The following is a 116,389-nucleotide window of genomic DNA, read 5'->3' on the forward strand; positions in this document are numbered from 1 at the left end:
AAGTTTAATATTTGTGTGTACAAAAATAAGACTGAGAAAAGTGGATCCAACTAAGACAAATTTATTTTTGTTTTCGCATTCATTCATATCAGCTGTCCTTCTGTTCAGAGAACACTGCAGCACCATCTCTCAGATTAAGCAGGGCAATCATATATCTGCTCTTACAATTCACTAAAAAACGATTATTGTATATTTATTTCCTTCAATATTAATTGAATACCATTAATACAATATGTGCTTACTCTAAACAGGGTTCGCATTTCAGCACTTTGTTTTATCTGCTGAACTGCTAAATGTTTAAGAAAAAGGTGGGTGCTATTACCAGAAAATACATACAGAAAATCTAAATACATTTACTCTGAGTGCTCTTTTGGCAAAATTGAAAACAAAACCTGTGATACCGTTTGCATAACTAACTGAGAAAGACAAGTATAAAGGTCAGTATAGTTACAGGGAATTAGCTCAAATGTTTCCCGGAGGTGTTCTGAACTCCAGGATTAAAGAATTCTTTGCTGTCTTTCTTTAAAAATGCATGTCAAATGAAACAAATAGAAGGCAAGTTTGCAAACTATTCTGTTGTGTTTAGAATAATAATAAAATAATTACCTTCTGATAAGAAAAATATGTGTGGTAAGGGTTTCTCGGAAATCCACTACTAATCTAAAGTGAAACACCAAAATGATTCCTTGCCTGCGATCTTGATTTCCTGAGCTTTTATAAAGCTGCCAGGGCACTTGCTTGGAGATGCTGGCAGCTGTAAGTCTGTCTATACTTTGGCCAAAACAAACTATTTTTTTCCTCTTAAAAGGCAGACAATGGCCTGTCATGAAGATCTGACCTTTCTGTGTCTGTGTGTTTGAGGTTGTTTGTAAGAGAGGTACTCTGAATAGGTGGCAGGCCATTCAAAAGTGAATGTAGTTACATGCTTTTAAAATGATAAAAATAACAGGCAATGCATTATAAACTCTTGTCTTTTATTAACCTTTCTGGGAAAAAAACCCTAATTAGAGAAAAGCATATATATTAAGAACTTAAATCAGATTCAGTAGAATATAAAACGATGTGTTTAGTTTTTCTTTGTCAAATGAGCCTGACTTTAAAGCACTTTTAAACTTTTAAAAAGTTAAAACTTTTAATACAGTGTATGTAGGAGCCAAAAAGAGTCTGAAGAATTTGAATGAGTAGAGTGCTCTGACTCCAGGTTTATCAGCTGCCCTTTTACTTAGATAGGGACAACAGAGCTGCCCATTTTTGTTTTTGGTAATGTTGCTATTGACACAGGCTCCTGTTCTCCATGTTCTATCTAGAGCGCAGGTCTTGATGTGAGCTCATCACTCCAGAGGGCTTGACTCAGTCAAGATCAAAAGAGGCCGCACACTACTTTTTTTTTTTCCAGAGATAGCGTCAGTAGAGAAGTATACTCCATTCTGAGCCCTCTTTTTAGAAAGCAGATGGATGGAATACTGGGAATACATTTTATTTCTTGATGTAGCCAATGAGAATGACTTTTTGAGAGAATTCACTACTACTTCTAATAGAATAAATGTCCTTTTTTGACTTCAAAAGTTTCAGCATACATTACATTGCAATGCTCCTTTACTCATTTATTTAACTCATTAATTTAATTCAGCTAAGTGTTAGATATGATGATGATGAATCAATACTTAATATTTTGTTATTTAGCAATATTAAGTGTTAGTGGTATTTTTTTTCAGTATTACTGCAGGATTACGTAGGTAGGTAAGTAAGTAGGTATGACACAGTTGAGCAGTATGAAAAGGGTCTCCTACGGGCAGGAGAAGTATTGTGCTACTTGATTTTTTCTTTAAATTGTACAAAATTCCTAGGCCATCTAAAATTTGTTAAGGCTGTTTCCAGGGCAGTAAGTATTTGTTTGCTGAGGTGTAGATCTCAATTATGTTTTAGTGTGTTTGAACTTATCATGCTGAAAGATGTTTTTGGGAGTTACAATGGAGGACAGCTTTGGGAATCAAGTCTGTTTTTCTAAACACCGCAGGAACCTTTTGGTCAACCACAATTGTTTTTTTTTTGTTACTTTCTTTTATATTAATGTTTTTGCATGATTTTTAAAATAGTCTAGGTTTGTGATTTCTCACTACCATGAGTTATGTTTCTGAACAGTACTTTACAACATGGTATAAAAATATATATTAAAAAACCCCAAACAACCAAACTAAATCTTCTGCTCTGTGGTCAGTTTTGAAACTTTTAACAGCATGTTATAAAAATGTTCTTGACATATGAATTGAAAGGCTGATCTGTAAGATAAGATATTTTTGTTGTACAAAAATTGTGTTTTGGGTTTGGTTTCCACTTTTGCTCTAAAATATCAGTGTGCATCCAGCACTGTGCTGATGCCCATATCTCTGCTTAATTATATTAACTATGATGGAAATAAAGTAGAGTCCTTCATTACTATGTTTCAATGGAAAATAGTCCATGTCTACACTACTGTCGCCTTCTAAGGATAATCACCAGCTGTCTGCTGCTCTGTGTATCTATCCACCCTCACCAGAACCAAGTCTTTATATCTGACCTGAACTAACCTCAGTCAAAATAGAGGCCAGCAAAGTCAGTTTAAATGGCTGTCCTGCACAATGACTGGGGAAGTGTTTACTTGGTGTTGTCACAGTCCCTTGACTCAAGATGCTGCTGGTCTAGTGTCATTTTAATGACTTCAGTCAGGGTGGTCATAAAACGAGGAAGCCTTCGTCTTGTCTGCTGTTTGCTCTTTTCCTTCAGCACTCTCTCTCCCCTGCTCCCTTCTCCCAGGGTCTCTGATCACAGCTGATCAAACAAGAGCATTATGGATGGTGTTATTTCTCACCCCCCCACCCCATAAAAGGAACTGGATATTTTAGCATGGCTTTGCAACGTCTATTCCCTTCTTGCCATCTCTCATCTAGATTTGTGAGATTTAAAGTTAAGGGCACATGGAAGAGGTATCAGTTCAATTTTCTTAGTAGTATTTTTAATAGTATAAAGATTTGTTCAAACAGAAAAATGTAGAGCCCTTTAGAAATTTACATATACACTAAAGGGGGAAATGCTATTTAAAAACATTTAAATCTTGCTACAGTGGAATTATTGTTTGTAAGTTTGGAGAAAGCTTTTTGGTGCCCATTGCATTGAGGTCATAGTTCAATTTTTAACACTACTAGTTAGAGCTGGCAGGAGATCTGATTTTTAATGTCAAACATCATAAACAACCTCCTGGATGGTTTCTGCTATGCCAATTGTGTGTGCAAATATGCAAAATCAATCATTTATATGGCAGAAGCCTACACATCCAAATTTTGCTGGCAGAAAGATAGAGGACGGGACATACCGAAATGGTCAGAACAATTTGATCATGGCACCAGCTTTAGAGGCAAAAATAAACAGTGCTGTAATAAACATAATCAGAAATTACTGAGAAAAGCAATGCAGGACGGATACCATTTAAAAATAATGCAAATATGCAACTTCTTTTTCTACCATGCTCTGTGAAGTGACCCAAAAATAATAGAACAGAACAAAGGGTAGAGGCATGAATTAACATAGACCTGCTAATGATAGATAGGATAAATGGAGACTAATTGATCTCAAGTGAATCTGTCATAATGTCATTATGTCAGTGTTTTTATTTGGTTATGCATGTGCTGAGACTGCTCATTGTAATTGCACTGGTTATTTAGTTTAATGGTCATTGTTTAATTGTATTGGTTTGTATTTTCAGTTTAGAATCATTGTATTTTTAGGAGAGCCTTACTTTAATAAGTGCTAAAAAAATAAAAATATGAAATATGGCAAACAAAAAGACAATGTATATTGAAAGACAGTCTAGATGGTACTAGATGAGCTGATTTTCTGATTCCTTTGTGAAAATCTGGCAAGGAATGACTTGGCCTGGGAACTAAAGTATATACTGTTATCTTACTTTCTTTGATTATCACTTTATTACAACTTCTAACATGTTCCTTAGAACATGTCCAAAGCGATTAATGTTCAACACAGAGGCTGCAATGACATTCTCAGCCAACCACAATATTCCCGCAGATGCAAGCCCCAAGATCTGTAAATTAGAGTGAGATCCCCCCATGCTTCCATGTGATGAATAACCCATGCTGAATGATAGTGTTTTCTAACCGGGCATGCATCTGCACACGCATCAGCACAGCCAAGCCTGTCTTGCTGCACTTCCCTCCATAAATTCAGCCCCTCTTTTAGTGTAATGGAGGTCATTCAGCCTTGCTCTGTTCAAGCACTTTCACTGCAAAACCCCTAACACATCTATGTCTCAGCAAAAGAAGTATACTAAAAGCCTTAAAAGAGAGTAGCATTGCAGAGTTACCTTTTTGCTTTGAGGACCTTATGATTTTTTAAAAATTAAAATATATATAAATCTTTTAGCATCTTTGGTCACATAGATTTTTCCATGCCTTGACTTAGATGTTTAACAGTTCATGTTCCTGTGTGTGCTTTAGAGAACATGGGTCTCATCTCATACAGCAGCCTCAGAAAACCTCTTGGAGCAGAGAACATTCTAACTCTGGTATGCATTTGGCTTGTCTAAAACTCACCACATCTAGTCTTGATATGGAACATTTGTTCAACTAGAAATTGCTCCAATGTTTGTAGTTAAAAAAACCCTTTCCCCCCCCCTGATTTTTATGCTTTCAGTTTATCTACCAATCATGTCAAATTACAAGAGAGCACTCTGACACCAACAATATAATTGATCCACAATTAAAGAACACATCAATTACACTGTGAAAAACTGGCCATAAACCAGCATTGAAAACCAATCAAGCCCCCCAAAAGGCTTTACACAATAACTATTAACAGGGATGTCCAACTATGGTACTGGAATAACACCCTTCTTTACTTTGATCAAATTAGCCATACATGGCTCTGTAAGACAGGAGTTGCAAATCGTTGCTTTAGGTGCCCTTGGTGACTGTCCTTCAGACTGTTATCTAGGGTTCTTCAATGCCACAGCACTGCGTATATTAGCATTATCCCTGTAAGCAATTCAATATATCATCAAGCTGGTTAAGTATTTCATTGGCTATATACATTTTATTATTCAAAGAAAACAATAAACTGTTCAGTTCACTGACTCTTCTGGAGAGACTTGTTTGCCAAATCAACACTACTTGATGAAAAAATGAATACACACATCTGACACAGCAAAAATTACAAAATTGTTTAAGAGCAGAATTAACTGAGAATATCGATAGGGTATAAATACAACCTTTTACTCTAAGGCTTAAAACAAGAGTATGGATTCAGTACTGTTCAGGTGACCAGTGACAATCACATCTGGGGAAATCTGTTTTTAACTGTGTTAACTGATGTCCTAGGGTTGGTATTAATAATATTGCTTGTGTTTTATTCTTTCTAACTACCTATCTTAAGGTAATTAGAAATTCCAGGTTTTGCTCTGTAGCAATGTATGTTTTGCTAGATTAAATATCTGCTAAAATCTGTGTAGATAAGAGCATGGCTTCAGTTCAAACTCACTCAGTCCCACGAGGCACTTGTTTACACTAGATGATATGCTATTGCATAAAGTGCTGCCATCAGAAAATTGTGTGCTGACTTTGTTGAAAAATGAATCATACAAAATCCATGTGTTGAGTGTTGATATACCCTATAGTCTGAGAATGATAAAACCCATATCTACCTCATCTGTCTGGGCCACATGTACTATGTTCTGCATTACTTTGTGTACCCTGAGTGGTAAATGATGTCTCTGAGTGTAATAGACTGCAGTAAAAGAGTCTGTATGCCCCATTTAGCCTCAGTACCAGCTGTTTTTTTGAGCTTGAATCTTACTAAACATGAGCCAAGTATGGACTTTTTAAAGGAACAACACTGACCTATGTATTTTGATGTGCACTTAAGGCATATCACAACTATATAGATTCTTCTAAAATCTTTAGCACTATACTTAAATACTACAGTTTAATAGGAAAGAAACACTTACCGATTTGTGTAATAAAGATTTTTTGGCCATGTTGTTTGGCTGGTACCATTGCCATTCACTTTAGCTACAAATTCAGACTTAACAAATCTTATTGTATTAATGGCTTACTCAGAGTGTCAATTATTAATGGTGATTTTTTTTGGGGGGGGGGGGGGGGGCGGGGTTAGGTCTCAGTGTGGCTCACTACCAAGTCACACTTCAAAACAATGTTCTGGTACAGCAAAGTTCATCCTGGGACATCAGATAAAGGGTTAAGGGAGCCCTTATGGCTTGTTTTGGACTAAAGTAAGTTACATGAGGGTTATTTTCTAATAAAAGGAAGTATGATTAAGCCTACCTATGAAATGTGATCTGTTTAATGAATACATAAAGGATAATGGGGTATTTCTTTATCAGGTTGCCATATTATTGTGATTTCTTCATTTTCCTATAATTACCTATATTAAATACATTAGAAATCTGAACCGTCCAGTTTAAAACCATCACAAATGAGATACTACTGTTTTTGGTCTAATCTTCCAGACCAAGGACATCATTACCATGTTTGGATACTTTTTTGGCCAAGTAATAAAATATTTAGTGCTAGCAGAGTCCTTCTGGAACAATTGTGGATGAACTCAGTGTTTGGTCTGGGAGCTACTTGCCAAATGATGAACTCACACTTAAACTCCCATTGGTAACTGAGGTTCTTCTAGGTGTGTGTGTTTGAATCTCATAGGTTTAGAATACCTGATTGTTAATTTGCTTACCCTTTTTCTTTTACAATGTAAGAGTGTTCAAGTAACAACTGAAGTCGAAATTGGCAAAATTCAAACTTCTTAGTCCATTTATGGAGTGATCAGACCTGGTCTAGTATTATGCTGATGAAAACATCAGACAGAAAGTAACAGATATAGAAAGATTTTCAGAAAACATCGATATGAGGGACATGTCTAGTTCATCTTCAGCATATTCAGAGAACTGTTCCTTCTACTGCTTCTAGTTCTACTCCTTCTGTCAGGAGATGTGACAGCAGTGAAATGTATGGAACTGTAAAGTTGACATGAGAAAATAAAGGCCAGAAGTTTGATGGAGTAAATTGGGTTCTTATGAAGTCTAAATTTTCCAATAGATCACATTTATTTCATTTTCTGAATACATTGATAGAAAATTTAATAAAATCTAGAATTTTATCTTTTTTTTTTTTTTGCTGCTTTTCATAGCCCAACACACACTTACTGTGCTGAAAGGTATATTTTTTGGAGCAAGACAGAGAGTTGCTTCACATGGTTTCAATTCATTAGCCAGATTTTGCATCTCTTCTTGGTTCAGACAGATCAGAAAGATTATTCCACAAAAAATGTTTATTATGTATTACCATTTTGACAGTGTCTGCAATCCTAATAGGTTAGAATATGTGTTCATTAATTAGGCATTGTACTGTCTGTAACATACCATTGCATTTTATGTAGTGTAACACTAAGTCTAGGTTACCCATCTTACTCTGAATTCACAAAGATACAAAATAAGATCAGCATTCAGAATAAGCTTTGTCTTTTTTAACAGTAGTGATATTTTTATTTTACTACTATACAGTGCAGAAGCCACAGTCTCCCAGGCACATAGTGTGTCCTGACCCACATAACACTGTGAAATGAGAAAACAAGGGTCACACTCATCTGGCTCTGGCTATGTTACAGTACAAAATATGCAGCGAAAAATAGGTATTTTATTTATTTTTCTATCTCTGTAGGGTTAAAACTGTCAGTACTCTCAGTTTCTTGTTTTCCAAGAAAACTGCAGTGCTGGCTTCTAGCCATAGTAATTGTATCATGCCTTTTTAAATTAGGCATGGCTCCATTCTTTCCTCACCCTATAAGTACAAACTGAAAGTATTTTTTCAAGTTCCAGTTTGACACCAGTGACAATCTTACCTAAATATCCCATTTTCTTAAAGGGCCCCTGTCATGGAAAACTGAATTTACCTTTCTTTATTGAAATAAAGCATTTTGAAGTAATATGTAAACACTGTTAAAGTTTCAAAACAGACCATTACTCCTTCAGTCCATACAGTCCATATATGGAATCTAAGGCTACATTCAAATTACAAGACAGATTATTCAATTCAGATTTGTTTGCTCAGACCGGATTTGCCTATGCATGCACATATTGATGTTTTTACTTAGTCACCTGCATCAACACAACAGAAAATGTTTATTTTTCATATTTGTGAGAGGACCCAAGGTATTAAAACTGACAAAATGGATGCACTAGTACTTCATGTATGCATCACATTTTGCTCTGGAGGATGGCAAACACTTTACTGTTTCCACTGTTGTTGATTTAGGACCACATATGAAAGTAACTCAAATCTGATTTAGAAAGATTGGATTTGTATGTCCATACAGCCTTGAAAAAAAATTAGATGTGTCACCAGTCAAAATGTTCTTATATCCATCTTATAGATGCAGTAAAAGAAACAGCCTGTTCAATTCTAAGGGATAAAGAGACTAACTTTGTAAGTAAGCATCAAGGGAAGTTTAAAATAAAAGAAAATTGTTGTATATGAACTTTATTAACTGATGATCTTTTGATGGTATTAATAACCTTGCTTGTTCTTTATTCCTCCTAGCTTCCTATTTTTTCCTGTGCCCATACTAGGCTTTGCAACGTAATGATGTTTTTCATTTGCCAGATTAAGCTAACATGTCAAAATCTATGTGAGGATAATCAGTGATTATCCTTGTGGTTTAAGATGATCTTTTCATCTTTCAGAGGTTCAAAAAACTTATATTTCTGCAAATGGTCTTGTTGCTGAAATGACTTTGTCAGCCTCTTCTTGTCAAAGTAGCATCTGGACGCAGTACAAAAAAAGATACACACAGTAAAAAAAGATACACAGTTCATGAATCATCAGAAACATGCGGAGCACTGACAATCCCAATACATTTTAGGAATCCCAGCTGACTGAAAATGCCATGATTGTTCAGCCTCCTCTGCTGGTGCTGGTAAATGAATACACATGGACACAATATGCCTAAAGTATCTAAAGCCTGCTGAAAAAAATCACTAAACATTGCTAGATAACAGAATATGCTATTTAGCATATTTCTAATATCACATCATATTTGCATGCTGACTAGTTTCAGATGGTGTCAGGCCTTTACATTTGGTTGCTTCTCTCCGACTCTCTGTGTTCATATATACTGCATTTTAATACTGCCAAATTCCCAATAAATTTGTTCTCATTTACATATATTTCTGTTTCTGTTGTCAGACAACAAGACAAGTATTAAGTAGTAACTAAAACATGTTACATTAACATGTTAACAAGCAGTCATTTTCAAGCCATTTTCAAACTGCTGCTCTGAACTACTAAAATTCAGACTTTATAACTGTGATGCCACAGACGTAAAGATGACTGGTGTGATTTCGGCTATATTTACATGTAAAATGGCCACTCAGAGAGAAAGTTTGACACGACAGAATATCTTTCTTGTGTTTTCTCTCAGAATGCACAGTCATAACAGTCAAAATGATCACATTAGCATTATATAGTAGAAATTAACAAACAATACATAAATACAGATGAGTACAAATACAAACAATACAGATTAGTGATTGGGAACAGTTTGCACATGTGTAGATCATTCACGTAGATCATTTCAACTTGGGGTGGGAGTGAGGGACACTGCACACCCAATCTAATGTATATGAGCCTGAATTATTGGGGGGCACACGCTCCCCCCCCCACCAAAAAACCCCCCCAAAAAACACAAACACAAACAAAAAGAAATATACGCCTATGCCTGTTTTACAACAAATAAGCATAATGTTAGTAGTAATTTCATAAGTACACAAATATATGTAGAAGCTTTGATAAATGGTTAACCAAATATGCTATTGATAAGTCTGCTAGACCTACATAACTAGCAAGTTAGCTAGCTATCGCTAACAAACTAAACTATAGAACGTGTCTTTTTTAAACTACAGATTGGCTATATACTTGCCTTAGCTAACAAACCACCATTGTTTCACATTATTACAGAAAACACGAACAGTTTACCTCGTTTTAAATGTTAAAAAATGGAGCTATTATATTAAAGGAACGTGGACTGCACTCTCCATGAGTCAGACACGTGTGAGGACAGGGACACACATTAGTGCTAGTTAACTGTTTATTTTTTGTGTGTTTGTTTACACAGAGTACTAATCCCATCTACATGCTATCTTTTTTATAGGTAAGCTCTTTAACTGTCTCCCAGATTTGTTTCAACAAATACATACTTATTTCTTTAAGAAACTGTACGCAGCAAAGTCCAGCTGGTCACAAATTAAAACTGTTAATTCAACATTCTAGGTGTTAATTCACTGGAGATTTTGATGTGTATGTTGTAAAACATTGGCCTCATTCATTTGCTAAGTTATAACAATAATAATCATCATTGTGTAGAAATATTATGAGTTATTGGACTATTTTGGGCTGTTTCTAGATGAAACTTTATTTCCACTACACTCTGTTTTACACAATCAAGACTGATGATGATGATGATGTTCCTTTTGGACATGTTTTCTCTCTCCTGAAAAAAACATTCAGAGGCCTTCAGGCAGAAAACAGGCAAAAATTAAATACTCACATGGTTACCCTCCCTAAGACCATAGTAGAAATGCTGTCTTCTTCATGCTTTAATATGGTAAAGACTGTGGCTGGTACACAAATTGCTTCCATTATTATATGGGTAACTTGCTTTGATAGAAAAGTTTATTGTAGAGCCTGATTGCACTAGGCAGAAAAGATTCCCAATAGGGATTTCTAGAACACGCTGGTAGAATAAGTTGCTAAATGTGCTCCAGGAGAATTCATCATGGAGAGGATGGGCAGATTTGTTCAAAATATTCTGCTGTTATGAACTTCTTTTCTAGTGTCCTAGGTCAGTCCTCTGATGGAGCTGGCTTTCCTATTCAGCTTATTCAGTTATCTGACCTCGCCATCCCTTATTGGTGTCGCTCCCCTAGCACAAAAGAACAACGGCCACCATAGTGTGATAAACAACAACAGCAGCCTGCTGCACACACTGATGAACCTAAGTGTCTGAGTGACTATTTACTCCAGTTCTGCAGTTCAGATAAAACCCTGCATAGTGTCTCAAAGGCTTCCTAACATGCTGCAAGTTTACTACCCATTCCTTCATTTTTTTCTTAATGCAGATGTTTCCTGTACAATATTCTTACACAATCTTCAAAAGCATAAATTTGCCTTGAAAGTAAGGAAAAAAGTAAGTAAGCTTTTAATTTCCTATAAAGTAGCAAGCCATGCCAAATACATAAAGTACCCTATGGATATTTCCTTCTTTACATAACAGTGTTCTAAGCAACAGCCATGTTATATGATGTGCTCAGCAGCTGTATCCTGGGTTTGATAAAATCACTAATATCATGTAAAGGTATTTTTGTAGAAACCAATCACTCAGATGTGCATATTTGCATGTTTTATGAGTAAGGAATTGGGAATCATTTGCTTCTAAATATTTGCTTTTTTGGCACAAATTTGACTCTTTCTTCAGCAGAGATATTGACATGTAATGACTGGGTGGACATATCAAGCCATATGCATCTGAAAGGGCTGCTGAAGTGAAATTGATTGTCTAGGTCTTTTTATTAGTTTGCTGATAGGTGGATATGTGCATGGCATGTACCCCATCCGACTTAAAAGATTCACCAAATTCATCCCAGGGTACTTTCAGAAATGTTTATAATTGTGAAATCACAATGAAATATCTGAGCACATTCATGACTTCCAAATTAAACAATTCAAAGCCAAGACATGTGTGATTTCAATTAGTAAACATCTGGGAGATGCCTGCTATCACTCAAAAGACTGGGAGTTTTGTTTAAAAATAGTTCAATGCAAAGCCAAGTTTAGCCAAGTCAAACATCATGTACTTATAGCCAACAAGCAAGATACAAATATTTCACTGATTTTGCAGGTGTCAAATGTTCCACATGTAACATCCCAAGTATAATTGAACAAATTATCAACAGCATAGAACAGTCTTTGTTCTATGATCATTTAAGAAACATAAACAATTGCTCATCATTGTCATCATTTAATGCTCACAATGTTGAAGGTCACTTTAAGGTATTACACATGAGCAACCAAGAATGGTGTATTCAGGATTGTTTACTTAGATGTTCTGAGAATATTGATCCCTAAATTTCTAAAGACCATTCAAATCACAGATCTCAGAATGAGCTTTGTAAAAATTTATAAAAGTTAGGCAAAAGAAGCAAGATGTAATTATGTGTTCTTCCAATATTATCAGCTTAAAGATATATATGAAACAATATATAGGCGCTACAATATATAGAATGTACATACAGGTGTTGTTGAATGAAATCTGTTATTTCTTACAACAATATGCTGATCCGATACCTGTGATCCACTCAGTCCATTATTAGTCCAACACAAAAAGTCCAGGTCTTTCTGGGATCTCTTTCAGGGTCAGAAAAGTCAGATTTGGTATTTAAAGGGTGTTTGAAATTTTCATTTTATTTACTTTTGTTCAAGGTTATTGTTTAAGGCTACTGTAGTTGGGGATTGTCACGGACCAGTCCCACTGGTCACATGGTACGGCTGTCATTGCTGTTAAATGTGTTAGTGTCTGGTTTTTTTTTTCACATTGTCAATGCCCGTGTTTGTGTTTATCTTTATCATTGCATGTGAGTGCCAATGTTGTATGTGTTCTATAATAAATGTTTGTCTATGTTGATGGAGTCTGTTCATCCTGCAGCACTTGGGATGTCACAGTACGATCAACCACTACAGAACACCAGCTCCCTCGGCTAAGAACGGACTTCCTAGTGGGAGGTGCATTGGCATCTTCTGCACAGCCACCTGGATCCCAGGAGATTGGGGAGGGGACTGTGACCACTGTCTGCGTCCACTCCTGAGGTGGAGAGGAACACCTCCAGGAATCTCTTGGGGGGGTGGCTGAGGCTATTGAGCCTGGGCCAGGGAGCACCGACGTGCCCCACAATGGCCATAAAGAGGGCGGTTGGATGGAGCCGTCGGGATCTCCGGAGGGTAGGGCTAAAGCCCTTCCCTTCAGTGGGCTCGCCAGTGAGATTGGAGGGGTCCGCCCAAAGCCTCGGAGGTAAACAACCTCCGGGATGCTCCGAGAACAGCTGGTGAAAGGAGGACTGCTGGGGGGAGGTAGCATGTCTGGAACCGGGGCAAACGTGCACCCCCACGTGTCCAGTAGGGCCAAGGACACGTGGCTAGCTCCCACCCTTTTGGTGGACGCTGTGTGTCAGCGCCTTTTTGGTTTTTGTTCAGACGCATCTGTTTGTTGTGATATGTTGTGTTTAGGCTGGGTGTCTATGAAAGGATGGTCACTGCTGGAGGTCATAGCTATGCCTTCAGAGCCACTGGACCCGCCAAGGAGCGTTTTCCGGACTTCCCTGGGAGAGGCACGGACTCTGCCTTTCTTTTTTGAATGGTGAGATCTCCCTGGGTGAAGGCTACCAGGTCGTTTGTTTGTGTTTGTGTACATGTATTCACGGCAGCCTGGGGTTTTCAGTCCCAAGAAGGACGTGTCCCCTGAAGGGGAGTTCTGTCACGGACTGCTCCCAGTCCCACTGGTCACGTGGAACGGCCCGCCTGATCTGACTCTCTCAAATTGTAGAGAGATACCAGGATAACCCGAGACCTTTGAATGAAGATCTTTCTGAAGCTTATCTTTGATTCAGTCTCTGTGAATGGGGACTAAAGCTAGCTACTAACTAGCTAAAACTAGCATTTATAACATTTGTTTTTAATTACGCTATCCTGTGACCATAATCAAATCTGTGTATTAAGAAGTGTAATCTCAACACACTAAAATTTCAGGAATATTTGTGCAAAGCCCACTATACGGGGAAAGGACAATTGGAGTTTATTGTTGAAGCTGATGGTGTAGTTCACTGGATTACCAGTTTGACTGGACAAACTGACAGTTCCTCCACCTGGAATGACCTAATGCCCAGAATTCCCTGCTAAGAAATCTGTCAAAATGTTGTTTCATTGGATTATTAGGGATGTCTTTAATAAAGAAAATGTAAGGTAAAGAAGCAAGTTATTAATTCTAAAAATGAATCTTGATAAACAACATACAGTAGCTGTAATACCTGCATGAAAGAAATAATAACTCCCATGAGTCTACTTTGGATATGGTGAACAAAATATTTATCTTAATACATTCAGTAAAGACATGTTCACCCTTAAACCAAAAATAAAATATGGCTGGTGCACTATATAAACATACATTTTCAGAATTGACATTCATATTATCTCTCTTGCTAACCAAAAGAAAAATAAACTACTTAGTCTAAGTAAATTAAATTAAGGAGCTCTGCTGTAAACACTGGCCAGCTGACAACACGATGGCACACTTGCTGATTTGTTGGAGCAACCCGCCAAAACATTGTCCTCAAATTTAAAAAAGGGCCATGTGCAAAATTGACAAGGAAAGTGAGTGTGAAATAGCAGCAAATTCTGTCCTTGCTGCACAGAATATATAACTATTACAGAGAAGTAGCTTAGCTCATTTTCTTATTGTTTGGTACTATTATAGTGTATCTATTGTTCCTCGTTTCATAATTTAAACCATTTTTCACCAGTAGAAATGGTTTTCATACTACACCTCATGTGACCCAAATTTGAAATACACCAAGCTCAGACAAATGTAATCTGTTCAAAGTCTTTCAAAGTTCCAATTTTATATATATATATATATATATATATATATATATATATATATATATAAAATTTTATTTATTTATTTATTTTTTTGAGGGCTGGAGAAGGGAGAATTTATTGTTTTAAAAATGCACTTTAATGTATTTGGAAGCAAGTGTAATTGAAAGATTGTAGAACAAACCATTCCAAACAAAACACACTAAGGAAATTTTGCTCTAAACTTGCTTTCTTTGGTTTCTTAAGTCTCAAGCATTGAAAAATTAAGTAGAATATTATGGAAGTACAAATAATAGCAGAGAATAAGTACTCTCTTAAATAACATAACATAAAATGTAAACAATATCAGCAGATAAGCAAATATTCAAAATAAAATTTGTAATGTCAAGTAAAATAAACAGTTTCTGAGTATTGAAAAGGTATTAATTCTAGCACTGCCTTTAGACATGTATACAGTACATGGAATGAAGATGCCATGTGCATCTGTAGTCTGAGGACAGCATTCACCTGCACTGAGCCACTTTCACCTAGTATGGAATTTTTTAACTAATGATATATAATAGGTAAGTCATTGGAAATCTAATGGGAATTATCATTTCATGAGAGAAGGCCAAGTACACAAAAATATGATCATAGATTACTTTAACACTCCTTTTAGTATTTTCTTACCATATGGTTGTTGTTGTTTTTTTGTCTGTGAGTAATTTTATCCTCATCATTCCCAAAAATGGGTAATTAGTTTTTATTACCCCAGTGTATTATTCATTATTTACAGCCATGTTATGCATGGGATCATTGCTTGAACAAAAGGGGAAAATGTTAGATAGATTTTGAAGTGTGCATGCAAACTGTCATCCCCTCTTTCTCTGTTTTCTGCTTTCAGATTTTCATGGCACGTTAGCTTTGCTCTATAAATATTTATCAGACCAGGGCTGTATTCCGAAACACCTGACAAGTGTTAAGATTCTCTGGCTGATTCCCTAAAAAGAAGCTCTCAGACATCTCTAGTGTGGTGAGGATTTCATATGGGTCCATGCATGATTGGAAGTCCAACTAGCCTGGATCTCTTCTGATATTGCCCTGAAAAGCAATAACACCCAATTTCTCCCATTTCTGGATAAGTTTAAACTCCGTGTGCTTAACCCATTTCTGCAGTACATCTAAGAATGTGCTAAAGTACTATTTTGTGTGTCTTTATGATAATAGATGCTTTTTTACAGTTATATACTCTGCAGCAATTTTTTTATTAGTAGGTTATACCAGCTATAATTAGGGCAGTGATAGCTCAGTGGTAAAGGTGCTTCACTATTAATCAGAAGCTTGGCAGTTCAAGCCCCTCCACAACCAGGTTGTCAATGCTGGGCTCCTATGCAAGACCCTTAATTGCTTAAGTTGTGTTCAGTCTGAACTATAAGTTGCTTTGGATAAAAGCATCAGCTAAATGCTGTAAGTGTGGTAGTAGTGGGCAAAGGTTAACAGACAGAGGAATACATCAAGCATTACTTTGGACAACTGCCTTTTGCTTCTTTATAGATAAAAAGAAATGGAATCTGGATTAATACTGCAGCTGCTGAAAGAACTTAGAAACAATTTCTCTTGTGTCCAACTTACTAGCTCATCACTCCTTTGTGTGTCTCTGTTTATGATCAGTGGAATCTTGCTGATACATGATTGTTGTGTAGGTGTTCATCAAGTTGGCACACCCCTCCCAGAGCTGTTGTTTGTAACATATGAAGGATTCAACCCTTTTTCTCGCAGGAAGCTACCCAGGTGCTTGTGCAATCTCTTGTGATCAAAGCTACACTACTGCAACTCACTACTTGCTGGTCTTCCTCTAAGAGCCATCACACCTTTACAACTTGTCCAGAATCCAGCAGCATGACTTGTCTTCAATCTTCCGAAGTTCACACATGTTACTCCACTGCTGTGCTCCCTTCATTGGCTCCCTGTAGCTGCACAGATCAGATTTAAAACCTTGATGCTTGCCTACAAAGCCAAAAATGGACCAGCCCCTTCATACATGACATCAATGGTCAAAACCCGATCCATACCTCGAGTACTTCGAACCTCAAGTACGGCTCGGCTTGAAATGCCTTACTTCAGGTCTCATGAACAACAAGCATCGAGACTATTTTCTGTCCTGGCTCCAAGATGGTGGAATGAACTCCCACTTGCTGTCCGGACAGCAGAGTACCTTGCAGTCTTCAAACGTGGACTGAAGACCCATCTATTTGCAGAATGTGTAAAGGACAACTGACACTGTTCCCTAATTGACTGACTACATTAGTACTTATTGTAGGATATTCTTTATTATGTTGTTTAACAAACTCTAGCACTTATTTTTTATAGCACTCATCATTGTTTAAGATATACCTTATGTATTTTGTACTTCTAGGTATCAGCATTCAACCCTGTATTCTACAGTATTCTAGTTCATTGGTATGTTTGATTCTAACCTACTGTACTGTACTAGGATATATTCTAGGAGTAAACGACAAAGCACTTTTGTGAGTTGCTCTGGAAAAGAGTGTCTGCTAAATGCCGTAAATGTAAATGTAAATGATTATGTCTCTTGTGATACAATGCTTTAAAATTAAGAAATAAAAAAAATAAATCTATTATACTAAGCTGAAAAATAGGTCATGTTGTATTACTAACAAACCGTTCCATAAGATATTCACACTCCATGTTTGAAACTATATCACTGACTTATTACATTTGAATTTTTTAATGATTCATACCAAATTAAAATATATCTCCACACAAGCCTGTAGATCTGCTCATATTAAAACAATTAGAATTGTGCTCCATAAAGGGTTTTACACTGTGTTTAAAAAAAGGAATAGCAGGTTACTCTGAAATAATATTTAATGGCCAAAAAAGGGATAACATGATGAGTATATATGGAAGAATCTGAGTGTATAAGGAGTATATATGAGTGTATAAGTATATATGAGTGTATAAGGAGTATATATGGAAGGGCAGTGGTAGCTCAGTGTTTAAGGCACTTGACAAGTAGTCAGAAGGTTGCCAGTTCATACCATGCTGTTGCCACTGTTGGGCTCCCGAGCCAGGCCCTTAATCCTCAATTGCTGAAATTGTCTTCAATCATAATTGTAGTCGTAATCACTTTGGATATAAATGTAAAAATCTTTTTTGGTTTTGCAAAATACGTAGCTCCATGTATGTCAGGCTGCATAGACAGAGGCAAAGTCAAAAGCAGGTTTGGTAAAACCAGGGTTTTAGTCAGAATAAAAAGCAAACTAAACAAGCAAGGGCTAGGCAAAAAGTGCAAATAATAAACTTGGTGAATAATGTCAAACCCAATGCAAACAAACACAGGGAAACAACAATAGCTTTGTACATGCTAACAGACACTGAACAAGACTTCACAAAGAAACAACTTACACAAACAGGTATAAATACACAGACAATCAAATAGGGGACTTAACAACACTCAGAAATAAATAAACAAACCGAGGAAGTCCATGGGTCCATGGGAGTGACGACAGTGGAACTGCGAGGGAAACCTTGGAATTGTAATTATTCCTTTACATGAATTTTCACTTTTTAAGAAATCACTTTGTACCTGCCTAATGTGGACATGGGCTTTTATTGGCTACATTTTGAAAGATTGCCTGACCAAAGAATTGATAAAAAGTGAGTTCTTTAGACTTTAAGTCATTATGCAATGTTGCACACAACTGTTCACCACTTGAAATTATGACAATAAATCTAGGGAAACCATATCTGGATCTGTTTGGTGAAACAATATAAATTGAGATGAGAATTAAAAAGCTAGTAATTAAGTACAATTGTATAAATTATCTACCTAACCTATAATAACCATGGAATTAAAATGTGTCTAGACAGATTCATCCCAATAATCCTACTGCACAAGTTTTGAAACAATTTGATTGTATGGGGGTTACTGATTTTAATCTTTCTCATATACCCTATAAAGAGTAAAGATGAACAAATGAAATACATAAAATTCTTCTTTGACTGGGTAAGAGTTGTAAGACACCTTGAAGCCGGTGCATGAACCTGCGGCTAACATTCTTGTCTGGTCATATGAGTAACAATGTGGCAAGCATATGTTGGTAGTTGCAAATATTCTGGGCACAACATTTCTAGCCCAATCAATCCTTAGCTTGAAGCAGTGGGAAGAGTTTCAAAGGAAATAATTCCCAAAGCATTCCTGTGTCCCTCATACATCTATTCATATGGCAGATTAAAGGGTTTTATTGGGGTGTTCTCAATAGACTTTGCTGTTTATTTATTAACTTTTTATTTCTAAATGACAAAACACACACTTAAATAAACTTCAGTGTGAACTGTTTGCCAGGTAGGGGAAGGCTGTCTAAAAGTTATCTATTTGGAGGAAGTCTAAGCCTACATTTTACTACAAAAAATCACTAGCAATTGCAAAAAAAAAAGATTCTAAAACTTATGTTGCATGTTAGATTCTTTCAAAATATCATAAACATGTTTAAAACCAATGCAAAAATGTAATATTTTTTGTATAACTTGGATGCCACCTATTTCAATTTGGAAATATAACAACTGTGGAAATCTGTCTGCATCTAAATTCCACCAAGGTTTCATGGCAAAACATTTTGTCCATCTTTGCTAGCTTATATACGTTTCAGTTTAGGCTAGTTTTGTATGGAATCATATGGTGTACATACTGTTTTAATATTAATGAGGGGTTTGTCTTTCTTCCATACTTCTTTTGCATAACATTGTGAAGTTCTATCTAAAAACAGATGTTTCATGATTTGTTACTTAATGCACAGCAAAATCCCCAGTGTTTTCAATACTTTACTGTCACAAAGGACCAAGCTGTGAGAAGTCCAAGTCTAAGAGGCTATAGGCCTGGTCTTTTGACTACTGGGAAGGAAGGAACGCAAGTGGTAACACATTTGCAAATGGAAAAGAAAATGATGTCCAGAGGCATGCCTGGAAGTGTAGTTTTGTATGACGCAAAACTAAGTGCATAAACACTGGAGTTCAATTTGACTGCAGGCTTTTATTAGCATTCCAGCTGATTCTTACCATTTAAGAATGGTTAAAACAGTAATAGCAGTTACTAGTCATGTGATGTGGAACACCTGCATCATGCTAACTTTCCACAGCACTACATACAGGATAAAATCATGGTCATGACCCCGAATTTCAGTGCATTTTCAGAAAATTTTTTTTCTCTCAAAGCAGTGAAAAAGAATAAGAATTAAAGAACAGTACAAAATGAATAAAGCAATGCTTATACTCCTATTTTATCAATAACAGCAAGAACCATGCCAAAACCAGCATAAAGCTTTTGAAGTTCTCATGAAATCTCCCAAACAAACTTGTAAAAGAGAATGCCCTGCCTGAGTCACATGTATTTTTTTCCTTTCTGTTTCTCTTCAGCAGCAGTGGAGCTGCAAGCCAATCTGAATTTAGGCTGATGGCTTGCAGCAAGATATCAAAGATTATATATTTAAACATCTTGACACTGACCTTATAAATAAATAGGGATAACTCTAAAATTGTACACTGTTGTATGCTTTATGGTTGCATACATAGTTTTTATGCTGAAGAAAGGACAACAGGCCCTTTGTTATAAGTTTTAAGACTGGTTTAAATATTTTAGTAGTTCTGAATTATAGATTCATGGAATACCTTTATATTAAGTGTGGCTCTTCCAATATAAAAATACAAAGCAACACTCCATTACTAGTGAATTCCAAATATATTGTAGGCTGGGATACTTCCTTTAACTTCCTTTAATGTTTGCCCAAAAGATGACTTGTGAGTGAGTGGGCAAAGTGAATGTTTTTGTTAAATATTACATGAAATCATGCTTAACTGTTATCTTTAACCCAAAATTACAGCCATTTCAGTAAGAGAGATAGAGCGAGTGCAAGAGAGAGCGAGAGAGAGCGAGCGACTAACCCACACTGGTAGGCACAATATTTGCCAAAATATGTCAGTTTTTTTTTTTTTTAGATTTGACCCAGTTGTTTTTTAAATATTTGACCAAAGAAACAAGATAAGATATCCTGTGTTCAAATTTAATTTAATAATAGTAATATAATAAAAATAGTATAATAACAGTAATTTTATTAATTCATTTACAACAGTAAATTATATTGATTACCTGAATACCAAAGAAGCCACAAGGGACTACCAAAGAGTGGTTTCAGAGCTTTAGATAAAACTCTCTTCCTCACATTTTGCTTCTCACTCAACATGTCACATTATATATTATATAGGTATAAGATATATAGGTATATTATATAGGTATAATAGATATAGGTATAGTATATAGGTATAATAGATATAGGTATATTATTTAGGTATAATAGATATAGGTATAGTATATAGGTATGATAGATATAGGTATATTATATAGGTATAATAGATATAGGTATATTATTTAGGTATAATAGATATAGGTATAGTATATAGGTATGATAGGTATAGGTATAGTATATAGGTATAATAGATATAGGTATAGTATATAGGTATAATAGATATAGGTATAGTATATAGGTATAATAGATATAGGTATATTATTTAGGTATAATAGATATAGGTATATTATATAGGTATAATAGATATAGGTATAGTATATAGGTATAATAGATAATAGTATAGAGGTAGATCTAATTACCTATAGATCTTGAAATCATACATATTACAAAGTAAGGACTAAAATGGCATGGAGGTAGTCAAAAAGTGAAGTAGGAAAATGAGCTCTAGTCAGAAATAATTTTTTTTCCCTCAGTAGTGGTAAATTCAGGCTTCCTTGAAACAAATACTAAAAATCAGGAAAACAGGAGTTTATAAAAAAATAAACAGAATGGCATCGCTATAGAGATATTAGCATGAAACATTAAAATGTAAATACTTTTATGATTGACATACTGAAATAATCTTCCTAATTATTTGAGAATTATTAATTTTTAGATGTTTGTTATGAAATACAAAAAAGAAGGCACATAACAAAATAAAAATGATCTCCCAGTAACATCCAATCCAAGTAATGTTTGCCTGTTGAAGAAGTGATTTTGACAGAGCCCTCTAGGGGATGAAAATAAATGATGCTGCATAGACAGCCTACGCACATGGGTCTCAGGCCCAGGCCTGCGAACTCACTACTTTGGAGAAATTTATAATTTTCTCTGTTCTGTCACACCTTTTAGCTCATGGAAAAACTTGAGAATTTACCGATGATGAATCAGGTCAGAGAGAAAAGAAACACTAGATGACTGGGTCTACATTGTTGAGAATCAATGACGCAGATGTCCATTTAAAACCTTCATCATTGTTAATACAGGCAAGAGGGCAGTGAGTGTAAATCAAAATGTATTTACATTAATTCACTGTTACTTATTCACATATTATAATGTTAAGACTAAATTTTCAATTTACTACCATTCATGTTTTATTTAGAATTTTGCCTTAAAAAGAAAAAAAAAACCTCTTAAATGCTGAATGTAAACAAATTTCTTGAATAACAAAGTGCTTTGATAACAAGGTAACTTTTGAAAACAAAAGTCACTTTTGGAAACATTTATTAACATATCTTACTGAACCTCCAAACAAACAAATGATACAAAAAACAAACATCTTTCAGTGTAGAAGTGATAGCTTGTACCTGCTGGGCTGGCACTCTACTGCTCTTGTCACATTACTACACAGACACTGTCCCTAGATTTACACTTTGTGAAGGGTTGGGAGTGGGCGTGGAGGGAATTAAGATTGACATTACTGCAAGTATTGCAGACCTCTGTTTGGCTAACTTAATGTCCAACTATATGCCTTCTCCCAGGAGACGACGGTGTCTGAATCACACATGACTGTGCTGTTCTGCCTGACAGGCCAAGAGTACAGGGATGCACAAAAAGTCATAGACTCCTGTCAACTAACCATGAGGTAGCTGGAGCACCAGATCAACTTACTGTGGACTTTTTGGAGCCCTGGGTTTTAATTTTAATGTCATGGGCTAAACTAAATTACAGACATAATGTCTTTGTTCCTGATTTATTTTTGATATTATTGGCATCTTTGCATTTGCTAGGGATTCTTAATTATAGCTGAAGCTGTGTACTTGAGTCATGGGGGTCAGTCATTTCTTGGACATATTTCAATCATAAGTAATGTTATTGTAATCTGGTAAAACAGTTAAAATATTCCAGGGCCTTAAGATTTCTCAAATCTCAGTGCTTTTGCAGCAGTCATAAATGCTAAGATTCACAGACTCACACAAAACAACAGACTGAAAAATATTGTCATACACTTTCAGTGTTCACAGTAAATATACCAAAAACATTATTTTAATTGAGGCTTATCATATCATATATAAATACAAAATATCATATAAAAAAATAGATCAGATGCTATTCATAATGAACTGTGAAGTGATTTGAGGTCAGATTTGAGGTCAGAAAATGATTCACCAAATGTATGAAACTCTGGATGACTTTATTTGGGTCTTTAGTAAAGCACTGTACTAAATGCATGGTATTGATCTTCAGGCCACTGAATGAGCAGACTGTGATAATCATGAGGTACATTTACTCTATTGGGTAAAGTTGATTTAAACTTGAGGTACACTGAGGGAAGACAAAAATTAGGATAATATAATAATATTACTAAGAAAAGAACAGTAAAACAGTTTAAAAAGAAAAAAGCCAAGCAAATAAAGCAAACAAACAGATATGTCTGATAGGTTCTTTTGTGAAAAAATAAAAAAAGAAAACAAAAACAAAAACAGACTCTAGCGAATTGTGACACACAGAAGAGAGAGCCAGCCAGCTTTTAGGACATGGAATGGTGTCTTGAAACTAGTCGCCAGTAATAAAACTGAGAGTAGAATATAAATTTAATGAATTGTCTTGAGGATGGTAACTGACACTTGCCTAAATTATATGACAGGATAGGCCAAATATGGAAGGAAAGTTGCTGCAGTATTATTGTGGTCAGTATGACTAACTATGGAAGACAGCAGGAATTTAGTTAAATACAGAAAAAGTTCATTTGTGGTTGTGGGGTTGTAATATAGGGATCAGACTACACGAGAGTTTGTCTTTCATGATGGTCACTATATATCAGATTAGGCAATCATAATGTTATTAATTTTTGCTGAGTCTTGGTTGGGAAACTGGCAACACTACACGCTTGACGCTGACCGATCATCATTCACAGTTTGCATGAGATTATAGGTTGCCAGGAAGGAATGTCAAAAATTGTCAAAGACTATCAAATAACATGTCATAGGAGTTGTCAAACTTTTTGTTGGGGTGTAGTAGGATGTCCCAGATGCAACATCACGGTTCTTCCATTCAGTGACACTACAAGGCCTATTCCATATTCCCATGTTCATATTTGGGCCCCATGCAACAAAATTGTGTCAAAATCAGACTGAATTTGTGTAGTCTGATCTCACCATAAGGTATTAAAATGCTCCAGGTTTGCCACAGCAGAAACTTCAGAGTCTGCCTTACAGTGTAGAATAGTATCTTATCATCATCAAAAAGATGCACATTAAAATCTCTTTTAGAGGAAACATCATCTTTATGTAAACAGAACCCAACCTGGAATTAACACTTGGGCTACCTGCAGGATTAATTTTAAGGCTGATCTCAATACAGCCACTCAGACATGTTTATTTTGGTAGGACCTGTTGAACAATGTGTCTGATCTCTTGAAAAACATGTGTGGTAATCACATCATTTCCCTGATGGTCCACATTACCAGATAAATAAAATGTTTTTAATAAAGTGCACTGTAGTGTAGTTTTCTTTGTAAGAAATGTACTAGGTAAAACAAAGGTGAGCCTATATGCACCAATAATGAGGATGTCATTATTCATACCCATTCTTTCTTCATTTCTTATTGTCATACCCTGGACTGCATTCAGCCAAGAGCACATACACCACAGCATCAATCGTGCTTCCCAATCAATTCCCAGCTTCCAATCACCCATTTAGTGAAGCTTTGCCTACACCTGTTCCCCATCAGCTCTCCCCTATTTAACCCCTTGCCCAAGACTAATGCTTGACTCTCTTCTTCATTTTCCAGAAGGACAGCTTTGCATTTCTTTTCATGTTTGCATTGCTTTTGCTCCTTTTTACTTTGCCTCTTCATAAACTTGTGTGGTTCCTGAAATTGTGCCTTGCTTTTGTTTTGTCAACATGTCATAGTTATTTCCAAACCACAAAGGTATACATTTGCTTTTCAGAAGCAACTCATATTTGCATATTATTATTATTTAGTTTTTTTTTTTAAATGGTTCTTAAAATTTACCCAGCCTAAATAGTTCCCTTGTAGTTCTGACATGTTGAAGAATTTATGCACACTGATATGTGCTATTCTAAGAGAAGGATGGTATATTTGGATTTATATAGCAAGACCTTCCTAATGTAGATAGGATCATAGGGACTTTTGCACACTGATTGCTCCTAGTGGAAGTTTTGGAAATGTTTAAACCATTAACTGAGTAAAAGGGGCTGTGGTCCATTTCATTACTTATTCAGACCTTTTAATTTTCCCCCATTGTTGGCCCAACTCATAAAATTATGCTGTTCTCTGTTTGATGGATTTGAAGAACATCTATATATATTATTCTGACATTCATATCCCACTACTCTGAGAACTCTAAAGTTGGAGTCATACAGCTATCATTAAATATCAATAATCCCCTGTTCTCTCGTTATATTGCCCATGCAGATGTCTGCTTTGGAGGCATTGCGACAACCTTTACTACCATTGGCTGATAGACACTGATAAAAATTATGACCATAATAAAGTCTTTTTTTATATATATATATATATTTGCATGCATAAGCATCTTGTATCTGACACTGAAAACAGGGTCTGGCTCAGTTTTAGGGTCCTCTTGCGGAGGTCTCTTGGCAGGAGGAGAGACAAAGCTGGGTGTCACTTACATCTGCAGAAGGACTATAGTGCCTGCTTCTAAGTAAATCAGAGTATATAGCTTTATTTACCAACAACTCTGATAATCCTTTTGGTTTTATTTCATATCACAGCTCTCTTTTCTTTCCACATTTTAACAGCTTGCTTCAGCAGGATGCCAGCAGAACTGAGACCTGTGCAATCATCATATTTGGGGTTTGCCATTTAAGTAACAATCACTGTGTGGATAGTAAACACAGTGTCCATGAACTCAGTATGTACCTAGTTACAATTCAATCACATTATGTAAAGCAGTGACAGGAATCACAGAATTAGGTACAAGTGGAATTTATGGAGTCACTTGTAAAAATGTAGTGACAAGCAAAACAATGCAGGCAAAATGGTGAACAATGGACCCCAAAGACACAAAGACACTACTGAAAATGAAGGTATAAAAACTGAGGCAATGCTACACAGGATCAACTAGAACACTTAACTAGTACAACAGGGTAACAACAAGTAAGCAGAGGAAAGCAGCTATACTAAACAACAAACCAACAATACCCAACAAGGAATACAACAAAGTCTAGGGATATATAAATATAAACAGGGCACAAACAAGGGACAGATGGGCCAAGTACTGGGAGATGCTATAGGAAAGACAGGTGAGGTGTATGACAGGGGGGAGGAAACAGGGTGGGGAGCAGTGAAGCAAAACAGAACAAAAAGCACATCACACAAGTAGCACAATGAGCCAAAAACAGACACAGGTGAAGGGAGAGCAGCGTGACAGTGCCGTCCCTCTAACATGCAGCTACTGAGGCATAAAACCCAAAAGGTCATCCACAGCAGCCACGAGAACTGGATAAAATAATGGAACTGGAGAAACTTAGAGGTCACAAAAACTAGGACTGGTGACTGAACTGGGGAGTGGGCTGGGGACTTGACACCACGCCGAATCAGAGACTGGAAACAACATTGAGCCAGGGAGTGGTCATGGGACTGGACCAGAAATGCATGTGAAACAGGGACTGAAACAAAAACAGAGACTGGTACAGACATAGGTATGTAGACACAGGGGTGGCTGGGCATGGACCTGGATCAGGAACCAGGGCAGGGGCTGGGTCATAATCAAGAGAGGGAAGTGGCAGTAGTCATCTAGGGCACCCCTGCTGCATCCAGTAAAGATGCCTCTATGCTGGACTTGGGTGAGTAGTTCTCCTTGAAGCAAATCCTGGTGATAGCACCATTGATGATGAAGGATGTGGATATGATACCTTCCATGGTGGGAGCCATGGTGATGGTAACCTACATGACACAGGCTTTGGTGACAGTGGCCCCCACGGCATCTGGTGGACACCCACCACATATGCAGGACATGAGGTTGGCATCCTTCATGGTCCAGGATGCAAGGTGGTCCTCTTGGGTGCAGGGCATAGGTGCATTGGTGCCCTCATGGGAGCAGAGCATAATGGAAATGGTGCCCTCTTGGGAACGGGGTATAGCTGTGGTGGCATCTTCCATGCAAGGGACAGGAGACAGGGTGGTGTCTTTCATGCCAGGAAAAGGAGGCACTGGAAGCAGGTAGAGTGATCTCTGGGTGCCCTCTGAAGCTGGCAGTTTTCCTTATGCTGAGAGCAGAGAACTGCCTAACCAGGAGAAGATGACCTAGAGGTATACAATGTGGCCCCTCCAGGAATCCACGGTGGTCCTCTTCTCCTGAGGAGGTGGTAGGCAGTAGGCTGGGCTAGGGCAGTTGTAAGGGGGAGAGGCAGCTGGTAGAGTGGCAGGAGGCCCAGAAAGTGAGCTTGCATTAGCATGAAACCCTTCCAGTATTGTTGCTTCCTTGCTCTCATGTTCTAGGATGAAATCTGCCCACTGCAAAGCCTTGGAACATCTTTACAAACAAACCTTCAGGAGACGTGGGACAGGTTAGAAACTGATGATATAGCTTTTAGAATCTGAATACAATCTGAATACATCTGGTGTCCATCCTAGATAGTAAAACAAAGTGACTGGACGGTAGAGATTATGTCCTTAAAAGAAAAACCCACTCACTGTAGGGTCACTTGTTAGGTTGGGTATTATGTAACGGAGTGGCAGGAAGCACAGAGGCTGGATGCCAGAATGAGTGGTATCTGTTGGAGTCAATGTTGCAAATGGAGCAAAAACAAGACAAGGGGTGAACAATGGGAGAATAAAGACACAAAGACACTATTAAAAACAAAAGAATTTCTACATACACTCAACTAGAACACTATCTAGGAGAACAGGATAATAAGAAGAAGTAAACACAGGAAAACCAACATGCATACCAACAAACTAACAATACCAAGGAATAAGAGTACACACAAACACACACACACACACACACACACACACACACACACACACACACACACACACACACACACACACACACACACACACACAGGGCACATACAAGGGACAACCGAGGTGCTATAGACATGAGGCAGGGGTGGAGACAGGGAGGAGCACAGAAAAAAACAATAAGAAAACAAAAGCACATGGCACAAGTAACACTAGCAAAAACAGAGGTGAACCAAAAACTGCTATAAATAAATTCATTTTGACAAGAAATCTCTAATTTTGATAATAAAATAAAATGCTGATTTAGTATTTATTTTTGCATTACTGCTAAAACTGAGATCAGGAGTCCATTAGAATATTTAGGCTATGAAGCATTCATTCAATTTGAACTCAATTCGAACATAGTTGACCTCACCAGTTAATTTTCCTCTTACTTTGTAGGTACTGCTTGTAGGTGTCTATAGCTTGTAGAGTCTATAATCTATTTGTTACCATAAACAATTTGCATTAGCCAGGCCCCAGTCCTATATCAACAATCAGATTCAGCAGTAAACTTGTTATAGCTCTACACTCATAACCATGGACCTAAACAGTGCTTTGAAAATTTTAAATTTCACTTCACTGTCCCAGTGCTTATAAGTAAATCAGTAATTAGTAAATTATTTAGGGTCCAGATGGCATATATTATTTCCATTTTAGACCTATAAATAAAAATATTGGTTATGTGGGCTGCATGCACAAACATTTTGGGGTGAGTGTAGAAACAATTAATTCTCAATTTTTAAATTTTACAATTCAAGTCTTGCTTGGAATAATGGTATAAATCTCTACTCCAGAATACCTCCAGGGACACAACATTTGTTTACACATAATTTGAATGAAATAACAAGCATCATCCCAGTAAAAGGAACATTTTCTCCAGGATGACTTGGCCTACACTGTGATTTAAAATGATCTCTTTTTGTATGGAAGAACTCAGATAAAAAGTCTAGCAAATGCCAAGCTGCTCTTGGGTTCTCATTCAGAATATAAGACTTTGAGAAACCATTCTCCCTGGGAAGCAGTTCCCCCTGAGAAACCCCCTGGCTAACATCAGAAGTAATCCTCTGATCAGTTGCTTGCATCCACTGTGAGTTTCATCAACGTAATAAGACATGCTGTAAAGCAGTTATTACACTCCTTTGTATGAGAGAAACTACTGCTGTTTCCCCCCTCCCCAAAATATATAAATAAAATAATGGGAATCCCTATCTTCAAACAGTACTTGACTTAAAACCTAGTGTGTGTGTGTGTGGGGGGGGGGGGGGGGGGGGGGGTGGATTATTGCAATAAAGGTTTATTAATTTCCTTTAAAGCTGAAAAGACAGAAAAGAACTCAAAAGAAGTAATTTCTGCATGTTCTAGCATAAAAAAAGGATTAGTCTACCAAAGATTATTCCAAGCAAGTTAACTAAAGTTTAAAGTAAGTTTTAAAGTAAGTTAAATCTACAATACCTTTAATGTACTCTAGCATTTTCAGCTTCACTGCAGTTTAGCCTTCAGAAATACTTTGCTTGCACAGCAATACATATATGCCTGTTCTACAGCATTTATGGCCAAAGTGAATGTGAGCAAAGAACTTAATAAAGTACATGTGGAGCTGAAGCATGATGGAACTCTTTCAGTGGACACTGGGAATATGTAACAGCTTCTAAAATGTGTCTGAGAACCACAGGACTCTTGTCTGAGAAATACCAAGGACAACTCTTCATGACAGGCATATGACCATATCTGAACTGCTTCTTCCTGCACGCCACAATTGTCCAGGAATGCTTCTATAAAAATATCAGCAGTGGCTTCCATAGTCACTGGACCTTAATCCTGTCCCCTGAGTAGCCCCTTTATTAGATGCAATTAAGTGCAAGCTGGGGGTTTCCAGATTCCCCCTTCATGACATGGTAAACTTGTTAGAGTTGGGGCCTCACTAAAGCTCTGAAATCTTACCACAGGGTGCTAGTCCTTGTGGCTGATCTTTTGAGCTGTTCCCTGGATTAAACTGAGACGTAGTGATTAGAGAGGCCAGTGTCATGAGATTCTTTTACTTCATACCGCTACCGTCATTCAGATGAAGATCTAATTAAACTATTGCTTTGTGGAAACACACACCATGGTATCATGTCACTGAGTCTACAATTCACTTTACCCTAGAAATATACAATAATATAAATACCATAGGTTACTTAACAAGTGCTAATTACCTATGGCATTATAATATTACTGTTACCCATATAAATTATAACATAATGCAAAATCAGAATTATTTGACAAGAGCAGTGCAGACAAATGTTTGTTTAATTTATGCTGTCATTAAATAATTTGTCTAAGAGACACCAATTCAGATTGTGAATTGTTATCTTCATCCCAGCATTTCAGTTGTCACATGCAAATCTATGTGAATTGTGCTGCATACTTAATTTAATGTTAATGTTGCATCCTTCAGTCTGGCTTTTGGGATTTTAGGAATTTTAGTCTAAAAACAGTCATTACATCAGGCTGAGCATGTGGCCCTGGCACAGTGGGTTTTGATAGCGACTGTAGGCTCTGCCACCTGGGGTGCTGCTGGCCTTAAGATGAGAAGTAGTGGTCACATTGTATTGGTCCTGCATAATGATAAATAAGAGCACAAATATGGCTTGTTTTTCACATGTAATTGTATGTAATTGTGAATGTGCACAGGAGGGCATTAATGTATTTAAGTGCTCCTTTACATGGTAAATTCATTCATTCGATCCATATCAGTATTTATATTATTTACTAACATTATTTTTACCATTCAGCTGAACTCTTTAAAATCAACTTTTCAAAATAGTTATGATACACATTGAGCCTCCCCAGTAATTCATAAATCTCCATCAACCATAAAGTTGTTTTACACCTACTTTCCTGTTGTTCTATAACCTTTCAGCCCAAGAGGGGTAGTTATTTCCTGTGTAATTTGACACTGTATCTTTTGCCCAGCGTAACCTGTCTCTGTTAGATTACCGTCAAATGCACTGAAGCTGAAACAAAGACAAAAACAGTAAAATGTAATGAGTGTGGATAAATCAGAAACACAAAGCGAATCAAATGCAATAATCACAAGATTGGTGCTACATTGCCCCATTGGTATATTAACACAGCAGGAAAATGCAGTAAGCAATTTGCAAATATTTGCAACTGCATCATAGTTATTGGGATATATGGACAAAATTATTATGATAATTAGGAATGGCAGACATTGAAAGTATTAGTTGTTGAAATCTTTCATAAACTATCAATATTTAAGAGGCAGGATCTGTTATTTAAGAGGCAGAAAGGTTTATTTATTTGTTTACGTACTGAACTATAATAACCCCCTCACCTTTACATTTTGATTTGACCATATTCACAAACAGCAGCAGCAGCAGCAGCAACAACAATAACAAACTCAGTACAGTGAAGAATTCCCAAATGCAGGACACAAACAAACACTGCAAAAATTAAATCTGCACTGGAAATTGTGCTGTGTGTAAACCCAGAAAAGCCCAAGGGGCCGAGAGATACGTCCTCCCCTCCTACACGCAACAAAGGTGTCTATAGTATAATAATAATAATCACAACAACAACAATAATAGTAATAACATATTATGAAACACCATACGACTCCTTGCCATGCGAAAGTAACTGATTTGAGTTCCCTGGAGTTGGAAACAGTGCTGTATATTTAATGCTGAGCCAGACCTAGTTAGAACACTTTCTTGTTCTTTATTAGTCAACGGCACGCATCTTCGACGTTGTCCATGAACACGTTGATATTATGGGAGGATTTTCGCAACAGCTTGCTTTTATTATTTGTTATAGACTATTTATTTAATTACGGTCAGATTACCATATCAGGTAACACTTTCGAGCCTCCCACTGATTCCATCATTTTCCGAAAGTTATTTCAGCCTATTTTTGCTGTAGGCTCTTGACGGTTGTCCACTTCGATAATTTAACGCTATAGCTCTATAAGTGTACTTAACTGTACTTAACCTTACATTTCTAAGTGATATATTAAATACGGAACCTGGCCATCCAATATTCTGACTAGTTCGATGATGACGACGAAAGATAACCAGGGAAACAAAACATATTGTGTTTTCCTGGTTGTCGATATTTTACAGTCCGAAGCAAGTGAAGTTTTACGTTCTTACTCTAGCATCACCTAAGCGGTCAATTCTGAGCGTTACTCTTTCACATGCATCGGCGGTATATATAACGGCGTATGTCGGCTATTTAATGCTACATGTAAAGGGGATTTTATATACCTTCCACTGTGTTAACTCTGTTTATATGCTTTCGAGTCCTAAATAATTACAGAAACGTGACCACAAAATGAAAATGATCTGGAAACATGATTAGAGACTAGATGTTCTCAATCTCAGTCGCTTAAAGACTCCAGGAACAGCTGCATATGTTACTTATATGTTTATTTGTTTTTTGGCATGGAAAGTTTAAGTATTTGGAGAGATTGTTGTATTTTGTAGAACAAGTTTAACAGCAAAAGAAACATTTTTAATTATTTTATTTTATTTTATTTACTATTTTCTTATTTTTCGCTTAGAAAGACTACTCCAACGATGACTCCATCACAGGTTTTTCGTCTCTCACCAGTATGTGGTGATGTAGGGGTGGGGCCAGCTCAATAGTTTGCACGCTGAAATTGCACTGGATGGAGTTGGATGCAAACTTCCTGAGACAGAGGCTCGCCGCGCGGAATTGGATGCTGTCCGGGCTTTAAAATTGGATTTATGTGGAACTTACTTGAGCATGAAAGAGAACAGTAAGGAAACCAAGGCCTTTGAGGGTTTGTTGCAGTTGAATGGATCTAACAGTTTATCAAAAATATTTATTTTTAAAGGTTATAATTTTTCACATTTTGCTTTTAATTTTTTGCAAGCCTTCCATAATTGGTTACGGGAATTATATAGGTTAAATGATACCACATTTTGGTGACATAACTCAGAGACCTTGCTGCAAAACGTTTGTCCCATTGTAGCCTAAAGAGACAAGCTGTTGATCCCTGAAGGTGTTTAGTAACACACATTATTTACAAGCCAGCAAGGATACCCACATAAGCTCTACTGAGGTCCTCCACAACACTGAGATAAAATTGGGAGAACTGGGAGAACTGGGAGTCCTAACGGCACATAGTAGGTAGGTTGAATTATTATTATCATTCAGAATGAATTGTTAGTTATTCACATATGTATTTGTATTTGAAGTGAAGTAATATCAGCTTGTTGACGCATAGGACATGTTTTCTTAAACTATTATGCATATTTACTTATTTTTAAACTCAGGGTTTACTAATAGTTTATCTTCTATTGGGTTAATGTAGGCTAACAAATATTTAGCTGTTTATTGGTTTGCGACTCTTTGAATTTCGTGGTGTAATATATCTTTAGATGTCAGATTTAGAATTTAGGCTATTATTATTATTATTATTATTATTATTATTATTATTATTATTATCATTGCACATGCTACTCACATTTTCCCCTTGTTATGAAATCTGCATGCAAACAAAGAAATATGTTCTCACTAATGTTATTAGATATAATGGTATCTATATTTTTACTGCCTAAGTTGGGCTGAAATATAAACGCCTTAAATTCCTCCATCTGAGTCTAAGTAACATCGCATTTGTTTTAGGGCACACTTTTTAATATCTTTGACTAGTTATGGTCTTTCAAAGCCAATGCACATTTAAGGAACAGGCTACTGGGGAGCTTTATTCTGGCACTGTGCACTTGACATTGCTGATCTGTCTGTGGATAAAACAAGCTTTAGGGTAGAGGGCATGCTTATAGCATTCAGCCTGTTGCCTCTCCCTTCCCTGACCTTTGTGAGTGGTGCTTTATACACTGTGGGAGGGACAGTGATGGAGGTTTTCTTTATTTATTACTTTATCAAATGCCTATTTTATGACAGTTTTCTCAGGGACAATTTCTATGACATCTTTTAACTTTTTTAAAAGCAGTATGTTTGTTCAGTATGATCAAAAATATTCTTGTTATTCACAAAATCCAGTCTTTGCAGTTCTCTCAGGAAAGATTGCCATAGGCTATGTAATGGATGTGAGCTGTGAAAAACTGGGATATACTCAGTGAAACAGTGATACAAACAGCTTGGTTCTTTTTGGATGTCTGGCCCTGGAACCCCAGGTTCCAATCCAGATTCCAGCTGCACAGTTCAGCTTTTACGAGAACCAGTTGGTGGTTTTAGGCAAAGAAATTTGAGTGAACGAGCATGAGTGACATGCAATATGTTTAATGAGAGTACTTTCTCATGGCTGTTTATACGTGTTAAGTGAAAGTGTAGAAGTGGAACATGCTCCTGTTCTGACACAAAAGCTGGAAAGGTGGGTGTGACATGAACAGAGCAGTGCCTTTTTAGTTCCTTGGCTGATAAAGGCATGTGAGCTAAAAGCAACAGAAGAAGAACTTCAGGATAGACTCACATTTGTTCCACATTCTGGGCACTTTTAGTATACCGCAGGAGCTGAGCCGAACGTCTGTGGGTCCTGTTCAGGGTGTGTGATGGTGCCAGGTGTTTGAGTGTGCAGATGTTACATTTAGAATTTTGTATGGCTTTATGCCCCGATAATATTAGTGGTGTAAGAAATTAAATGGTACTTTATTGTCTGCATCTTACTCTCACAGAACATTAATCAGCAGACCGAGTTTAAACTTATTTATGTACCATGTCTGTAAAACTGCTCTGTTAAATTTATATATCAATTTTCAGTACGTTACATACACCTGCAATGGACTCTTAAACTGTTAAAACAAGGGTCAGCTCTTTTTCACGAGCTGCCCGGAAGAGACAGCAAAGCTTATCAATTGTCTATGTTTTGCTCTGCTTGCTATAGTGTATAGCTTTTAAGTTAGCTTACTCTTGAACATAGAGCAGACCAGACATCCACTTTGCTTTGTTTGGGGCTTTACCGCTGAGTGTGTTTATGGCCTGTTTATTGCTCTACTCTTTTCAATGTTCCGGTTCAACTTGCAGCTGAAATCTTATGGATTACGCAGGGCTATAGGGCTTTTTGATCTATACCATCATATCTGGGTCTCCTGGATAAGTGGGGTGTGCTATATGTCCTCTGGCTTTTTAGGGCTCATTTTATTGCACCTATACAGGGAATGGGGCATTTGTGTTCCCTCTTTGAATAGTGGCAGCTCCCTTTCAGCACTGTTTAAATAATTAATAAATCTAAAGAATTTACAAAGCGGGCAATTCAATCTACCGAGTGTTAGGCGAGGGGTTTCAGTTGCTAGTTTTAGTTTGAGGTCAGGCTAAAAGGAGGATGCATGGAACAGAGAGACGCCTTGGTAATAGATGGAGAAGCAGAGGCACAGGAGAGGTACCTAAGTGCCCCTCAATAAGACGATCACTCATGCACAGACGATGCCTCCTATTGCGCTGTTAGGGCTGCGTTATTAGATCAGCAAAAGGGCTAGACAGCATAACAATTTTAAGTAGATTAGATTAAAGAGATTACAGAAATATCTTTCTATCAGAACAGTACTCATAATCCCACTGTTTAGCTACAACTAACCTCCCTTTTTAAAATTGTCCTGAAAAAGCTTATTCTGAGACTGGAAACTGGGTCAGCTCTGGCATATCCCTGAGTCAGACGTGATACATCTCGCCCAATTAATATTATTTGACTGGGTCAGGCACTGGGACATTTTTGGCTTGTGCTAATAAATATGAGGAAGGTGTTGAAGACATTTGTCTATTATTCATCGTCATAGACCAATAAACTTTACACGGAGAGGCTACATCCTTTGAGGTGGAGCAGAATGAAAGCTAAGCTGTGGAGATAATGTGAGGGTTATAGCCTACTCAAGAGAGCTCATGCTCATTTAAATTGTGGCTGAAGTGAAAGATGGAAACAATCAAGTTACTTTTGTACATCTGTATTGTGTGTCTCTACTGATGTCTGCACATGTGTGAGTGTGTATGTTAACAATCCTTGGCCACACTATCTGTTGTTGGTAATGGGGTGGGGGTTCTAGATTTTCTTAAACATGACTGAATCTAGTGTACTGCTGATTTTTTTTCCCTATTATCAGCTGCATATCTCACATTTTACAGTGTGGCTCTAGGGCTCAGCCTGGTCACCCTGTTGTGTACACTGTGGTAAATCAGTAGACAGTACAACATGTTGCCTATGGCTCTAGTCAGAGCAGGGGTGGGACTCCCCTCTGAGATGTGTTCCTTTTGCAGATGATATATCACACACTGCAATTAAGCACTGTACTGTTTCACATTAATAATGTTTCACAATGACTTGACTTATTTGCACCGGGGTGGGGGTGGGGGTGGGAGTGAAGGGGGTCCCAAATAAACTTTGACGTGTATTTTCATCTGTTGCTTGAAGAAGGCTGTCTGGTCGATCTCAAGATCAATTCAGATTACTTTTCTGTTGGTCTGTAAACTATGCAGATGGAAAGTTATATTTATCTGCTATGTCTGGCCTTTCTCTGTATACTTCAACTTACTTTTCTTCATTACTGAACAATCAGTTAAATAACAGTTTGCTTACTGAAACTTTCTTTACTCAAAGGATAAAAAACATTTAGAAAAATGTGATCTTATCGATGTGACAGCTGGTGATGTGTAGGGAAACAACAGGATTATCTTGAATGAAATTTAATTGTTTGTAAAGCTGTCAGTATTTAGTATATTTTGGTATGCTAGGAATCAGTGCAAGTCTTCTTCACTTTTAAAATGACGCAATAGCCAAAGGGACTGTAGCCTAATATGGCTCTGCTCTTCGAGATGTTTCCAGGCATGAGGTCTCTTTTGCGTAGATTCAGACTAGGCATCAATTTCCATTCAGACTAGGCATAGCAGTTTCTAGAGTCCATTTCTCTTCTTTAAACAAGTGACAATTTGGATGATTTAATGTCTGAACCTTGTGCTGTGATTTTCTTTTCTGACTTCAGAAAAATTTGTCTGTTTTTTCCATTCATCATCTTTCTCAAAAAGGCAGCATGAAGTGCATTAACAAAAAAATATTTGTGGTATTGGGTTATACTTTGGCTGGTAATGACTGGGGAGGATTTAACCTTGGCTGTGATTATCTTGTTCCACTGAAACATGGGTAACAATCAGTACTATCCTAACTACTGAACTGTTCTTAGAGATTATAAGGATGAAGAAAAGCCTACACTGTTATAATATTAATTCATAAGTTGTATTAAAATATATTGCAATGTACTTTACAGTGTGGTCATGGTTTACATTTACCTCATTCTGTTAAAGAATTTTAGTTCATGCAACATGATTTAGTGAAAAGCTAAAAAATGTCTATCTCCCATTGATTAAGCTATTTGGATTTTCTTTTGTTGTACTGACATAACAGTAATTTGAAAGCTCATCTCATTGTGTTTTTCTCTCTCTCCACCCACCCCACCCACCTTCAACTGTCTCCATTTCCCTCTCTCCCCAGCAGGTGTAGAAGTCCAGAACCTCTCCCCATTATTTTTGTACTCCACCTCTTCCTCCTCCCAGCATCCCTAATAAGATACATGCTCCTGGGCAGGGGCTCTCACTCACACCAGGCTCTCCTGGCTGCTGCTGCTGCTGCTATGGGCTACGAGCTCCGTCCAGCTGTGGTCGGCTTTGTGGGTTGAAGGGCTGCTTGCTCTCTGGTGACAGGATCCTCTCACTATGTCTATTCATGCCTGAGCACCACACCACACCACACCACCTTTTCCACATCCTCCTCAGCCTCATTCAGTCATGGCTTGTGTCCTGGACATGTTTGCACTTGTGACTGCTGTAGCCTGTACTCAAGGGAGTGACAGCCACAGCTGGCAGTAGACTGCCCCAGCATCGCAGCAGCTGCAGTGCTCCACCTGCCCCAGCGCGGAAGTAGGGGGCACCCGCCAGATCCGACTGCCTGCGGGGAGACCCAGCGTGGCTGAGCAGCAGGGACTATGCAGCTGGGACTGGTGGCGCTGGCGGCGATCTTCCTCAGCTCCATGGGTCACGGCGACAACCTCAAGGTCTCCAGAGGAAGGAGGCAGAGACAGAGTGAGTCAGGACATCTGTAATGCTAGCACTCATGATCTCTCTCTCATCCTCTTTGTGTTTCTCTTGCTCTCTCTTGCAGTCCATATCTGTCTCTCTCGCTCACTCTTGTCACAAAGTAATTGCATCCACTGGCACGTTTGTTATAAACGTTTCACCGCAGCAGTAAAGATTACACTTATTTTTAACCGTATTGTTTACTCTGAAGTTTCCTTCAAATAATCTTTTTTTTTTCATTTTAATCATTTTCTTTCTTTACCTTTATATTAAGCTTGTATTTATGTGCAATGTGTATTGTTTTAATGCCTTCTCTCTTAAAGATTGAATATCATGTATAGTATTATAACTCAGACAGACATGCTTTTCAGAACATTGTAGCATTGTAAGCTAAAGTATTTGCAAACATACATAAATAGATGTTTATTTCCTGCAAATAAATGATATAAATACCTTTATGGGTACTGTTCTGTTTGAGGAGTAAAGTGATATTAGATGTTTAACAAATGTCAGATTCAAGATACAATAGCTTTTTGTAAGACAGCGTTAATATATACTAATTGCAATTTCTGCTGAGCACTGATTAATGAAAGAATTGGATTTGAAACTATAGCGCACAGCTAAACTGGCATTAACTAGGAATACTAATTGTCCAATTTTAGTTTGTTTGAAAATATTCAGATACTGTTTGCTGGTATTCTGTCAGAAGCCTTTGTTTCAAATAAAACCAAATTCTTTGGAAGTTATAATATGAAATATTTCCAAAATCATCTCCCACACTTCCAGTTTATAATATTATGGTTAGTGTGTGTTGTTCATTTGCATCCATGTCACATAGTAGTTCTTTCTATAAGGAGCAATCTGGAATTTGTATTGTATAAAAGAGCTCCCTCTAGAGAGTACTGTAGCTAACTAAACACTGGAGGCTTCGCTGAGCAGATTTTTACAATTCAGTAACAGTACATACGTATGTATTTGTGACTAGTTTATGACCTGACATGCTTTTTACCATTGTAATCAAAATCAGTGTGATCAATATGCTCATATGACGATGATATTGTTTCTCTGAATCACAGGGTCTTATAATAAGAAATAAATCATAAGGCATAATTAGTAAAAAGTCATCGTTGCTGATCAAAGTCTGCCTAAATTCTTTGAAGACATTACTTTGATATTCTTTCATGAATGTTATGGGCAAAATTTATTCAGATATCTGCTATTTCAGAACATGCTACTGTCAAATTCTTGTACTTGCGGGTAGTTTATAAATGCAATTTAAACAAAAATGTCTAATTTCATTTTGACCAAGCGTATAATTGTGTTTGGATTTCAGATTGCTTTAGAAAGGATAGATTTCCCTGCATCCCAGTATGATGGCACATTGCTTAATGCATTTTGTTACACAGGAATCAAGTAATCAAGTGATCTACCTGACTCATGGTAGCAATGGAAGAGATGAGATGAGATATGTTTTTGTACATTTTATTAGCTTTTAATAGCTAATCTCACAATCGTTTTTCTAACTGAAATTCAAACATGCAAAATTTAAATGTAATATAGACCTAAGGTTAAATAAATATTTTCCCATGTCACCATTTACCATGTTTTCTTAATATATTAGAATTTTTGGGACTAAATGTCCAGTCTTCTTTTTTTTCTTGGGTTTTGTCACTATTATCTAAATGCCATCCAATTTCCACTAATTCATACAGCTATCTTCACTAACACTGTTCCTAGAAAATGTTTTTGTGTGCTTTCTTGGCCAGAACTGACTTTGAGGCCAAAAATGTCTTGGTTGTGATGTTCAGCTAAGCTGAGCTCAATTCCTGTTTTCAGTTTAGGAAAACAGACTGCAGTTCATTTAGCCTATCCTTGTTCATTCCCTCCAGGATGCTTGAGCAACAGCAGAGAGTTGGGGGCAGATTTGTGCCCTAATGTTGCTTTACTCCAATCCTGATCCTTTCACTGTGAGTTGTTCATGAAGGGTACCCGGTCTATGTTCCTATTACTTCCTATTAGGCTCTATGTGAGCTCTTATTCCAACTAGCTTTTCTGTGTGTAGTGTTGGGTTTCCCACTGTTGCATAACGGCCAATGCAAGAGTATTTAGGCCTGTCCATATATCATGCTAGCTTCATATTTGTTGTTTCTGTAGAGAGGATTTTTTCATTTCTCATAACCCCCAGGAATGGGAAGGAATGCAGTGATCAGATGGAGAATGCCTGGGTGCTTGATGACTTCTGCCCCAGAAGTGTAAATGGTTTGGAAGATGTTTATGTTTAGAGTCACTGGTCAAACTCATTTTGATTCACTTTGAGGTAGGGTTCTGTACTAGGTTACATTGGAGGAACAATATGGATCTCCTCTTGTATGTTTTGTTGATAACTGGGCACTTTCTTGTCTGGCCACATGGTTTAATTGATGTCTGTGATTTATGTAATGAACCTGCATAATGAAAAGAGGAAAAATGGCAATGTTTTGTGCAGATGTTCTCCTCTAGCCTGAGGGTCTCTCATGTCAGCTCCATTTCTTCATGTGCACATGACTTTCTTGCCATATGCTGAGAACGAATCTACTATACTCCCCCTGCCTCTACCTCATATACTGCTGTAGAAGAAGGATAAGAATCAGCATAGCATCAAAAGAGTGTTCCAATGGGCTATTAGAATTGAATTACCAGTATGCTTAAAAATGATGTTGTGTTCCACTTGAGCACCCCTGGCACATCTTTGCCTTCAGTTAAATATTACAAGATATAAGATAATGATTTAAGTATATTACAGGATAATGATTTCCTTAGTGTTATTAGTGGTGGTAAGAGGATTGCTGCATTCTCAGCTGCATGCACACATCCCCATGGAATGATACCATGATGCACTGATGGTACAGCATATTTTCAGCAGGACATTTTTAATGCTCTTACCAACTGCTTTATCTCTGTGAGACAGGCTTCACAGATGAATTGCCTTGAGAGTGTGTATGTGTGTATATTTAGAGCTGATACCACATAGGCCCGTAAATCATCATAGATGACCGTGGCTCTGGCAGAGACTAGCCCCAGAAACAGGATATGCACTTTGTACAGAGATGAGCATTTTTCTGCCATAAAACAGAGTGACACTGCAAATGCACATATGTAAGAGGAACAAAGTGGAGAATTTGTGAGTTTCTTTAGCTATAAGTTATATGTGAGTTTATAAATAGAAGTCCCTCTGTATCTCTTATCTCCATGAGCAGGCTAATTGTATTACTGATGGTGCTGTGATGCCCAAATCATCCCACATCCCTCTATAACGGAAATGCCTTCTAGTAAAAATCTGTTGAGGATCTCATACAGTGAGATTAAACATTGTGAGAACATTAGAACAATATTGCTCAGCATGCTTTTAGTTGAACTAGAAGCAAATATTAAACTCATTTTGTTTAATAGCTTTGTAGCCTAAAGCATCTTTAAGATAAAAGTCTTTCAGGGAGTGTTAAGTAAGTCTTATTTTTTGAATGAGTCATACTGATGCCATTGGAGCATCATTTCCACATATTCTTTTATTGATGCTTATAATATTTGGTCTTCTGCTTCTTTCTTGTGTCCCTTACTGTGTCCCAACAGCAAGCACGGATGGACCGGCATCTTGCTCCAGTGGCTGTGAAAGCTGCTCAGAATACAATGGATGCACAAAATGCCGTCCACGCCTTTTTATCCTTTTGGAGAGGAATGACATTCGTCAGACAGGGGTGTGCCTCGCCACCTGTCCTGTAGGATATTATGGCATTCGAAATCGTGATGTGAACAGGTGCACACGTGAGTATTGGTGGATGGGAAACGGCATTGTAACATGCTTAAAAAAAATTAGTAATCAAAGCAGGTTTTAAACTTGACGGCTCCACCTGGAACTGAATTCTTGGTTCCCCCTATTTTCCTACAAATGAGCAAATGGAACTACTAATGTTAGTGGACCTGATAGATTTTGTTTCTGAACAACTGTTCAGTTGGCCCTTTCTTTAGCATGTGCTCTATAGGTTTCTTTGATGATGTGAAAATAGGGAAACATTCACTGCATGTATTTATTGTTTATTTTAAGAACTCCATCAGTACTAGTAAACCAATGCAGCTTGTCCAGCCAAGCCAATGATCTGTTTTCTTTTACTTTGTGTGTAAAAAACAGGATCCCGGGGGGGGGGGGGGTAAAGGAAAACATTGGTCCTACACTGTTTGTTTCTTTAAAGAGGGCTACATTATAGCTTTGGTCAGTAAATGCAGTGTTTATGATAATCATAACTCATAAGTTGCTTATATACTAAATTATTATCTACATTTTAAAGGGATTTCCATTTCATCTCATGTATGTGTACTGAATATGAATGCACTGAGGTCTATGATACCAACAGGTGTGAACATTTTAGTGTAATTAAAAGAATGATCTGGGAAAATCCTGAATAAACAGTTGCACAGTGTCTATTATGAGCTGGTTGAGGGTATCTTGTTATGGAAAAGAATTATTTATCTTTAGCATTTTCCTACTTTGATCCAAGGGAGCTTTTCCAGTTGTAAATTGAATGGGCCTTTCCTTTTTGATGTAGGAGCACTTTTTGATAGCCAATTACTGTGAACTGCACCTTGGACTCATTATATATTGTTACAGGAAGAAAATGACTTTTGTTTTGCGGGATACACTCTTGCATCACATCACTTAATACCTCTCAGATGTTGAGGTGATTCAGATCTTTTCTAAATGATCATTAAAGGTAATCTTAATACAGACATAACAGGGAAGCTATTTCCCTGTGGTGTTTATTTTTCACAAGCAAAGCCAGTCTTTTTGAAGTTTAACATTGTTGATAGCCTGTCTCCTTAGTAGTGCTATGTACTGACAGGGACCCATTTGACAGAACAATTGCCCTTGTTATCAGCAGTAAGAGTTGGTGTTTCCACAGATGTGGACCTGTCCAGGCTATTGTAGCTTTACTATACATAATATTTAATATTCATAATAACATTTGTGCTGCCTTAAACTGATGTAAGAGGACAAAGGAAGGGAAACGTGAGCTAATGAATGGGAAATGAGTATTCAATATTCACTATTGTGTGTTGTTGTGTGTTGTCTCTGCTCCAGTGGCTCACTCACTGCAGTCATTCAATTGGTCTCTTGCATTTGATTCATCTCCGTATTTCCAACATGTCTAGTTAACAACATTTATCTTAGATTAAAGGTACATTTGCAGATGCTTGAGTTCAAATATATTCTCTCCAAACATTAGAAATGTCAAATTTACTTGTTAAGTATTTTAATATAGTAATTGAGAGCAGAGGTTATAATAAAAACCATGAACCAAGAATTCTCCAAATCCCTCTCGTGTCTTTGGCTCAGGCCCAGCTGGAGTAGATAAGAATGTGTAACTGCCTCAAAGGTGTCTACTCAAAATGGGTTTTTTTGACAGGTTCCCATGCTGCAAACTAGATTTTCTTCCCCGTATCCCCCTTTATCATGACCTTCTCAATGGAAACATGTTTAAATCTTGCCTGAAACAGATACTGTCGAGACCCCATCTATAAATTCAGGCATTTAGATTAATGTATGAAACATTATGTGACATGATCCAAAATGCAAAGAAATGAATTGGCTCTGTTTTAAGTGCAGAATTAATGATGTTGGGGTTTAGGGTGGGGAAGCATATTCCAGTAGTCTTGTTGGTAGGTGTTTGTTATTCATTCTGTCAACATGTAGAGCTGTCTCTAATTTAAAGTAGTTTGATTGGGGTTTTTTTTTGAAAGAAGATGCTAAACTTGTAATGAGCTAGAGGTGTGTGAAAACGCATACAGCTCTGACGTGCAGGTCTCTTGGACTGGGCCTGCTGCTTTTAAAGGGTGACTGGATAGGAAGCTGCAGGTAGAGGTCAACACATGGTTTTAAAAGGTTTTGGATGTTATTTATGGTATACTTTAATGCCTGTATATGTGGTCTCCCTTGATGATTGTAGTTTCCTCCTCTACCAATAAATCTCCAAAGAGCGTTTACTCAGCTTGCAAAGTTCACTTAAAAATGTTCATGACTCACCTTCCCTAACTTCTTCTAAGTAAGGTCAGCCATATACATTTTGAATCTGTTTTACTCTAATCATAGAAAATGGATAGTGTTGAATAGTGTAAATTCACTGACAGCATTAAGTTCAGCAAATGATGAAAGGCACTACCACAACCATCTTTTTTTTCTTTCTTCCAGAATGCAAGATCGAAAACTGTGTAGACTGCTTTAGTCGAACATTTTGTGCAAAATGTAAGGAAGGTTTATATTCACACAGTGGCCGGTGTTACCACAGCTGCCCAGAAGGCTTAAGTACCATCAACAGCACAATGGAATGTGCAGGTGAGCGACCTTATATTTCCCAAACTTGTGCATGATGACAATAAGGAAACGCTACATGTGGAACACTGTGTTACTAGTGATACTCTTGACATATTTTATGTTATATATTACATTGACTTGTATTATATTACATTGACTTGCATTATGTTATAGTATAAATATATCAGCTGCTGCCAACAGATACCTTGCAATATTTGTATACTATAAGAGTTGCTACTACTTGGTAAACATTTTCATTTACTCTCTATATTACTGTTTTATCATGTATTTTATCTGAATCTTAAAACACTACTGTTAACTTCATGCTGTTTCATATAAAAGGACAATCTACACCATTGGTTATCTAGAAAAGGAAGACTCATTTTATATTGGTATTATATAATATATTAAAAAAAACAAAAAACAGGCTAGGTCCAATGCCAGTAAAGACAAATGGCTAGGCAGACCAAACTGACAAGGGATAGGCAAAAAGTAAAAAAAAAAAATACAACAAGAAGAGATAAGTACAAACAACACCATCTTGGAAATGCTAGAAAAATGCTGAGCAAGACTTTGTGAAACAAAAGTAAAACAGGCAGGTATAAATACTGTACACAGAGATATTAGGGACATTAGACACAGACAAACTTAATAAAGAGGGCATTGGGAATGAACAGGAGGATTATGAGAATGTAGTCCACTGGAGGTAGGCTGGAGGCTACATGTGGATGCAGCCTTGAAAGCTTTAATATTAGTTCTTTGAAAAATCAAGATTGGTACCTGTTAAAAATATGGGATTCTGTTTCCAAACACAAGTATTAATTGCAGCATTCACAGAGCAATAGAGGAAACTTGCAGGGATACAGGGCCTTGTTTCATTACTGTTTTATCTTGGGCTTCTCAGTCACTAGAGAGAGGAACACTAGAGAGAGCACTGCTGGATGAGATGAACTTAATTTGTTTTGAAAATAAGCCAGAAAAACACAGTGCTAATGACATGGCTGCTCTTGCTCCTCTAAGCAGTCGGCCTTTAAATTAGGAGTCTCAGCCTCCAAGGCATTACTCTCTTACCTTTATCAACAGTCAGGGCAGCACATATTGTCATATTTTTCTCTGTATGTTGCTGTCTTTGGCAACATCAAGTTCCTTCACCTTTTCTGCTACACACACACACACACACACACACACACACACACACACACACACACACACACACACACACACACACACACACTCACACACACACACACACACAAAACACTTCCAGATATTCAAGAATACCCCAAAAAGTACAAAAAATAAAATGATGAAATTCAGTCTATAATTGAAAACAGCCCATGCCACATGGAAATCAAGATTGAGGCTTGAGAATGTGTCAATGTTGGACAAAAATGGAGTTCACCACATATAATAAAAGTGCTGTGCTTTTTAGTGTAGAGAAATAAGAAAAATATTGATGCTGGACATCACAACCATCATACACCCCTTACAGTTCACAGATATGTTTGTTTAACTCTTGATCTGCACCTCAGACACTGAATCAGTGTGATCTTGGAAATAAAAGTCTTTTCGCACTGAAGACCAAGCTGTTTTGTTCAGCTTTACTCTTTTGCTCATTGCAGTACAATGTGAGCTGGGTGAATGGAGTCAGTGGGGCCCTTGCATGAAGAAAAACAAAATCTGTGGTTTCAAAAAGGGCAACCAGAGCCGCAGGAGGCAGCCCATGCAGGCTCCTAGCCCAGCCACTGTCACTGGGGCTGCGTCCTCCACCTGTGCTCCTGAGACTGAGATCCAGAGGTGCAGCTTGCCAAAGAGGATCCCATGTGGAAAAGGTATGATGGGGCAGAGGGCCACGGGGCATAGAGGGGTCACCTTGGAGGTGATGATGGCTTATGTGAAAAGGTAGGCCTGGATGTTGTTTTTGAACTTGGACATATTTGTGGGCATTTGCAGTAAAGCAAATATTTACTCAGTGGAACAGTAATGAGGTAGATGGATATCTGCTTATGGAGAACCTATGCCACCACCCCATGGTCATGTATGTATTCCCAGCTAATCTTCCATGGCTCTCCTTACACGTCCATATGGGCACAGCAGCTAGAAGCCAAGTTAGATTTGTTTTTGTAGTTTAAGGTGCCATAATTGGGTTATATTATATTGAAATAATCTGTAAACATGAGCGATAAACAACCAGCAGCAATTATCAGTATAATAACCTGCACTTGGTCTATATATATTAGATTTAAATAAACCCATTTCTGAAATTCAACTTGCATTTTAGAACCTAACTATATTTCAGGCATTTGCTATCATATATCTCATTACCACAACTTATTATGGAGTTCCGTGAAAAATGTTCATTGGCCAGTTTGCTGTAGTAACTAAAATGTCTTGGGCACTACATTGAGTTTATTAGATTTAATGATTTATATCAGGGATATCATGTTTGGCCAGCTTGTTTTCAAGAAAACTTAAATTTTCTTCCTTGCTTATAAAGTGGTCCTTGTGAAACATTTGAACTCTAATTGCATTAAGGTCCATGCTTGGGAGAGCTCCCAACCTTGTGAGGAGATTATTCAGGCTCCAAGTGCAAAGGGTGGCCATTTTATGCAATTGCACTTGAGATTGCTGTTCCAAATTTTTGCTTTTGTTCCTCTCTTGTTCACATTATCTGTTCTGTAGTGATTAGCATTGCAGTGGTCCCATTTCCTGAGTGCAGTTCTGCTCACGCCACCCTACACACAGCAGGGAGCTTTGCAGGAGCCTCTGTGAAGTTTTTTTATTTTTATTTTAGCTTGACCCCTCATTAACTCACAACGTCTGTCTGAATACTGCTGCACATGTACCCCTTTCAGTGCTAGATGATGCTTGCAACATGCCCTTCATAAAGTTGTTAAAGATGACATTGAGTGAACAGCAATTAAGAAAAAAAGCGTATTACATAATTATTACCTAATTATGAAAAAATAATTTACATAATTCAAGCACCACATTTTCATCCCATGAAGTTTTTACTCTTTTTTAAACTTTTGTTTCAAGTCCACTGAGACGTGTGTTCTTCTTTGGCGAGAAGCGGGTTCTCTGCTAGGCTGTATGTGACAGAACAATCTGAAAAATGAGGGGCCCATTATACTGTACTGAACCTGCATTTTGGAAAGAATTCCAAACCTGGATCTAAATAACATAAATTATAAACTACCTCATAAAAGTTTGATACTGCCTTCCAAATGTGTGTGTTTGCTGAACAATTTAGAAAAATCCAGACCTAAAGCTCTGATGCGACATGTTAATGGGAAGCTGCGTTTATTATTTGCCTCTGCTTTTTATAGTCATAGTAGGAATGTGAGAAAGATCATCCTCTGTTGGAAATGCATATGTATGTCTAAGTGCTGGGTACCTTGATCTCACTGTCACCTTTTCCCTCCATATGTGTAAATGTACATTTTGTGCTAAATTAGCAAGGCTGTAAATGCATCTGCTGCAATTGTCCAACTAGGCTGCTGTAAAAATCACAGGGGGCAGTGCTTGTATAACACCAGTGATTTACTGCTCTGCAGATCTCATGCTTTGTGTCAATTTGGCTGAGTTCTTGCTATTTTTTCCTCACCTCCCTCTTCATAGAGCTTAATAGATAGGTTTGTACGAAAACAAATTTGCTGAACGTGTGATTGCCTTTGTCTGGCCGCTGTGTTTAGGTTGGGTTGAGGAGAGTTGTAATCACTGCTGTCATAAATGAATGGAGCCTGGCCCCGGACCCATTAGCGATCTATCAGAGGTGAGCTAATGAGGGCACTCCGCTGTGAGCACGAGGGCAGGCTTCCTCTCCCCCTGAGTGATAGGGGGCCTTGCTCTTTTTAAACTCACTCTAGCCTGTGAATCATCATTATGAGAGCCTCAAAATGAAGGCATATTGTGAATTTGTAACTAAATTCCTTTTGCAAGTTGGAGTGTTTTATACAGAGCAAACAGTAATACAGTACAGACCCTTGGGAAATAGTGGGGTCTGGATGTCTCCAGGTATTGTCTCATTGACAGACTTGTGATTTAACATCTTACATTTAGCTAGAGACTGTCCAGGATAGTAGCTCAAATACATTAAAACCCACATCAGAACTTCTTATTCAGTCTTGTGCCAGGCCCTTGTTAAATGCACTTAAGGAATTCAAATTATTACACATGTTGTTGCAGGAGTCAAACTCAATTAAAAGTTCAATATTTAGAATTGTTCTGCCAAAATCATCATAAAAGGGCACACACTGAGCTTTTCCTCGCTTTAATGTTCTCTTCTTATCAACAAATTATAGATGTTAAAGGTTATATTCATAGTTTATAAAAATGTTTTAGAACATTTTCATGCACACAAGGCATGTTTGTAAACATGGAATTTATTCTAGCAGGCAAAATTGTTTGAGAATTCTGAGATTTTGAGATTTTGATACAACTTTCTTTAGTGTTCATGCCTCTCTTTTAAAAGTGGTACTCACCGTCACAGATTTTGTACATTTTTTTGTTTTTGTTGTTTTTGTCTTCATAAATATATGTTCACGATAGAACATTTACAATCTTTATTGAAGAAAGAGACTGAATAAGATCCTGGAACATTTTTACTTAGGCTGTAGTTACTGAGTAGTGTATCAATTGTATGTATGTCAGATTTCTAAGTGTAAATTCCAAACAGTTTAACACTGTTTTAATATTGCATTATCATCAAGCTGTTAATACAGGTCAAACTCCGAAACAGAGCATACAGTGACACACTCAATCAAACAAGCATCAGTACCCCCTTAACCAGAATTGGCCAAATCTATTACAGGCTTGATCTAGAGAGAGAAATACTCATAGAGCAGTGAAACTTAATCTCTGAGTTATTTCTTGCACCCCTTCACTGAAACCTGATCATAGGCGACTCTGAAAATAAGCCTTTATAGAAAAGATATCTTGAAAAAAGATCCACTGAACACAAGAACTAGAACTATTGCATCTGTGATTAGTATTCTCAGATTTTCTGGCCAGTAATCAATTGCATTAATTGCATGCATAAGATATTGAATCTTAACCTGTATTTACATCCCTGGTCATGCCATGCTGAGTTTCAGCCAAGGGTTAAATGTTTTATAGGCACAATGGTAATCTTGCATTTCGACAAAAATGACATCACCATCATGTTACTCTAGATATATTTGGCAGCTTTTCACTTGATCCAATAGGTTTTTTTTTTGCGCGTGTGTGTGTGTGTGTGTGTGTGTGTGTGTGTGTGTGTGTGTGTGTGTGTGTGTGTAAACCATGTCGCCTTCAAGGTCGGCAGACTGCTACCAAGACACAGAACAGATGAGATTTCTTTTTTGGGGTGGGGTTTGGTGGGGGGGAAGGGGAGTCAAAGGACTATAAAGCTTTAAGGTGAACAGAGCGCCAGTGTGAGCAGTGCAGAGTCGCCGTAAGGCTCATGTCATCAAACACGAAGCAAATGCTCTCCAGCCCCATATGAGTGTTGACTCTGTTTCCAGGAAACTGAGACTCACAACACCAACTTCATAACAAACCTCAGACAGCATGGAGGGCCTCACTCCTTACAGTAGTGCTGGTGAGACTGGAGAGAAATGGACCAGCCTGTGTTCCTTTCCCCTTGTTTTTGAGAGTTCTATGGCTGAAGTTTCAGTGAGCGTGCTTTGGGCCTGACCAGCCTGGTTAATGTATTGCATCTTACACATAACTCTGATTCTAAATGTTGTATTGATATGTAAAGCAGCACTAGTCCAGGACCAGCTGACTATTTGGAGTTATCATATTCTGGCCTTCTCACGTTCATGCTTGGCGGTATTTCTCTCTCTGACCCCAGGTCTTTGAAAGCCTCTCTAATGGATGTTTGTACTGATGAAGTGGTTATGCACTTAAAATAAGTGACAGACACATACACACAAAGAGGTTAGTTGTGAGAGGAGAGCTTTTGGAAGAGCGACTCACCTCAGCCAGCTTCAGTGTTTATAAAGACCATTATGTTCCTGCTAGCTTTGTCTCCTTGAGTGTTGAGACTTCTCCAGCCCTGGGCGTCAACCTTCACGAGGCCTTGATTATTAATGTCTGAGCCACAGTTATGGCATACGGAGGACTGGTGTGTGTTGCCTGTCATCATCAGACTGTGCTGCATTGCATCATTATGGCATTCACAAACAACTCTGCACTCTTACTTTAGAAATAATGACTATGAAAGCAAGAAGCTTTTAATTTCTAAAAAACAATGTCACAATCTAATCCCAGCTGCATTGTTATTTAATCCCATTTTTGAATTACAAAGATGAATTTAGTCTCATGTTTGAAATACCTATAGTTCTTCAAACTAAACATAGGTAGTGAGCCACAAGCATTCTAAAGGTATGAATTTCCTTGTCTTGTTCAGGAGAAAAGGGTCCTCCAAAGAACCGAGGAGCATCAAATGGCAAAAGCCGTGGCCGAGACTCCAAGGAGAGTGGCAAAGGGGGTGGCAAGAGGAAAAATACCCATAGCCCAGCAAGCACTATTAGACCCACTACAACAAGCACCACGACTTAGCCTTGCAGCAGCAGCGGGCGGGGCTACAGACCAGGAACAGCGTCGAGCGCCCCCAGATGACTGCCGGGTTTCTCCATTCAACAGGGACAGTGTCAAAGTGATGCTGAAGAGGAACAACGCTGCTGATTATTGATGGAAATGCTGAAAGAGAACTGGAGGACTACTGCAATAAATAATGATGTCTATGTACTGTATACATCTAGGCAAGGAGTAGCAAGAAGGCATTTTGGTTGTGCAGTTGGAAGCACTTTTGAAAGGCCGTGCTTGTGAAAGGTCGGCCCTCCGTCCATGTGCCCGTAAGGAAGGTTTAGTGGGTGAAATGTTTTGATCCCGCTCTTGTATCTAACTGAAGCGTCTTCCTCCTCATGTTTAACAGTCAATTTCTGTTGGCATGTTTTCCTTATGACAAACAATTCGTTTTCCTACTCCGGTGTTGGCTGTGTTTACTTTTGGAATAAGTACGGAACAAAAGTAGGCATGGGAAAAATCAACACTATCAAGACACTTTAGTTTTTTATTTCTATTTTATGATGAAACAAAAAAAGTCACTGGAACTAATGAGTGGTTTAGTGAAAGAGAAGAACAAAGCTTTTATCATTGTTGTGACAGTCTGATTCAAAATCAGTTGAAACATTCATCATCAGTCAGACAAGTTTTCTATTTCAGTTCACTCTGGCTACCTATATTTACTGGCCAATCAAACTAAAACACAGTAATCTGCAAAGTAACGACAGAATGTAAAAGGTATGTTTGAGAAATATGTGATCTATGCTTGAGTTTGTGTGTCTTTGTTTATGTCTTTGTTTTCATAGGTTCAGGAGGAAAAGAGATGAAGCTCGTTTGAATGTTCAGAATGATTTGTGAGGAAATGCAGATGTACATGTGACCAGGCCAGAGAAAAAGGATACATTGCAGCAGCACAGATAGGCTTCATATAAAGTACAGCAATCTACATACTATATGGCGGGACAGTTATTTTACCTATATGTTTGCAACAGGGTCAGATATATTTAGCAAGTAATCCATAACATCCAGCAGTATACAGCAGTTGCAGAGAATACATCATTCTATCATACATCATTCTATCATACAAGTGATGCAATAGGACTTTCATTGACTTTTTTGTAGCATTTTCTTGGTCTTTTTGCTTAACACAAAAATATTTGCTTCCTTAGTAGATTTTCATAATGGACATTTGTGATGAGGATTCTAACGCTGAAATTGTCATCTTCAGTTATATTGATCCTGATTACTTCATTAATACAATATTCTTTGTTATTGTATATTTTATTATTTGAAACTCATGCATAAAATAAAATTACTTGTCATCTACTCACATTGCATTGCTACATTCATTTACATGTTCTCTGTAACACTTTTACATTTATTTTAAATTTTAGTTTAGTTTAATTTTATTGTAATTTTTATCATTCATTTGATTTTACAAAAGAGGTCTCATTATTAACATTTACCTGAAACAAAGAGGATAATTTGTGGAGCACTCTGTAGAGCAGTTGAATCCAAATTCAGGAGTCATTAGGCTAGGATATGCAGGCCTGTTTTTAATAAAAGTGCAGGAAGTGTCCCACCAGTGATGACACTCCCACACTTCCTCATCTGCGGGTGCTGGAGTGTGTGTGTGTGACAAGACGAGCAGCAAGTCTAAGAGATACATTATTGATTAGTGATTTGGGTTTCCAGGCCATGTCTCTGAGAGATGGGATGCCGTCTTGGCACGTATGAGTGATCGCGTGCCGTGCTCATCCAACACAGTGAGTGTGGGTCAGAAAGCATAGCTGTGGCTGGCGTCCAGGCAAGAGCTGTAAAAGCAGAGACAGAAATAAAAACTAATGATGTGACATGGCCAGGGGGCGGGGTCTAAAGTGAACTATGCCCTGCAACCTCAACAGCCGTTTCTCATTTTGGAGGGGAGGACTGGATAATGGTAGGGAGTTCTCCATATATCATGCCTTCATTCCCCTTCCTGACCATAAATTCTTGCGTGGACTCCCTAGGATGCAGCTCTCCCTCATTCACTTTGTCCCTCACCCCTCTCATTCACCCTATTCCACTGCTCCTCACCCCTCTCATTCACCCTATCCCACTGCTCCTCACCCCTCTCATTCACCCTATTCCACTGCTCCTCACCCCTCTCATTCACCCTATCCCACTGTTCCTCACCTCTCTCATTCACCCTATTCCACTGCTCCTTACCTCTCTCATTCACCCTATCACTCTGCTCCTCACCCCTCTCATTCACCCTATCCCACTGTTCCTCACCCCTCTCATTCACCCTATCCCACTGCTCCTCACCTCTCTCATTCACCCTATCCCACTGCTCCTCACCTCTCTCATTCACCCTATCCCACTGCTCCTCACCTCTTTCATTCACCCTATCCCACTGCTCCTCACCTCTCTCATTCACCCTATCCCACTGCTCCTCACCTCTCTCATTCACCCTATCACTCTGCTCCTCACCTCTCTCATTCACCCTATCCCACTGCTCCTCACCTCTCTCATTCACCCTATCCCACTGCTCCTCACCTCTCTCATTCACCCTATCCCACTGCTCCTCACCTCTCTCATTCACCCTATCACTCTGCTCCTCACCCCTCTCATTCACCCTATCCCACTGCTCCTCACCCCTCTCATTCACCCTATCACTCTGTTCCCTACTCCTCTCCATAGAGCTTTTGCTTCTCTCTATCACCTTGCTCTCTCTCAGTCCTCAGTCCGTCTCACTGGCCCTACCCAGTGGTGGATTGATGTTGCCTCTGATGTGTTGACTGTACTAGACGCACCGTACTGGTAAATCATCCCATATTTAAATTACTTCTCTATTTAGAAAACCTTGCAAGACCTAACTGCCATTGGTAGTAGTGCCAATTCTTTTTTGTTTTTATGAGGTATGTCAATGACATCATTCTTCTGTTGATTTTCACTCCACCCCAAACACATTTGAGTCCTTTTTCTCTTCTTTCTACCTCATGTTCCAAATGTGCAATCTCCTACCAACTGTCACTCAGTATATAAATGACTTACAATTGGAGATAAAATGGAACACAATTGCAGGGTTGAAGCTTGAGGGAGCAGAGACCAAGACAGTGGTAAGACTGTTACTCCTTGCCTCTCTGCCTGGCCAACTTCAGTGCAACCTGTCAGCATCACTGACTGCTACCCTACCAGCTCAGAGCGCAAACCACTCTGGCTCCCTTCTCCCATGGTGAACTTTTCTGGGGCACCTGAGGCCATTGGTCTCCTGCATATCATGACACTGTGCAATTTTATCCAGTTCACCAATCAAAACAGAACGCAACTCTCCTCTGATGAACTCAGGGATATCCCCTGAGAGAAGCCTGCTCCTCGGCTTCCAGCTCTCCCACTCTGAAGCACAACAGCCCTTTGCATGGCTCAAGATCTGAAGAAGGGTGAAGAGGGGGCCAAAAAGAAAAAGGTTCAAAAGGGAGGGCCTCTGGAACTGGGATTGATCGAGTGCAAAGGCAGAGGGATTTATATGCTGGCAGATTGTTTGTGTTGTCTAGCACTGAACTATTCGTGCCAGTGGATGAGATGGTATAACCAGACCTTAGCAGCTTTTAAAGCTTAGACAGCTGAAAAAAATCCAACAGGCTGTTCGGTAAAACTAACTGAGATACTTTTTTGCTGGCTGGATTGATTTGATATCTAATTTGCTTCATTACCTCCATTTGTAGGAGCTGATTAATCAAAAGATGCCTTTACTTTAGGCAACATAGTTATTCAGGCATGTCTTCAGCAGCCTGAACAGAAGCAAAAATAAATCTGTTTGTTTTTGCTTCTGTTCAGACTGCTGAAGACATGTCTGAATAACAAGTTGATCAGTGCAAGCCTCCTTTGGAGAGACATGGGGTTCTGGCTCTGTGCAGACATGCTGAAACAGGATGCAGCTAAAGTAGTGGGCAGCCCTGCTGAAAGAACAGTCCACTCCACTACCATGAGGTGTGGAGAGGCTGGGAGACTCATATGCGTGTCAGCCTCAGCACACTGGGCCTCTGTTATGAAGCCAGTTGCTCTGCAGTTGGCTCTCCCAGTTACTGTACTCTAGTATTTGTAGTATCAACTAGCAGGCCAGACCCAGCTGGGAGTCTTACGGGTATCAACATCCACCAACTGGGAAAGAGGGGAGTTTGGAGGACTTGTTTAAAGCAGTCTTGTATAGCTATGATCACCATTGCTATACTTAACAATCATAATTCTTAGAGTACTTAAATATTTATCCCCACTTGTTGAGTGTAAGTGCTATTTTCTGTTTAATGACCTATATTTAGAAGACAGTGACATATGATGGACCATAAATCACAAGTTGAGTTTTCAGTAACATGGAATCAAACAGATCAGAGAGAAGAAAATGCTATAGATGACCCATGTACAGGCAGCAGTACAATTCATCCGTTGCAGTAAATAAGTTGACATTGAAAAGCACATGTGACTAGAAGACTAGGGCTAAAGTGTATAATCATGAAGCATCTGAGCACTAAGGAGGCTAACTCATAATTTGGTTTTGTGACTGAGATCACTGTAGACAGAGATTGACCATAATGTGAGTTTGCGGTTCAACTCTGATTTTTCATACATAAAAATACAGATTTTCATGTAGTTCAAATATGGTGTCAAAGCATCCAAGAGGAAATCTATACTTTACAGCTATAAATGTGAAGGAAGAGGTATTTAAACACAGTAGTGTAAGCCAGCATTTTCTTTCATCACTACTGTGCACATACTGATGTTTCTCCATATGTGGAACAGGTGAAATGTTAATTAGTGGCTCATGACTTCCACCTGCTGTGCTGGAAAGTACAATATTTAAATACTATATTGAATGTGAAAATGAGAGTGAAAGGGAGAAAGGGTGAATGAAAGTTCTGTTTTTACTGCATTTTAAGGATGTTTAGTGGAGAAAAAATTAACTTTACAACTCAGTGGTTGCAATTCTCCAGGGTTGCGTGTCTATCTAAAGAACAAAATACAAATGACTAGATTCCCAATTTACTATTTCGAAAGTTTCTACCTGTTAAAGTGGTGCTCTCTAGCTTCTCCATGTACCTGTGGAAATAACATCACCTTGATCATCAGCATTCAGATTGATAAACCTTTATACAATGCTGCCCCTTAGTGGATTTAGTATCACAACAGTTTACCCACACCATTTGAGGTTAGATTATTGGACTTTTGGATTATTAGATTTATTAGATCTATGTAAAACATATCTATTTGTAACATTCTGAATATGTTATTTTGCAGAATAACTTCTGGCTGCAGTAATTACTATGACCACCCACTGGTTATTGATAAGACTTGAAGATTTATTTATTGATTTATTTTTTAAAGCATGAACCACTTGTTCATAAGTAGCATCATCATTGCTGTCTTCATCATGATTTCATCACATAATTCTGCCACATTTTTTCCTTTTTCTTTTGCATAGCTGAATTATATTTACTGTTTTGAAAGAAGTCTACATATCCCTGGAAAGTTGCGGCAATGTTGACAACTTCATCCTGATGGTTAGTCAGATTTACAGTTACCAAATACAGTTTCAAAATAATAGACCACCAATCAAACCACTAATAAAACAATTATACTCCTTATTAAAACAAATTGGATTGTTTAAACATTTACAGTCTTTGATAGCGAAAATATGTGAATCTATGCATTTATAAACTGGCCGATTATCCTTCAGCAGAAAAAAAATCTCTGTATCTGTTGTTTGTGCCTGCAAATTTGTTATGAGAATGCTTTTAATCATTCCTCTTTACACATCTGTTTCAGTTCAGTTTATTTCTGGGATTTCTGGGATTCTAGAATTGTGTTAGTCACTTAATCCTGTGTTTTGGGTCACTCTGATATTCTGACTGTAACCTTTCTTGATATAGTTTTGAATGCATCATTCTTCTGCACGCTGCACAGATTTTACAGCAGGAAAGCAGCCCTAAATTATTATGGTCAAACCTGGATTTGGCTCCTGCATGGCTCACATTAACACCTCTTTGTTGAGAAAGGCAGACTGTCAGTAAGTCTATGTGTGCCTTTTTTATAGGGCAGGGCACCTCCAAGCCACACCTCCAGTGTCATCCCTTTGAGTGGAACACCTGATTCCAATTACCTTCTAGAGAAGTCGTTAACCACAGGGCACAGCTGTTCAACTCAAGTACTGGATTTATTGCCCTCGAAAATTCTGTTCCAGCCCCAATATATAATACTATCTAACCAGTTAATGTCTTCAAACTCTGCAAGGCAGTAAATCTCCCCCACCAGACTTCAGCACCCCTGGCTTAAAGGTTTATATACTCTTTATATAAGTCTGGATTGTGAATATATGAAGGATGTGTTCAGTATTGAAGAAGTACAGTTGTTAATGTGTTATTAATGTAAGCCAATTGTATTTATCTATTACTGTAACGCTGCCTGTGTACCAAAGGGCGTGGAGCAGGACGCACAGACTTCCTCGACAAGGACGAACATTTAATTGAAACATAAAAGACAACGGCACTCGCATGATTTACACACAAATAAACACCACATGGTTAACACGGAATAAACACGGCAACATTTAACACTAACATTAACACCTTACGTCAACAATAACCAACAACACTGCACACAACGACAAGAGTTTAAATACACAGAAGACGAACACAATACAGGTGTGTGCAGGTGTGGCTACGAAACAGGATCCTCCCACTGCACGTGGCGGGCCATCCATGTGACTCGCGGGAGGCGAGCGTTCTTTGACAATTACCATGAGTTAAAGATCAGACCACATTTGTATGAATAATCCACAAATTCCAGGCAACTCCAAAGGTTTACAAACCTTTTCTTGCAACTATATTTGAAAAGGTTTAGCTGTAGTCAGACCTAATCATTTTACCATTGTATTCCAATAATTAATATTAATTATCCATATAACTAACATCAGTGCAAAAGGGCAGTTATTATCTATTCCTAGAGATGTGTAAGCTACGCTTATAAGTGGGGAACTATAATATGAACAGCAAATGCAAGCTGATAAGAGGTAGCCATTGATATTTTACAAATATCAGTTAGTTGCATAAGAATTGCTGTAGGAGATCTTCTCAGTATGTTAGGGACCTCATTCACTGCACCTCTTCTTGTTTTTCCTGCTTCCTGCTTAATGTAACACTTACAATCTGATGGAGCACAAAACAGCCACTGCATACTATATTAGGAGAGTTATAAAGCATGTATGGGGTTATATTTCAGTGAAATTTTCTCTTGACAAAAGCTTATGAATTTTCCAGATGATTTCCCTCACAGTTTCTCCTGTAGCTGGACTCAGAATTCATGTGTTTTATAAATACTGAGGAACATTACAAAACCTATATCAATAAATCAAGTTAAACATTTATAGGTCATTTTAATCCTTAACAATGATCTAACTGTCCCACAACATTAACTGGCATAAACACACGGACACAATAAAGAGAAGCAAGAAGAGGAATGTTTTCAATACATCTGAAAACCCCAAAATGAATAAATCAAGTATTTGTTTAAATATCTTATAATTTAGTCTATGATGAATTGGTGCAACAAGGCATTGAGCTTATACTGAGCCACAATAGAGGCTGTAACTGGCATCATGTGGAATCTTGTGTGTAGTAAGGATTTTGTCCACATGAGAGCACTACAGCATGCAAAATACTTATATCACAGTATTGCAGCTTGTACGTCAACTGAACTGTAAATCAGGAAAGAAATAACCGCCTCTACTATATTTCATTTGATTTGCACTATTTGATTTTCTTAAGCCCTGTGATAAGTACTTATAGTGTAGTTAAATTCAACAAAGCACAAATAGTTTATTCTGAATTTAAATTCCAAAATGCCTTTTGATGTAAATTTGCAGGAAAGACCAATCTAACATGATGTTGCTTCCCAAGTGTCTCTCCAGTGTGTATCAGTCATCATGACAAAATATACAATATGGTGTGACTAAACAGCTGCTACTCACCATGTCACTTTATTTGTAAGATAACTGGTGATTTGTTCTTTGGATTTAGCTCATTTTTGATTGATGACTTCAACATGACCAGGTGTGTATATGTATGTTTGTCTGTATGTCTGTGCGTGTGTGTGTGTGTGTGTGTGTGTGAGAGAGGGAGAGAGAGAGACCTAGAGAGAAAGTGTGAATGCACACAAGCATGTCTTTCTGAGTATAATCTTGCTGAATTTTAAATGACTGGTTGAGAGATGTCTATAGAATGCCATTTAAGCTTTTAATCCTACTTTTGCTGACATCAAGAAATATATTTTGAAATAAAAATGTAATTTTCATTAGTTACATTTCAATTCCTGATATAAAAACACCCAAAACCTTTGACCAGTAACAATCTAATTTCTGATATAAAAAATTACTTCCTGATATTAAAAGTTATGGCCAGTACTTTTAGCTTTTATTCATACTTTCTCGAATATCATGAATTTAATTTATGCATATGATAATTCTCGATATCAAGAATTTTTACTTGTTGAAATGTATGCAGATGAATATGTAAAGTGCCCGTTAAATCCAGCGATTAGTAGCTTAGTATCACTACCTGTAGGAGAGTCTGTAAACGTCCATGGATGCCAAGTCTTAAACCTGTTCATAAAATGTAGTTTGTCATAATAAAATTAATGTAGGGGAGTGAACAGAATTATTTTTTTAATTTTAATGTTTAGATAACTCAGTTCATTAGCTTAGGTTTTTAAGTCTTTGTTCCAAAAGACTCTTTGATTTTTTCATTTGTGAAAAATGTCATATGAGTGGCAATCACCTGTACAATATACTGATGTTGAACCTGGCATGATGAACTGATTGCAAAGCAGAGGTTATAAAGCTGGAAACGTCAGCTGAAGAATTCTGCAAACAGGATAAGTTTATTCTTCTAAATGTAATGGCCCCCTTCTCTACCTCCTCCTCCATGTGGTGCTACTCACCATGTTGTTTTGCATCTTTGTTTTGTCCTCTGTTTTGTTTCTTTCCTTCCCTCACATGTTAAGAATACAATTTGTATTCTTTTTGTGTTTTTGGACTCACACCTGCATACTGCCTCTTTTGGCACCACACACTATGCAGAGTCACAGAATAACTGACCCCACAAGGTTGCAGTGAGCCCAGGTGGAAAGAACTGCCATAAAGGCATTAGTAAAGGGGACTTACCTGATGACCCCAAGCAGGCTTGTGAGACTAATAGGCATTCAGCTCATTGCCTGGCTGATGTGCTGGATGATCATGTTGGGAGGGACTCCACCAACTGGGGAGATTGCCAGTTGGCTTGCCTTTCTGGCGATCTGTCTGCGTTCCTGGATAAATATGAGGCAGGCCTGTCCCAGGTGGGAACTCTTCCTGTAAGGGAAGAGGAGCTAGCCTGGTGCAGCGATTCTCCCCAACTATGAGCCCAAGGGGGATGTCCCTGGCAAGCCTAGCCAGCGATGACAAAAAAAGCAGAGGAGAAGAACCAGCCCAAGCCTGCTCTTGGGCCAGAGCTTCCTGCTGCCCCTGTCCTGGTGGCCCAGCTCTCCTTATGCCTGGAGGAGGGAGGCCCCCCTGGAATTTCTTAGGGGGGCTAGGGTCTCCTGAGTCAGGTCCAACAGGGGCTGACTGGTCCCCTTTAGACCACCACCTGGGTGGTCTGGTTGGCCCAGGATGGTGCCCAGGAGTTTGTATATCTGTCTGTCTCTTTCCTGTTCCAGATGTGAATGCCGAAGGTGTGTGGCTGGTGCACCTGATATCACTCTGGATAAGAGCTAAATGCCATAATGATGCACCTGAGGAGGACCACCTCCAACATAATACATATTGGTGGGTACTCTTCCCATTTCTTGCTTGTCAGAGGGTGCTTTTCCTCTGGGCACAGCCTCTGCTGCATCCTGTGCACCCTGCTCACCAAAGAGTGCTCTCCCTCAGGGTTCTACCTTTACTACACACTGTCTCCAGAAGGGCACTGTCCCAGCGATGCTATGTTTGTGGGAGGCCTTGCCTCTGACATGCCACGCATCCAGGATGGTACCTCCTCTGCCACCTCCTCCTCTGCACCTGGCTCCCAGGACTGCACTGCCTTCTGCTCCACAACTCAGGACATTTGCTTGACCTCCCATCCTTTTCCCAGTCACTGTGCTTATCACTTTGCCTGTCACTTTGCATGTCTGCCTTTGTGTTTCTTTCTGTCCCTATCAGTGTGCCTGTCCCTGTCCTGTTCACTACCCTTGTCCCAACTGCCCCACCTCCTATCCAGTCTGTCACCCAGCTTTCTGCCCCCTGCCTATCCTACAGCGGAGCCCAAAGTCCAGTCCGTCCCAGTTCCTGAGCCTCAAGTCGTCCCTAATGAAAGCACAGGGTCTAGCTCCCACTTCCTACTCCATGGGTGATCTCTTTTTCTGGCTCCTGGCCCACCTAACCTTACTCAACCCCTGGATACTGCCATGCGGCATCAGCCTATGAGCCACTGCCAATCTGGCTCGCGCATTGGAGGGTACTGTAATAGCCCCCTCCTCCACTTCTCTTCCATGTGGTGCTACTCACCACATGATTTTGTGTTTTTGTTTTGTTCTCTGTGTGACCCCATGTGCTTTATGTTTACTTTCCTTCCCTCACCCCCTTGTTCCTTTCCTTAATCTGTATATATATACTCCTCTGTTAGGTCCTTTCAACTTGGTTATTGTATTGTAGTTGCTCTTTGGATGTTTCTGTTGGTTAATGTTCACTACATGTTTGTGTTTTTTTGTGGTTTTGGACCTAGGCTTGTGCTTTGTCATCACCTTGAGACTGGACTACTGTAACTACTACTACTACTACTACTACTAATGGGACTCGTGCCAGTCTTCCTACGCGTGATGTCCTTGCAACTGGTCCAGAATGCAGCAATGTAGCTCATTGTCCACCTTCTGAAGTTTATCTCTGTCATCCCACTGCTGTATTCCCTTCTATGGCTTCCTGTAAGTGCCTGCATCAGATGTAAAACCCTGATACTTACCTACAAAGCCTAAAGTGGAAACGCTCCACCTTACCTTATGTCAATGGTCAAGTCCCAGTCTACACCTAGATCCCTTTGAGCTTCAACTACAGGCCTTCTTTACCAGCTATGCTTCAAGGTGCGTGGAAGAGATGTGCTCTGCTGTCCTTCGAGCCAGTGGATGAAACGAACTTCCCCTGGCTGTCTGAACAGCAGAGACCCAAACTGTCTTCAAATGGTGACTGAAGACCCATCTCTTTCAAAAGTACTTAAACATACATTAATTTTGTAAGTCACTCTGGATATGAGCATCTGTTAAATGCTAGAATTGTAAATGTGAATAAATGTCCTCATAGTTTTTGGTTAGCAAGTTCATGTGATCTGTTTGATGTTCAGATTTTCTTTTCTTTGTGTACCTCTGGACTGTGACATGGCAGCAAGGCTGTCAGGGTGATCAGGGGTAAGTGCTCTTAGCAGATACTCGAGGAGGGAGGGACCAGGGCCCAGTTCAGGGATTGAAGCAGGGTCCACACTGGTCGAGAACCACCCCTCACCCACCTCCCTATGGAGGTGGCACGCACGCACACGCACACACACACACACACACACACACACACACACACACACACACACACACACACACACACACACACACACACACACACACACAGAGACACACACACACACACACACACACACACACACACACACAGAGAGAGAGAGAGAGAGAGAGGGGAGACTGTCCCTCAGAGAACAAATCAGAAAAATAGAGTGGCTTTTGCAAAATTATATAGTGTGAAGCCACCTTAGACAGATCAGGTTAAGAAACCTTGATTAGCTCCTGGCTTGTGGCCTCCCTCTGGTGGCTGCTATCTAATGTTGTGATAGCAACTAAAGCCACCCATTACAAGGACACTTATCTTTAAGGAAACGTGTCCTCTTAGCAACTCTTGTTACTTCTGTGATGACCTTTTTAAATAGTATTCTGTTAGCGTTTGTCATGAATGTGTCTTGGTCATAATGAGCAAGTTTGGTGCTTGGTGTTTCTCGACCAGTTGATTCATTTCACCCTGGACATTGTATGAATAGTACGAATGCATGACGAATGCATTGCTTTGATTCTTGCAGTGACTAAGAGACGAGAGAACTGGACAACTGGCCACTGTAGCCTGCATGTATGGTGTGCATGTTACCTTGTAACAGCACACAGGTGCCTTAGTGTCATACAGGGATCTTGAGGAGGTAACATGGAAGTGTCTTCTCTTTTGGCCATTGTAACTTACTTAAGGGGAGTTTGCATGGAGAAGGGGGTGTTTTTTGAACCTTTTGCCGTGTGTGTGTGCGAGAGAGAGACGTGTAGAGCATGAGCACATATGCGGTGTGGAGCCTGATGGAGCGCACCTTTTTTAATCCCAGTCTTCTCCCCAACTTGCTCTCAGGTGCAGTGACTTTTGGTTTTAGATAACATTGTGCATGTACTTGGCATTTATAGATAACACTGATATTGTAGTTTACAAATAAACTTAAAGCTTCTGTTATATTTTCAGATTCTTTGTGTAGCTTCTAATTATATATAGTTATAAACTTACAACTTGTGCTAGCTAAGGATACTTTTCTGAGCAGACAAATTGTGTAAGTCACCCCACATAAGAGTGTCTGCTAAATGCTTAAAATGTAAAAATAAATAAATAAATTCCATAGCCTGCACACCCCACCCACGCATCAACTTCTTCTGATGCCTTATCAAATGTGAAATGTGAAAGGACCCCTGTTTACAACAAAAGGGGGAGGGAGAGATCCTGTAGTAGTACAGAGCTAACAGGAATAGATCATTGCATGATCAGAGTTGGAGCTCAGTAATAACTTTTCACAATACACAGATGTATTAAAAATCTCCGCCCAATTGCACTATGGTCTTACAGGACTTGCATAAGAACAGTAGCAAAGGGTGGCTAAATGGAACTAAAGGAATTCCCTTTGTATAAGGGAATTCAGATATGTGATGCTCTCCACTCTAAAAATTAAGTAGGTTTACTCACTAACTGAATTGATCTGCAGGGAAGATAAGGTGACTGTGCCTAGAGAAAAAGAGAAACTGTATTTATAATCCAAAAAGACATGTTTCAGGGTACAGGTGTGAGCAGTCAATAAAGATAAGTTCAGGTCTGACAGCGACTGGCATGGTTCCTTGGTCTGTGGGTAATTTAAGAACCATTCTATCATATGGGTACTTGTAAGAGTGTCCCCATTTTGCATTCTTATGATTAACTTTAATTATTTATTTATAGCCATAGCTGATAGAAAGGCAACAGAAACTCAAATAACAACTCATTACAACGAAGGATTGCAGAAAAGCATCTCTGATCACACATCATGTCGAACCTTGAAGCAGATGTGCTACAGCAGCAAAAGACCACATCAAAAATGCCACAGCTAAGAACAGGAAACTGAGGCTAGAGTTTCCTTTTCACCAAAATTGGACAATAGAAGACTGGAAAATGCCTGTCTAGTCTGATTAGTCTTGATTACTGCTGTGACATTCAGGTGGTAGGGCCAGAATTTGGTGTAAACAACATGAAAACATGGATCCATCCTGCCTTCTATCAACAGTGCTGGTGGTATAATGGTGTGGGGCATGTTTTCTTGGCATGTTTTGGGCCCCTCAATACCAATTGTGCGTCATTTAAATGCCACAGGCTACCAGAGTATTATTACTGACCATGTCCATCCATTTATCTCCAGTGTACCCATCTTCTGACGGCTACTTCCAGCAGGATAACGTGGCATGTCACAAAGCTCAAATCATCTCAAACTGTTTTCTTGAACATGACAATGATTTCACTGTAAACAAATGGCCTGCGCAGTCACTAGATCTCAATCCAGTAGAGTACCTTTCAGATGTGGTGGAACGGGACATTCACATCATGGATGTGCAGCCGACAAATCTGGAGCAACTGCGTGATGCTATTATGTCAACATGGACCAAAATCTCTAAGGAATGTTTCCGGCACCTTGTTGAATCTATGCCATGAAGAATTAAGGAAGTTCTGAAGGAAAAGGAATTACTAGCAAGGTGTACCTAAGTGGCCGGTGAGAGTGTGTATGTATATACGTATGTATGTATGCATGCAGGCACTTTGCTTTGCTTGCACAGCTGATGAAGGACCTCTGTTGGGTTGCAGTTGATTCAAGATTACTAATAAGACTTTGCTCTTGTCATGCTTTGGCCCACACACACACAACCTATCACCCACACAGCCTCATTCACCCTCCTCCAGCAAATCAGACACTTCCAACCCATCAATCACAAGTCCCTCCACCAATCACAGCACAAACACTTCCACATTCACAGTCACCTATGTATTAATTATCATGCACACTTGCACCTCATTCCATCTTTTCTATTTAAGCCCACAAGACAATCTTTTCAGTGCTTCACACTGACCATCTCCTGTATGAGAAAATGTCTTGGAAGACTACAAACTCCAAGACTATTCAGTGTTTTGTTTGCCTTAGTTCACCTTTTGCTTAAGTTTCCTGTTTCTGTTACATTTTGCCCCCTGTTCGTTCCTGTGCATTTTTCAATTAAAAATAATTTTTTGTCTCTCACTTGCACCTGACTCCTTCACTCCAAAATGTCACAGCTGTTCTGCTGTACTGATACATTCATATCTAAAACACTGTGCTGTATACACACACAAACACAAAATGCCTGCTTGCTGGACAAAGTGGAGAATCAAACAATCTGAGACTGGCCACAGGGCTCATATTGCCTTGACCTCAGAAAGAGAGACACACAGAGACAGAGAGAGAGAGAGAGAGAGAGAGAGAGAATGGAAGTGGGGAGACCATAGCCAAACCACATAATCGGCCTCCAAACCTTTACCATCAAACATCAAATCTGAGTGTGACACAACAAGATTTAGAGAACTGTGTGTAGCAATGACACAATAAAATTCTCTCATCACTTTTTAGTCGCAGTGATCACAAACGGCGGTTATATAGATTGATGAACACTGTAAAAAGACAAACAAAAAAAACCCCAAAACAAATATTTGGACCAAACAAATGGAGTCATACTAATGTTAGCAACACATTTTGCAATCTAGGAAAACTGACAAACAAAATCGTCATTTAGCACAGTACTGTAACATTTATCTGCACTCATGATTTGGGATGATATGCTCTACTATTATCAGTTTCCACACAAAGCCCAATGTCTCTGAATGCTGCATACAAAAGACATATCTGTGGCTAAACGAACCCGGGGTACTATGTCAAGTGGACACCCAGGCTAAACCGAATGCTGACAGGGGCCAGATGAGAGCCTCTCAGGGATTATGAGAAAACCCTTGGAATGCACTGCCTGCTTTTACGCTCCTCCAGCACTACACACGTCTGGTGCCACGTTTCACAGAGGCAACAGTGAAAGGTAAACCTTCTCTTTCCTCCTTTTTCCCGTGGCTGCTCCCCCACTCTCAATCTGTCTCTCCCATCTGCTTAAAATATACCACATCTTTGTTTTTTAAATGTAGCCCTCACTTTTTTGTAGTGCAGATTTACACGATGCTTAGTGTTTCGGATTATTCGCACACTAATCCATATGATTTTGTTTGATGGCATGGTCTTTGGACTGACTAGTATATACGAATACCTAGCAGCATGTCGTTTGAGGATTTTAAATGAGGTGCTATAAACCACCCCTGTAAGTATACCACAACTGTACTCAATATCCTGGGTTTCTGGAGCTAAATAAGTATCTGTTTCAATCTAAAACCTCTGGTGATGCTACAATAACAACAAATACAATGGATTTCTCAGATGTGAGATACACAACTTTAAAAGGTTTAGACTTTGAGGTTTAGACAATGTAACATCACAAGAAATACCCCAAGCATGTACTATAAAACAAGGGGGCAGATAAAAAACATTGTGAATGACCAGCAAGAATGTGGCTGTGAATGATCAAATGGCATATAACCAATGTCTTAATATACTACTCTAATTAAGCATTTCTGAGATACATTGTTCTACTACTAGACATTTATGTAAAACCCAAAAATTACTTTAAAAAACACCACATAAAAAACCTGAAAAACCCATCTGAAGTCCTGAAATGCATCCTGCCATCCTGCACTCTCTTTATAGTAACAAAATAGAACGCCTTGGATGCATTTTGGTTAGAACATCATTTCACCAGATTCTTTAATGTTGAGCACTTGTGACAGATGAAACGCATATGAGACAGACAATGTTTATGTGACATACATGTCTGCAGACAGAACTCCTCTCACTGTTACTGTTACCACTCAACAGTAACTGTTGCACAAGGAAATTTAATAAAAGAACAAAAGCAAAAAATAAACTACAGCCACAGAAAAACACTAGGATTGCTAAACAAAGAAACAAGTCAAACTAAGGGCACTCTTCAAAAACTAAGGCAGAAGGTAAACAAGGAAACCCAGACTAGAACAAGTTAGAGCTAATAAAAAACTAACCGTAACAAAGAACTATCTGATCGAGACAAAGTAATATTAGGCACTAAGACAAGAACAGGGATAAGTACAAAGCTTCAGACAGATAGTCAGTGAGAGTATCAGGGAAATCACTGGGTGCATATTGCTGGGGCGGACCCATGACAATTACCACATTCCACATTATGCTCCCACAGCTTAGCTTTAGAATAATGTCAAAGAGCAGTGTTATGGTTCATACTAACCAGTCAGAGGACTTGCCTAGAGACCCACCTATGAGTTTGTCATCCAATAAACGACAGCTTTATACTGGGCAAAATCAACTATGACCTCCAATTGGGATGGGTTTATTTTCCTTGGTGTTGATACAAATGTAGGGAGTTAAGTTCAAGAAGTAATCCTAAAGACTAACAAACATTATCTATTCACTTTAATGCTATTCAAGGCATTATTAAGATTTATGTGGTTTTGTTTCTATCACAGACTTGAATAGAGATCACACTAATTTACACTGTAAACAAGGCTACAGTTTCTCTAATTTAGGCATCAAGTCATAAAAAATTTCAATAAAGCTCAAGTTTTCTGATTTTAGAAAATTGTTCACCTCGTCTGTAAACAAGATTGTTGTGATTCTACGAATGAGCTATGAGAGTCAGCCAGTGTTAAACAACGTCAAGGAGTGAATGGTATTGATAAACGAATGACTTTTTATATTCAGTTAAATGGTTTCACCTTGGTCTTGACCTCTCTTAATGAGATTAGGCAATGGTAAATAAACAAACAAAATACATTTTATATGTTTTAGAACTGGATTAAAAGTGTTGTGTCTTGTGACTAAAGAATGCCATCTTACATCTCAACTAAGCAACTCCATGTGCTTTAAAAACTCTGTGTGTAAGCCCTGAAAACAACTTTCTGGTCCTTCTTTGGTTTTATTACTTTCTTCTTGTTAACACATGTTTTGATGTGTCAGAGGGTTTAGCTGCAGGGACGTTTTCCTTTTTTTTTTTCATTTCTCCATATTCTCTTTAGCTCATTTACTTTAAGAATTCCAGCTCAAAGAAAGCATAGGGCTTCATTTAGCTCATTCCATTACAACGGCCATGAATGAGTGCTGCAGAATGTCAAGTCTTGGCACTCATACAGCCACATGACACACAGATGTGAATTGGGCTGTACAGAGGAATAACGTCAATACTGCCCAAGGCCAGGTGAGTTAAACAGCAAATAAATAGCAGAACCTATCTGCTGAAATCGTTTAGCACACCAAGGCTGATAAGGCGGAGGGTTAAAGGAGCTGGAAATGTGTGCTACATGTGGAAGCAATCGAGACTGTGTGATCAGAAGCCCTCTTCACTGATTTACAGAATCACTTCCTGTTGAGCCAGAGGATTCTGGCATCTGTCTAGCCCTTCACCAATCACAGAACATATTATAAAGGATCACTTAACTGGCCAGATAAGCACTTCACAGCATGGGCTAGAACAACGGTTCATTAATGGCAATTGTGTATTACAATAATGCGGAAACGCACACAAACACACAATTGCATGCTTTTGTGTGTGTACTTCAACCTTGTGATGACCAAGTATATGTCTCTATGAGGTCCACACACAGAGGAAAAAGTGAATACATATTGTAACTATCAAAGCTAAGAGAGAAATTTCTTTGGCAGTGTCTTACAGTAATGATATGTAAGCACAAACCAAATAATGAATTCAAAATCTTATTGTTTCCCACCATCACTTCATTGTTTAAGAATGCAGAGTCTCTTTTCCTGTCTGGACAGCACTATCAAGGGAACTCACAGACTGACTACACTAAATCAAATAACTGATCATCTTTCTTTTATTTTAGGCATTTTGAGTGAAAGGATTCCTAGTCAGTTTGAACATGTATGAGTAATCTCTTAGTAGTAGCTGGAGTGTTCTCCTCACAAAGTTTACCTATCACCAAAGAATCAGTGAGTAAAGGACATTTGTGTTGGCTGCAGCATTCTCATGTGCTGCCTCTCTTGACTGGATTTGGAAAAGAGAAACTAGGTCCCAAGCACCTGTCTGTTCACATAATTTCATGAAATTAATGGCTATACTCAATTAAATTCAAGTGAATGAACAGAATATTGGAGTAAATCTAAGATATGAATTTATAATTGTCCACTTTTGCCTTCATGACAATGGAGCCTGTGCAGTTGCTGCTAATCCTTTCTGACTGAATCATTTCCTCTTTACAGCATTTCTGGTAGTGCTGTAGGCAGACTTACTCTAAATGAATTGTGTAATACTTCTGTTTCCATGTTGGATGTTGGAAAATCCACTCGAATCAGCAAATAGTGCTGTATGCTCCAAAATGGTTCCAAAATCACTCTTTCTAATCTGACATATATTTGAAGTCCACCATTGTCATAAGAATGTAATCACATAATGCAAAGAGTGTAATACACTACAAAAAATGTTATGCACAACTTTACAGGCACACACACTTTATATTCACAACTGAAAGCACAAACAAAAAAGTTTTGAGTTAATAGAGAACCTAAGTTAAGCAGGAACATGTGCATGTTTCTTCTCCTGGGAGCTATGGTGTGTCGCATACACACACACACACACACACACACACACACACACACACACACACACACACCTTATACACTAACTGCTGCTTCTATAGCCATGACTTCTTCGCTACCAAAACGTTCACTTACTTTCCAATCATGATTTTTTAAAATTCCAGTATCATCTTACATCTGCAGGTTATTTGGACCTATTCAGACCGTGCAACTTTTGACACACACACATACACAAGAACATATGCACACGTGCCCCCCAGAACCCCCCCCCCCCCCCCCATACACACACATTCTGTGTACATTGTGGATTTTCTTCAGCGCCCACTCACATTCAGCTTCCAATCCCATCCTCCTTATCCTCACCGGTTCAGTCTTTTTCCCATAAACTCCAGGGCAGTGTTTGCGTATGTGTGTAACTGACCCCCAGTGGCATGGACCAGCTCCAGATGCTTCTATCAGCCCCCACCCCAGCCAAAACCTCTCCCACACACTCCTGCTCCGTCCACCAGCAGCCCTCCGGCCCTCCTCCTCCTGCTACTTTTCCATTGCCTTTTTTGGTGAAAATGCTCAAAGAGAGGATGGGAGAAAGACCCTCCTCTCAGAGGGCCGATTAGTTCTGTCTGCGCCTTTATGAGTCCCCACGTCTCATCAAGGTGATGAAAGAGCACACTCAGAAAACATGCACATTCACATGCCCACACACTCTAACAAATCTTTGATGATGATCTAAACAGCATATCTGAAGACACTGTGGCAGACCTTGCATTTCCTGTTCCTTCTGTGGCAGAAGACTAAAAATCAGTGGGGCAGTCTCAATAAGGAAAAGAAGTGGTACGCTTTAAAATACATATTTTTACAGGAATTATTTTCCTACACTTTATCAGCATTTCCAGTTGATGTGGACTGCCCACTTTAAATCTTGGAGATATTTCCTCCTACATAGCTTGTCTCACAGCCTAATCTACCACACCTGACCAGGTTAGTCACAGTCTTCAGGAGCAGGTGAGTAATACAAAGGTGGGGGAAATTATGGTTGGAAACAGAATCTACTGTACTGCTAGATCTTTAGAAGCAGGATTCATCGACATTTATTCTTAACACTTTTTAAGTGAAACTCTTTTGCAGATCAGGAAATTCTGCCCCGATTCATTTTACTGGTTAAGTAAACTGGGTTAGAAACAATTTCAGTTGTCTCACAATTTAAATATGAACTGATATATTTAATAAATATTAATGTGCTAATGAGATTGGCACAAAATATTTATAATAATATTCAGTAAATTCCTTAAACAACTGCCAACATAAACCCACTGAACTAAATTATTACTACAAGCATAATCTACATGGAGCTACAAAATGACTGAGTTTCCCTCCCATCAAATATGCTTTGTGTCTCAGAATGTTATTTGACTGGCTCTTTCAGACAGTAAGTAGAACTGGATTCTTTCATAAAATATTTATTAACAAATAACATCAGCAAGCATCTTTCGATCTCAACGCGTTTTTCTTTTATTACTCTAACCAAACCCCCAATCTAAATCTCCATTACAGTTTTCAAAAAAGCATTATCTAACTCTGACTAGCCAGCATCAAAGCTCAAGAGAATACATATTATTTGGAAACGTTTTAATTGTGAAATTAGTCAAATGATAGAACAATAACCAATTAAAGATGTGAAAAGAAATAAAGCATGAGCACAGCCTGCATACCATCCTGCTAGCATGGACACTTAGCATCTATGGCTCACAATAAAAAAAATGTAAAGTACATAAGATACAGAGTAGAGGTATAGCAAATACTGGGTAGAGGTATAGCAAGCAGTCCAGGATTAGGGAGTGGTTTTTCTTGTTTATATACAGTGCATGCATGCTGTGGTTTTTTTTTGTTTTGTTTTTTTTTTAACTCTCTGACTACTGTCTGTGCACAAGATATGCTTAATTCCAGCTATAGTGCAAATGCTATAATGTTTTCTCTAAAACACAGTTGCAAACTTCATTTCCCAAATTTTGCAAGAAGTGACTTTTTGTTGTTCTAAATACATGTCTTTGGAATACTCCATTAGAGCATCAAATGTACTCTGACATAAGATACCACTTGTTTAGTAACAATATAGTGAAAGATATGAGCAAACATGGCACCCGAAGTGCTCACTGATTACAGTATTTGGTTGCATTTTACATTATATCACTGCCATTACAGTGTAACTAAAACAGCAATTTCAGTTTAATAAACTGAGTAATAAAGTGTAACAATACATACATAACATAAAGGAAGACAATATCAATGTGTACATTGTAACTACAGAGAGAGAACATGTATTAATACATTCTTACAAATTGTTACCCAGCATATTATACCACAATCAACTGTGTAGTTACACTGTTACAGTGATGGCTGAAAGTGTAAAGCAGCATTCAAACACTCACCCCAGGTTTTTATCAAATCATCACGTTTGTCTTTTAAAGTCTAACTTCTACTACTGGTTGCATCCAAATAAATTTACCAATGTCTGTTTCCTGCTGCTGCTACCTTTGTCCAAAGCCATAAAAGTCTTTGAAGTCTCTGAAACATTTTAGAAAGTGGTATATCTTGTAATCTGATTGCACAGCCAGCCAAGCAAGATTTATGATGGAATCCACTTGAGAATTTTATGGGCTATAACCACTCACTGTTAATTGCTCTAACCAGTCGTGTTTGACTGGGTGGAGCTTTCCACTGTGCTGTTTCCATACTAAAAGTTTTCTCTTGCTGTTTCGATATTAAAATATTTTTCTTACTGTTTCCATATTAAAAGCTATTGCTTTTCAAGCCCTCTTTGGATAAAGGCAACCTACAGGGTGAGAAGTACCGGGTAGTTCTTCTCAGGCACTGCTTCAACAGTGCAAAATGAGCATTGCTGAGTTTGCATATTCTGTCTGTAGATAAGAGTCCCCTAGAGGGCCAAATAGAACAAGATGAGCTCATCTCTACCACACCAATGTCAGAACTACACCAGCCAGCTGGGAAATCTACAAGGAAGAAGTTAAAATAAGTTTAACACTTAGCACTCGCAGATGAACTTGATGTTTTTTGGCTGGTGGATTGAAAAAAAAAAGACCTGTAACAACAGTAATTGGCTATGAATAAAATCTAAAAGGAAATTGCCAAAAGTTAAAAATTATTTTTAAAAAGGCTTAAAACACCTGAAAGGTAAGTAACACTTACTCGTAAGGCAGAATTCTCCATAGATTTACTATTTCTAAGCCTGGTCTTGCATGGACCTTTAGGGAGCTGTATTGCTTTACTGCAAACAGAGAACTGCCTACAAAAACATATTTATCTGAGCAAAAATGTGATGCAGCACGTGCCTCCAGCATGCTGTATGTGTGTTTGTGCCTGTCCAGGTTGAGTATCAAATGCAGATCAGACAGCTGTGCTGTATTCATAGTGGTTCTTGCTGAGCAGGATCAGAATGGGTGAAAGCTCTGGGGATTCTGGGAGTTTAGGAGGGTGGAGGCATGCATGCATGCATGCGTGTGTGTGTGTGTGGGGGGGGGGGGGGGTGTCTGTGAGCGACTGGCAGAATGGGGAGAAGAGTGTAAACAGAGGCTCTATAGTTTGCCGTTGCAATCCCGGCAGAGGATCTCGTCTCTCTCCGGGAAGAAGCCAGCTCCCACGAGTGATACGGAGCATCGGCTGCACATGAAGCACGTCTGGTGCCACTGACGCTCCTCGAATGAGATGTACTTCCCTCCACCGAAACCTGAGAAGGCACATGTGCATGAACTGAGCAGTCAGAAACATGGGCGATCAGGCTTGGCTTGTGCATGCGGCTGGAAGCCACTCCCCCTACCTGTAATTGGCTTGCTACAGGCCTCGCATTTCTTGGCATAGAGGTTGCCAAAGCACTTGAGGCAGTATGGCCTGTCATCTCGTGAGGTGAAGTGCTGGCCAGCCAGCTGGGCCTTACAGCCTGTACACAAGAAGCACTCCTTATGCCAGGGCTCATCACGGTAGGTCACACCACCTTTGCTCAAGATCTGGAAGAAAGAGACTCTATAAATGCCAAACATATTGTGGAAATTATGATGAGAGCTTTTCATCAGCAATATGAAAATAATCTCAAAATACAATATGAAAATGATCTCTTGGTGGATCTGTCCACTAACAGAAAAGACCCAAAGAGCTGGGAAGAGTTCCAGTTCAAGATGGAAAGTTAAATATATCACAGGACTGCTAAATCCTAAATAAAACAACTTTAAGCCACATCTTCTTGGAGAGTGTAGTAAGTTATTTAATTTATGTATCTTATGTAGTTGTTCACAGCCATGCTGGTTTCAGCAAATCTGCTTTGGCCAGTTATGAAAGTGACACTCCATGTCAGTGAGTGACCAATAGCATGGTCAGCGGTAGGCAGCAGGCTGCTGGAATGGTATCACAGTCCAGGACTGGGGAAGCGATCTGGCTTTGGGCCAATTAGGACAACCCGGGGAAGCGGCCTGGAGCCAGGGAGCTAGCGTAGAGAGCCGCACCAGACCTGTTTGCAGCGGGTGCAGCGAGGGGCAAACTTGTTCTCATAGCAGGGCACGCAGTAGTGGTCATCTTTATCTGGGATGAAGGACTTGGAGCCAATAGGCTGTTCACAGCTGCTGCAAATGAAACAGCCCTCATGCCATGTGGAGCCACCATACTCCAGTTTCCTGGTGCCTGAGTGAGAGAGAGAAGACACAGAGAGAGAGAACTGAGAGTGTGAGCCAGTGATCCTGCACCAAGACTAGATGTGATGGAATAATAATCAGTGTACGAAGATAAGCCATGTGTCTCTCACAATAAACATAATTTTATCTTCACTACAAAATGGCATCATGACCTAGATCCAAATGTAAATTCACAAGAAGCAAATGCTCTTTAAAATATCTTTATCTGTGATCACACAGGACTTAATTTTCAGTTTAAATATATATTTAATTTAAATTAATTGAACTTCATTTCAAATAGAATTTCAATTTTCTACTTTAGATTTTATTATATATATTAAGGGAAAACAAGGCAATCTAGGGATGGTGTAATGGTCAGACATCATTAAGGTCAATAATGACCTTGAAAGTGCGCTAGTTCACAAGTTCTACAGATCAAAAGGCCAGCTGGCAACATCCTCATGGAGGCCACATTAAAGGATCAGTGTAGCTTTACTCTGCAAATGGGAGATAGAGCATGTAATCCTCAGTCTTTTTGAAGAAATATTCTGTTACAGCTACTCTATCCCATTCAAGACTCCACAGAGACAGACATAATTTCTTAGCACCAAACACTTGGGGTGAAATTCATCACAGAAAAGAGAGCATATTTCTATATGCAAAGTGTTCAAGTGAATTTCTGTATTACAGAGTCAGAGAACTATTGTTTTAGACTTGTTGACTCCACATCACAATCAGAGGCCCTGACCACTAACTATGTGTTTTTCTCCAGAAGGAAAGCCTTGGTTTAGGACAGCAGAGACAAATCATGCTGTGTTGGATCAAAGCGATCCTTTTCACTGTCTGCTTTCCAGATTATTACTACAGAATATTTAAAAGTGAATGACCTGCTTTTGTGAGGGTCATGTCATGTCATGAACAAAATGCCTATTTACTCATGGACTCCACTGCTGTTTTATGCCTCTTTGGCTGGATCATGGAGTCCCGCTGAAATAGTTTACAGACTTTCTTCCCCTGTCATCAGAAGCTTGGCAGACTGCCACGCATACGGATTTGGCTAAGAGACACCTAGATCAGCAACCTGGCAATTACTCTGTCACATCGAGCCTTGGTGCTGATTGTTTACCTCTCCCATTGCTCTGTTTCTTTCTTTCTTTTCTCTTGCTTTCTCTCTCTGTCTCTCTCTCTATCATCCTTGGAGCAAAGTCATTGTGCTGAAAACTTTTGTTTCTCCACATTCTCAATCTATTCAATGGCTATTTCAAGCTTGTGACAGTAATGTTACCTCCATGCCTGTGGTCATGAATGTTACCTCTCTGCCTGTGGTCATGAGCATCTGTCTCTTCTAGGCACAGGGGGAGGATTTAGAGCCAAACTAATTCAGCAAGAGAAGGAGCGCACTGGGTGAGCCTGACACGAGACACAGTCATGACATGACTCATGTCTGCGGAGGTAATGCTGGGCCAAGGGCCTCCCTACCAGGCATGACGGTCTTGTCACAGGCCACACATTTGGAGGAGAACTCGTTGCAGTAGCAGTCATTGCAGAGCAGGGCGTCATCCTGGCTAGTGAAGGGCTCATCAGCCAGTGAGCGGTCACAGCGGAAACAACGGAAGCAGTGCTCGTGGTAGTGTCTGTCTTCATAGAACAGCTCCTACAAGCGCACACGCACACACACACACACACACGCACGCACGCACACATACACGCACACATACACACATAGTTAGCTTTTGCCCTGGCTCTGATAACAGCCTGTAATACATCTGCACTGCATGCATGGACGTTAGTTAACTACTTCTACCTACTGGAATAGTTTGAAGATCCGGAAGGCAGCTTAGCAGGGGCCTTAGACAGCACAGCAAACCTGAGTTTTATAATTGCTAATACAACTGATACTAGTGTGAAATACCGAAATATACCAAAATTTGCATTTCCTCTTCTAATCAAAGACATATCTGATTAAAACATCAGACGATGAGAAAATCTACTGTACATGTTTGACTTTAATGGACCTCTGTGTGTGTGGGTTTGCATGTTTGGGTGTATCTGTATGGTGGTGCTTCTGAACTCCTCGTGTAATATATACAGGCAGAGAAAGTGTCATTTATCACTTGCATGCTGCAAAGCCAACACAAATGTAGCATTAATTTATTGTCTTCTGTTCTTCAGTGTCAGTAACTCACCTATTGGTGAGATCTGAAGCCACCACAACCATACAGTCATTTCGTGGCCAGCCCTACTGCCCTTAATGAGCTCCTTTGGCTGTTTACACTCTTTATTTGAAGGGGATTAAACTTGCCCTTCACAGTTACTTTCATCTGCTGTAGCACGACCTAACGTTTTACACATTGTGGGTTTGACTAAATTTAATTGAAAATGTGTTTTAGTTGTGTAAAATGCAGCATGATCCATGTCTGGCCCATGTCTGGATGTTGTTGTGCCGTTACGGAGTTTCCATTTGTGTCGGTGTCCTGCTTGGAAATGCAAATTAGCAGCTCGTCTTCATTTTGTTGCTGGGACCTCACCCTGGCATCATGTCCAATGAGTTCCTTGCACTCGTCGCAGGTGTTGGCAAACAGGCTGTCGTAACAGGGAATGCAGTAGGGGTTGGCCTCCGCCTGAATGTACTTCCTCCCATACAGGGATTCTTTGCAGTTGTCGCAGTCAAAGCGCTCGCTCATGTTGCCCTGGTCGGCCGAATGTCTCTAACACACACACACACACACACACGCACACACACACACACACACACACGCACACACACACCATTAAGTACCAGTGTGTCACAGAACAAGTCAAAGAGAGGCAAGGAAAAAGAAGAGCGAGTGATAGACACAAGGAGATAGCGGTCTAATAAACACACAGCCCATGAACTCTCCTAGCTGTGGGACACAAGGTCAGAGAAAGACACTGAGCTTGTTGCCAAGGGAACTGCCACTCAGAATACATCCACAAACACATGCAACTGCAGTGTTGAATTAATGGAAATATACAGCAATATGAAGGGAAAATCACCCTCAAGACTCAAGAGCTAAATGAATGACCACGCAGCAGACAGGACAAATGATTCTCTGCCACACCTATAAATATTTATAAGAGAAACATTTATGGAGGGGATGTACAGACCACCTATAGAGAGTGTAGGCAAGAAGGAACAGGGTGTGTGTGTGTCTGTGGTGGCAGGATGAATAGAGGTACAGTTGTACAAAACTGAGTGTTCTGACTGTTTTGTTTTTTTTTTAATTAAAACTCGTCCCACACTCTTTTATTTACATAGCATATTTTACACACATAAATCGGTCTTGTATCCCATATACCACAAACACTTGTCACAAGTTCATATTGTTACAGCCTTGCAGCAATGTGATCAGGTTGCCAACACATCATAAGGGAGCTAGAGGGCAGGCACGTTTGCAGGAATGTGCTCCTTGGGCAAGGCTAAGCCAGAATATCTGTTCCTAGCAGCCAGTAATAATAATCATCACACGTGCAATTAAAGTAATGGAGCAGTCCTCAAGCACTGTTTGCGCTGCCTGTCTTACACAGGCCCAGAGGGAGAGCGCAATCACTGGCTGGAGGATAAAAGCGAGACACAGCTTCTCCTGTTTCCTCTTGCCTCCTCCTTGGTTGACAAAAAAGGCCCAAGCGAATGTGGGTGTGAGGAGTTCGGATAAAAGGAGCTCATCCCTCCTCCAGCTCCATAAATAATAAACTGACATGCCTCCGCTAGAGTGACACCACTTACCCTCTCCGGAGAGGCACTCTAAGCGCTCCTTCACGCTGCATCTGCTCATAAATTAGGGAGTGCTCGTATTATCGGCTCCCGCGGCCTCGGGCCGCCCCAGTCTCGCATCATTAGAGATCTGCTAATGAAGGAATCCAAGACTACTGCCGCAGGGCCTTTCATCTTCTGTTACATGCTACGGCAGGCTCCCAGCACACCCAATGTGGCATGTGCTGCCTGCATTAGCCACTATAATAACTGTTTGTACAAGAACAGATATTCATAAGCCGACAGGATCGCTGATGAGTTCAGAGGCAGCTTTAGAGTACCTGGGATTTGACCAAACAGCCATCTGCATCAATCATGGTGACTCACTGCAGCTTGAAATTGTCTTGCACTTACTGGCTAAGTGTGTGGTTGACTGGACATTGCCTGATCAGGTGGGCTAACCTTATAGTTCCATAGCTGCAGGTCTTCAGGAAAATGAACCACCATCTTATTAAAATAGACAGTTCAAATGTTGTACAACTTCTAAAGGTACTAAAGGTATTTTCCTTGAAACTAGCATGACATGTATTTCCTGTAATGTAGTATTAAACCTCCATAAAACATTTTCTCTAGCATTCAGATAAGTTTAAAATACTTTGGATTTTTTTTGGTCAAATGCTTGGTTTTAGTTACACCCAGGCCTATAGGAGGTACCAAAAATGTACCTCCTATAGACTCTACAAGGCATTAATTCCAGAGCATAATTCTTCCATTGTCTATAATATCAAGTACTTTACAAAACATTCCTCCAAGCCTTTAAACTAATCTGAATCCTGAATAACGTATGTATTTGAGGTTTAATACCATAGCACTTCTTTAACTTGTACGTGCTGTACCTGTAGAGAACAGATTGTTGAATCATCTGTGATGCTTAGCTGGATTCAGGGCACTTAGCAACAGACTGCCCCTTTAAACGACACATGCATCTAGAGAAGAAGTAGATTTTAGTGAGAGTAACTTCCCTGAAAACATCACTGAGGATTACAGGACTTAAGAATTAAGAATTAAGGAGTCCAACACAAGCCTGCTCCTAACCCAAAGCTTGATACATATATAAGTGTTTTACCAAGGGTGAGGATTATTATTATTGTTGCACTCTGGCAAGCATTTAAAACACTGCACAGGCCAAAAAGCAACACAAGCATGAGGAACACAAGGCAGTGCATGATTTAGTTCTCAGACAGGGTAGGATGATGTCATCACTGACCCTGGGTCAAAGCATGATTGAACCCAGAAGCTGGGAACATGAAATAACCCCTTTGCCTTCACTTGAAAGACTCGGAATGGCTTTGCTTAGAGGGAATGATTCTCACCAGCCCAGCAGCACTTCAGCTGAGGCATGGCTGGCACACCACATGTGGCAGTGACATGAACACATGGATAAGCCCTAATTTTACTCTTGAAAAAAGTACCATGAAGACCTATGTTATGCTTCTATACACTGCCTCTAGGAGAAGTCTTCCTAAGGCCATATACAACCGCTTCTCAGTGGTTTTCTAAACCTGAAAATTGAATTTTTAGGGACCCTTTAAGAGCACATACACTTCATTGGTGACTAAGATGGATCAGCTTGTGGTTAAATACCAAAACTCTGAGTGCAGAAGTCCCTGGGGGATAAGGATGTTTAACTTCCTGTGTAAAACCTATGACCAACAATTCTGGAGAGGATGTTTTTTGAGATAAAGTCATTGGCACATACAAGACTGCCAGTATAAACCATGATCATATAAACATCATGTTGACCCTGGTGAATGACACTGAGATAAGGGTGAGAATAATAATGAAATGAATAATAATAAATAATGAAACTTAAAATAATCTTAACTAACACTGTATCTAATGTTCTGCTACCGCCACATAAAGGACAAGTCTGTGAGATTCCTTCGGAAGGCCGGGGTCATGATGGCATGTTTGGGAAGTTCAGGAGTCGCAGTGGGGTGGGGGGGCAGCTTGGCATGTTAACCCGCTCCCAAATCCTGCTGCAGACACATAGACAGCAGCACTAATCCTCCCACATCACGCTCAGGTTAGGCTTAAGCAGGCCGTCTGTACTTCCCACTGGGAAACATGCCCCTGCTCTTCCGGCCCCTGGGGCTGACAAGGCTTCTGTCTGTCAATCGTAACGAGAGACAATGCGTTCCACATCACTGATGATGGCTGTATTACCTTTAAACTTTAGTGACAGCTGAAAATGGTAGCACTGATATATAAAATGTAGTGATCTTCAATCCCTTATCCATTAGTAAATCATGGTATACTCTAGGTGTGGCTAATAAAGTGATGAGTGAACACATACACAAGCACAAACATGAGTGCAGTTATAAGGTAAGTGTTTCAAATAAAGTGACTGCCAATTGTGTGCATGTTCTTTTCATATCTAATATGATTCCTGGATTCCAAGACAACCACAGAAACTTAAGCTATTGATGTGCATATTGCTCTCTTGTTTCACACAATAAGAGGGTACAGAGAGCAGAACCCAGACAAACTAGACAAAGAAGACTGCAAGATTCTAGAAGAATCCCTTGCTGTGCTTTAAATCAAACCTTGCGAAAGGCTGCATTTAAGTAAACACACACAAGCACACTGTGATCAGTCTACTGTCTGCAGGCCATCCAAACAGACCAAAGCTCCCTGTATGATTTATAGAAAGGAGAAAACACAGCAGAAATGTAGTGTGTATCATATAAGGCCCAGGAAGCCACATTGAAATTAGCATCCAAAGATGAAATCACAGTAAGAGCAGTTAATTTGTGCAATACGAATTAAATGAAGCGTAAGATCAGTTTATTCAGATTTCATTTTGGATTTCATCTGCCAAAGGTATGTGCATGTGGGACGCTGCCACCACTACTCTCAGTTTTAAAGTGGGCCAGTGAAAGGATATGTCCACAAACTGGGACCATGCATCTGCTGGGTTTTGTGTCTTTATTGTCCCATAGGTTATTCTCACAGTATTACACTACCCTGGGATCACTCATTTCAGATCTGTTTAAAGATCAAAGGCTTTTTTGTGCAGCATGTAACACATTATTAAAGCAAAAACACTCAAGCATACACTGCACAAAACGTGCTCTGCATTTTCGTGTGCTCTTCCCGACCTTCTGATGAATCACTTGATTTCTGCACAGCCTCTACATGCAGCAAGCTGGATGATCCTTTTTCTGAGGTCAAACAAGCCTGACGGAAAAGAGTACAGGTGCTAAAGATGAGGAGATGACAGATTCCAGGGACAAGATCAGGATACTGTCTGCCTGACAAGACTCCTGTGCCGTATTGCTGACGTCTCAAAATACTTTATCGCTAAAAACCACATGGTGAAAAGTGAAGACGCTGTATGCGTGTACTTGCTGTTCCCTCTGGCGCTAGCTCTCGCTTCATCAGATAAGGCCAGACATTCAGAAAAAAAGAGGAAAGTGAGGGAGAGAATTAGTTTTATCAGAGGAAATGAGGAGGAGGTGATAACGACATAAAAACAGATCCGAATGCTCACACTAGCACATTCAAAACATTGTCTCCACCAAACTGCTGTAACACAGCCTACAGGGAGTTTTCGTTCTGACCGATTTCTAAAATGGCTGAGAAACATCCATGGTTTTCCTTCCCTCTCCCACTAAAAAACCGCGAGGAACCTCACGCCACACGGGACCTGCTCTGTCTGCTCCAGTGAGGCCGTATCATGGCCATGCATGGAAGGAGAAGAGCCCAGGCCTTGGTGTTTACCTTTCAGCACTGACACTGAGCTGGGGTTTGGACACTGTTAGTAAACAGTGACTGTTTTTCAGTCTAACTCTGACCTCAGAGCTGTCATCTCTCACATTTGTCTTTCATGCAGAGGACAGAAGTGTCTACCTGCAAACTGTATTCAGACTTGCACAGCTGCGGGAAAGTCTAGCTGTCTGGCCAGCACGCCAAATCTTTGTGTGTGTGCAGTACTGAATTTACTAATATTTTTCTATCTTTTTGTTTCTTTGAATATATAAATATATATGTCTCAAGTAGAATGGGAAAGCATTATATTTATTTATACAGTAGTAAAATGTTATTGAAAAAGCACACATAGCATGTAAGAGACAGAAAATAGCCTGGAAGCACATCATCTTTCAGGACATGCATTTTGAAGTAGACAATTTTCAAAATGTGTACTTAAGCACAACTGATGAAGGCTTTGTCTCATTACATTTTTACTCAATTGCTACTCCCACTCTAACATAAGTAGCACTTGACAACATCTGGTTTGAGGCAACCGTTTAACACCATCAGCAGAAGCAAAAAAAAGCTGCAGCTGTAGTCGGCATACACTGCTAAACACGGTGTGCTGGTGCATACATCACACCAGACAACAGGAAAACAATGCATGGGAAAGCGAACATATACTTGTTGAACCTCCTAGGGTCTCACTCCATAAACAGTTCTCTAACACAACAACAACATTGAGTTCATTAGGTTTGTTGACAAAAGGTGCAGGTGTTCCTGCCTGGCTGAACAGGGTGGGCTCTACACTGAGGCCTTGACTCTCTGCTGTTTTAGCATTTGTGGGATCAGGGATGGGCAGAGGAACAGACGTATACAAGGTGCAACCTGTCATTCCCCTGAGCCCAAAAACACAGCCTTCTGCTACTGGGAGAGGCACAGATCACTCTACTGGAGGTAAACCTCATAAACATCAAGGACCTGAAATGGGTACTTGTCGCGGGGGCTGTTATTGCCAGCTGTGTAATTTGTCATTGTCCTGGCTTTTAACCAGAGGAGAGGTGGAAAGGTATGCCCCACACAGTGTTCCACCAGACCGCAGGCCTTGAAGCACCATGTTGGGCAGCTCCTCCAGGCTATGAGAGATCTGTGAGATGTCATTCCATGGAGACGCCTTTGCCCCCTCTTTAAAGGGCCTGGAATTAATCCTCCTTTCCTGCTTTCCGTCGGTGCCCCCTGACCCTGTGTAGCTCTAGCTCTACTTCAACGCAGAGAGCTGCTGTAACTGTGACATTTTGCTGTGTCAGTGTGCTGAATAAGCCAATGCTGCAGTGAATGCTGCTGTGAACGGTCAATATGCTGAAAATTAATTATCAACCAACTGCCCTCTAGAATCTTGAAAACCTCACGGAAACAATGCTGATGGCCTTTTAGAGTTTGTTTCACCATTTTGAACCCTGATTCAAAGTGACATGACTGTACCTTATCATATTTTGGTGTGACAGAGTAGTGTGCATCAGTCTTCTAGCAAGTATTAGATGAGCTAGCAGTGTGTGTTGTAGAAGACTTTACTCTTGCTTCAGAGGAGGCTTACATTTTACACAGGCATTTGCAGACCTTTTCAAGAGCAGCGGTGGACCAAAAAAAAAGAGAAAAAAATGACTTAAAACAAGAAGAAAAAAATATGTTCAAGATCACCATCATGTGAAAGCTTAGTGTAAATGATCTCGCTTTAAAAAACACAACGCATATCTGACAGGAAGGGCAGAACTTTATCTCAGAATACGGTGTGCAACACTGTCTAAATGTGCATTTTATATTATTGCTGACTGGATAAATATTTGAGAAATCTGACACTTGGCAGCCTTAGGAAGCCATGGCTAGGATCTGTTCTGCCTTTTGCTGTGTGAGCTCACTGGTTACGCCCCACTCCATTCCAAATGAACATGTGCATATGGAGCAGAGCAGCACCAGTGGCTCTCAACAAATCTTTCTTCCTAACAAGTCCTGCTACTACCAAGGTCAGTCAAGCAACTGAAAACAGACAGTTTTATGTTATATTTATAGCTGTAGAGATGGTCAAAAGAAGTCTTGCCTACCTATTTCTCTGTGCAGAGAGCAAAAATACCATACATTACAATTTCACATCTGGTTTCCATTGACAGAAATATGCAGCGGGCTGCAGTATGCCAGACGAGCTTTGGGAGAGTCGTTGCCTGGAGAATGCAGAGAAGGTCGTCTTTTTCTACACTTTGCTGTGATATTTGCCGGTGAGGGCTTAGCCGGCCGAGGGAATGCAGAAAGAGAGGTGGGAAGGACATGAAGAGAGGGGAGAAGATGGTGAGCTGAGCAGCCAAGCTGGGGAGGACCTGCTGAGGTGTTGGAAGGAATGCAGAAGACAGCAGCCAAGTGGCAGGATGGTTCTGCGTCTGCAGTCCCAGAAGGACAGTGTGTCCAGAGGCCACCATGGAACCTCACGACAGATCACGAGTGTGTTATTCCACCCAGAATAAACAAACACGATCCTAATCCCAGGAGCCTGATCTCTCCTCCCTTTCCCACTGACCATACAGAGCAAATTTATGACCAAACATGGCCATTGTCATCACTATCCTTCCTTTGTCATGAGCCCACTGCAACAGGATAGGTCTGTGCTTTCATCTGTAACAACTACAACATAGCCCACTGCCATGGAGCCTAATGAGGCTGGTTCTCAAGCTCTAGCAGTGTTCTCTTTGCGCTAATGCACCTCGTGCAGGTCTTGATGAGCTCATGAGGGTCAGGTATGTTATAGCTGGGGAACTGTGACACAGACCTCCATGAGGTGGTGCACCTCCAACTGTGGTGCATTTGCTGCAAAATTCCACAACACCAATGGGTTTACGTGGTCCACAAAGAAAGAAAAGTAAGACAGTGATATGGCACCTACTTTTTGGCACTGTTGCCCTTGATGAAGTGCAAATGTCATCATTCAAATGACCCACAGCTTGAGTGAATATCAGCCTTTGAGATACTAAGAGATAGAAACCTTTGAGAGAGGGAACCTTTGACCCAAGCACCCTTTAGCTGGAAAATACAACATCGTGCAATAACTATGCCTTTATTACTGAGATGTTACCAAAGCCCAAATGACAGTGATGGTGACCTGAACAGCCAGCACATCTGCTGTAAGAGATTCTGGAGACTCGTTACAGTTCCAGCGTGAAAGTTTCCAGTAGAGCCCATTGAACTGAGCACTTCAGGGGTCTGGCAGTGCTATGCATCCAATGTCTGGAGCCATCCCTCTTAAACGCTGAACAGAAAATAAGTACATGGTGTAGTGGTCTGGCAAACCTGATGTGGCCTTTGTACACCATTTCCTCGAGCAAAGGGTAGGTTTCTAAATTTGAGTGGTGGTTCACTATATAATATGTGAAAGAGACTTTTGACCTAAGAGCACTTGACTTGATCGTTTGCTTATTGGTATTACTAGTAGAATCATGCTTGAACAAATATATACAGAGTATTTCAAGGAGGAAGAAAAATAAATTGTAATATGAGAAATTAATAATTATTGCAATGGGCTGAGTGAATATCTGGGCTTAAGCCCAGCTTTTAGGGGTGACAATGACCGTAAGCCCAGCTTGACAGCAGTGGCCTGTATGAATTACATGTTTATACTGATAAAACAACAGCATAATTGTAGGGTCCAAATTCACCCACCCAGTTAAGAACCCTGGGAATGACTTCAAGAGCAACATCCCTCTCTGCAGCTGAAATCTAAGAGAATACCCCCCCCCCCCCACCTTTATACCAATGGGCAGTATCAGTAGCATTAAATCATTATTAACTCACTCTTAGCCACAGCCAAAACTGCTTACTGTTCTACTATTGCTTGAAATAAGTGCAGTCAGTTTAGTTGTTTCTGCCAGACATAACAACTTTGCAAGGTGACCGAGAATGGCCCGTTATGTCTAAATCCCCAAGGCCATGGGTATGGAGGGTTGCTCTACCAACTAATATGAAGAAAGCTAAAATTTGTTGAAGCAATGAGAATGTCTTTTTTTTTTTTTTTTTTTTTTTTTTAACTGTAAACCTAACTATAGGATTCCTTATCCTCATAATGTATCGCCTGAGTCATTTAAATTCATGCATACCCAAAGGCTTTATTCCAACCCTAACATTCTTCCCTACCTAAGACTGTAGAAACAGAAATGAAATACTGGGTCAGTGAAAGTAAGGCTAACATGCCTTGCATGACATCTCTAGGCAAAGCAACTGATCCACTTGCTTGGATAAGACACAATAGAGAGCGACATCGGCAGTCTGCCTAACTCTGCTAATTTCAAAAGCCACAGCACTAAGTCTGAGCCACAAGGAGCATGTTGCTAATTTGTGCTGGAATCAGTGGCTACTCCCAGATGGGCTCAGTGTGGATTCTGATGCATAAGCACTAATTCGGGACGCCCAGTGGATCGGAGCCGAAATGGAGGTGCAGTGGTCGCTTGCTCAGCGATTTTCCCATCTGATGATGGCCACACACAATCACACCACAACTGCAAGCAATTACCCTTGACATATGGCTGCTGGTAAAGGCTGTGGGTATGGCAATGACTGACCTTTGGGTTAATGCACCAGAGCTGTGGTAAACCTGCTTATGCTACTTTATCATCATCCCACTTTCTCTCTCTCCTTCCCTCTCTCTGTCTCTCTCTCAGACTTGATGACTCTTGTCTTTTCCATTAATGTTCGTATTGGTTCAGGAAGCAGAGACTCTCTCTAAGCATGGCAAAGGTGAGGTGACAGAAGGACAAAAGATCACACATGCCAGAAAATGTGAAGGAATGCTGCAAAATAGGAAGTGACTGGGGATAAATAACCATTACATGCCATTTGCAGTATTTTCTGCTTCTTTTTTCTTTCAGGTTTATGACTCTTCTCCTTGCTAACATGTAAACAGTGCCCTGATCCTATGTGCATGAAAAAGTGTAGCAGTGATTGCAGCTCTGAGAGGTCAGTGCAACATGTAGACATAATTTCACAAGAAACTACCCCCCCCAACACACACACACAGAGATTAGTTTCCATTACAACCTTAAGTAATAAAAAGATCTTTAAATTTATTTTAAGATTAAGGAAGTAAACAAAGCAATCAATCAATAAATAAAATAAAGTATCCACTAACAATACGAGGCAAGATTCCATTTGAGTAGAAGGCATGATGCCTGGATGTAAATTATATTGTTCTGTTACGGAACAAAGGATTGAATAAAAATTGTCCCAGAGTTCTTTTTACTTGACATGAGTGCTCGTTCCTTTTTTATAGTAATAAGCACATGGTGGATATTATCCTTTGACCTGCTGTTTTGAAGTGGGCCCCAAAACAGGTTGGCTTCCTGCTGGATAGTGACCTTGGGACATCTGCAGAACAAGCTCCAGGTCTGTAGAAGCACTCTAATCACATAGGCCTTAAACACACTATGCTGTACATTACACAGCAAAACTAATCTCAAGTTAAACCAAAGGCCTGCATGTACTATCACTGGCCTTAACAGTGGAAACATATGTTGAGCTGGTCTGCTTCCTGTGTGTGTCGGCAAACTATAGCTATCTCACACCATGCGACAAGCATGAAAACAAGCCCACACAGTGCCAGATGGGCAGCCTGCTCTTCATGTTCCGTACCGAAGCGCTCACATACAGGCGGAGAGAGGAAAACGGATAACACCGACACTCACACACACACACACACACTCGTCACTGGGTTCAAAGCCACCAAAATAAACAGAATGCCGGCAGCAGCAGTAGATCTGGGACACAATGGAGAAGTTGTTGAGGAAGAGCTGACGCTACAAGCAGCTGCCTGCACTGCTGACCCAACCCCCCCACCCCTTTATCTCCCTCTGTGGTGGTGTTCCAGTGAGTCATGCAGGAAAACACACAGCACTCTTGATTTATTACCAATTAGCTTCATTTGATCCATTCAGTCACAAACATGGTTCAACACACCCCCCCCACCCCCCCAGTGGGACAACCAGATGATTGTTGACACTGAGACATAGGTCAAAAATGCCCATAAATGTCCAAATTAATCAAATAAATTCATAGTAATTCCCATTGCAGTCCAAAGTGTTTGTCTCCATGGCTACCCAAGCCGTGCTAGGCGGCCCACTATTTTCTTTATAAATCACACAGTGAGGCATGTGCTACCTTACTGTAAGGGGCTTCCACTGAGTCCAGTAGCTGCACATATCTACAATCGAAGACCAGCTTTCTCATAATCACACAGCCTTTACATAAATTCTCACACCATTATAGAACTACTGTCACATCCAAGCACTGTGAACCTGGAATGTGAGTCTACATATGGATTTTGTGGGGCTACAAATCAGTGGTAGGGTTGAAAAAGTTGGCAAAAGAGAAGGCCTGTAAAATCTTGCGTCCATCAAATATTGTTATGTTTCTTTCACTAAGCCATGATGACTGTATTCAGAAATGTCAGCTAATCATGGCTCTAAACACATTATTGATTTACATTAACGAATCAACCAGACTGTTACAAACTACTGAGGATGCATATTTGCACACATGCAGATACAGCAACCTTAGGAACAAACATTTCTTGTGGTGGACAGTCAAGGGAAAGCCCAAGTGGAGTTGTCTTCCATGGTCTTCTGCTCTGGGCTCAAACATGTCTCGTATGTCTTGCATGCTCAACTATTACGAATGTCAGTGGACCCATACCAAGCTCACCAACTTCACTCATCCCCTTTGTTTCCTGCCTGGTTTTTCTCTCACATTCAGAGGAGGCATGGGGGGAAATGTCACGTGCAGAAAAATGAGCCCCAGGGAAAAGGCCCTCACGTGCTCATTTTATCACAAGGCCAGATACATCCTGATAAATTGCCAGAAACTAAGGAAGCGTGCATGTGAATTCAGACAGCCATGGGGGTCAGCTCCTAGACCCCCCTACTCTCCCCCCATGTTGCAACAGGGAGCATGCAGCAGGCTTTGAGGAGCGGAAGGCAGGCCGTGTGGCTGGAGCAGGCACCCTTCAGAGGTGTCTATAAATCAATCCTCCATGGCCCCCAACCCCCCTTTAACTTCCCCATCGTTCTGCAGAGTTAAGATGCAGAGGCATGCGTGTGCCAGCAAGCGCATGAGACGTTACCTCATAGACACAGAAGCCTGGCTCCTGCTGCCACTGCCTATGGCTGCTCCTGGCTCTGACTCCACCCCATTGGCATCTCTGCATGCTCCTTCTCTGCCCTCATGCTATACTCCTTAAGCAATGACTAACAAAGGGTAGCCTTTGTCTCCGTGGAGACGTTCTGTGTTTACCTTAAGTAAGACAGTCACTCTACTAAAGTGCTTTAGGGTTGGTCAGTGTTAATGTCAGTCTCACTACTACAGACTAAAGGGGTGTGCTTTTTCAAGGGGCCTGAATTTAGTTCACCAAAATGTATCAAATAGCAGAAAAATATCAGTCACATGTGATGACTTTTATAACGCATGAATGGGAAAGCTCCTTTGCATAGCTCTTGGTTTTCTGAGTTTTTGACTTTGCAAAGGAAGAGAAGCTGCAATCCATCATGTCGTTATCTCTCTGGGTCACATGGTACACTCTTTATCATGCAGCAATGCAAAACACCATTTGTCTTTGGCGCCTAATTCATTGCTGGTGATAAAATGCAAAGTCCCTTTTTTGTCTGAATAAACATTGCGTGTGGGTAGCTTGGTAAACACAGATAACGAGGGTAAATTATGTAGATGTCCAATCAGATGTGGCTATCTTACTGCTAATCAAACTCAAATACCCTTTCTCCAAAGTCACTGTAAATCTATGATACTGCCTTAAAATAGTCAGAAAGCCCACCTCAGACATATTTGTTCCAGTCCCTTTTATCAATCCCAACCCCATGTCTGCAGATTCCACATACAATCCAGGAATGAAATGGATAACAACGGAGATTCCCTTTTAACAAAATGTAGGCTAGTCTGTGACGCCGCTTATTTTTTTCCACTTATTACAACAAACCTTGCAGAAAAACGGAGTGCAGTGTAGCATTTTGCAGTGAAAGCAGATTAAGAGTGGAGCAGTTCACCAAAGACAAATGAACATACAGGCAGCCAGACAACCAAAAGCCAGACAGAAAGGCAGTTGTCTGAAGTAGCAACTGCTGCCACGTTCTCCAAAAGGCTTTCTGAAACTAATCCTCCAAAAGTACACATGTAGTCATACACAGATACCGATCCTTTGTTTCAGTGGCAGACCTACTGCATGGAAGAACTAGTGTAACTTTGATGAGAGTGGAAACTATAAGTATATTACCAAAAATCTGTTGAGTTCTTCACACCTGTTTTGCACATAGGACAGTATTTAATTACAGCAGTATTAACAGTATTAATAAATATTAATAAGTATATCACTGCACACTATGACAAATCTGGCATTGGCATACTGTTCTGCCTGCCTAGTCTTTTCGAACTCTCAAGTTTGGTCCTCAGTGCTCAAAATGCACAAAATCTTTGTTTGCACTGCTATAAAGATGTTGAAAGATTTCTTGGCTTGTGACAGCACAGTCACATTAGCCTTTGACATGTAATAATGACAGGAGGAGGAAGGAGGACAAAGGGCAACGTCTCCCTCGCAAGCACCTCCTCAAGCGTCATGGCATCAGTGCTTGTCCAGCCAGATCACTGGGAAGTAGATCACAGCAGCGTCCTGGACTTACCTCCTCTGCTCCCAGCCCTTAAAGGTAATTGTTAATTGGGCATGATATGCTATCGCTGGTCTAGAGGGTAACCTTTGGGGACATATTTTGCTTTAGCTTTCTCTTGATAACCACGCGCATGACTTAATGCAGCGACTGCTGTAGGAAGCCATGTCAACAGTGACCCATTGCTTAGGAAACGGTGCCAGCATCTGCCCAACAGTGTCTCTCTCCTTTTTACTCATCCCCTTATAGCCTCTCCTGTCCTGGCACAGAGATGTGTAAAGACCTCTTGAAAACACTCGTCCAGGCCTTCTGGTCTAAATCAGCTTCATCCTCTACCAGCCGCCATCCTTTTATAGGCTCCCCACCGACAATTTCTCCCTTTTATGGGCTCCTGTGAGGAGAGCAGCCAGGGCTGCAGACAGCAAAAGAGTCCTGGCAAGGTGTTCTGACAAAGGAGGAAACATCTACCTCCACCCTATCTCCCCTCCACGGATCACTGCCATCCTCCAAAGCCCTTTTTGTTGGTGCCAACCTGTACCTAGAAGGTGCCAATAAACATTGGTCATCGTGTATATTGGAGAAGAGGGTGTTGGAGAACAGCCTTGCTGTTTATGGTCTAGCAGCCACTGCCCAGCCAACACCTCATTCCTCATGGCACGGCTGGCTTGTCTCAGCCTGCTGCTTTTGAAGGGAGTTCATCACATCCTGAGCTAGGCCTCTGCGCAGAGTGCATGACAGCCGAGGTGCACGTTCCCACTGTCGGCTCACAACCAGTACTCAGAATGCGCAAAAAGGATTCTGGAGAGTTTACTTAACAAAGAAGAACACACTTGCGCACAGCTGTACACCAAATAAACATTGATGAAAATTCAACAGGGATGAGAGTCAAAAACAGTAAAGTATCCAAGTGAACAGCTTATAGTGTGTTCCTTTGACACACACACTGTAGGTCAGCTGGGGTGAACCAATCCATTGTGCATAACTGAAGATTATAACAGGCTGTCTGCTGTTAAAGTCTAGGTTTGTTTAGGGCTCCAGAAATAACAAAACTGAGGCATATGTTAAGATGTGCAACTACGCATGCACGCACGTGCACACACACACACACACACACACACACACACTCACAAAATGGAAACATGTGTGGTGTTTCTCCGATTACGTCTCATCTCCCATGATGTCACAGTCATTTGCTCTCATGCCATACAGTGGAGGCTAATTAAGTGTTGGGAAGTAATCAGTACTAATAATCCAATTTTGGCACTCTCTTTAAATGTGTTCATGTGAGTGTGTGTTGAGTGGAAGACTTTTCATGACACCTAGCAGTGATGTCAGTACTGTGGAGCAAACAGTAGGCTCTGTGAGAGTGAATTACGTTCTCCTAAGACGTCATGCCTGTGATTACTGCATGTTAGTGCCTTGTTACACAATGGCAGTAGCTGCTACCATTGACGTCAGCTCCAAAACACAACACATTGGCCTAGATGCTTTTGGCAAACTGAACCGGCCAGTAAGCTGTCGGACATTTCTTAAAAGGCTCATCCCAATTATAGGGACTCAGATACAGATATCACTAGACCAACCCAACCACACAGACAGGAGGTGGACTGCATACCACTCACCAGTCACACCATTAAATACACCAGTACAAAGAGTGTCAAAGTGATGCGTTCATGGTGGTACATTAAAAATCAAGTATTTAGTGTCGAAAAGATATGACCCGTCTCCCTGCACATAATATATGCAACCAGTTACTTCAAATTCTCATTTATAGTTATTTTACAATGTAACATATTATCAATAGCACATTGGTAATCCTGCAGCAGTTTTGTACTGTACAGTCCCTATGGTTTTCCAACTCCTTTAAAACTCAATTATTATTTACTTTGGACATATTACAGCATTCTCAACCATTACCCACGTGTATCCCCCCCCCGAGACTCTAGGAAAATTTTACAGTCTACGTGACAGTGGGAACTGTGAGTGCCAAGCAGGCAAAGTCAGGGCCAATAGGGCGTGGCTCTCGCAGGGCGTGGCTCTCGCAGGGCGTGACCCTCACGGGACATGATGGCATATTCGCACGTTCCAGGCCTGCTCCTCTGACACAGCCACAGGAGGAACAGCATATAGATGTCTCGCTGTGTGTGACGGCATGTCTCACAACTCTGCTCTCACATCCACCCGAGCAGGCCTTGGTGAGGGCCAGCTCATGAGTCAGGGCCTGTGGCTGAGTGGCAGTGATCTCCACACATGTGCAGAGCACACTAATATATCTGCATCTGATTCTGCCAGAGACGCAGTACAGCACTATATGAGTTTGCTGGCATATATTAGTCACTTCCATGTGCTTAAGAATAAAAGTGTGCATAGGAAATACAAGCATATATGGTTAGTAAGGCGCTCCACCAAGCTTAGGCCAGAGCACTGCATTGTGAGGTGAAGACACTGAAAGGCTTGCATTAACAAATTGTGCAAAACTGTAAGGAAAAGATGGAAAAATAAGCTTGATACAGACAGGAAGTGACAGAAGCAGCCAGTGTCCATTTGGACAGCAAAGCCCCCCGAGAGGAAGAGGGGCAGTGAGGGAGAAAGGGTAAACAAACAGGACAACAGTCAGCGAGACGGAGCGGCACAGTGCCTCCCACAGGGCCCAAATGAAAAGGATCTGATTGCAGCCTAATGACCTCCCCAGCCAGAGAGGAAGCCACCAGCCACTCAAAGAGCGGCAGCAGCAGCACCTGGAGCCCCCAGCGCAGCAAGCCTGAGGTCTCCATTCAACACCCGCACCAGGCCCCCAAATGGCAGACACGTGCACCCACGCCACTTCAGCCAAGAAGGGGGAAGCCTGAGGAGGAAAAGGCCTGAGGTAGGCCCAGCCGGTGGCATATGCCACGCCCAGTTCCTCTGCAGAATTTCATTACTTCCACTAGTCTGTAGTATTTCAACTTTAATATGCAAACTACACAGCATAAATAATAAGGATAAAAGGCAAGCATTCTTTTGGTTGATTCAAAGTCACATTCTGTTCTTTGACTGTTCTGTTTTTCACAACTGCTTCTGAATACATTTCATGTCTGAACTAACTTGTCCTTTATAACAAGTTGGGGTTTGCACTCATGTTCTATGGAATTTGCAAGAAAGCACCAAGGCAAGCTGGGAGCGAGTAAACATCAAGTGCAAGTAAGCACTTCTCTCCTTCAGCAGGAATGGAGAGGAACACCGTCAGTGCTATCAAACTCAGGCCCAGACCACATGCCAAGACTAGGGTCACGGCTACTGAGAAACCAAGGTAATTAAAAAAAGAAAAAAAAAGAAAAGAAAAAAAAAAAGCAAATTTAAAATATCTTCAGGAACTTCCAAAAGTGAGCCTACATGTCCAACTCTGCTCTCCCTTTAGAATGACACTGTCAGTGGCAACGGTTCAGTGCCTGAGAAAGACTAACCTTAGAAAAACATGCAGCTCTGAAAGAATGTGACCGTAGCAAAGGCTCACCGGAGTCTCACAGCCTTGACCCAGCACAGAAGAAGGGGAGAGACAACACAAACAAATTCATGTTCAGCCTTTCGACGTCTGTCAGAACTCAAATACCAGACACTAAAATTACATGGGGGGGATGGTGGAGTGGAGATTTTAGACTTTTTGTCTCATTATCCCTGCATGAAAACAGCGAGAGGAGAAAACATAGGGTTCAACATTAAAATAACTGGCACCAAAACTTGAGACACTGTAATTTTTATATGGGAAGACCTGGTATGGCCAATCACTCAGAAGGAGAGAATATTTTAGTTCAAACTAGGAAGTCACCTTATACACTAATGAGTTATAACCTAATCAAATTCTACATGTGTAGAGATTAAATATCACGCCCAGATTTACTATATTCAATAACTGTTTAATCTTTTTCTCGGCTTTGCTCACCCTGTTATGATTGCAATTTAAACAGGCCTATCGGCTAATGGCTAGTCACATGGTGGCCATGTGTTTTAGTGCAATATCAGAATAGGAAATAATTTCAGAATACCTTGCTACTCCCAAAAAAGGACATCCCAGTTCATGGGCTACTGTTGTTTACTGCTCATGTATTGTAAACTCAAATTCACTTTCCTAAAAACGATTTTCTAGAACACTTTTTTTTGTTGTCATGAAAGACCTCCAAGTTAAGGAAATAACTAAATGAGGGTTTCCAGGTGGCTCTTTTTTTTCTAAGATTATAATGCAGATTCAGATTCAGTATGATATTTTAAACAGACACAACTACAAGCAAAAATTCCAAACCCAGACCAAAAAACTGAGAAAGCCTGCTTCACAAGTAGGGTTTCAGAGAGTAGTGGAAACTCCAGTCATTGTGAAGTCCATTATTCTGTATGAGATACACAGATGGCTCAGTAATTTTGTTGCATTTATACGAAAGATCTAAAACATAGTTTTAAAGAGGTGATTTACACTTGTTTCTCACGATTACTTCTAAGCTACCTCTTTACATATCCCTGAATGAACAAAGATTGCAATGAAATCTGACATCAGTTTCCTTGAATACAGTATAAATGCACATCTTAATAAAAAAATACTTCCCCCCATCCCATGCCAATACACACACATACACACACACATAAAGTGCTGTACCTCACACCAGTAAAACTTCCTTGTGAATGTGTTTACAGTGGGCTAACGACCAGCTGTGATGCTCACAGGATGCTCCTGGACAGCTTTCAATTAGGGGAGTTTGGCTAGAGGTTTGAAAAAAAAAAAGAAGAAACAAGCAGAAAGGCAGCACCTGTTCAATCTGTGCTCAGCTCCCTTTCACTTGGCTGCTGTGTTATGGACATTACTCATTTCCTCTGTGCACAAAGAAGCTTACTCAAGTGAAATGTCAACGTATTTAAATTGTAACAGTGTGAGATATGAAATGGGCATGTGAATCACTGAGGTGCAGCCTGTAGATACTTATGACTCATAAATGAGTTAATCAAATGAGCCTGTGCAATTCCAGGTGTGTCCTAATGAATCCTGTCCGATATGAAAGGAACACTTATCAATATGGCTGCCTGTACCACTTCCTTTGCTCTGAATTGGTCTGATCTTAATTTTGTATTTGCATGGTCAGTATGTACAATGGGATAGAAAGCTGCATCTGATAGAAACAGAGAAGTATGCAAAGAAGCAACAGTCTAGTTCTGAGTCTCTGATGTGAATGTTCTTATGACAGAACTAAAAAAAAATCATTACATGGTGAAAAACTATTCTATAAAAAGTGCATGGATACACTTTTAAAAGTTACTTAAAATAATGTGTGCAAAGTCTTAACATTAGAGTTAGGCCTAGGTATGCAGTGGTGAATTGTAAATGTTTTTAAGCTATCAGTATTCCATCCATCAGTATTACTCATCTTATAAAATATGTGCAAGCTGTGTGCCCTTGTCTCTTTTTTCTTTTGGATAAGAAATGTGTAGCCAGATTATTTATCAAGACGAAATTTCAACAGGTGCTGAGGGCGTCAGCATATTCTCAGATGAACTGAAATTCTATACAAACATCACCTTGGACTATAAGTATAAGGGGTTTGTTAAGAAAATAACTAAACTTGAAAGAATCGGGTCACTTGTCTCAGTGACATAGGTTACAAGACGGAAGATTTACTAAGTACCCGCCCCAAACTTGTCTACAAACCAGAAAAAAGTCCGAGTTAATGGAATATAGTATACATTACATATGTAGAATTAAACCAAGCTCATCTCTGGTTACCGAAGAAAAGATTAACATAAAAAATGGATTGTCAGTAACGTATTATATGGTGCGCTGAGGTAAAGTGGTCTAAGACAGAAAAGTAATTGCACTTACCTAGAAAAGTAGCGTAGTCTGCAAAGCCTAAAGATGGTACAACTTCACTATTCACACTCGAACATTAAAAAGTTGTTTCTTCTTTATTGCCTATTCCTGTTTCTCGGACGCACAGACGTATTGTGCTCTTTCCCCAAAGCCTAAACGAGAGTGATAGCGTTCAACAGCTCCATGCGCTACTATAGCCTACCAAGGAAGTTAGTGAGTCACAAGGTCCCGCCCCAGTTATGAAAAAATTTCTTCTCTTTCCAGAAATAGTCATAGCTACAATGAATATAGTACACAATTAAGCATTGTATGTTAATGAAATTTGCGTTAAAAACTTTTCTATAGCATACAAACATTTGATACACTTTAATGGGTGAACGACTACAAGACGCCGCAGACATGGCCTACCTGTTAACTCATACATCAATCTGGAGAATAATTTCATGACAATAAACACGCTTTCCGTTGCTTTGATCAGGGACACTACTTTATTTATATATAAACCCATCCAAACTTTGAAGAACTTATGCAACTGCGCAAACACTATTTTTATAATGTGTTTATTTTACATGTACAAGACCAGAAAAGACATAGTAGCTAAATTAGAACCTCACGGAAGCTTTGTCGTTATAGAAACGACTACTATTTTTATTTCACACAATTATGATTATTATCAACACTCCTCACCTCCCCATCTGTCTTTTTCCTTTTATACAATATTTGTGGACAATATAATACAAAGGCATAAAGCTGTTATAAAGGTGTAAGCATAAAGAATTTAGTTATTATGATACCATTGGGTGTGTGAATGGACAGAGTTCCCAATATTATTCCCCCTACTAACTCTACCAGGTAGCTGGAATGCGCTTGCTCATGTCTTACAAAAACTACAGGAGCCACGTTGTCTCTACTCCTTAGTACTAGCGGTTATATTCCCACTGTGAATATTAAGTAAATATAAACCTCAAGGTTTTATTTCAGCCACCAGGGAACAAACAAAGAAAACTAAATGTTTAAATGTCCTTTTTAAAGCACTGCGTTTGTGCCAGTTCAAGGAAGTAGCTATTATTCGAGACTATTCTCAAGAATGTGAACTTTAAGCGATGTGTTGTGTACGAGGGAAGCTGATGCATGTTGTTTTGAACTTTTTTTTTCATGGAGTGTCCTGCATGAAACAGTAAACAAAGCCGGATTTTTTGTGAGAACGGAAGAGTTTCTTTTTCCAAACACAAGTGACTTAGTTTGTTTCACATTTTTGGTTTAAAGGATTTAAAAGATTACTCTGTGTACGTGTGTTCGTGTGTGTTTTCTATTGCTCTTCCCTCTTCCTCTCTCACTCTCTAAATTATAAACTCTAATTTTACACACTGCACATCGTATTTGAAGACAAATGTTGCCTTGTTTCTCATGAGCTTATGAAGAAAGCATAAAAGCCTTAATCCAATACCAGGCTAAACTAAAGGAAACTTTCTCATATAAAAAGTAAATTTAGCATCCATAGTAATATTCCCTGTGTGCAATCTTGATAACCTATTTGTGATTCAGATGTTTGTTTAATCCTCTTGGCTATCTAATAATGAAACAATTCACACAGACAAATCACAGTATAAAAAGCTTTAAGTGGATGTCTGGGTCAATGATTAGGTAGTGCTTCATATTCAGAGCTCACAAACACTGTAATTACGAATGAACATGCATTATAGTGGTGGACTACATGAAGAGTTGTATTACTGTAACCACAAGCAATATACAATGCTATAATATACTTGCATGAACAGAGAAATTTGCTTCAAATTGGAAGATTTCACACAAAGTAACAAAGGAACACACAGCAGTAGGAGACCACTAGAATAATGTCATCAAATCTTAAAAATACTACAAACTACAGAGAGAGAATAACTTCAGCAATCACTTTGAACCACAACAGATGTGGCATGGTATTCAGCCAGTCACTGACTACAAGAGCAGAGCCACCCATGTAAGAACCACTGACGCCTCTATGCCGAATATGCTCAACACGCATGTGCTTGCTTTGAAAGCAGCAACAAGGAGTGAACTGGAAAGGCTACAGCTCCTACTGACTACAAGGGCCTCTCATGAGAGTGAATACCTGCAAAGCTGTCCGAGCTAATCCTGTACCAAGCCAAATGCTTAAAGCATGGTACTGTCTACTGGGCCACCTTCACTGACATTTTAAATATATGCCTGGCCCAGGATACTCTCCAACTCTGATTTAAGACACTGCCCACACTCCAATCACATTGCAGTGCTTTGACACACTTGAGAAGAGAAGAATGTATGAATGCTATTTATTGATTCCAGTTCAGCGTTCCACACTGTCAAGTTGATTACTCAAGATCTTTAGCCTAGATTGAGATTTGCTCACCTATGGTCTGTTAAGATGATAGGTTGCACTTCCACCACACTTGGAACAGGCCATGTTCCATAAGACTGTGCTGCACGGTGTGACTCAAACCCCATCATCAGGTTTGTCGCCAACACTTCTTTTGTGGGCTTCATCACCAGCATGTTGAAACACCCCATAGGGATGAGAAGAAACTCTTTACAGCAGAGTACTTGAACAGAAACTTGCCTCCCAAAGATGACAAAGCAAAAGAGGTAATTGTCAGCTTCAGGACAGTGGGCGGGGCATGTGCTCCTATAAGCATCAATAGTGGAAAGACTTCGTATACCTTTAAAGAGCACATCACTTAATTGCTTTCCTGAACCATCAACAACTTGCGCCTCATTAAAAAGGCACAGCAGAACCAATAACTATGGAGGCGGAGGAAAGTCAATATTTCTGACTGGATTCTGGACAACTACAGTCACCTGGTGAAGAGCGGACTCACCAACTGCATCATGGCCTAATAAGGAAGTATAAGGTGCCAAAACAAGTGATGAAAACACCTTGGCTCATTACTGAAGCCATACAAGAATATGAGGAAAGCACAGCATCATTAGAAATCCTACACTCTACACCCAGTGTATATTTTTTACTTGCTGCTGTCTGCCAGGTGGTGCCACAGCATTTGGTCTGCACTGCCAGATTCAGAAACAGTTTCGCCTCTGAGCCGTCAAGCTGCTGACCTGATGCGTACGTGCCCTTTTCCACTGCCTGCTTAATAAATAAGTAGCTTGGCTGAAGTTGGTTCAGTCCCCACTTCATGGCACTGCAGATAGCTTAGGAGGATGTATGTATATAACAATTCTTCTTTTCCTTGAAGGAAAGAAGCATTGTTACATATATATGTTGTTATATAAATCAAAGAAATGGCCTTTTTGGACGAATAGGGCTATATTGTTTCTAAGGAAAGAAGTAAGAAGTGTAATGTGTTTATCAGCTAATGAAAACATTCCCTGTTGACAGGAAATCCCCTAGAGTCATTCATTCATCACCCCCACATCCCCCTCCATGAACTGCTGGTCCAGTCACACTGTACTTCCCAATATGCTCTTAACTCTCAGAATGCTTTTAACAATTCTGAAGACTCATTAGTGTATGCAACAAGACAGACACCAGGGTCTCCTTCATCTGATCTCTTTTAGAGCACAGCGTATTAAAAAGCCTGTGGCATATATGGGGGGAATGGGAGAAACTGAGCCCCTGCTAATGGTAATGGCCTTCCCCTCTGGGTAGGGGGCAGAAGGAACACTGCTGTGGCCAGAGGAGACATTCCAATTTACTGAGCTCAGCTCCTGCCCAGCAGCATCACGTCATTTGTGTTACTTTCACAAGCTTGCATTAAAGGAACCAAATACTAATATATCTGTCAAGTGATGGCATTCCAGACATCCTGACCCATGGTAAACCAGTGACCCCATATGCCCTGTCGTGCATTTCCCTTTAGCTAAATACTAGCTCATCTTCAACCTGGCTAACATCAGATAATGCATAGACTAAGATGCTGACAGCCAAAACTAATGTTTACATGCATCACCATGGTTTAATGTCTCCAAGAACAGTCAATAAGACTTTATGGTTTCATACATCTTAAGCTATACAGCCTATCCAGGGGATGGAAATTTCAGTCAGGTCTGTCAGTTAACAAGAAGGCCATTAAACAGAAAAAGTGACTCTCTGTTGCTTTCACCACAAACCACTATAACATGCTGTGCCAACCCCATACATAGAACAAATCCTTGGCCATTATAACACATGTTTGCCTGGAAAAGGGGGAGGGGAGCCGAAATGAGATGTATATGTTGTTCTTCATGTTCCAATTAGTTTCAGGTCTGTTTAAAGATGTGATTTTTCCTGTCAGCTCGCTGGTCCATTGTACGAGACATCACAGCCAATTAGGAGGACTACAGTAGCTCCTGACTACAGGGAGTGTGTATGATTTTATTATCAGAGCTAGGGCTAATTGTCTGTGAAAAAATGTAAAGGCCAATTTCAGTGTTTAGTTTAGAGCTTTTAATGAGTATGAAATGTTTCACATATAATGAATGAGATTTACATGTGCGTGTCAGCTTTAAGTAATCACTGTTTTCCCGAGCAAAGGAAAGAAGAATTGTTACTTTTCTGTTCATGTGCTTTACTCACCTTTTGACATCAGATGGTTATTTTCCATGTTGCTTCGCATCATGCCAGGAAGCAGAGATGGCGTGAACAAGCATAATGGCTCACCTTCAACAGGTGTCTACCATCACTGGGCTCTATTTCAAGTTTTGTCAGATTGATACATGGAAGCTGTCTGTCTGGATGAGAGTCAAATTTGGGGGTATGGGATGCAGAAGAAAAAAAAAATCCTTTTCAGAAAAACAAAACTTATTATCTGTTAGTATTACCAATCTATCTGGCAGATGTAGGCCTTCATTATTGTAACTGAAGTGATTCAGAGTGTCAGCACTGCAGCCAAGACATATAAACTCAGTGGCTCAACACCCGGCGTTTGTTATAGAGATCTTCCACTAGCTTCAGTTTATGCAACACAGATGACAAAATAGATTCCTTTGATGAATGCCACTGATCGGATGGCCATATAAAGTGAATGTGCTGGTGTATGCTCAATGTCCTGCAGAGATGCAGACAGTGAGAGAGACAGGAGGAAGAGCAGCAGCAACCACAGGATTCAATCCAAATGTGTCACAGCGAGAATGACATTTTAAATCTACAGTTTTACTGTCCATACATGGTTGCTGTAAATCAAGTAGGTGATTGGATGTTTGTTTGTTTGTTTTTTCTCTCTCTCTCTCTCTCTCTCTCAGGCCTAAACAAACACCCCAAAACAATGTAGGTTGATGTATGGGAGATACTGCCCCCTATTGTTGAGATGATCTCTTTATTTCAATGCTAGAAATTCAGGTGCCAAACATTTGAAGGCAAAATATATTTTATAAATAATTTTCGACTGATTTGACTAATAACAAATCTATAAATAACAGGTCAATATTTGATCATGGGTTTATAGATTTATAACGTGCTATTTTCTGTGTATTCTACGTATATTCTTTGATCACTTATTCAAACAGGTGGCAAGATTGACAACTAATATTCCTTACAGCAGCAAATTCTAGTTGCTATTTTTATTTTTGGTATTAGCTAGCCTGTAACTGTACGACTTTAAACGACGTTATGGAATCTGCTGGTGAGAAACTGGAGCTAGTTTTTGAAAGCCGCAGCACAGCCCTGAGAGTCGTCAAGCGCACGTGAGAACAGGCGGTTCCACATTAGTTACAGACACAGGTGAACTGTGCATTTTAAACAAATTAAAGGTTTAGTCTTCATACTCGCAGACATGTCTTCGTTTAGAAAAGCCCTGAAATCTAAACAGCGGGATCACAAAGAGCGATCTCAGGTAATGTTTGTTTTGTAATATTAGCACTAGCTAGATTCAGTAGCTGACTAGCTAGCTAGCTAATTTGGTTAACCTAGCTAACTACATACAGCTAACCTAGTTAGCAAACATAGTAGCAAAGCAAGCTCTCGTCTAGATAAGACGTAATTACATTTACCTGTGCGTTTATATTAGCTACCTTTTCCATTGTGTTCTAAATGAGTAGCTAGCTAGCTACTTAACATTCAAGTAGATACCAGCACGTTCTGATGAATATATAGACGATACGCTAGCTGGCTAATATTAATGGTTAACAGTGTGAACAGCTATCAGCTTGCAAGCTACTTGTCTTTTTTTAACACGCAGCCCGGATTCAGGAAGAATTTGGGACTCTTGGAAAAGAAGAAGGACTACAAACTTCGTGCAGAGTGAGGAAGCTTTGTGTATTCATTTTGATGTACCTTTTTGCTTATTTTTGGGTTATACGTTTAGTAGAAATTCGGATTCGGTCGACTATAAACTATGACTGTGGTTTTTAATGTTTTTTTTGTTTCTCATATTTTTAATATAGTGACTACCATCGTAAACAGAAAACCCTCAATGCCTTGCGTAAAAAGGCAATGGACAAGAACCCAGATGAATTCCACTTTAAAATGATACACTCTCAATTAAAGGTAAGTATTCTGTTATAGTTCTCACCTACCTATACCTTTACATGATTATACAGACTAATGAAACAATGCATCTATGATCATCAGTGGCCTATGGAGACTGTATTCCTTATGTGATTGCATTTATTGACACTGTATTGACTAGTATTTAACCAATTTTGGTACCCAGAGTCTGATAATCACATGCAGATTAGTTGAGATTTTGGCAGCAGTTACTGTGTAGGCCTGTGTGGAGTGCTGATCACCTGTGTACATACTACATACTATTAATCAGTTTTTGCCTGTGGACATGCTATAGACTAGTGCTGAACTGGACACACTGTTGACTAGAGTTTGACTAATACTGGGGCCCAGGGTCTGACAGTCTTGTGCACATCAAGCAAGGGAACAAGCCTTTTGTTATTGCATGTCTTCTCTCTGAAACCCATCCCCTTATCTTTAATACAAACACATGTGGGGATAAAAAGGTATACCTCCTTCTGCTCCCCTTTAAGTTTTAAGTGGTTGATGGTGCCTAAAGATGCATTTTTGTTTTGCACTCCATCTTAGAGTTCACCTTAGAATCTGTGCTTTAAATTATGACAAGTTATATTCAATTAGATGCTGTTTGCTATTGTTAGGATGGAGTTCATGTGGCTAAACAAAAAGAGGAAGAGATGACTGAGGAACAGAAGAAAATCATGAGGACTCAAGACATTAGATATGTGGAAATGAAGAGGGTGGCAGAGGCTAAGGTAAGAGCCTGTTTTCAACTAGTATCAACACAGTAAACCGCGATTCGTTACTATTTTGTATACAGTATACCTTTTGAATGTAAACACATTAGCTTTATTTTGTTGAGAGTTTGGGAAAAAAGCCAGACGTTTCCTCTTCCTCCAGAAAATTGAAAGATTGAAGTCTGAACTGCATCTTCTGGATGCAGATGGTAAACAGAAAAATAAGCACACTTTTTTTGTGGACACCAAAAAAGAAGGTAAGCTAAAAATGTGAAGCCGGTTCTGCAGATCCAGATTGAGCGATGTTCTAAGATTCAGTAGACATTCTCAGATAATCCTTTTTTGGAGGTAGCAGCTAATATCTGGCACTTAATATTTGTCCTTTTCACTAAGAGCACACACAGTGTACTTTGCTCATTCACAAGGGTGTTGTGATGTTTGAAAGTAAAAGCATCTGTTGTTTCTCTCCCAGTGGAGGAGTTTGACCTTATCACACACCTGAACACAGTGCCTGAGCTGGTCGATCGAGCTTATAACAGACCTACCCTGGATACCCTGGTGAACAAGAGCATTCTGGGAGCTGTGGAACCCAAAACAGTACAGGTTGGTAACTGTTCTGTGCAGTATATCTGATACTACACATGGGCTGATGGTTATCATCTCTGTTATAGTACATTACTGGAGTTGGTCTCTGTGTCTCTCCTATATTTTGCATTTCAATATCAGCATAGCAGCCAAAAGTAACATTTTATCTATTAGCACCATAAGTGTTGTGGGTCCATGTAAGACCTACTCTGCTTATCATTGTGTTCCACTTGTCCAGAGGCTGTTGGTTTTGATTTATTCTGGTGTATTTCTGTATTTTTTATTTTTTTTTGGTGTTAACTGATGCATAATTGGAACATCCAACAGAAACTGGCCAAACAGCGAAAGCTTCAGTATGATGAACTGTCTCAGCGTATTGACCGAGAAAAAAAGATGTTCATCATCAGTCAGAAGATCCAGACACGCAAAGACCTTCAAGTGAGCAACACACTTTACAGAGGAGTTTAGAAACTCTCATATGACACAGTATATAAATTGATTACAGGTGAAAGAATTTGAGGTGCTGCTTGCCCTTGGCTAAGCTTGACTTTTTATTGAAGCTCTACAGTTGTCTAACACGTGGGTTGTCCTCACTCACAGGACAAGAACAAGAAAGTGAAGGTGCAGAAGGAGACGACCACTGCTCCTGCTGTTTATAAATTTGAGGCCAAGAGGAGAAGATAAAAGATCTCCACCATTAGGAGTTGATGTATCCAAGAGAGACTTTGAACTACTGCCCCAGCCCAACTAGTTTGGGGAAGTGGAAGGACAGTAGATGGGCGATGTGGTTCTGGACACCCTTTGGGTTTTGGTAGTAACTTAAAGCTTTGAAAATCTGCTGGTTATTTTTCTCATTCTCTAATATTTTGTAAATGGTTTTTCTTGTAGATGTAACATACTGAAATATTTCTATAAAAGTTGTGTACTTATTAAAGCATATCAGTAGGTGGCAGTAGCATATCGCATAAATCTGGATTTGTATTGGTGACCAATGAGAAGGAGCATCTTATCCTATTTATTTTTTATTTAAAAAAAGTTAGTCAGAAAGGAAAGTTCCAAATTTTAATTTACCTCTAGGGGTTAGGCTGAAGTCTAGTTTATTTTTACTTTTGAGGTACAATTATGATTTTCCAAGTTTTTAATTGACAGACTCTTAATGGACATTTTAATGCTATTTTGGGATAAAGGATTTATTTTTAAACTAAGCATAATGCTAAATCGATTACATTCCTGCTTTTAAGTCTCTCGGATACACTCCTTGACCACCTTGGAAGGGAAGCACCTATCTGAAGCGCCTACCGTGTAACTATGCTCACTGGACATAATTAGGAACAACTTTTCTATATAGTTCATGGGTACATTTGATAACGTGTTTAGAAGTCATCCTCTTTCATCACTGGGTAGTCAGTTTCTGACCACAGAAGTACTGCTAGCTGTGGATTACTTGGCAGAACTGTAGCAGGTGTTTTGAACATGTCAGTGTTACTGCTGGATTTTGAGTGCTCCGCTCACCAAAAAGGTCCAGCCAGTGCTGGTCCTGCAGTGAGAGACTGCTGATTAATAGGGCTGCTGATTAATAAAAAACTGCTGATTAATAGTGTGGCTGATGGTGGCTAGGCTGCAAACCTATAATGTAGGTTTTTGTAATGAAGGGGTCAGTACATGTACATTTCTTTGTGGAAGCATGGGTGAACTCAGTGCTCATTTCATTAACTTGTTTTAATGAGAGAGCTTTTACACAGTACAAGTTAAAAACTAAGCTATAACCCAGTTGCGTCTATTTTAAGTGGTACATGAATTGCATTCACTATGTAGTTTACCTATTGGTATTGTACAATCCATGTATCCTTTGGTTTGGACGATTTGCTGCTAAAAGCTCTCCATGAGGAAGGGTAAAAGATGATTACTCCAGATCACTTTAGAGTATTCCCTTCTATGTCAAAAACATCCTAATTTGTTAAATTAAATCTTCCATATGATTTATGTTTAAAATTGACTTTTTAATGTGGCTGTAGGATGGTGAAGCTGGGCACCTTTGCCCTTGTGAGAGTGGGAGCTTGGATGGGCCTGTTCCTGGCAGGCTGCATGCCAGGGGCTCACACCGCTCTCTTCGCCAACACCTGATCGATCGCTCAAGTCGCTGGCAGCGGCTTCATAAACGGGACCCATCCATCAGCCTCTCCTGGGATGGAGGGGCGGGGCAACCACAGGAAAATGTCACCATGTTGAGGAGGCGGCGAGAGAGACAGGCCTGGATACTCTGCCCCCCTCGGCATGACCACTATAGAGGCACACAGTGGAAACTTTCACTCCTTCCAAACTACACTGACTATACTAAACAATACTACCCAAAAAAAAATTAAAAAATGAATAATGTGCAGTGGTCACAGAGTAATTTAGTTGAATGGAATAATGAATGTGTTGACAGAGGAATGACTGACACACACACAGTGATATTTCGCACAGAGCCTCTCAATGACACATTGATATCGACCTCGTGTTTGCGTGGTTTTCTACCCAGAGATAGCAGCACAGCCCCTGATAGCAGCACAGCCGTGCCTCTGCGCGCACATACGTCACTGCGGTTGCCACGGCATGGATGCAGGAGGGGGGTGGGGGGCGGGGTCATCCATCTGTGTGCGTAGTTCGGCCGTGCTTCCGCACGCCCTTACACAGTTGGCCCACTGTTTGCACTGAAGCCCGCCTTTCATTCACGACAACCCAGTACAGCTACCACGACAGGGGGTCAGGGGCTAGGGTGTGCTGAGGGTGACCCCCAGATTTTAAAGATATAGGTCAGAATCTTTGCATTGTCCCATAATGTCCTTCTTACTGGCTGCAGTGTAAAAGGCTTCCTGGAGCCCCCATGCCCAGGCCCAAGATTTGTTAAGAGCTTTGAGTGTAGCCACAGTTTTGGCCTCTGAAAATAATTGGAGGTCTGTATAATCCAACGAAACTGAGTTTAGGAAGTAAACAAGTTTGCACTCTTTAAATTTGATGGTTTAAGAATTATGCCCCTTCATATTCTTGCCCATTTGTTATACATATTGTATGAGTGTAGAATTTTTTCATCAAGATTAAAGACATGCTAATAGACTGACCTATGATAACTTCGGATGACAGTAGTTATCCGAAAAGGTTGGAAGGGTTCCTGTGCTATAGTGGGAAGCTCCTCCGCAGATCCACTGGGATAGTAGGTGCGGGCCGAATCCACCCCCTCTGTCCCTTTCGTGCGTTTTTGGAGCCGTGCGGGTTGGGATCCATGCTGATGTGTGCATCAGGCATGTCTCTGCAGGGCTGTGGGGCAGAGACAGGAAGGAAGGAGCACTTCAGTAAAGCAGACTGCTTGAAGAAGCAAAGCTAATAGGCCTTGTCACAACTGACAAGCATTAGGCTAAGATGGTGCATGTGTGCAGGCTCTGCTCTCCTTAGGGAAAAGAAATCCTTGATATTTTGTTATAAAACAAACTCTGCACCCTAACACATACTCCAAGCTCCTATAAATAACATTTTTTGGTCAAATAAAAAAGCTTAAGTAGCAGAGGTTATGCATCATGGCTGCTTTCTGAATAAACTGCTGAAAGATATTGTATATGTATCTGAGTTGTCAGTGAAGCAGAGCAACAGATGCTGTTTGCAGGCTTATTTAAACATTTGGGATGCCTTGTGTGGCATTTTAAATGTCATTGTATAGAGAGCCAGTAAAGATATGAGTTACCTGTAAATGTGAGGTGGTTGTTTTAGGAAGTCTACTTACCCATCTGTTCTCCAAGACTAGACAGCTTGAACACACCAGTAATGAACTTACCAACTAATGAGTGTTGCTAATTAACTGAATTAGGATCACCTGTGTGAGGCTGCTCCTGCTGATAGCAGCAGCATGAACTAATGCTCATCCCCGACATTTACTACATGGCCTAGCTACAATTTCTTTCTATTAGACCATTGTATGTCTACCTTTTCTATACTTGGTCATTAATTCAGACCAAGCATAGCAAGTGAGTAGGAACTATAGTTTTGTCACCCGGTTGAGACAGGGCTGGCCTGTTGGTGAATGTAGTTTCCTTCCAGTCTCGTGAGACTGAAGGGCTCAGCTGTTGCTCCGGCACCTGAGCCTTCTGGAGCAGAGGCGCTTCTTTCTCACTGCTGCTGTGCCTCAAAAGGCTGCCCTCATCAGAGAGGTTCAGACCAGCACTAATCGATTCCCCAATTACAGGGGGGAGAGGCGGATGAACGGTGGCTCTTGGGGTGAGCACCTCATATCTGCCCTCTTTAGCTGCTGTGTGGCGTGTCACTCTGCTTTTGAAGTAGACGACTGCAGAGAGACCAGGAGGGGGTTTGTCTCGGAGCCAGGGGGAAGACGTCCTGAAGGAAAATCTTTACAACTCTGTGTGTGTGTGTGTGTGTGTGTGCGAGTGTGAGTGAGAGGGAAAAAGAGAGAGGTGGGATCACAGAAACCCCTTTAAATTGCCACTAATGAGCCAAGAGGGCTGGTTGGAAAGGAGGCACTTGAATTGATTAAATTTGCATGGGAGTCTAAATCACGGTTAGGCCTCCTCCCCAGTGGAGCTTGTTCCTCCTCCACTCCCCCGACACAGGAGGCCCACTGTGGCTGAGAGGAGAGGATGGGACGAGGCCCATCTGCCTGGGTATTGCGCTTAGTCCATCACTCTCCTGCTGGCAGCCACGCGCCCGGGGGACGTGTTCATTACGCCTTAACTACCGGATCTGTCCTTGTCTCCCAGCACAGACAGTGTCTGTCTCTCTGTCTCGCTGTGTCTATACAGACCACGTCTCACTCGCAGCTTAAAATGGCACACACTCCCTGCTCTCGCAGTGAGCCCTATGAGCAGCTGAATGGAGTCTGTCTGACTTGAAATAAGGTTGTTGATTGTTTGCTGTTGTGATTGTTTACTCTGCAATTTTGTCCTTTGCTCTTTGTTTTTATCTTTCTAGCCTTCACATGCCTACCTCTCTCCCCCCTCTCTCCTTCTCTCTCTCTCTCTCTCTGGGACTGGTCTTAGAGGTGATGTGATTGCCGTAATCAGATCGCTCTGTTAATCAGAGTGTGTTCGTCGGTGTCCTGATGAGCGGCCCTTGCTGATTGTAATGTGGTGCCTCTGTCTCAACAGCACCCCTCCTCTCCATACTCTACACTTCCCTCGCTGCCTACACAGTGATGAATGGGACTGCGTCCACGCCGACAGTCTTACTATAAGACCCTGTACAGATACAAGTAGGCACTAGTAGGTGGGAGGGGCTTCGAGTGGGGCCACACCCAAATCCTTTGTGGTCCTGTCCTCTCAGAGCAGAAAGTGCGCTGAGACAGAAAATAACACTTCCTCACCCCTCCTTACTTTTTTTTTTTTTCTTTATGAGGAGTCCAAGCACTAACGCTATCATGGCGGCCTCATCAGCCAAGTCCCTACAAGGGCTGATACAAATTAATTAACCTAATTAGAGGATGTGATTGCAGGCATGATTGTGGGGGCATGGTGTGGTAAGGGAGGGGGAGCAGGGGGCAAAAGGCTGGGGGAGGGCTGTGCCGGCAGCCACGGCTGAGGCAGGAACCAGCCTGGAGGTGTGGGAGAGAAGCCAGCGCACACTGCATGGGTAATGAATGCCGCTGATCCACCCTCCCCCTCTCCACCAGGTTCCCCCACTCTCTGTCTCACTCGTATCCAGGGAAGCCTTCTTTTCTCCTCTTGCTTCGTTCCACTCCTGCGTTCCCTCCATACCAGTCCTGCCTCGGTCCCCTCTGCTCCTGGTCACTCTCTTTCTGTTCTCCTGCAGGCTCCACTTGTACCTTTGCTCCCAGTAGGCAAAATCCCAACTTTTGCTTCCTTTCTGTTCTTCCACAGCCCTTATGATTGTCATTTTCTCCCATCTCGGTTGATTTCATTTGGTATTTTCCCGCTTACTCTCTTTCTGATTCCTAACCTTTTGCTCATCTCTTATTCCCCTGCATTTCTAATGTTGATATTATAGAACCATCTATTCCACCGGGCACTGTGATACTTATCCTCCTGCCTCTGTGCCACAGAAGCTCTCTCCATCACACACCACACACACACACACACACACACACACACACACACACACACACACACACACACACACACACACCACACACACACACACACACACCACACACACACACATACATAGGAGGAGCAATATTTAAATTCCTTACTATTTGTATTGGAAACAGAACAAAGATTTTCTGAAGAGCAAAGCAAAATGCATTTTCTTGCCTGGATCAGCACTTCTAATGATCTTAATGAGTTGGAGGAAAGGGGGCATTATCTTAAAAGAATCCCAGAAACACAGAATGTTACCTCCATGTAGAAGTGCAAACCCTGTCAAACTGTGCCCTGCCCTACACTGGCCTGACAGCGGTGGTGTTATGTGGTGTTAATGATTAACAGGTATTATGATGTTACACCTTTCATTACATTTAGGCACAGCTCTGGTTTTCATGTTGTTTTCATGGAAATAATAGAATTCTACTGCAAAATGAACCTTTTTGAAATCATTAGATAGAAAACTGTAGTCTCTAATGGTGCACTGCATAATCAGGCTTTTGCTTTTTTTTAATTACTTTTGTTGATGATAATACACATTGAGTACCTTGTAATAAAATGTTTGAGCCTGTGAGATTACCCTGTTCTGTTTGATCCTTGCACTCTCTGCTTGTTACAAGAAACACTAGAACATTCACTGAATTTTGATGAACTTGGCTCAAAAGCTATGTCACATAGATTTTACAGAAAGTAGATTATGAAAATATCTAGAAGGGCTAGATGGTGTTGGATAAGAACATTTATTGATTGCCACTGATTTGTGTAGATCTTTTAGTAATGATTGAAATACGTTGTAAAAATGTTGAGTGATTTATACATTTTTTGAAAGCAGTGTCTCCTGCACTCCAGCTGTGTTGAAAAGCACAAGGTTTAGGTTTTCAGAGGTAGACACAGATGCAAGAACGATGAACCAGCAATCTCATTGCTCTGGCATATATTAGTCACCACAGACAGCAAAAATTCAGCAGCTACATTCTATAGCAAATTAAACACTGTATATCAGTTAGAATTATATTGTTTCACTATGCAACCCAGCTGAATTTGAATTGGGTTCAGATGTACTATTTGTTCATTCTGAAAATGATCCAAGTAGTAATCATGATCTTAAGGTCCTTAAACCCTAGTTGAAGTGTGATAATTACGTGAGTACAGCTCTCTCTCTCTCTCTCTCTCTCTCTCTCTCTCTCTCTCTCTCTCTCTCTCTCTCTCTCTCTCTCTCTCTCTCTGTGAGATAAGCAGTGTACTGTCAGGAAGAAAGCAAATAAAGCTCTTAAAGATTCTTCTCTCATTTGGCGGTCACACTTAGACTTTAATTAAGCTGAGAGCGATAGCCCTGCTATGAGCTGATGCTATCAGGGCAGCTGGGGTGCATGGAGAGATGAGGGGACAGATCAGACTCGGACCAGTAAGTGCTTACACCAGAGCGTGCATGGCTGTGTGTGTGTGTGTGTGTGTGTGTGTGTGTGTGTGTGTGTGTGTGTGTGTGTGTGTGTGTGTGAAGGCTCAGCATTGCTCTCAGAGCTAAACAGCTGTAGAGCGGCCGCTATCAGATATTTATAAGAGGCTCATGAATATGGATGACTGGCGAGATGGGACTGATGTTTGTCCTCTAAGAGGGGATGAAAGGAGAATGCGCTCTTCTCCCAGAGAGAGTCAGTCAGGGTCGCTTGGAGAGGCAGGGGGAGGGGAGTAGAGGGAGGAGATCGTGCAGCACTGGTGGAGGATACTACTACAGGGCCAAGAAAACAGACCCTTCAGTCTTAGACATTGTTGCATTGTTTAGTCAACACTTTCCAGAAAAAAGTATCTTCAGACCTTAAAGTTCTCTGTGCTAAAACTAGTCAATGCTGTAGGTTGTAGTGAAGTAAAGTCCTTATTTAATTACCACATGGTGTAAAGCAAGTAACTCTAGCATCATAAACACATCCAGCAACTAATTCATTGATAAACAGAAGACAATGTTTTCCAAAACACTAACCTTCAGATGTTTCCTCCACTTAATGCATTTATAGTCAATGAGATGAGAGCAGGGTGGTGGTTTGAGAGAGCCCTGCACGGTCAGGGTCGTGCTTGGTCTGGTCAGTGGAACTTGGAAAAACACGCGACCTGTACCTCTCATCTCACTGTCATTGGCTAATCCGTTATGATTAATTGCCTGGAGCAAAGCTACCTAAACTTGCATTAGGAGTTGCCAATTTCCATAATTGCAACATTTTAATATGTTTAATAGACTGACATGACCTTGCCCATTCGCTTGGCAGGTAGGCATTGAGTGAGAGTGGGGCCAAGTGCGGGGGCCATGTTTAGAACATTAATGGTTGAGCCATGGAGTCATGGCTGTGGTGGAGTGGGAAAGGCAGCCAGTGCAGGGCCGTGCGTTTGAGACCCTGGGAGTGAGTGACGAGGACGTGAAGGAGCAACGGGTAGACACGAACACAAGATAGAGAGGCTTCTGTTTGTCTCTAGGAGTGAACCAAAAAGCTAAATGGCTCTCTGCTTGAGACTTTGACCATGTAACCTTTGAAATACCTTTGTGCTGACTTTGGCTGCGTAGGAGCACTGCTGGGTGTGGAGCAAAGGACGTCAGCGTGGGCATGCGCGCGGTGGCGGGGGGTGGGGGCAGAATTTGAAAAATGCACCCCGAAAGACTGGAGGGGTCAACATTTTGGTTTTTGATTCCTTTGTGGAGTGGACAAATGATCCCAGACGCTGCACAATAATGTTTTTATGGGACTCTAAATTTTGAGATGAAGCGGCTCTTTGTGGGAGGATAATAAGCAACACGTGGCCAGATTTGCACTGCAGAAGCGCTGCGCTGTCTCAGAGCCCAGCAGAGAGATGGGCTTTGGCTTCAGACTGCTTTGCTCTAACAAGCAGCCACTTTGTTCCTGAGGGACAAGGGCCACTCAGAGAATAAATTACCTAGAGGACAGGGTGGCCCATGCCAGGGCGCTCTCCCTGGGCCCAGCGCTGTGGCTCTGCTCTCAGTGATGATGTTTCTGGCTCATCTGTGCTGCCCTCCCACAGTCACAATCTTTGGGAACAAAGGACTGCTCAGCGAGAGGCACCTTCTTCCTTCTTCTTCTTCTTCTTCTTCTTCTTCTTCTTCTTCTTCTTTTTCTTCTTCTTCTTCTTCTTCTTCTTCTTCTTCTTCTTCTTCTTCTTCTTCTTCCTGTTTCTTTGTCTCTCTCTCTCACTTACATTCCCTTACTAAAAATGGTCATTCAATTAATTTGTTAAATAATGAATAAGAAGTCTTGACCTGTCCTAATACGTTTGAATAAATGGTAATACCAGGCCAATGATGTGTATTATACTATTAGTGCTATTATGACATGAGTTTTGGCTTTTGTCTTCTTTTATCTCAACTCTGCTGACTCTCTGTTTGGTTATTGATACATCCCAAATCTGTAATATCAAAGAAGCCATATGAAAAGATATTGCTCGAGTGCAGCAGTCCTCAAGACATCAGAGGTTTAGAATACAGATCCTGTTGTTCTGTAATGCACTAATTAAATAGTAATTATGTATACCTGACATTTGAGAGTATTTAGCCAGTAGAATTTTGAAGCTAATCCCGTTGATTGTATATTTTAGGGCCGTCTCTATCTCACCAAGCTGATTTGCATCTGATTCATCATTTTCGATGATAAAGTTAAGAACATATTTTTCAACTAATTTCTAAGCTTTTGTGCATTTTTACTTCTACTACATGGAGCAACCTCTACATAATTACTACATATAAATGTGCTTCCCTAGAGCATTTTATATGGTAAACAGATGGTCAATTTATTGCAAGTTTACACTAATTACAGGCTTGAATATGATAGCATGATGACCACATCTGAAAAATAAGTTTGTGTTTTCCAGTCAAGTGGAGACAAGTGTTTCTTGGTTAGTAATAGTGTTGTATCCCATTGTTCATTTGTGAACAATGAAAAATACACCTGTGTATGCCTCAGTCTTATACAGTGTTCAGTGCCTCAGTGCTCCTAAGTTGTCAAATGCTGACTTCCTGTAGCTCCTATCAAATTTAACACTCCAATGCTTGTCTGTAAAGCTAAAAATGAACCTGCTCCTTTCTACTTGATGGCAATACTCACTGGTCTTCAAATACTGCATGAAGACTCCTCTCTTGGAAAAGCATTTGAATATAACTTAGTCATGTACTTTTAGGAAGATTTTATACACTTGAACTGTTTTATTTTTGCACTAAATATTTAGTAATTGCACTCAAATTGTCTTGTATTTTTTAACTTTATTTTGCATTGTATCTCTAGGTTTCAGCACTGAATCTTGTTTCTGGCAGTGACTTGATTTAAGGATAGTTCTGGAGTCTTATTTGTAGTAGCCAAGGTTTCTTTTCTGAGCAGACAACTAAGCACCTACATAAGAGTATCTGCTAAATGTATTGGGCTTGGCCTAGTTAAGTCTTAGTGTTAGTAGTTTTACCCACTGGTTCCAATAGAATCTAAAGGTGTCCCTGTAGCTCATATAGCCTGTTGTATACGTCACTGTGGATAAGAGTGTCTGCCGAATGCTGTTTGTAAATAGGGGTGAATGACACTTTGAATAACCTGATCTGGTGCATCCTGCTTTATCCTACTCAGTGAGGAACAGAGAAAAATGTAAATGGCACTTATCCTGTTAACTCTGAATATTGACAAAGTGACCAAACAGACTTTGATATTGGCACTAGAAGAGTGATTAATAAGTTTATGAAAGAAATTCCATCAGTAGTGTACATTTGAAACCCATGTATTTATTTTTTGTCAAATATAAACTGAGTTGGAAAATGATCTCACATTCTAACTGGTTGTTCATATTGATGTCTCTTAGAGATACTTAGCCTTGATGGAGCCTGACCTGTAATGGTCCTAAACACATTACTGTTAGTCATTTCTAATAAAACACTGTATTATTAATTAGTTAGTTGGTTTGCTTGTTTATTTACAATCCGTACAATTGAAGATGTTTTCCAAATTGATACTTGCCTGCCTTAGTACGTTTTTCTTGGTTACAACTTTTTTAAAAACTTGAATATTGAGTTTGTTCTATAGTATGCAGCAGATGAAGCGTGAGAACACTTTATGCTGTGATCAGAATTCTTTCATGTGTATCTAAAGGCACTGTGCTGAATTCCATTCTCTCATGGACTCCATTCTTTGGGTTGTCTCACGGTCCTCTCCATGCCTGGTTTATATCCCCTGAGTCACGCCATATGTCTCCTGTTAACAAGCAAAGGACTGCTGGACACATAATCAATAGATCAATCATAAAATTATGGCCTGTAATCAATCATTGCATGCTATCGGGTGTGACGTCCTCCCTCAGCCACACAGTGCGCAGCCCTGTCGTATTCATAGCTTTCCCTTTAAAAATGTATTGTGTGTTTGACAGTATAGTGAAGTGAGAGGGCTTGCTGGAACAGAGCAGAGGCAGATCAGAGGTGGAACAGCACCCTGTTCAGACATTCTTCATCTCTCCAGTCCCACCAACTTTATCATAAAATATCCATTGCCCCCTATGATTTACAGCACATCTGAAGGCCTCTCGGTAGTAATGAGCCGGAATGGGAATGCCTGGGATCTGTGCGTACCAAAGAGCCCAGGATAGGTCCCCGTCACAATGGAAATGCCACATGGGATGCGAGAGAGCAAAGAGAATGGGGAAGAGAATAATGAAAAGCCAGTGTGAGGGGTGGAGAGCAAGCGAGAGAGTAAGTGAGGGGAAAGAGAGGCCATTGTTTCGCGTGTGCACGCTCAGCTCGTCTGTGCTGCCATGTTGAATTCCATCCATTCAGACGGCGGGCTTGCGTAGGCCTGGCCTCCGACGCGCTTCCCCGCCACTCTCACAACAGACACATTCAAAGCAACACTACTGCGGGACATCTGTGCCTGATCTCCCCTCCCCGCACCCCTGCGGCAGTGACAC

The 116,389-nt window shown here is 40.1% G+C and overlaps 3 protein-coding genes across 4 annotated transcripts; 2 read left to right on the forward strand and 1 right to left on the reverse strand.

Moving 5' to 3' along the window:
• The first annotated feature begins 32,693 nt into the window (after positions 1–32,693).
• Positions 32,694–52,248, forward strand: rspo1 (R-spondin 1). 2 transcript variants are annotated; one of them, XM_027001525.2, is made up of 6 exons: positions 32,694–33,140; positions 37,450–38,036; positions 41,637–41,828; positions 44,248–44,391; positions 45,993–46,202; positions 50,765–52,248. In XM_027001525.2, exons 2-6 carry the CDS (start codon positions 37,940–37,942, stop codon positions 50,914–50,916), a joined length of 795 nt encoding a protein of 264 aa, XP_026857326.1. In that variant the 5' UTR covers positions 32,694–33,140; positions 37,450–37,939; the 3' UTR covers positions 50,917–52,248. The 2 variants fall into 2 exon arrangements, with proteins under 2 accessions (XP_026857326.1, XP_026857327.1); XM_027001526.2 differs by having other exon boundaries at positions 37,453–38,036.
• A 19,187-nt stretch (positions 52,249–71,435) lies between these two features.
• Positions 71,436–96,813, reverse strand: fhl3a (four and a half LIM domains 3a). The gene is made up of 6 exons (XM_027001590.2): positions 96,633–96,813; positions 77,155–77,334; positions 76,106–76,280; positions 74,467–74,636; positions 73,783–73,969; positions 71,436–73,692 (listed from the first exon to the last, which is right to left on the reverse strand). Exons 2-6 carry the CDS (start codon positions 77,308–77,310, stop codon positions 73,541–73,543), a joined length of 840 nt encoding a protein of 279 aa, XP_026857391.1. The 5' UTR covers positions 77,311–77,334; positions 96,633–96,813; the 3' UTR covers positions 71,436–73,540.
• Positions 96,814–102,252: 5,439 nt separating this feature from the next.
• On the forward strand, positions 102,253–105,309 carry utp11 (UTP11 small subunit processome component). Its single transcript, XM_027001587.2, has 8 exons — positions 102,253–102,421; positions 102,767–102,828; positions 102,972–103,074; positions 103,692–103,805; positions 103,951–104,044; positions 104,260–104,390; positions 104,700–104,810; positions 104,973–105,309. The coding sequence occupies exons 1-8, from the start codon at positions 102,362–102,364 to the stop codon at positions 105,054–105,056; spliced, it is 759 nt and encodes a 252-aa protein (XP_026857388.1). The 5' UTR covers positions 102,253–102,361; the 3' UTR covers positions 105,057–105,309.
• Positions 105,310–116,389: the final 11,080 nt, after the last annotated feature.

The sequence above is a fragment of the Electrophorus electricus genome, chromosome 10 (genome assembly GCF_013358815.1).
Source record: "Electrophorus electricus isolate fEleEle1 chromosome 10, fEleEle1.pri, whole genome shotgun sequence".
Taxonomy (NCBI): Eukaryota; Metazoa; Chordata; class Actinopteri; order Gymnotiformes; family Gymnotidae; genus Electrophorus; species Electrophorus electricus.

Bases quoted from the DNA above. Each gene is read 5' to 3' on its own strand.
- rspo1 (XM_027001525.2), top strand. From the start codon at position 37,940: ATGCAGCTGGGACTGGTGGCGCTGGCGGCGATCTTCCTCAGCTCCATG. The intron at 38,037-41,636 runs GTGAGTCAGGAC...GTGTCCCAACAG, and splicing joins AGGAAGGAGGCAGAGACAGA to CAAGCACGGATGGACCGGCA. The intron at 41,829-44,247 runs GTGAGTATTGGT...TCTTTCTTCCAG, and splicing joins TGATGTGAACAGGTGCACAC to AATGCAAGATCGAAAACTGT.
- fhl3a (XM_027001590.2), bottom strand. From the start codon at position 77,310: ATGAGCGAGCGCTTTGACTGCGACAACTGCAAAGAATCCCTGTATGGG. The intron at 74,637-76,105 runs GTAGGGAGGCCC...TCTCTCACTCAG, and splicing joins TGACAAGACCGTCATGCCTG to GCACCAGGAAACTGGAGTAT. The intron at 73,693-73,782 runs GTAGGGGGAGTG...GTGCCTTCTCAG, and splicing joins CTGTAGCAAGCCAATTACAG to GTTTCGGTGGAGGGAAGTAC.
- utp11 (XM_027001587.2), top strand. From the start codon at position 102,362: ATGTCTTCGTTTAGAAAAGCCCTGAAATCTAAACAGCGGGATCACAAA. The intron at 102,422-102,766 runs GTAATGTTTGTT...TTTAACACGCAG, and splicing joins ATCACAAAGAGCGATCTCAG to CCCGGATTCAGGAAGAATTT. The intron at 104,391-104,699 runs GTTGGTAACTGT...AACATCCAACAG, and splicing joins TGGAACCCAAAACAGTACAG to AAACTGGCCAAACAGCGAAA.